This window comes from Prionailurus viverrinus, chromosome E3 (genome assembly GCF_022837055.1).
Source record: "Prionailurus viverrinus isolate Anna chromosome E3, UM_Priviv_1.0, whole genome shotgun sequence".
NCBI classification, from domain to species: domain Eukaryota; kingdom Metazoa; phylum Chordata; class Mammalia; order Carnivora; family Felidae; genus Prionailurus; species Prionailurus viverrinus.
Window position 1 is genome coordinate 6,475,838 of NC_062576.1, and position 144,179 is coordinate 6,620,016.

A 144,179-nucleotide genomic window follows, 5' to 3' on the forward strand; every position below is an offset into this window, starting at 1 on the left:
CACATCATGACAAAAGAGGATTCCTAGGATGCAAGAATCACTCAGTATACACAAATCAATTGATTTAATACTCCGTATTAACAGAACGGAAGGGAAAGTAAATACTCTCAACTGACACAGCAAAACCATTTGACAAAATTCAATACCTTCTCATGTTAAAAACACTCAACAAACTAGCAATACTAGGAAAATACCTCAACACGATGAAACCATATATGAAAAACCCCACAGCTAACATCATACTCAAAGGTGAAAGACTGACAGTTTTTCCTCTAAGGTCAGGACAAGACCAGATGTCTACTCCCATTGCCTCTATTCAAGATAGTACTGGAAGTGCTAGCCAGAGCAATTAGGCAAGCAAAAGAAAGGAAAGGCATCCAAATTAGAATAAAACTGTTTGCAAACAATGCAATCTTATATGTAGACAACATTAAGATTACACACACATCATTAAATTAGCAAAGTTGAAGCCTAGAAAGCCAACACACCAAAATCAGTTGTGTTTCTAGACACTAACAATGAAGAATCTGGAAAGAAAATTAACAATTCCATTTAAAATAGCATCAAAAAGAATGCAATACTTAGGAATAAACTTAACCAAGGAGGCTAAAGACTTACGCACTGAGAACTGCGAAACACTGCTGAGAGAAATCCAAGACCGCACAGATGTTACTCTGTAATGCCTCTTCTGGGTATCATGGCTGGGTCAAGTCAACAAAGAAAATTATCCCACCAAGTGTCCATCAAATCAACGGAAAAACACAATGTGGTACATCCCTACAGTGGCATGCCATTCAGCCATAAAAAGGAGTGAAATTTTGATAGATGCTTCAACATGGGTAGACCTTGAAAATGTTACACTAAGTGAAATAAGACACGGAAAGACCAATATTTTATGATTCTACTTACATGAAGTACCTAGAATAGGCAGGTTCACAGAGACCAAGTAGGACAGGTGTCGGGGGAAGGAGGAGCAGCAGTTACTGGTTAGTGGGTCTAGGTGCTAGTTTGGGAGGATGAAAGTGTTTGGGTACATTGGCAGTGATACAATATTGTGAATGTTTTAATGCCACCGAGGTAGACCTTAACCAGTGGATACGCTGACAGATACTACGTGTATCTTTCTTACCACAATAAAAATATCTAAAAAAGAAAAATAAAAATGCAAACCAACAAACATGACCAGCATGTGAGGAACCAGTCAACAGCTTCAAAAATTTCTCGATCCCACAAGTTTCTGCTTTTGGTAGAGCACTTTCAACTGCCTGCCGTGTTTTTTCAGTTCCTTCTACAATTCTGAAGTCTGTCCTTTTTCCCTAGAAGGTCCTTGTCAGTATTTCAGGCCATTGACTTTCTTTTTTGCGGGACTGGAGAGAAAAAAAAGGACTCTCATCTCGGCACCAAAGTATCAGACGCCAAAAAAATGTAAAGTCGTGAGTTTATTGCATATGTAACAAAATGAACCTGACCTCCTGGGTCCAGCCTGCTGTACAATCACTGTTTGTTTTGTGTTTCCAGCTGGTTCCATAACCACATTAAATAGAACTAGTATTTCTTTAAATACTTTTGATTTTGACATAAAACGGAACATTAGTGTACAATTTTCACAAAATAAATCAGCAATAAAAACAGTGGGAAGAATAACAAGGATAGCAGCAATACTTAAAAACAAGACATTACAAAATAAATTAAAAAATACATTATAAAGTGGTTGAGAAACAAAAATAAACAAATTTTAAAAATTCATACTATGTTTCGGGAAGGCTGCCGTGCGGCACGCGCCTGGCTGCGGACAGGGCCGGGGGTATGGGGCGGGTTCTCTGCGGAAGGCCACTCCTGACAGCTCAGGGTGGAGGACCCCCTCACCTGAATTGGGACCACGCGGCCGAGCAAGCTCGGGGAGCACGGGACTCCTGGCGGGCAGAGTCTCCCCTCAGGGAGAGCTGCCCTGACTGTGTCCCCCAAGCAGCCCCTTTGTTTCTCCTTCCTACAGCGCTGGCAGAGCGGTGGTTTGCTGCATCCCTGAGGGTCGGCTGATGACCGCTGGTGAGGGCAAGCCTGCAAGTCGGGCCCCTGAAGCATCTGGGCCAAGGGGTGGGAAGGGGACGGCGGGGGCGGGGGGTGTTGGGGATCACCAAGGGCCACAAACGAGAGCTCGTGGGAACAGGGTCCACGTGGACCCAAAGTGGAGTCATCGGGAGCTTTTACCCACTGTCTGCCACACTGCTCTTTCCGTGGTTCAAAAGGCCTAATCCGAGGTTCTAGAAGTGCAATGCTACTGACGGGCCTGTCTGGCAAGAGTAAACCAGGGCTCTGGAAAGTTCTGCTCTTTCAGGCCCCACTGTAACGCACAGCTGACGAGGACGACTGATGAGGGAGGAAAGCCCCGCCTTACAGGCCGGTCCCGCGTGCTGGGCCCACGCCTGACACCCACGGGCAGCATGGGGCTGGCAGGCACGGGTTCTAAGGACTGTTCCTCCCGACAGCAGGAAGATCGTCTTACAGGAGCCACGTGCCACAGTCCCGCTAGACCCTCGTCTCCCCGCTCATTCCTGCAGCTCTGGGCCAAACCACAGGAACAATCCGTGGTTCCCCCGCTTGGTCTGGATGTGCCCTCAGCTCTCCGTGGAGGTCTCCTCCTCACACTGGGGGGTTGACGTGCACCTTCGAGAGAAGGCCTCTGTGGGGGAAGGGCCATAGCCAACATTTCCTTACTCTCGCAGAGGAAGGTTAAGAGGGAGGACTAGAGAGTCAGGGGGAGCCAGCTTCTAGAACGCCCTCTGAAGGACGATGGTAAACGAGCGAGACTCGGGGTAAGCCTGACCGGGGCAAGGCAGAACTTCTGACAGTCCAGGCCCAAGATACGGCCTGGACTTCCTGAACGGATTTAATCTCTCCTCTGCAGCAGTCACACTTGACATCCTCTCTACCCTGGCACCTCCTCCGTAAATGGCCAGATGCGCGCTCTCTCACAGCTCTTGGAACCCACAGCCGCTAGCCCACGGCCCACCGAACCAGGTGAACTTCTTCTTCCGAGGGAGGGTCTATCTCCCAGGGGTTCCCGAGCTCCCGCACGGCAGCCACAGAATGCTTCGGGGCAAGCCGAAGAACCACACGGCAAGACCCACAAGGGTGAGCTCGCCTCCAAACTCACCTAGCTCCGGAGGTATCCGTGACAAAAAGAGAGTCACCTGAAAGCCTTCCAGACCCACCTCAGACCCGCAGCTGGATCCCAACGCTTAACTCCGAAACCAACGGCAAACTTCCGACAGTGAAATGTCTTCCTGATGAATTACCCCGCATTTGCCCCCCCACCCCCCCACCAAACAAAACAACAACAAAAAACCAAACAGGACGATTGGCTGCTGCCCTTCACGGAAGTTCATCGCAAATCAAACCACCTTATTCAAATACTGTTGAACTTCTGTGCAAATTGGAAAATGGTGTTGGAAACTCAGGGTCCAGGCTTGCTTTGGCCTTGCTCGTCACGTGAGGACGTCTGGGCGAGCGAACTGAGTAGTAGCGATTGTTCGCGTCTCCACCCGACACCCGGGAAACGAGCAGAATGAGCCAGGGTGAAGGGTCCCCTCCACCGACAGGTTTGCGTTCGTGCCCTACTCTTCGTAAAACCGTAACTCAGGGTGGATTTAAGTCAGTGGGGTGGCCCGTTCCCTCTCTCCCTGTGAGGCTACTTTGCACCAAGCCAGCAGCTACAACAGCAGAATTCTGTTAGTTCAGCTCTTAGCAACTTCCGCACAACACTTGGTTAGTATTCAAGTGACCCAGCCGACCCTCCTCGACATACAGGTGGTGGGGGAGCCGCAGCCCGGGACTGGCTGCATGGATCTGAGGCTGGTTTGGTGTGTTCTTTTATAAGCTCTGTTATGTGGTATTTTCACTGGAAAAATATCTCAAGCTAGATAGATAATGTGGCAAAAGGGACTCTTAAAAGGAAGATCATTTTTCTCTATGCAAAACAAGTTTTTTCAGCCAGGATCCCCTGAAAAATACCCCAGGCCTCCAGCAAAAGCTGCCCCAGTTCCTTTACTTTTCCAAAAGGGAAGCACATTTTGGATGCAAGCTTCCTGCTGGGGCAGAATTCCAATGGACAATATGGTTATTTTTCAGTTAGAAATTAATCTGCTTCCCAGAGCAGGCTGCTAGGGTGTGACTGCAATTTGAGCTGCAGAACTTGAAAAGGGACCTCAGGACTGTCTGGAGACAGAAGAGCTACCGGTTACAAACCCTCAGTAAGCCAAGCTCAGTTCCAGAACCTGTGGGTCGATCCTCCTATAAAGACCGCAGGGCAGTGAGCCTATCACCAACCATGTGGGTTACAGTCGCTGCAGGGTATCCTGTGTGACCGAAGCCAAATGCTAAACCTGGCTGCATTTTATTGGATGGGCGATGGAAGGGGGGGGGGGGGGGGGGGCGGGGATCACTGTCAGAAAGGAGGAAAATATGGGTGGGAGCCGCCAACCAAAGTCCCCCCACCCCCCTCGCTCCCCCAACGAAAAGGAGGGGAGAAAACCCTTTCCCTCGGGTCATCTAGGGTTCCCGGGCCTCAGCCAGCTTCGCAGGAGGCGCACAGAAAGCTTGCTTTTGGTCTGGTGGTCATGAGCTAGAATCTGTTGCCTTTGGTTGCTCTCTTCACTCCACGGCAAACCCGCAAGTCTCCTCCACGGCCGTCAGCAGCTTCTCGTAGAGCTTCTCGTACGACTCGTAAGGTGGAATGTCGATCCGATTAAAGCTGAAAGAGGATAATAGAGCGACAGAGTCACTGCTGGGGCCATCTGGACCTAGGCCCTGGTCCAGGCGGGAGCAGAGCATTCAGGGCCTCGAGCTAGCAGCGTGTGAGTATACAGGCGGATGGGGCCAAGCATCTCATCGCCCAGCTGGGGTGGGGGGTACAGGCAAGTTTTCCACTCCCCCCTGGTGCTTTTCTGTTTCGAAAGCAAAGATTTTTCATGGAACACAGAACAAAATAAGTCCTAAGATCTTGAAAGCCAAAATTAAACCGATTACTATGTCCTGGTTATATCAGGACAAAGATCCTTCCTGATGCAGTGGTGGTTGTCTTCTTCGCATGTGGACCCCCGTAATCCAGACTGGCCGACTGTCGGATCACCACTGACAATCCACTGCCTGTCTGTCTAATCCTCCGTGACTTGACCTGAGACCAAATGGGGCAGTCTGGGATGTTTCCTGCAGAAACAAACTATTATCTCAAAACTAGTAAAACGTCAAATCTCTGATAGGAGGAGATAAATCAACATTTCCCTGGAGAAATTCTAGTGTTGTATTAAAAAAAAAAAAAGAAAGAAAAGGCATCCTTTAAGAAGGATATTCTCCCCTAATAAGTCAAAACATACAAAATTCTGACCGAGATAGTGACCTACTGAATTACTAGCGGTCAAGCAGTTAAGGATGGTTTTTGTCAAGAAAGAACTGGGCTAAACCGTGTGATAGTTTTTTTTCTTAAAGTTGGGACTTCAGCATCTGAGGACAGTTCTCACATCCATTTTGTTCTAAACTTTCAACTATGAAAGGGCAGAGTCCTAGGGAAGAAAGCGGCTGCCGTGGGTCAACACAATGCTGTGTCTGTAACAGCCACGCGGGGCTGGGCGCCACAGTCTCGGTAGGGCCTTGGCCATGTAAGCACTTGAACCCACACCCCTGGGTTCCCAATCAGGAAGCTTCTGTTGCAGTGTTACACATCTCGATGGCAAAGAACTGGCTCTCGCGAACCGGACACACTGGTCTTTTTGATACGTGGTTTCTGAGACAAAGCGTACGTAAGTGACTTGATTTTTAAACCGCAAGGGAAAATCATCTGCTACAGGTATGAGTGATGTTAAAATTTAGGAAAGTTAAGAAGTTTTCAATGTGCAAGATGCATCCATCACCAAGTTCCAAGAAGGAAAACACAGGAAGCAAAGACTGGGAACTCCGGATTGAAAATGACAACTCCCCCGCAGGGAGGTACGTGTGTGCACACGCGCGGCCCAGCAAAGGCAAGGCTGGAGCTGCCGAGTGCCAGCCGCCGTTAATCACATCTCACGACAAAACTGGTTTCACGAAAGAGACTTCCGATAACCCTCATGTGACACACGGCCAAGCGCTCATCCCACCTGACACTGGTTCCACGGCCAGTTGTCCTGGGGCGCAGGTAAAGGAAGCATGGGGAGTCACGCGCGGGGTGGCAGGCGCAGGGACAGGCTCCCCGCGATGCCACAGCGAGGTCCTTACCAGGTGTGGGCCTTCGGAAGGTTGTCTGTGTTGGCGTCGATCAGGTGGATGGTGAAGAGCCGGGGCCCTGCCGCGCCTGTAGAACCTTACGAGACAACATTCTAGTTAATGCACTTCAGAGGCGGGCCCCGGGCCCCACTGCCAACCACACCCTCGGCCCGATGCCCGGGCAGGTCGTCCTGCCGGACGGCCGTGGGCTTCACGCGGCGGCACAGCCTGCACCTGGGTTAGGACACGCTGACCGTCCAGCGACCTATCCCAGCCATTCTAGAAAATCGCAGGGGCAGAGACACGTGAGAGCTCTCCTCCTGGACCCTGGCCGTGGGCCCACTCAAGTGGGGATATTTGAAGGACAAAATCCTTAAATCACCAGTGACAGTTTTTCTTTTTTTTAAACAAGATGTTTAGCAAGTGGGCCCGCCCCTGGCAGAGGACAGCAGGGTTATGACAAAAGCACGATACACAGTCATGAATCCCCCAGGCGGAGGGACGGTGGGAAAAGAAAAAGACACAAACACCTAGGACAACAGCCCAGGGGGATGGAAGTAGCTTCTGTCACTCAAAGAAGTTCTTCAAATCTGGAAAAGTCTACAGGGAATGTTCTCTACATGAAATACACCTGCTATCTCTAGGAACATGCAAAGGTCCATCTGCTACATTTTAACATACTAACATTCTTCACCTTTTTCCTTCTGGCTCTCAGAGTTATCAAAAATCTGGATATCAGGTTTCTTATCAGCATCGGAAGGGACCAGAGAGGGGATGGGTACCTACACCAGACAGCGGAGCCTCTCAGGCAGTGCCTCTGCATAGAGGAGGAAACCGAGGCTCAGGAAGGACCCCTGGAGCTCATGACCAACACGGCAGCAGGAGACTCCATCTCCTGGCGCTCAGGCCGGGCCGCTCTCACCTCAGGGCTGCAGTGAGACGGCTGCTACCAGAAGACTCAGGAACGAATCCATGGTGCACTTTAGAACCTCTAATTTCTTTCCCCAAAGCCTTGCTGCTATTTGTACCCTCCCTCTGTCCCCCACTTCTGTAGGGGTGGGGGAGGGACCGGCTCCATGGGGTCCTTCTTCGCTCAGGTCTCGCCCAACTCAGCCCTGGGTGGGCACCAGGCTGGCCAGCACCCGCCACAGCTGCGCGCCCCAGATGACACCCCGCCTGCTGGGCACGTGGCCTGCAGGGACACCGAGAAAGGTGGGTTTGACAGGAAGCTGGGCTTTGTTTTGCTGAGGTTCTCACCCCCTTTGCGTCTACAGGTATCTCCTCTCAGCTTGGGCAGAGGCTAGCACCCCCGGAGCACTGGGGGGCCGGCAGAGAGAATGGCAACAAGAGGGCCCCCGGGGGTGGGGGCGGCCGTGGCCGCCAGGCGAGCACCTCCACGCCCCCAGCGTTCGCTACGAGAAAACACAGGCCGCGCCACTTCCTAGGAGACATTTCAGGAAAACACCACCACGGCGGTCCAGCTCTTCCTGCCGTGGCCGGGCAGGGGACATGCCTGGCGGAGACGCGTGGGGCCAGGAGCCCCGCCTCCACATCAGTCACCTTGCAAAGCCTTGAAGCCTTGGAGAGGGACCCGAGTGGACCCAGTCACGAACTGCAGCAGCCTGGCCCTCCTCTCCTCATCGAAGGTCTCCACGGCCTGCCAGAACCAGCGGACGATGTTGCTGTCGGCCACACAGTGCTTCAGCCGAGTGTTGGACTTCCAGTCGCTCACGTCGATCTTATCCAGGCCGCCTATGATCAGCTGCGAAGGCGTTTAGAGGCAAGTTATTTCTCAGATGTACAGACCGGGTCATGGCAGCCTCCCAGGTTCCCAGCGTCTGAAAGGAGGGAATTCGTGGCGTCCAAATAAACTAGCCAGAGACTCAGACAAGCGGAGAGGGAGACGGGCCCACGCTCCCAACAGCGCCTTTTCTTACAACCAGGTCTGCTCTCCTCATCCGCGAGGAGTCAGTACCAAAGGGCTGACCGGCGAGACTGAAGGGGCTGACTGTAAAACGGGGCCACCTCCCCGGGACCCCAGGGGCCGTCACAGCAGGGCTGGGAGGGGAGTGGTGTGCGAGTTTCTGCACCGGGTGGGAGGCCCACCCGGAGCTGCTGCCCGCCCACGGAGGCGCCTCGCCGCGGCAGAAAGACAAGGATTTCAAAGCCGTGAGCCACTTGGCACGGACGTGGGTAAGGGATGAATGAGTCTCTATGTTCACACACGCGAAGTGGGACACGAGAAGACAATAACACTTTGTGCGGAGTCTAATAATAGCTAGAACAGAAACACAAAGTTGACGTGCTGGCACAATCTGGTTATACGCGAGAGAATTTCCTCGATCCGAGGTAAATACGTGGGAGGGGTTTGGAAACCGCCACGGCTGGAGATCTTGAACATGAGGATAAGCCACAGGACACCCCGAACAATGTCTGGAGAATGATGTGGACTCGTTGCCGCCAAGCAGACACCTGTCCTTGTCATAAACAGGCTCAGACGCCCTCGACACCCCGCTGGCTCTAGGCCTATTAGTCGGGAGCCCCGACAAACCCCCGGCCTTGCCGCGGGGACAGACAAGCCTCATTCTGCAGGCAGGTTGTAAAACAAGAAAACACCGATCTCATTTGCGCCCTTTAATGCCTCCTTGGCTCGGCCCGGCGAGCACGTACCTCCAGTTCCTTCTGGTCAAACGGCTTCAGTAAGTGTTGAGGAATGAGTTCATTAAACCCCTTCTGAAGAGCCAAGAACTGGGCTTCGATCCCCCGCATGAACCTCCAATTTACATACAACCTGAGAAACAAATTCACAAGTTGGAGGCAGCATCGAGTGGTTCATGAAAAAAAAAAAAGTTTTCTCCACAGAAGGTTCTGACATCTGAACCTGGCACCCTGCCTGCCGGGCCTCCCCTTGCGGCGGGAGGAGGGGGCGGAGGTGGGGGCAGATGGGACGAAACCCCCACCGGCCGACGTTGCCTAGCCTCAGTATCAGGTTAAAAATAAGTCAGCACAGGCCCTTACACATGCTGATGCTTCGCTAAAAATAGCTGTAGGAATTAACCTGACCTGTTAGAGCAAGCGCCATAACTGAAAAGTAGACCTGAAAATGACACACAGGATACCGTGAGAACACGCGCCAGCCTGGCAGCCTCTGCACACGGACACGCCCGCATGCTTCCAATTCCCCAGTGCGAGCGACTGAACGTTTATTTGCCTGAAGAGGTAGGCGCCTGGGCGGCTCAGCTGGTTAAGGGTCCAACTCTTGATTTCAGCTCAGGACACGATCTTAGGGTTTGTGGGATCGAGCCCCACGTCAGACTCTGCACTGACAGCACGGAGCCTGCCTGGGATTCTGTCTCTTCTCGCTCTGCCCGACCCCTGTCTGCTGTCTATCTCAAAATAAACATTAAAGGAAAAAAAGAAGAGAAAACAAACTACTATGGAGTAGACTTCCTCGAGACTGATCTCAAGGAAACTTCTAGGCTTCTATTCTCTCCTGCGTTCACCACCTTCACACCCAGAATTGGGAGGTCACCTGCAATCCCTTCCCCAGCTTGGGCTCTGGAGTCATTATCCTCCCTTCAATGGGCCGGCTCTGGTAGCACTAGGGGCACCTCTGTGCACAGCCCCCAACACTGAACCCGACCGTTGCTGAAAGTCTGTTCTGTTCCTGGGATTCTGGTCATAGGTGCCGGCAGGGAAGGGAAGCCTCAAACAGCCAAGGAGTCTTGACAACGTAAATGTGAACCCAGCCTTGCCCAGATGGTCCCAGGCACCTGGATGTCCCCGCTGGCAACTTCCACGGTTCCCCAGAACATTACCGGACATATTCTTTCTTGTTGTCCTCTGTGACAGGAACGTTGCGACCATTGGGTTTCAGTTCATGCTGAAGAATCCTCCCGAAAGCATTGTGTTCCACACAGAAAGTGTGGTCTAGCACAGGGGTGATATCATTCTCTCTGTTGAAGTTAAGACACAAGATGGATGTCAGACCTCTGCCAGCATGCAGCAGCGAACAGAACCTTAGACGGAACGTTCCAGGAGAAAGACGGCACTTCCTGTCCATCACCCCAGAGCTGCAGGGGGGGAGAGGAAAACCTAGGTCCCAGAGCACGTGTGAGGGCAGGGGTGCGGGTACTGAAGGGGTACCACCGCTCCACTCTGCATGTGCCCGGACTCCGGGCTCCCTCATTCACAGGGAGGTGATGGTAGCTCTCTCGTTCTGGGATTTTATGAGACACGGTGGCCTGACTGCCTTGTAAACTGAGTCTCCGAACAGAAGGATTCACGAAGAGGAAACGGGGTCAAAGGAAAAGCAACCTGCAGAAGACACACCTAGAAAACATTCGCAACCCCTCCTTTAAGGCAGCCATTCCAAATGCATCCATTCAAACAAAGTAGCACTTGGAAGTTCAAGTGGACTCCTCTGCCCCCCGCATTTGCTGAGACGCAAGCAGAGTAAACGATTTTGTACAGGATGGAGGCCCTAACCCCCCCGGACTACCCATTTCCAGCCGGGGCACGTGAAGTGAGGCCGACCGGCACTTGGGGTGCAGCTGGCTCCAGCTCCCCCTCTCGCTCTCCCCCTGCAGAGCCTGGATCTCTCCCTCCTGTGAAATCGGCTCATTCACAAGGACCCGCAACCCCCGCGGTTACCACGTGACTGTGCCGACAGCTTCCAAGAGAGTTCTAGGATAATTCTAAAACAAAGTCGACTAAATATAGTTTTTCCTGATACTTTCTCTTACTATCAAATACTCTGCCACTAATTTTGTGTTGGGTGCTTTCCCTCTCGAGATTCACTGGACAGTCCAAAACAAAACCCACCACCCACCTATCAGGCCTAGGGATTAATTTTGTGGCCAGACCTTAATAATTTGAGGAAGAAATTAGTCTATGAAGTGAAACTGGCCAAACGTCATGAAGGAAGAAAGTCAACTGAGTATTTCTTGTTAAATCCACTTTTATGTTTTTGGCTGTAAAACAGCATTTTCTTTACTTCTCTTCCCTGACTTCACACCCATCCCTCGAAAACATTCACATGCACGCACACATGCACACAAAACAATTGTATTTGGTGGACAGTAAGATGGGTGAGGCATCTTCCATCAACTGAACAGTGAGTCGGTACTTACAGAATCCACACTAAGCTCTTATGGAGTTCTGGGTCCACCGACTCCAAATCAGAGAGCTGGATAGGTTTCCCCAGTAGCTGCTTATAGAAGGGAACCGTGAAGCCCCCGTTTATGTAGTGTCCGTGGAATACGGCGAGACCCATGATCCGACCCACAAAATGGAAATAAGACAGATGGTCCTGTAGGGGGCACCAGAGAACACATTTATTAGGAAAATGACCAGCCAGGGGTGGATACCTTGTGCTTTCTCCAAGCTTCTTGGGAGACCTGTCCCATGGGCAACCCGACACTGACTCAGTTGCTCACAGGTTGTGCTCACGATCAAAGGAAAGAAGGCTAGTTAGGTAGTCAAAATACAGAGCATGCATTTTGTATAGATCATCTGAACATTTTACATGCCCTTCGTTCAAACATGTCCTCAGAACTGCTACATCATTTGTGGTACTCAGCCTAAAAGGAAAATGCAGAACTCTTTGCTCAAAAATTATTAAGAATTTCAACATGGCAGCCACGGAGAATCAAACCAACACAGGCGCTTCTAAGTGCCAGGCGCCCAGGTAGCCGGCCCCCCGTTTTCCCCACTGCACTACAAACAGAGCAGGGGGCAATTCTCCCTGAGTCCCAGGAGAAAGCAGAAGAGAAGAAAATCCAAAGGAAATAAAAAACCAAAGAGGAACATAGAGGAAAATCATGGACAGCCCAAGTAACAGAATCATTCTAAAACCAGAGCTGTTCTGGTTTTTAACTGGGGAACCTCACATCTCTGCTTTCGAGGTGGAATTATAAGCAGAATTAATGAAAACCCCATTTCCATTTCCTGCTCTACCTTTCAGTGTCTATTTACCAGAGACTGAGTAAGTCCACAATGGATAAACCAAGGACTGACACTGGACCTGGAAATCTAGTTAAAGAACTTTCCAATTCGCCCTCTCTTTATTCATGGGTACTTACGGGGTTGATCGAAGAATCCGGGTTGATTTGCAACATGTAAATGTTGTCCGTAGAATACTGGAAGAGCCCATAATACGGATTCAACATTTCATGGCACAATAAATAGAGCCACTCCCTAGGAACAACAAAATGACAACCATTTTATATGTGTGAAAATGTCCAGTTTAGGTCTTACCAAAAGGACTGACTCCCTGGGTCCTAGAAGGCCACACTGCGGGATAACCAGGCCCTGAGAAAAGGTGTAGATTGGGCAGATTAGTCTGAGGAAGTAACAACTTGCGTCCGGTCGTCTGAGAAATGGCTTTTCTGGCCCAAACTCCCACGGTGGCTCCGAAGCCGAGGAAGAACGGCAGTGGGCTTCACCCAGCACCACCTGCTACGGGCAGTGCTCTCGGCAGGGGGACTCATCAGCCTGCCAGAACCTCAGCTAAGGTGTTCTCTGGGACTCTGCAAAGACCAGATCTCAGGTGATGATGTCAATCGTGTGGTTCCAATGGACAAAAGAGCAATTAATAAAGAGCAGTCATATCCTTCAACTTATAAAGGGTGTGCGTGCACGCGTGTATGTACACAAAACAGGAAAGATCTATATGCAGAGCAGAGAGGAAGAGGAGGAGGAAGAGGATTTACACAGACACTTGGACAGTAGTTAACTTTAGAATCAGCATTCTGGGGGATCTTCAGTTTTCTTTTGCCTCTTGCTAGAGAGTTTTTACATTTCCGACAGGAACATGTTATTCACATTTAAGTGAGAAGAAAACAGTTTGCAGTCCAGGCAGACAGGGATTGAGAACGCCTTTCACCCTTTATGACTTTCTTTTAAAAAAAATTTTTTTTAACATTTATTTATTATCGAGGGACAGAGAGAGACAGAGCATGAGCATTGGGGGGGGGGGGGGGGCAGAGAGAGGAGGAGACACAGAATCCGAAACAGGCTCCAGGCTCTGAGCTATCAGCACAGAGCCTGATGCGGGGCTTGAACTCACAAACCGCGAGATCATGACCTGAGCCGAAGTCAGACGCTTAACCGACTGAGCCACCCCGGCGCCCTTACCCTTTATGACTTTCTATCTTGTCGATTCTACCTTTTGTCATAAACATTTATCATTTTTATAATTTTAAAAAACAAGCTGAATCCATAACAAGATATAATTTCATGAGTTCTGAAATCTGGACGAGATACATAAGAATAAATTATTTTTGGAATTCCTTTATATTCCCATCATTTCATTATGTATTAAAAAACAAAACAAAACAAAAAGCCCCAAATCAGAAACATCCAACAGGGGCGCCTGGGTGGTTCAGTTGGTTCAGCGTCTGACTTCAGCTTCAATTCAGGTCATGATCTCACAGTTCTGTGAGTTCGAGCCCCACACTGGGCTCTCTGATGTCAGCATGGAGCCCACTAAAGATCCTCTGTCCCCCTCTCTCTGCCCCTGTCCCACTCACGTGCACACTCTCTTTCTTTCAAAAATAAATAAACATTAAAAAAATGTTTTTAAGAAACAATCGTATGGAAGCCAATTTGACAATTATATTTAATTTTTTTTGAAAAAATAAAAAAAATACATAAATAAAATTAAAAAGAAACAATCCGGCAAAACAAGCACTCTCAACAGCATCTGTGTGATTTGGCTCCAGGGTCAGGGGCGAGGAGCCCAGGACCGGGGAAAAAGCTTATGCAAACACCTGTGTCACTTCTACAGTGACCCTTTTATTCTTTCTACTCAAATCTCCTTTCTAATGGATACATTTCATTAAGACAGCAGCCCCAGATTTTATTCTGGAATTTCTTACTCTGTCAAACACAAAAGGCATGGAATTGAGATCAACCAGGAAAAGGATGAGCACACGTGCAAACGATCCAAGGCAACGGTGACAATACACAGAAAGGATCAGACTGCAAAAGATTACGTATCGAACTCAAGAGAACAGAAAGGAACTGGCAGAAACCAGGAGACTCCAAATGTCACACAATTCTTTACTAGAAAGGCAGAATTTCCCGGCTATAAGACCAAGGTTGAGAGTTAGGGTTTGAGAGGAATCCTTTTCAAAAGCTGAGGACCTGCCAACTGTCTAGACAGGAAGTGATCAAAACACAAGCAAATATTCTGACCGAGTCACGCACAAGGGAGGGAGGCGTATTAGGGATGTTAAGGAAGTGGTGAGGGGAGAGCTAACTATACAGGCAAAAGGGATTTTTAACGATACAGGAAATGGTTGAGAACCAAACACCGGGGAAGTGAGTGTAGACTGATTCTCATCGGCCAGATGATGAACACACACACACACACACACACACACACACACATGTGATTTAAATCTCTCTGCAGCTCTCTGAGACAGGTCTGATCCCCTGTAGATGTGAGGAAGGATCTGAGGGGTGAAACAATGCAAGATCACACTGGAGTAGGAAACCCAGGACTCACAGCTCTTTCCGCTAGACCACCGTGTCAACCAAGGGACCTCCAAAAAGGCCTCTCTGTGTGGAAGACTGGATAAAAACTGGGACATGCAGAAGGAACAGAACTCCTATCAGATCAAACCAAGCTATTCACATGCGTGCCTGGGGATACATAATACAGCCACGCTAAGACGGATGGTAGGTTGGAACAGTTTAGGGTCCTGAATTCCTGAAACTGTAAAGGAAATAGCAGAGAAGAGAAAATGCAAGTAGTCTGATTTGAACTGTTGGGGCAAACATGAACATATAACTAGGAAGCTTCTCACCTAAAAAGGGGGCAGAAAGCCTGATCCACTTGGCAGGAAACAGAACTCGCTTTATCACGGGCAAACAGAAGTTACGTTTGCCAAAAGAAAGACGGTTTCTAGAATCGAGATGGAGATGATTAAGGAAGAACTCTGGGACAGTCTTTTTTGTTTGTGTTAATGTTTTTATTTATTTTTGAGAGCGAGCAAGACAGAGTGTGAGCAGGGGAGGGGCAGAGAGAGAGGGAGACATAGGATCCGAAGCAGGCTCCAGGCTCCGAGCTCTCAGCACAGAGCCCGACACGGGGCTTGCACTCACGAACCACAAGATCGTGACCTGAGCCAGAGCCCGATGCTTAACCGACTGAGCCGCCCAGGCGTCCCTGGGACAGTCTTGAAAGGGAAAGCATTTCCCATGGAGGGCCAGTGCCCGCTGTGAGCTCACTACTGGGGAGATGCGTGCCTTTCTGTGCCCTTCATCCCAGGTGGACTCAGGAGCAGCCGAGGGCAGGAGGATGAAGGGCAAAGACAGGAGTGGAAAGGAGGTGGAGGAATGATTTTCTCCAGGGCCAAAGGGCAGATCGTGACTTCTAGCTAACACTAACCAGAGTTGGTGTTTTACATGTATTTGTGTAATTCTCTAACGCCTGTACCTCGTCAGATTGAGAACGCCTTTGGATGGGGACTTTGGAGGGGTGAAGGGGGCAGAGAACATGTTACTTTGCTCACTACTGTATCTCTAGTACCTAGTACATGGTAGAGTCTCCATATTTAATGGTTAATAAATAAACACAATTCTTACAAGAGCATACAAATTTTAGGGGTGTTCTCCTTTAAGAAGATTCAGTCCTGTAGGGCGCCTGGGTGGCGTTGGTTGGTTGGTTGAGCGTCCGACTTTGGCTCAGGTCACGATCTCACGGTGTGTAGGTTCAGGCCCCGCATCAGGCTCTATGCTGACAGCTCAGAGCCTGGCACCTGCTTCTGATGCTGTGTCTCCCTCTCTCTCTCTGCCCCTCCCCTGCTCACGCTCTGTCTCTCTCTCAAAAATACACATTAAAAAAACATTTTTTTTAAAGATTCAATCAAGTGAAGATTCAATCATAGATAAGAAGTTTTTAATTTTTAAAGTGTTTTGTTGCAATGGAATCAATAAATTAGTATGTTACGATCACATAAAAAGTGAAAACAATGTTGGAGCGGTACAGCCACTGTGGGAACCAGTGTGGAGCTTCCTCAAAAAATTAAGACTAGAAATACCAGGCAATCCAGTAACTCCACTACTAGGTATTTACCCAAAGAAATGAAACCACGGATTCAAAAAGATATACGCACCTCTATGCTTACTGCAGCATTATTTGTAAGAGCCACGCTACGGAGCAGCCCAAGTGTCCGTGGACAGATGAACGGATAAAGAGATGCGGTATATACGCATGATGGAATGTTAATCACCAAAGAAAGGAGATCTTGCCGGGTGTGGCAACGCGAATAGACCTAGGAGGTATGATGCTAAGTGAAATGAGTCAGAAAAAGACAAACACCACATGATGTCGCTTTTATGGGGAATCTAAAAACACAACAAAACAAAGCAGAAACAGACCCATAAATACGGAGGACTGATGGCTGCCAGAGGGGAGGGTGCTGCGGGGCCGGGCAAAATGGGTGAAGGGAAGAGGGAGGTCAGAGAGCGCTCCCTGTTGGTGACAGATGACGGCTACGCTTGTAGCGAGCAGAGTGTTCGACTTTTCAAAACGCTACGTTGCACACCTGAAACTAATGTAACATCGTGTGTCAACTATGCCTCGTGAAAAGTAGGAACTCGGAGATGAGCGAGTAAAATCAAATAGACTGCCTAGAATCACCACTTTTGTTCAAGTAAAGAAAAAATCCTGAGGCACTGGAAGCTGAACGCTCCTAGAAGGTGGGGGAAAACAAGCAAAGATGGGAAACAAAAAGAGAGACCTGGAGGGTCCATCCAGGGAGTCCAGCATCTGCGTAACTGGCATTTCAGAAAGAGCAAAGCGGGGAAACAGAAGAGGGGAAACTGAGCAAGAAGCTGCTGCTGGTTCGGCTGATCCAGGAGGGAGGTACGCTGGCGTGGCAGGTGCTCGTAGGAGCTGGGGGTTCCGTGAGGAGGGGATGGGAACTGGGGTTTCAGAGAAGACGGGAAGGCTCCGAGTGCACGCTCTGTGACTGTGGGCCACGCAGCAGACCGGGGCCAGGGATCTCGGGATCTCGGAGGCAGAGAAGGCCCTGTCGGGGGGCGTGTGAGCAGACCCAAGGGAACAGAGGGAATGGGCTACATGAGGGTCTCGGAGACACTCTAGGCAGAGGGGAGGTGAAGGCCAAGGCCCGAGGCAGCCACGGCGAGAGTGCAGCAGCCGAGGGGGAGCAGCCAGGGCCGAGCCTGGAGCACCTGCGGGGGTTCAGCTGGGGGCTCGGGGACAGGGGACGATGGCCGAGTCTCCAAAAAGCTCACGCCGGCTGCTGCTGAGCAGCGGCCTGTGCAGGACAGTGAGAAGCAGGGGGCACGTTCGGAGGAACAACGACAGATAGGACAGATAGGCCCCGAGCGGGGGGGGGGGGGGGCCCAGGGAGCTGGAGGGCAACATGCGGTCGGGGCAGCGCCGTCTGCTGAGGACCACGGACACGGGCAATGGGAGACGACAGGGGAGGGGGTGAGGGCGGGCACTGAGGTAGGACAAATGAGAAGCTGATGAGGGGCCCTCAGAGATTCGGGACCATCAGGCTTAGAAGGGTTCAGAAACCCCCACGGAGAGCCCAGGGCAAGCAAGTGTGGCGTTGACGGGAGCAGCACACAGACAGAACCCAGGGTGCCCTCGGCGACCCCGGGACTGAGCCGGGGGCCGCCAATGCTCTGGGTGAGGAGCACCCGCACGAGGACTGGCAGGGAGCCAGGGGGCAAACCAGGAGACGGGGGCGTCCGGAAACCAAGTGGAAAAAGTGCTTCGAGAATAGGGAGTGACCAGAGGCGTCACGTTCTGCTGACAGGCCAGGGGACGTAGAGGCCCAGGAGTCATCGCGGGGTCTGGGGGAGATGGAAGCCAAGGAGGGCATCCGAGGAAGCGGGGCAGGGGCGGTGTCGAGAGGAAGCAAGAGACATGGGAGCAGGACGAGGGATGCTCACAAGTCCCCCGAGGGCTCCTGCTTGAGAAAAAACAGGTCAATGACTGAGGCAGAAGCACCTTTGAACAAATTTGTGTTTTTCCTGGAATTTCTCTTTTCTTTGCTTTATTTGCCTCGAGTGCCTCCTTAACATGTAGACAGGAAGGGGATCGCGTCCGGGCAAGGTTCAAGAAGGGCGCCGTCCTAGCGCACACACGTGGAGACTGACCCCACAGAAAGGAACACGGTGAGGAAGCGAGGCGGATACGAAATAAGAGGACACGCACTGTGCGGGGGACGGGGTGGCTCTCCTACAGGGGGCCGTGCAGGGAACACGGGGCCACGTGGGTAGAGGTGCCGACAGACGGATACTCGGTGGCGGTGGAGAGACTCCACTGGGGCCGTGTGTTGTCAGCGGCAGAGGAGGCGCAGTTGGCAGCCGAGGGTGAAGGTGTCGGGGCCGAGGCAGAGGCCCGGGGGTCGCACAGGCAGGGACGCAAGGAGCACAGCATGGCTGCACCGGCCGCAGGGACCTCCCGGGGCTCATGGGCGCCAGCGTGGGAGAGGCCACAAAGTGGAGCGCACCACCCCCCGGCCACCCTCCAGGCCCCAGGACGGGACTGTTCAGAGGCGGGGTTTTGCCAGGCAGGGGCAGCAGGCCGAAAGGGCGGCGAGGGGGTAATCGTGACGGCGGATGACGCGGAAGCAGGGAGCAGGGATGGGAAGGGGGGCAAAGAACAGAAACAAGGTAGCAGACTCCGAGGGTGACGGGTGGTCCTGGATGAGGCCAAACCACTTCGGGTGAAGTTAGGACTAAAATCAGATTGGCTCCAGACCACTGCTCGGTGACGCTGGGTGCCCGAAGATAGGACAGCGATGCCTTCAAAGTCCCGAATGAAAATTACTTTCTTCCTAGAAATCTATAAAAAGGGCAAACTGCAAATGAACGTTTTCCGTAAGACCTTGGAAAATTCACCTCCCACACGTCCTTTCTAAGAAAGCTAATTGAGGGTACAGTCCAGTAACACAAGGGAGTAAACCAAGGAAGAGGGAACTACAGGATCCACAAAACCATGCTCTAACCCGGGAAAGCAGTGATGCCCGTGACCACGACTGTGCAGAAGACCTAAGGAACCACCAGTCAGACTGGGCAGTGTCCACGAGGGAGACACGCAGGGGAAGCGGGGGCGGGGGGTGGAGGGGGGCAAAAGATCAAGCTTAATCGGACAAAGTAAAGACAAAGCCTGGTTTTGAAAAAAAAAAAAAAAAAAAAAAAGAAGAAGACAAAGATGAAGAAATTCTTGGAAAATTAAAATTTGTTCTAAAGGCAAAAATCCTAGAAACCACTCAACCCCCTCAGCGAACAGTATTTACACGGTCCTAATAACGTAAACAATGTACTGATTTTCAAATTAAAGACAAATTTTTTTTGTAATGTTTCTTTTTTTGACAGAATGCAAGCAGGGGAGAGAGAGAGAAGACACAGAATCTGAAGCAGTCTCCAGGTTGACCTGTCAGCATAGAGCCCGACGTGGGGCTCGAACCCATGAGATCATGACCTGAGCCGAAGTCGGACACTTAACTGACTGAGGCACCCAGGTGCCCCAATAATGTACTGATTTTCAACACAAAACTACTAGGTAGGTAAGCACGGGGAGCTACTTAACTTTGGCTACAGAACAGACTATAAATCTCCAACCCTGGATGACAGAACATAGGAGGGGAGGGCAGAAGGACTCCTGGAGGGGAAGTCAAAAGTATTTATATCCTTCTTGCTTATGAAGAAAGAGGTCAAGAGACAATGTGTCCAGTTGACAAACCAACAAATAATGGTGAAAACACATCATGTCAAGTTACCAGGGCAATGATGGAAGATCTAAAAATTGTGACGGCGCCAGACTAGGAAGTGACAGTATTAAATTAGATCCAGTCTATCTGTGTCTGTGACCATAAATCCTGAAGTCAACGGATTATGCCTGAACTTGATCAGTTTAGTGACATAAAGTCATCCATCGGAAGAAACTGTTAAAAGGCAGTGGTCTCAAAGGTGAAAAGAGGCAGGACGGGAAACAGCAGCTTTTAATTCATCTACTTTTAAGGTCATTGGCACGAATGATCTTGACCAGCATTTCACTTGACAAAAGTCCTTTGACACAAATGCAATTTACATGCCTTTCTCCAACCCTGAAAGTCCTCTACTGAGAAAAGTAAGGCTGCCTCCCTCCCAGACTAATTTCAGGAGCAGGCCTCTCACGTCTCAGGTTAGAGCTGCCAGATGAAGCGGGGGGGTGGGGTGGAGTTGAAAAGTTTAAACCAATCTTTCCACAAAATAACAGAGAAGGAGATGTGTCCTCCGGTGGTTCTCGGGACATGCTCACAGAGCCCCGACAAACCCTTACTCCCAGAAGCACCGAATGCCATGCGGAGACACGCCCAGCATGAAGCGGGGCTGACCGAGAGCCTCACCTGGCCACTCCGCCATAATCCAAACCTTCTTCTCCCCGGAACTTGACCATCAGTCGCTTCTTCAGATCCTTTGGCCGCATCTTCATGATCTGGCGATAAGACTCCTGCACGGCAAAAAAAAAAAAAAAAAAAAAAAAAAAAAAAAAAAAAAAAAAAAAAAAAAAAAAAAAGGCAGCGTCAGAGAGAAGAACGGGTTGCATTCTTACTGTTCTACAGAGTTTCAAGGTTGTTGGTAATGGAGCCCGAATCAGGATAAATAGTCATTTAAATCTGAGTTTGATCTGATTCCTAGTCAGAATGTTGGTCTGATGTCCAGTGTCTGATGTGGGGTAGCCCCTGTCGCCTGATCTCCCCGGGTGTCCCTCAGGAACAAGGAGCTCGTGCCGGGCAACGTCATACCCAAAGGAAACGCACGCCCCCATTTTCAGCACAATCGCTAAAGGCCTAGGGACAGACATCCTCACCAGAGTCCATTTTCTCTACACAAATTGATTTTAATGAGGCCATACTAAGAACGACTTGTGTATTGTAACCAAAAGGAAGATGTCACTGGAGAATCTGAATAGTAAAAGAATTCGGAGCCTGTTTTTGTATCTGAGGTGAAAAATCGCATAATTTCCAGGGAGTCAAAAAAAGCAAAAAAGTATTTAAAGTAAGATCTATGGGGGAATGCCTGGGTGGCTCAGTCTGTTAAGCGTCGGACTTCGGCTCAGGTCATGATCTCACAGCGTGTGAGTTCAAGCCCCGTGTCGGGCTCTGGCCTGACAGCTCAGAGCCTGGAGCCTGCTTCAGATTCTGTGTCTCCCTCTCTCTTGGCCCCTCCCCCGCTAGCGCTCTTTCTCTCTGAAAAATAAATTAAAATGTTTAAAAAAAAATTTTTTTTAATAAAGTAAGACCTATGGGAGCTTACCCAAAACACAGAACACAGGCGGCTAGCCTAACCTTCAGCTACTTTTTTGTTTTAAGTGCAACTAGCTAAACGCTTGTAGATATTTTCAGTGATAAGTCACTTCAGACTCTTCCCCTGCTTTCAATTTAATGTAATTCAAGTCTTCCCATCCCCAGAGGGAAAGGGGATGCTGAGTGGAAATGATCTAGCAGCAAAATGTGAAGAATGCAGCTCTTTTCCCTCCCTGCTCAATGACCATTCTGGCCAGTCCATCCATTCGCCTAACTGTCGTCTGTGCCCGAGCATCGAACATGGCCCTGGGAGCTTTCAGCGCCCAGTGAAGACGGCACTGGGCTGCCTGCCGCTGTGTCTTCCGGTCTCACCCAGCCTCTTTTGATCACTCCTGCCCATGATTCCACAAAGGCAGGCAGGACGCAGCCCAAACATCACCGAGACTTTACCTTCCAATCACCTGCCTTGAGGAAAGGGCCCTGTCTACAGGAGGTCCCGCCTGTTTGGTGGCCTTGATCCCACAGGGGAGCTGTATGAAAGACAACCCTTTCCAGGAACCATCGGATCTTCCCGTTTCCAGAAAAGACAATAAAGTGGCCACTTGGCCCCGAAGCTTGTCTGAGGAGGCGATGCCCTCAGGTGAGATGGCAAGAGCAGAAGGAGGGATTGGTTCTGGAGAAACCATGCGGACTGCAGGAATATATAACCGGCACACAGAAGAGGATTTACAGTGTTATTTAGTGCTAGTTTCTGTGTGAGTCTCTATATTTTCGTTTCAGAAGCTCTCTAGCTTTTAAACTCCTACCACAGGAGGAAGTCCAGTCTATCTCTCTATATGGCCATCAATCCCGAAAAAGCCCTGCAATTCGCTGAGTGATAAAATCGGTACCCGAAACACCAAACAGAAAGAACCTGCTGTCTGTCGACAGGGTTTAACAGTCTATGCCTCCCTGCTGGTCGCGCCGAATTCCATACCTCAAATATTTCTTCTCTGGACACTTCGATGCGGCAATGACCAGCTTGGGGTTGCTGAAGCGAAAGCTCGTGTCTGAGGACCTTCAGCTTCTGGACTAAATCCCTCTCGTATCTCTGGGCGGGAAGCTCCTCATCCTCCACCGAGCCCTCGCTGGGCAATGGCAGCGGCTGGCTGGGCTCCTTTAGTTGGCACTGGTGACTTGAGAAGAACAGAGACATCAAGGTCACCCCTAAAGTAGCGGCCCAGGGAGCCACAAGCAATGCCCCCCACTGGTGAGGGACTGAGAAGCGAGCTCATCACACAGAACTGCAAAAGAAGAGATGTTCCTTCTGCTGACATAACCATGTATGAAGGCACATAAACACTGACAGTGGCCACCACTGGCCTAAATACAGAGGTCCAAATATGGCTTCAATCAAGAAGATACCCCAGTTCCAAGCAACTGCTTACCCTACAGCTTATCACTGCTGTAAATAAAAACAGAAATTGCTGTCATTTATCACACATCTGGTATGTATCTGAGAGACTGACCGATGCATTACTAGATGCGCCTTGGTAGTCAAAATTCAATGGAGCTGACGTGAAAACTTTCACGAGCAGGTTATCGTACAAGAGCAAACAAGGCAAGTGGAATCTAATGGGAACTATTCCTCATTTTCACGACCAAGAGATTTCTAAGCCCACTCACAAAACTCCAGCAAAATCAAGGACTAGGACTAGTAGAGGGATGAAGTGGCATTCGTCTTGTCCAGGTTTGGCCCCTAAGGTCAGGTGTCGGTGAGAAGAGCCACATGGGGCTCTTACGTTCTTGAGAACACGACAGAGCCAGAACACTGACTGTGGGATCCAAGATAACTCCCAGTTCCAAGTCATCCAGGAAGGACGGGCCCAGGAAAAGGCTCTGGCAAGCAGCAATATGGACTGCGGCAGCCCGTCCAGATGGTGACGAGCGGGCACTAAGGAAGAGCCTGGTTTCAGGGGCTCTCGTGCCAAGGGCCACACACTCCCTCAGAGAGCCACGTGCGGGAGCTTTGAACATGGAGCTGTACTGCCTAATGCTGTCATCTCAGTGACTTTTATTTAGGCTGCAAGCAAGAAAAGACGGCAACAATACAGTTTCAAAACTGTTCACAACTGAGGCGCCTGGGTGGCTCAGTCGGTTAAGCCTCTGACTTCGGCTCAGGTCATGATCTCACAGTTCGTGAGTTCGAGCCCCGCATCAGGCTCTGGGCTGACAGCTCAGAGCTTGGAGCCTGCTTCAGATTCTGTGTTTCCCTCTCTCTGCCCCTCCCCAACTCATGCTCTCGCTCTCAAAAATAAACATTAAGGAAAAAAAAAAAACAAAAAACTGCTCACGGCTGTCCTGAGAGTTTAAAAACCCGCAACTGTCCACCAGACATTTATTATATTTCGCTTACACTTAACCTCCACTAACAACACAGTCGATAAATTAAGAGAAATATTAGTAGAAAACATTAAATTACAAGCGTAAGAAATCTACAAAGATTCTGTACAAGTCTTACTTCATGATGTGATGTAACCTTGGGTCTGTAAACTGGGTTGTTCGGTTATTATGATCTACAAAATATATTCTCCCCGAGACTGTACTTCTGACTTCCCAGCCTGGTGGCAGTGGTCCGAGTTCATCACAGTTCACGCTGTTAAGGTCTCTGCCGAAATGGAAGAGAACAGACAGGTTTGTCCGTCTGAGTGTGGAGGCACGAAACCAAAATGTCAGCAAGAGGAACCACAGGAGTCCCTGATCAATGCGGCCAACGTCCCATTCTGCTACGAGGGACAGTCACGGCGCGACTCACGCCAAACTCCCACCGAGTCCAGGACTCCGTGCTGCAGGTGGCAGTGAAACCCGACAGATAAAAACGGAGCTCTAGGAGCCCATGACCCTGATGGGGAACATGGCTCATGGTCTACCCAGGGAACAGCGTTTCTTCCTCGAAAGAGGGCCAAGTAGCAGGAGGTAGATGATTGTTGTCAGAAAACCATCTGAATTTACAAGTTAAATTAAATGCTCAAGGTCACAAAGGCGGCTTCACTTGAAAGGCTCCCAGAAGCGCAAGTTCAAGGGGATATACTGACACCCCTTCAAAATCTCACAGTTCAGAACAGCAGCCCCGGGAAGCGGCATTCTCATGCTTTCCTTGCCTTTGTTACACGCGTGTCTCTGATTCTAACCTCTTGGTGAATGATCTCAGTACAATCCGGCCACATGGGAACACAACATTACTGGCCAAGTTGCTTGTCTAATCAGCACAAAGCCTGACGTTTCTTACAGCGGGTACTAGAGACACCTCATTCGTTTGCAGGTAATATTTCCATTCTAATTATAGACACTGAATCTTAAATTCAACAGAGACTTGGAAAGTCAGCAACAAGAAGTCTTTCTCAGATGAAACAAGTGATGAATAAAAAGGATGTGAGCATTACTAGAAATGTTATTAGGTAGTAATGCTATTCTGAAACAAAACAAAACAAAACAGAACAAAATTTGGAAAGGAAAGCAAAACGAAGAAAAAAAAGAAGAAACTTAACTCCATTACAGGGTGGGGGAGGGACGGGGGTCTCTCTGACCTGGGCTCAGATGTATGGCCTTGTAGAAGGAAATCGCATAGAAAAGCTTCATCTCCCCCAGGAATGGTCCCCAAGGGACTGAGGCAAGAGGGACAGTAAAGTAGAAGAGAGAAAGGGTAATAGAGTCTTTACATTTCCTTTGTAACTTTTTATTATGGAAAACTTTAAGCATATAAAAAAGTAGAGAGAGACCACTAATGAATAACCAACCTCGACAATTATCAACTCGTCACCCTATTGCACACCTAATCCCCCCTCCACTCCCCCCACCCCAGTTACTTGAAGCAAATCCCAGACGTGCTATCATTTCATCACCCGAAATGATATCAATATTGATATCAATACATCGTTGGTATTTTTAGTGTAAGATGGGAACAGCACATCTCGAAGGGCTTATTGGCTTTTCAAGCAAGGGCACGTGTGATTTCATCTAGAGCGAGGGTCTCTTTCAGTTACGTGATCTGATCTCAAGACACAGGTTTGCTTCCTAAAGGACCCACGGGCGGTACAGTAGCCGCCCACTGACCACGTGGAGTCTGAAGGGGGCAGCAGAGAGCCTGGGCCCAAGACCCTGGGATGACTCCTTCAAGCCCCAGGGGTGCTCCCTATCGCGGAGGGCAGGGGTGAGGGAAGAAGTGCTGGCGGAGGGGCGCTGACGGTGCACGCCCGTAGCAAACGTACCTTGGTATCCTGGGGTCGTGCCACGTGCTAACTCCAGTCTGCGTGTGCAAAAAGTAAACTTGCCCCTGCACCGTTGTCCTTTGCTCTGCACAAGAAATCAGAGGGCGCAATTAGTTCAATTCCGAAGAGTTTTCAACGAACCCTCTTAAGCACAGAGTCTAAGCTTCCTTTCAATATTCTTTAAAATCAGGGAGGAAAGGACAGTGGGTAGCTTCCGCCTGACCTCCCACTTGACAAGCCCCATGGAAGTATCTGGGAGGCTCTCACTTCTTCCTGCCCACACCTGCGGAGGCAGCGATCTCCTTACTTGGCCACACCCCAGGAGTCCCTTCCATCTTGGTGCTGACCTCACCTTGGCCCCGTCACCTCCGTCTGCTCTCGCTTCTGCTGTTCTCTGCACATCTAAATTATATTCCTCCCTCACCGGGTTCTCCTCTCTGCGGCGGTCAGATGATCCCTTCCGTCCCTTCTTTCCCTTGTACCCGACGCCGAGCTTCCCACATTCAAATTACTGAACGCTCCATCCACCCTCATCCAGCCCACGCATCGTTTTGGATTTTTTTGGGTATTCATTTGCCTAAAATTTTCACACGATTGCTAAACTGGGAGACTGGAGTGATTGCTGACAAATTCATGATGCACCAGATTTATCACCACCTTTTTCACTTGGCTTTCTTCTAACACGACCATCGCACGGCCCCACTCTGTAAATGTCCACAGTTACCGCACGTACAAGTTACTAAAACAAGCTTAAGAAATGCAACCCTGCCGCTCACACTCCGGCGTGGCTGGGTGGGTTCTCTCACCATAGCCTTCGGGCAGTTCTGGCGACTGGTGGCCGTGGGGACGGTTCTGAGGTGTCTGTAGTGACCCCCGGACCTCAGGATTTCGAAGTCGCTGTGCCTGGAGCCTTTGATCTTGACTTGGGGATTCCACAAACCTGCAGTCCCCTCCCCCAGCCGCAGCACCAGTACTGTCTGTGTAAGGGGCTGGCTCCTCCATGAAGCAGCTGAGAGGCCTTCCAGGTCCTGAGTCTTCATACACAGTTCTAGAAAGGAGAGCAGCACAGCACACATGGGAACACCGGCCCAACACAAGTGCCCAAAACCACACCCGTTTACTGTGCTTTTCTTCAACAAGATAGATGCCCCCAAGTGCCCAGCTGTACGAGATTCCTTCTGTCCCATCTAAACAGAAAGGTAGACTTTTTCATGAGGAACAAGCAGCCAGAGGGAGCCATCTGTCAAGTGCCAGAGAGGCCACTGGCGGGATCTCATCCTCGGGGAGAGTTGAATGATTCAAAAACCCAACCTTGTACTGTAAGGAGCTCGCAAAATGAAATTTCATATTTCTTGCTTTACAATCAAATCCACGGGGGCACCTGAGTGCTCAGTCAGTTAAGCGTCCGACTTCTGTTCAGGTCATGATCCCATGGTTTGTGAGTTTGAGCCCCACGTCGGGGTGCTGACAGCTCAGAGCTTGGAGCGTGCTTCAGATTCTGTGTCTCCCTCTCTCTCTCTCTGCCCACCCCCTCCCGGCTCTCTCACTCTCCCTCTCTCAAAAATAAACATTTATATATATATAGTCAAATCCATACTCCACTTTCCTTGTTACTTTACTCTCTAGTAGACCTTCAGGTTACAAAATACAGCAATGACTTTAAGTGCTCTCTAACATAAATCTTTACCTCCTAAACTTTTTTGAAGACAATTCACCTTAAAGGCTATTTTTTGAAGACTATTCACCTTAAAGCCTATTTTCCCTCATTAGCATTAAAAAAAATCATACATTGAAAACTTTCAAATATATACACAAATTGAGAGACTACCTCAACAACCCCCCCAAACTTGTCACCCAGCTACAACAATGGGCATCTCACAGCTACTCCTCCAGTGTCTCCCCTCTGCCAGGTTATTCTGAAACCAGTCCCGAAGTGTTTCCATTTCACCCTTAAATACTTCAGCTTATGTCTTGAGAAAACAAGGACTTCTTCCATCATCGTGACTAAAAACAGTACACTCATTTTTTTTAAATATCATCAAATACTAGTGTTCAAATTTCCCCAGCCAATTGTCTCATTACTCAGAATATAAACAAGGTCCCCAACGTACATCTAGTAGGTAGGTATGACTCTTTAAGTCTCTTTTATCATGAATTTGTAGATTCTCTTCTTCTTTATTTCTCTTCCAACGTAATTGTTGAAGAGTTGTCTTCTACACTCTCCAGAGCGCCCCCTTCTGGATGCTGCTTAGTGTTCGGCAGCAATTTCTCGGTCCTCTTTCCAAGGGGTGTGTTAATGTCAGATTAACTCTCTTTTGTGCTGTTTTAGCAGCTATTAATGGTTACTGCCCAGCTCCATTAAGGCATTGGGGATCACAAAACTGTGATAGTGACCAATGAGCTTTTAAGTTTTTCTGTGTGTGTTTTAGGGTTTTTCTGCTGAGTGTCGTTATGAACTCAAGAATTTTAATATATTTGATTTGTTTCAATCCACTAGTTATAATTCTTTCTTTAAATTTGTAATGTTTATTTATTTATTTAGAGACAGATGCAGCAAATGGGGGAGGGGCAGAGGGGCAGAGGGAGAGGGAGAGGGAGAGGGAGAGAGAATTCCAAGTAGGCTCCGTGCTGTCCGCGCAGAGCCCAACATGGGGCTCAATCTCACAGACCCGATCATGACCTGAGCCGAAATCAAGAGTCGGAGGCTTAACTGACTAAGCCACCCAGGCGCCCCTACGGTTATAATTCTTACTGATGCTCAAACACCCATCTTTGGCCAGCACAAACCTCTTTAAATTGGATCCTGAGTCTTACGGGCACAACCCCACTAGTCTTTACAGCTTCCTTTATAAACAAGGAAACTGGACCCCAGTTTTATCCCAAACTGCATCTCAAGCATTCGGCACAAAGGTGTGAAGGCTGTTTCATAGACAGTGAGAGCCCAAGGCAGTAGAGAACTCAGCAGGCATCGCCACGGGGATACGTACCCTTCGTTCTCTAACAGTCCTCGGCAGTCTACCACAGACCCTCCAGTGCCTATTCTGTCTCGTGTCTGTAAACTGACTAAAACAGAAAAGAACGTCTTGCATTAAAATCCAGTGGCATTCCATACAGTCGTGATACAGTGAGCCATTGCAAAGGTGTAACTTACGTACAATATTATTATACAAAGCGAGGCACATGTATATCCATAAACACAGCTAGTCCTGTGCTTTCACATCTGAAGCATTTACTCCATTACATTAGCTCTACACCACTGCATACTGTTTGAACATTCCTTGTAAATGTGGAGGAGAAGCTGTGTTTTCACGCTCTCCATAAAAATAACAAATGCCCGGTATTCACTTCCTCTAAGTTACCTCACTTTTTAAGAAGATCTTGACTCATGTTTAATAAGGACACAGAGAGCACTTTCAGTATCTGCAAAGTCTAGATGAATTTAAATATTTATTCTCTGTCCTTACTGTGAACAACAAAGACGTTTACAAAGTTGCTTCTAGTTACTCGTTTTTCCCCTGGCACATCACTCCACAGAGAAAAAGAAATCACAAACAGGAAAAGCATTAAGTGAGAACTTTCTCATTATGATAGTTTTCAGGATGCATACCCGCTGTTGACTTATTTTGGGTCAAATATATTCAAGACAATACCTAAAAGATTTGGGGTCGTGACTCACTCCGGTACACTGCTAAAATACGAGGTTTTCTCCGATTCCTTGCAATGCACACAGGCAACATTTGAATTACCCTAAAATGCTAATGAAATGGGGTGGATAACAGAACAAGCCACTTAACAGATAAATAAATCACTTCCAATGGAACACCTCCAGTCAACACTTGTAACACTAGCACATTTGATCTTTTTTTTTTATCCTAAAGAATTCACTCCTGACTCTATAAAATCCTATCACATGGAAGTCTTCAGAAGTCATCTTTGCCTTTTATGCATATTACAGGTCTTCCTGAAGAAACTATTTCTCAACTCTGGTACATGTGGCCACCACTCTTGTCACGTACACTTGGTTAAGACCGTGGCAAATTAATTGTCTATTAACGTGGTGATTAAAATTATATTTAAAAATTATAACCTGAAATCTTTTTGTAGCCTAGTCATTTTAACTCAACTTGGAATGACAGGATGAAGAGAATTCAATAAAATAATAAAACCACACAAGACGAAAGTTTCTAGCGTGGAAAAGATGGCCCCGGATGTGGCTCGTCCTTTGAAAATATGTCACCACGGTCAGTGCCCGAGTGCGCTTTCTCGGTGATGGAGAGCTGAATGTTAAATTTTGAAAAAGCATCTCTTTATACAGATGAGAAAGTTCTTACCCACTATTTGGCCACGAACTGCATCAGTATCTGAGGGAGTTAGTTTGCATAGATCCAAACGCTGGTCTGCAAACAAATAATTCAAAACTTAACCCAGGGAAATGTTAACTAGGGAGGAGGGCAGGAATTCTGTATTCGGTATTCAAAAGGAAAAAAAAAACAAAACGAAAAGATGCCTCATAACCCTTCTTCAGTTGTACTATAAGGCAGAAGAGCATTTTGGTTCTTACATCCAGTATCTTTTAATCTGCTGATGGCGTTGGAAAGCAGCCGCGCACAGCCCAGAAAGCCAGCTCCCTGCTTCTTGTGAATCTTCTTGTGGTTCCACACGCTGATGGTTATGGAATCAGTTTTCCCAACATATCTGAAAACATACAAACTCCTTTTTAATTGCCTCTTTGAATTACGATAGCCCGTTGAGATTTCATCTGATTGACTTCTTAGTACAAAGGAATCCTTTTAAAATGACGTTGGCTCTATATACCCCACACATAACAGGTGCTCAATAAATACACATCTACTAACTTCAAGGGGCTGGGGAAAGGCCGACAGCCAGTTATGTAAGAAGCATACGTGCGTAACTACATCATGATAATCATCCTATAACAGAGATTCACTCTATTTTTATAGTTCCAAAGGACGATGACATAATTCATAAAATCTCACCAATTAAGCATAACGTAGAATACTAGTTTGCAGCAAGGGCCTACTTATAAACCACAGATGCACCCAAAGCACATTAAAGAGTGCTTTCTACCTCCACCTACTCTTCATGCAAATCAACCAGAGGGCAGTTTTCGGGAAAAGGGGCAACAACCATCTCCCAAGCCACTTAGGATTCCTGAGTGTAACTAAAATGAGTCTTGGAATCTGGTTACAAAAAATCCCACCCAGACTCCATGCAATCTGTATTAACACAAAACCAATAACCACTCAGTATTCTTTTGATGACACTGTCTTAGCAGGGTATCTAAAATCATGGTGTATCTAAAATCATGGTCTTCAAAGTGCGATCCATCTTAGGAATGAATGTTACATCCATTCAATCATACCAGCTATATTTTCTACAACAAACTTCATCTTCTCTTGTAGAAAATATAGTTCCTACTAAAAAGTAGAAATTTTAAAAATCAATAGAAATATAAGCAATATATATTTGAATAATAAGTATGTACAATAATAATGCATTTTCAAAAAGATTTTATTTTTAAGTAATCTCTACATCCCACATGGGGCTTGAACTCACAACCCTGAGATCAAAGAGTTCCTTGCTACACCGACTGAGCCAGCCAGATGCCCCAATAATAATGCATTTTTAAAGTAAAACTCTACAACAAGCTTCAGAGGTTCACTGTGGGGGGTGGGGGGGGCGAACAGCATACAAAGGACCTGAACTATACCCCTTTTTCTCCTGTCAGCATGGCCAGGAGATGGAGAAGTTTGAAAAACACAGTACGGAAGCAAACCATAAAAATCTATGAACATGTCAAATGCAAGAACTTCCAAGTATACAATAAAATTAGGCAATATGTATTCATTTGTTATCAGTGAGAAGTTAGTAATCATTTTTATTTTATTATTAAGTGCTTCTCTTGAAAGCTAGATTCCTGGTGCTCCCCAAATGGCTTAACAGAATATTCAACTCACAGATCATAGTGCTGGTTCCATTTTGGGTCCAATGTGTTTTTCACAGTGTCCGTTGAGTGGCACTGCCCAGATCCATCCACCACAATCTTTGCAAAGGGGTCGGGGAGTCCTAAAGGAGAGGAGACGGCCACACCGGGATGAGACTACACATCCATCCATGTGACACAGAACACAGTCTCACAGGCTACAGAGAGCTTTGAGATCATCTAATTTGGTGAAGAACTTTACCCTGGGGCACTGTATTCTCTAATTTAGGGTTAGTTTGATCAGCAAAATAAGTTATTTCTATTTAGCTTTCTAAGAAAGGCAACCCAGTCTGACACCACAGATTTTTAGGGGCTAGAAAACTACAAAAACTAGGCTTAAATTTAGAATCATTTCTGATGATCACCAACTGGGCTAATTAAATGGAAGAAAAGAGATCTATAATTCATTATATTTATACCTCCTAAAAAAATAACACCTAGCAATCTTACTTACTGGGCTTTGTCTATTTTATCTACGAACCCAAGTATTCACCAAGTCTTAATTAGGTGGGTTCCTAAATGCTGGCGTATGAGTCGCACAGATTTATAGGATCAGAGAGGCGGCAAGTTAAGGGTTTTAGAGACATGCTTGATGGGGACCACTACTCCGGAGGTTCCCAGCTCCTTGAATAAGGCCTGTGAACCTAAGTTTCTTCACCTTTAAAGTGTGAATAATACCACTTAAGAACTGAGCTGCATTCTTGTGAGGATCAGAGAGTGAAGAAGTTCCTGCTGCAGGCACCGACTTGATAGTGGTGAATTTCTGCAGTTAAGGGGTGATTTCTTCCTTCGGAAAAAGATCCCCTCTGGTTTTTACGCTTCCTTTAATTATGAGGCTTTTAAAATGTGATTTCATTTCTAAAATTTGACTAACAATTTGACTCAAACCCAGCTCTTTTACAGAAAAGCGTCTCGTGTGTATTTGAGCTGAGAACACTTCATCCAGCAGAAAGCAACAGATTCAGGGCTAGAAAGACGGAGAAGACAGGGTGCGGCCGGAACAGGGAGTGAGACAGTTTCTCTTGTATGAGTTATAACGCTACGCCTAGGAGCTCGAAGCCTCCACATTGTTGCCAACTTGGAAATGAAGTTTGTCAAACCATGGGTCCGTTCGGTAGAAGGCAGAACTCTGAGGGGAGTATGTCCAGTGTTGCCTTTTTTTTTTTAAGTTCAAATTACAAAAATATGTGAAGAATACTAATACTGTAAGAGAGCAAAAGCAGGTGTGTACTTACTGAAGAAATCTTTCTTTGCAAGGTTCTTGGCACATAACACTGAAAACAAACAGAAATGCTAGGGTTAGCATTTATGGAGAAGATTTTCATCGCACCTAGTTGCCATGGACTGGATTGTATTGGACCCACCCCTTGGCCCTCAATTCACGTGTTGAAGCCCTAACCCCACTGTGATAGCATTTGCAAGAGGCCTTTATAGGAGGTGCTTACACTTAGATGGGGTCATCAGGGTGGGGCCTTAAGGTGGGATTAGTGCCCTATAAGAAGAGACCACAGAGCTCGCTCTCAGTCTGTTCTCCATGTAAGGGCGCAGCAAGATGGCTGTCTATATGCCGGAAGTGGGCCCTCACCAAGAACCAAATCTGCCAGCGCCTTGATCTTGGGCTTTTCCAGCCTCCAGAATGGTGAGAAATAAAGCCATCTAGTCTATGGTATTCTGTTATATCAGCACAAACAATTGAGACACAAGTCTATATTTGCAACACAAAAAAAATTCTAAAAATTATCTTTGCCAATGATGTCTTTCAAGTTTAGTAGCACATCACACACACACACACACACACACACACACACACACACACAAACTGACAAGCAACTAAAAAGTATTTTCTCCTCCAATTGGGAGTCAGCCATAACAAATATAATTTTTTCTTTTACTTTTTTTTAATGCTTACTTATTTTTGAGACAGAGAGAGAGAGAGAGAGAGAGAGAGAGAGAGAGAGAAAGCACAAGCAGGAGAGGGGCAGAGAGAGAAGGGGACACAGAATCTGAAGCAGGATCCAGGCTCCAAGCTGTCAGTGCAGAGCCCAACACAGGGCTCGAACTCATGAGCCATGAGATCATGACCTGAGCCAGAGTCGGCCACTTAACTGAGCCACCCAGGCACCCCTAAAATGTTTTAATTTAAACTTGAAATCTGAAACACACAGAAACGGATTTATCAATATGCTCTTATGACTGCATAGGATCCCATGAATGCCAATTCAGATGAAGACCTACAATATTTACCTGCATAGCTCCTGCTGATAGCAACAAAAGGAGCTGTGCATCTCTGATAGTCTAATAAGTAAGACAATTTTGCAAATGCTAGAGAATAGAAAGCAAGGGGAGATTGATAGAAAATATTGGGCCATCATCAAGTGCTGTCAAAAGCAAATGAGAAAATACATATTAAGAATTTAGCACAGGGGTGCCTGGCTGGCTCAGTTGATTGAGTGTCCAACTTCAGCTCGGGTCATGATCTCACAGTTCATGAGTTCAAGCCCTGCTTTGGGCTCTGTGCTGACAGCTCAGGGCCTGAAGCCTGCTTCGGATTCTGTGTCTCCCCCTCTCTGTGCCCCTCCCCCACTCATGCTCTGTCTCTGTCTCTCAAAAATAAATAAACATGGGGCGCCTGGGTGGCGCAGTCGGTTAAGCGTCCGACTTCAGCCAGGTCACGATCTCGCGGTCCGGGAGTTCGAGCCCCGCGTCAGGCTCTGGGCTGATGGCTCAGAGCCTGGAGCCTGTTTCCGATTCTGTGTCTCCCTCTCTCTCTGCCCCTCCCCCGTTCATGCTCTGTCTCTCTCTGTCCCAAAAATAAATAAACGTTGAAAAAAAAATTTAAAAAAAAAAATAAATAAATAAATAAACATTAAAAAAATAAAAAAAGAATTTAGCATGGGGGTGCCTGGCTGGCTCAGGCAGAAGAGCATGTGACTCTTGATCTTGGGGTTGTGAGTTCAGGCCCCACGTCCAATGTAGAGATTACTTAAAAATAAAATCTTTGTTAAAAGAAAAAAAGAACTTAGCACAATGTTGGCATAGAGACAGAATACAATTAAAGCGACTGTTATTATTGTAATAATGAGGTGGCATCAATTACTGTGAAGAAATTTTGTCACCTAATCTGTCACATGATTAAAGCTTACCAGATCAAGGGAAAATACACCAATGGCACTTTTAGAGTGCTTCACAAATTTTGCCAATTTTGAAGAATGTAGTATTTTTTTTAATTTTTAATGTTTATTTATTTTTGAGAGAGAGACAGAGCACAAGCAGAGGAGGAGCAGAGAGAGAGGGAGACACAAAATCTGAAGTAGGTTACAGGCCCAAAGTGGGGCTCGAACTCAGAAACCATGAGATCGTGACCTGAGCCTAAGTCAGACACTTAACCAACTGAGCCACCCAGGCACCCCAAGAATATAGTGTTTTACTATAAACATTTTAATATATTCATATGATATATTGCTCTGCAAACTTTTCACTTAATATATTTTTTGTGTAACAGCATTATCAGATATAATTCATACACTATACAGCTCATCTATTTAAAGTGTGTGATTCAGTGGTTTTTTTAGTATATTCACAGGGCCACAGGATTGTACAACCATCAATTTTATTTTATTTTTTTAAGTTTATTTATTTTGAGAGAGAGAGAGCACAGGAGTGAACGTGAGCAGGGGAGGGGCAGAGAGAGAGGGAGAGAATCGCAAGCAGGCTCCATGCTGTGAGCACAGAGCCCAAAGTGGGGCTCGATCTCACAAACTGTGAAATCATGAGCTGAGTTGAAATCAAGAGTCAGACACTTAACCAACTGAGCCACCCAGGCACCCCATCACCATCAATTTTAGAACATTTTCATCATCCCTCCAGATAGAGATCCCCTACTCATCAGCAATTACTCTTCAGTTAACCTCAACTCCCTCTACCCCACTCCTAGGCAGCCACTTATCTACTTTATGTCTTTGTGGATGTGCCTATCCTGGTCATTTCATATAAACGGAATCATACAGTACATAGTATTTTGTGACTGGCTTTGTCCACTAAGCAGGTTTTTTAAAGTTCACCCATGTTGTAGCATGAATCAGTGATACTCCATTGTACGGAAAGACCACATTTTCTTTATCCATTTATCAGCTCATAGACATTTGGGTTGTTTCCAATTCAAGGCCACTATGAATAATGCCATACAAGTTGTTGTGTAGACATAGATTTTTGTTTCTCTTGTTGGGAACCTACGAGCCGTTATGCTGCACATTTCGAGGACGTGTCAGACTGTTTTCCACAGCATCCGCACCATTTTATCTTCCCACTAGCGGTGTCTAAGGGCTCCCATTTCTCCATGCCCTCACTAATACTTACTGTCTCCGTGGCTTTTCATCTCTCTGGTTGTCATTTGCATTTCTCTGATGACTAATGACTTTGAGCATCTTTTCATGTGCTTACTGGCTACTGGTATATCTTCTCTGGAGAAATTTCTATTTAAAACTTTTTTTTTTTTTTGCCCATTTTTAAGTTGGGTTATTTGCCCTTTTATGTGAGAATTCTTCATTCTAAATATGTCGATATCTACAGACAAGATATCCTCATCAGATACAGGATTTGCAAATATTCTCTCATTCTGTGGGCTTTCATTTTCTTGATGGTGTTCTTCGAAGCAACAAAGTTTTAATTTTGAGAAAGCCGAATGTACCTATTTTCTTTGTCGCTTGTGCTTTTGGGGTCATGTTTAAGAAGGCCTTGCCTAACCAAAGGTGTTAGAAATTTACTCCTTTATTTTCTTCTAAGAGTTTTAATACTTTTAGCTTTTTTACACTTTCAGTTCTTTTTTATTACAAAAAAAATTTTTTTTAAGTTTATTTCGAGAGAGACAGAGACAGCGCAAGTGGGGTAGGGACAGGAGGAGAGAATCCCAAGGAGGCTCTGTGCTGCCAGCACAGGGCCTGACTCGGGGCTTGAACTCATGAAACAGTGAGATCATGACCTGACCCGAAGCCAAGAGTTGGCTGCTTAACCAACTGAGCCACCCAGGGCACCCTTTTACACTTTCAATTCTTAACTAGACATTTAGCCTATGATCTATTTTGGGTTCATTTTTGTGTGTGATGTGAAGAGGTCCAACTTCACTCCCTGACAGATGGCTACCCAGTTATACCAGCACCATTTACTGAGAAGAATATTTTTTCCCCATTGACTTGTCTGGACTCTTGCTGAAAATTAATTCCCTGTAAATTTGAGAGCTTATCTGTGGTCCTTCAATTCTAGTCCGTTGATCTACATGTGTTTCCTCATACCATGACCACACTGTCTTGATTACTGTCTTAGTCTGTTCAGGCTATATAACAAAATACTACAGATTAGGTAGCTTATAAAAAACAATTACTTCTCACAGTTCTTAAAGTCTGAGATCAGGGTGACAGCACAGTTGGACAAGGGTTCTCTTCCAGGATGCAGACTTCTTGTATATCCTCAGCAGAAGGGGCTACAGATCCCTCTGGAATCTGTTATAAGGCAGTAATCCTATTCTTTAAGTTTCCACCCTCATGACTTAAGTACCTCCCAAAGGCTCCACCTACTAATACTGTCACCTTTGGGGGGAGGGGGAACATAAACATTCAGACCATAGTAATTACCATTAGCTTTATAGTAAGTTTTGAAATTAGGAAGCATGAGTCCTCCTCCAATTTCATTCTTTTCCAAGACTGTTTTGGTTACTCTGGATCTGTTAAACTGTCATGAATTTTAGAATCAGCTCGTTAATTTTGGAGGGGCAGTGAGGGAAAGCCAGCATGGAATTTGAAAAGGATTTCACTGAGCCTGCGGGTGTATGGGGGAGTAGTGTCATTCCAACAAGCTTAAATCTTCTACTCCATGAACATGGGATGCCCCCCTCTTTCATTTAAGTCTTCTTTAACTTTGTTTCATAATTTTCAGAGTATCAGTTTTATACTTCTTTTGTTAAACATATTCCTAAGTACTGTATTTTAATCTTTTAGATGCTATTGCAAATGGAACTGTTTCCTTCATCACATTTTCAAATTGTTTCTTTTTTTTTTCTTTTTTAATGTTTACTTATTTATTTTGAGAGAGAGAACAAGTGAGCAGAGGAGGTGCAGAGGGAGGGAGAGAGAGTATCCCAAGCAGGCTACACACTGTCAACGCAGAGCCCAACATGGGGCTTGAACCCACGAACCACAATATCACAACCTGAGCCAAAACCAAGAGTTGGATGTTCAACTGACTGAGGCACCCAGGGGCCCTTCAAGTTGTTCATTTGTAGTATACAGAAATACAACTGATTTTTGTATATTCAACTTGTATCTTACAATTTTGAATTCATTTATTAGCTCTAATACTTTTATTATTTTGAATTTTCTGTATGTAAGATCATACCATCTACAGATCTAGCTTACTTCTTCCTTTCCAATCTGAATGATTTTCTTCATTTCTCATGCTTAACTGCCCAGTACTTCCAATACAATACTGAATAGAAGGGGTGGACATCCTTTATCTTGGTCCTTATTGTAAGGGGAAAGCATTCAGACTTTCAACCATTGAGTATGATGTTAGCTGTGGGGTTTTCGTAAATACCCATATTTAGTTGAGGAAATTTCCTTCTGTTCCTAGTGTATTGAGTGTTTTTATCATGAAGCACTGTTAGCTTTTGTCAAATACTTTTTCTGCATCTACTAAGATGATCATTTAGTGCTTGTCCTGTATCTGTAGGTATGAGGTAGTACATTAATTGATTTTCAGATGGTATGCCAACCCTGCATTCTGAGATAAATTCCACTTGGTTATGGTGCATCATCTTTTTAGTGTGCTGCTGGTATTCAGTTTGCTATGAATTTATCAACATTTTTTGTTCTATATTCATAATAGATATCGGTCTATAGATTTCCTTTCCTTTTCATTTTGTATCAGGGTGATAAAGACTCATAAAATGAGTTGAAAAGTGGACTCTTCTGTTCTTTCTCTTTAAGTTGGTGAAGAATTGGTATTCATTTTTTTTTTTTTTAACGTTTATTTATTTTTGAGACAGAGAGCGACAGACCATGAATGAGGGAGGGTCAGAGAGAGAGAGAGAGAGGGAGACACAGAATCTGAAACAGGCTCCAGGCTCTGAGCTGTCAGCACAGAGCCCGACGCGGGGCTCGAACTCACAGACCGTGGGATCATGACCTGAGCCGAAGTCGGAGGCTTAACCGACTGAGCCACCCAGGCGCCCCGTCATTTTTCTTTTTTTAAAAAACATCTTTTTAATGTTTATTTTTAAGAGAGAGTGCGCATGTATGCACAAATGGGGGAGGGGCAGAGAGAGGGGGACACAGGATCTGAAGCGGGCTCTGCGCTGACAACAGACATCCCAACATGGGACTCGAACCCATGAACCACAAGATTATGAGCTGAGCCGAAGTTGAACGCCCAACCAATAGTCACCCAGGTACCCCAGTATTCATTTTTAATATTTAGTAGAATTTGCCAGTAAGCCATCTAGACCTAGCTTTTTCTTGTGGAAAGTGTTTTCAATTACTTATCTAATCTCTTTACTTTTTATACATCTATTCAGATTTTTCATTTCTTCTTAAATCAGCTTTGGTAGCTTGTGTCTTTCTAGAAATTTGTCAGTTCACACAGGTTATCAATTTGTTGGCATACAGTTGTTTACAGCATTCCCTGATAACCCTTTTTATTTCTATATTGTCAGTAGTAATATTTTTCTTCAATATAATCTTTATGCCCTTCCTTCCCATTGGAAATACACATACACACACTTTCTCTCTTTTTCATCTTTTCTGTGGGTAGATCATAATTTATAGCTCCTGCTTGCTGTTTTGTTTCTGTAATTACAAAAATACTTGTAAAAAATGAAAACTTGGAAATGTGAGTAGAAAATGAATGCCCCTGAAATCTCATCATTACTCTTTGCTTAGGATTCTCCTGGCTAGTTACACATGCTTATCATTCCCACTAAATTTTAGGATCATTTTGGGGCGCCTGGGTAGCTCAGTCGGTTAAGTGTCCGATTTCAGCTCAGGTCATGATCTCATGGTTCATGAGTTCGAGGCCTGTGTGGGGCTCTGTGCTGACAGCTTGGAGCCTGGAGCCTGCCTTGGATTCTGTGTCTCCCTCTCTCTCTGCCCTTGCCTTGCTCACACTCTGTCTCTCTCAAAAAGTGAATATATGGTATAAAAAAAATAATTTAATTTTAGGATCATTTTGAGCAAATTCAAAAAAATTACTTCATGAATAAATTTGAGGGGAATCTATCTCTTTACCATATGAAGTATTCCTATTGTTGAAGGCAGTACATTGATCCATTTATTACATTCTTCTTTAATGCTCTTAAGTGATGTTTTAAAGTGTGTCATAAAAGTTTTCCACATTTCTAATTGCATTTATGCTGAACTGTCTTTTTGTTACTATTGTGAATGGGAGTGTCCCTTTCACTGAATTTTCTAATTGTTCTTTGGATATAGGAGAGCTATTAATTTTCTTCCATTAATTTAACATCAGCCATCATTTTCAACTCTCTTCAAATGCACCTGCGATGCTCTGTTCCCTTCAACTTCTCTTTTCTTTCCCACAATTTGAAAGTCTCAAAGGCTCTCACATCAAACTAAAATGTTCAAAACTGAAGTTGAAACCTTCCTACTCTACTTCCTACTCTCCCAGAATCCATTACTTCAGAGACGGTCAGCTACGTGCAACAGCTGCACAAGCCAGAAATCTATGCTTTTCCTTCTCCATCTCCCTCTAATGCCTTGACTCCTCACCATCTCTACCCTTGTTCAAGTCCCCAACATCGGCCATCACCAAGTACTCTTTTCAAAATTTAAACCTCTGATCTCTTTCCTTTTTAAAAATTCCATACTGGCTTCCCATTGCAAAATTCCGTCTGTCATGTTCTGACCCCAACCTACCTTGCCTTTCCAGCCTCAAACATTATCCACCAGCTCCAGGCCCTCGTGTTTCTAAGGTGCTGGTGCTGGGCTGCTTCTGAATGGAAGAATTCTGCTCACGTCTCAAAAAGGTGAATCTTCGCTCATATTTACAAGACTAGCGATGTTTTAATTTAAGGCTCATTGTAGTGGAATTTGATGACATTGTGAAGTGGAGAAGGTCTCAATAGTGTCAGCAAAGATAATCCTGCCTCAATTTTGTGCAAAGATCATTTAGGGCCATAGTGAATCTAGTTTGGTTAGTGGAATAAGATTTCTCCTACTAGAATAATTTTGTGATCTTGCCCACTCTAGGAGATAAAATGATGAAATGTAATTTATCACAGCATAAAATCGTACTCTATCTAGAACTACGACTCATTTCTAAACAAATATGTTAGACACCAATTCTGTGTGAGGCTCTGAGGATACAACAACGGACAGAAAAACGAAGCTTACTTCTTTCAGTGTAGACCACAGCGTGGTGGCTTCAACTCCCAACTCCTGGGTGCCCCTCTACTGTGGACACATCTTGTCTCTTACATTCCATAATTTCCTAATCACATACCACAATCTCCTAATGTTGGGGATAAGAGCAAATTACATAATGTTCACTTCGCGTCAGGAAATGCATGGAAGTTTTAACTTGAGGTATCTTCAATTAGTAAGACACCCTCTTCACTAGGTCGCTGACGAAGGCAGTTTCCCTAAAACACCGCTTGTGGTTTCACCCACCCCCAGGATGAGTGGCCATGGCACAAATTTAGTACTTTATTATAATAACCAACTTTAGAAATTTTCTGTCTTTTTTTAAGGTTCTGTATTTTGAGAAAGAGAGAATGAGAGAGCGAGAGAGAGCAGGGTAGGTAGGGGCAGAGAGAGGGGGGAGAGAGAATCCCAGGCAGGGTCCATACTGGCAATGAGGAGCCTGATGCGGGGCTCAAACTCACAAACCATGACTTGACCTGAGCCAAAACCAAGAGTTAGATGCTTAACCGACTGAGCCACCCAGGTGTCCCAAGAAGCGTTCTAATTTGTGTCAATACTTCCACTGTTTTTCTGTTTCTGGCTGTCATTTTTATTCCCCCCTGCTCCTGTACTTACACGTGTCACCGAGTCCTATCTTTTCCTTCTCCTACAGGTCTCTCAAATTTGCCCCTTCCCCTACTTTTGTACCGGCTCTCCCATTCTTGGCTTCACTGACTCACAGCTCAATGGAAAAGCAATGGCGCCCTCCCTCCTCAGGACACTCAGCCGCAACATCAACCTTCTGAGACGCTATTTGCGTGTCCCGAGGCTCTAAAAGCTCCAATGGCTTATTTTATTCCAATGCATATTTTACCGCTAATCTAAATTTCTCCCTGGGTTCAAAGGTGCTCCATTCCCTCATATCACTTGTGTTTCCCACCATTCTTCAAAGTATAGCTTGGTTCATCACCGCCTCCTACCACCCCAACCGTTACCACCTCTACGCCATTATTCTTCCACTCAACCCACTCAACAGCCTCCTTCTCTTTGCTGAGCTCCAGTCTTCACAGTCCAGGCAAGGCCCCTTGTCGGTGAAGCCACTCAGACCGGTATTTCCTGAATGCCACTCAGTGATAACACTTTCACTAGTGCCAAAATGAAAAAAGTGAGGACAATATGGTGTGGTTTTTGTAAAAGGGAACTAAATCATTTTAAATGCCTGTCCTGTGTTCTGGTGTTAGGTCTTTTCTCTATTTTTTCCCTATTACGATATCCCATCCTTACTGAAAATGAGGTAAGAGAAAATAGTGATAGTTTCACCAGTGACTTGGCAAAATAAATAGCTGACAATCTTATGTTACATTTACGTTAGTTTCGCCTGATCTGAAAATTGCTGCTCGTAACCACCAGCAATCTACTCCCTCGTCTTGCTCCTAGTTAGGAACCATATGGTTGAGTTGACTGTTACTTTTCACACAGGTGGGCCTCACCCCCCCACTCCCCCGCCCCAGGTAAGAGAGGGGCTTCGACAGGGGTTTCATGTAGAGCTGGCCAAACAATCGACAGCCACGAAACATAGACTCTGATAAGCAAGAACCAAAAAGCCAGAGAGAGTAACAGTGATATAAATACAGAAAACTAAGGTATCTCAATCATTTAAAACATCTAAGTAGGGGCACCTGGGTGGCTTAGTCGGGTAAGCATCCAACTTCGCCTCAGGTCATGATGTCACGGTTCATGAGCTTGAGCCCCACATTGGGCTTTGTGCTGACAGCTCGGAGCCTGGAGTCTGCTTTAGATTCTGTGTCTCCCTCTCTCTCTGTTCCTCCCCAGCTCATACTCTGTCTCTCTCTCTCTCTCTCAAAAATAAATACATATTTTTTTTAATTAAAAAAAAAACACGACAACTGAGTGTTAAGATAACAATTACATTAAAAATTTCAATTCAATGTGGCCAACACTGGATTCATAAGATCACTTAAATTAAAAAAAAAAAAAAAAGATCAATCATGATCCAGCAATTCCACCCTTAGGCATAGAATCAACAGGAATGCACACGTATGTTCACCACATAGAATGGTTATAGCAGCACAGTTAGCAACAACCAAAGACCAAGAACCAATGAGACATCTATCAAGAGTACAATGAATAAAGAAGTTGTATTCACAAAATGGAGTATTATATAGCACTGAGACAGATGAACACAACTACACACAAAATTAGGAAGGAATCTCACAAACACGATATGAATGGAAGACACGGCAGATGTTATACACAGTGCCATTTACACAGAACACAGAATCCACAGAGCTAATATATACTGTTGAAGTCAGATATGGCCAGACTCTGTCTCTTGATCTGGGTGCTAATGACACATGTGTGTTCAGTTTGAGAATTCGGTGAGCTGTACACTTAAATATTTATAAATCAATCATAAAAATCAATGGAACAGAAAATACAAATATAGACCCATAGGTATGAGATCAATTGATTTTCATCAAAAGTGCCAGGATAATTCAATGAAGGGGAAAAAAGGATAGTCTTCTCCAGCCTGGAAAATGGGATATGCAGTTAGAATAAATCGGATATCCTTAGGGTAAAAATAAACAAGCTTCAACTCCTACCTCACATCATACATAAAAACTGACTTGAAACGGAGCACAGACTTAAACATTACGTACCATTAAGAAAATGAAAAGGCATTTTTCCCCAGTCAGGGAAAAATCTTCAAAATACATATATCTGACAAAAGATTTGTAAACAGGATATATAAAGAACTCTTACAACTCAATAATCAAAAGAAAAACCACCCAACTTAAAAATGGGCAAAGAATGGGCACCTGGGTGGCTCAGTTGGTTGGGCATCTGACTTCGGATCAGGTCACGATCTCATGGTTTGTGAGTTTGAGCCCCACTTCAGGGTCTCTGCTAATAGCTCAGAGCCTGGAGCCTGCTTTGGATTCTGTGTCTCCCTCTCTCTCTGCCCCTCCCCACTCATGCTCTGTTTCTCTCTCCTTCAGATATAAATAAACATTAAAAACAATTAAAAAAAAATAATCACAGAAAACTCAGACACTTCACTGAAGAAGATATCAAATGGCCAGTAAGCACAATTAAACATGGCCAACATCACTAGTGATCGGTGACATGCCCCAGGTGTCACTACAGTACCCGCTAGAATAGCTAAAACTAAAAAGACTGACAATACTAAGTGCTGGCGAGGATGCAGAAGAACAACTCTCAGACATAGCTGGTGGAAGTGTAAATCAGAACAGCTGCTTTGGACAACTGTTTAGTAGACATGTACCCTATGACCTAGCAATTCTACTCCTGGATTCTTGTCCAAAGAAATGAAAATATAATAGCCACAAAAAGATGTGTACGTGAAAGCTGACAACAGTTTTATTCATAATCACTAAAATGATAACCTAGCATCTATCAACAAGTGAACGGACAAATGGTGGTATCTCTATAAAAAAGAATGAATTACTGATACAGTCAAAACATGGGTAAATCTCAGTAGCATTAAAAACACTTTAGAGTACATGCCATATGACTGCATGTATATGATACTTTAGAATGGGCAACATTAATCATTATAAAAAGCAAATCACTGGGTGACTGGGTCCAGGGGCTAGGTGGGGAAACTAGCTGCAAAAGGTCATCAGGAACTTTCCAGAGTAATGAAAAGATTACAGATCTTGACTTGCGTGGTGGTTATATGAGTGCCATATATTTGTTACAACTCACTGAACTATAGATACACTTAAAATGAGTGCACTTTACTCTAGGTCAATTATATTTCAATAAAGGTCATTTTAAAAGTAAGAAAAGTCATAGTGGTGGACAAGAATACAGAATGACACGAGAAGATAATCGGTATATTTTATTGGAAAAAGTTAGGTTTCTTTTTTTTATTAATTTTTTTAAGTTTATTTTGAGAGACACCAGCAAGCAAGCAGGGGAGGGGCAGAGAAAATCCCAAGCAGGCTCCACATTGTCAGCGTGGAGCCCAATGTGGGGCTCAAACTCACAAACCACGAGATGGAGATCCAAGCCGAAAGAGTACCATGCTTAACCAGCTGAGCCACTCAGGCACCCCAAAACGTTACATTTCTACTATCATCGACCATTAAAAGAAAAAGAGGCTCCATGGAGAAATGTATGCTTCTAGGACCAGGACACGTAATATATACTTGTGAGCATCTTGTAGTGACAAAAAGTAAGAAAATGCTCAAAAAAAAAAAAAAAAAAAAAAAAAAAGAAAAGAAAAGAAAAGAAAAAAGGAGTGAAAGAAAAAGAAAACAAAGGGAAAGAAATAGAATCCCACCACACTTCCAACTTGGATAAAACTGACATGTTACTTACTAGGTTTCCAGAATGACAGAACACACACCAATAGGAATGATGAAATAGATACATAAGACACACATACACATAGCTCTGCACACAAATTAAAGGAACCTCTAAAAGATAGAGACCAAACAAGAAAAAGAGGAAAACTTTAGCCATAAACAGATGACACAGCCACAGGCAGGTGACTGTGACTGCAGAAGGTGGGACCAACATTGTGGCATCCCAGGCATGGCCACAGGAGTGGCGAGTCACTGTGGCAGGTGTGGCAAGGTTCTCGTCAGGCATGCCCACTGTCCAATGGGAGCCAGCGACCCAGGGCCAGTCTCTGCCTCCAGCTGCGGGACTGACTGCAGAGTGTGGTTCTGGGACACAGGATGGTGTCTGGGCAGAAGCAGGGGGCGGGGTTCAAGTTCAGAGCTCATTCATCGCACAGAATAACAGCTCTCCTGCAGCACGTCTCTCCCTCATCCCTCCATCCCTCTCACACCTTGACTGAGAAGCAGGAAATCCCAGTTGCAGAAAGAAATACATAACTAGGAATCACTAAATGTTTACAGAAGTTGCATCATGGGAGAGAAAATAAACTCAATAAAATCATTTTCCTTCTAAAACAGAGAATACCCATTCTTTTCAAACACATGTGGAATTTAGAAAAGCAGACTGTGTTCTAAGCCACAAAGGAAACTTAAACAAATTTCCCAAGCTGATAAACAGTCCACATTCATTCACTAAATGTAATAAAACATCCACACCAAATATATAGCCTAAACAAATCCTCACTTCTGGAAATTTTTAAATCTATTTTTAAATAACTCTTGTGGTCAAAGTGGAAAGGAGAAGCTATTTACAATCAAATGAAAACAAAAAATACTGTATGTTAAAATACATAGGCTTAACTTCATTAAAAACCCAGAAAGATGGAAAACATGTGAACCAAGCTTCCAACTCAAAAAAGATAAAGGGGCTCCTGGGTGGTTCAGTCCGTCAAGCGTCTGAGTTCGCTCAGGTCATGATCTCACAGTTCGTGAGTTCAAGCCCCACATGGGGCTCTATGCTGACAGCTCAGAGTGTGGAGCCTGCTTCGGATTCTGTGTCTCCCTCTCTTTCTGCCCCTCCCTGCTCACACTCTGTCTCTCTCTCTCTCTCTCTCTCAAAAATAAACATTAAAAAAAATTTAAGATAAATAATCCAAAGGCAGTGAAAAGAAGGAATTAATAAAGATAACAGCACACATTAATGAAAAAGAAAAGAGTTGCCAATAAAATCAGAAGCCAGTGCTCTTAAATAGTTTTTTTTTTTAATGAACAAATCTTTTTTAAGTAAGCTCAAGAGAAAAGAAAGGCAGCATAAATAACCCATGCAAAGACAAAAGGAGGAGATAAAACCCAAAGACTAAATTTTACAAATCGCAGTAGTACACAGGTGCAACTTTAAAGCAATGGTTAAAGTGGAAACTCTTCTAGGAACATATACATTGCCAAAATTGGGCCCCAGAGTAGTAAAACCCTGACCACTACTCATAGTTAGGTGAAATGGTAATTGAAAAGCTCCCGACAAAAATAAGGCATCAAGCCCAGACAGTTTTACAGGAGAATTCTATCAAGATTTCCAGATACAGATAATTCCCACCCTATAATAAGAGGAGCCATTCCAACCAAGTTCATGAGGCTGATGTCAAAACCAGAAACGACGAGAAAAGAAAAGAAAATGGCAGACCATGGTAGATATACATAATGCTCCCCGTATCTGGTTCTCCTCTTCCTTAAGACAAATGGAAGACTACACTTCCCAGCTCCCTCAAGTTGGTTGGGACCATGTGACCATAGTACTCCTGGCAGAAGTGGTGTGTGTCACTTCTGGGCCAAAGTACAGCATAACTGGTAAGTTATCTCTGTGCCTCCATGAGATGGTAGACCAGCAGAACCCCTATCAGCCAAGAAAGCTGACTGACTATATGGAAAACAGCCCCCACTGACTCGCAGTGAACAGGTACAAAAAGTAAATAACGGTAACCTGAGGAGAGTGGGTAGGGAGGGTCAGCGAGGGGACAGAGGATGGTACAGGGAGAATACCAGGCTAGGAATTAATGGACTAGAGGGACTTTGGCCTGACATTTGTATTCTTCTATGAGAAGGATGTATTTATTTATATATTGCCTTTATTTATTTATTTATTTATTTATTTATTTTTTAAATGTTTTATTTATTTTTGAGACAGGGAGAGACAGAGCATGAACAGGGGAGGGTCAGAGAGAGGGAGACACAGAATCTGAAACAGGCTCCAGGCTCTGAGCTGTCAGCACAGAGCCCGACGCGGGGCTCGAACCCATGGACTGGGAGATCATGACCTGAGCTGAAGTCGGCCGCTTAACCGACTGAGCCACCCAGGCGCCCCTATATATTGCTTTTTAAAAAGAGATCTCAGGGTGCCTGGGTGGCTCAGTTGGTTAAGCAACCGATTCTTGGTTTTGGCTCAGGGCATGATCTCACAGCTTCGTGGGTTCAAGCCCGGCATCAGGCTGTATGCCAGCAGCACAAAACCTGCCTGGGATTCTCTCTCTGCCCCTCCCCCACTCATGCTCGCTCGCTCGCTCTCTCTCTCTCTCTCTCTCAAAATAAATAAACTTAAAAAATAAATAAAAATAAAACTAAATCTCATCAGTCCCAGAAAAAAGAGAAAAAGATAATAGACACAGGAGAGGGAAAGAAGAAGGAAAACCTGAAGAGGGAAGAAATTCACTTAACATCTGGAGAAGAATCTCATAGTATTTGTAGAATCTTGGATTGGGAGAAATTTTGACATTACCCTTTTGACAGATTGAAACTATTTATTGATACTCCCCTCTCCTCCCCCCATTTATCTTCTTTTTAAACCAAGGGGGAAATAAACATGGTATTTATTTTTCAAAAAAGTTTCCAGGTTTGATTTTGTGGGAAGCAATGTGGTGCAGACATGTCTGGTGCAGACATATATCTAGGGGTAAAGTGAATAATTACTAACTGTAAGACTGACCACAATTTCTGATATTTATTGAGCCTACTCTATGCCAAACACTATTAATAGCACTTTACAGATGATACTTTACCTAGTATTCACAACCGATAAGGGAACCAAGGTTAGGTGAGGTTAAGTTACTTGCCCAAGACCCAGCCTGTAGGAGGAAAATCTTGAGTCTGAAGCCCAAGCTCTACACGGCATCATATTTTGCTACAGTGTGTTTTGAAAAGGTATAATTATGGTGACAAATTGACATACAACACAAGGAAGGCAAAATACTCTAGAGAAACATGTATTTTTTTTAAAAAGTAAACAAAGATGACTTTTAAAAAAAAAAAGGCAACTCTTCTAACTAGAGAAAGGAAAACAGTCGTAAAGTAATGGCACTTCATTAAGTATACATTTTATTTTTTTAATGTTTATTTATTTTGAGTCAAAGAGCAGGGGTGGGAATCCCAAGCAGGCTGCATACTGCAAGCGCAGAGCCTGACGTGGGGCTGGAACCCACAAACTGTGAGATCAGGACCTGACCCGAAATCAAGAGTCAGACGCCTGACTGAGACACCCAACTGCCACTCATTAAGTGTACATTTTAAAATACACCAACCTGTTAAGATATAATTCACAAACCATGAAAACTGTACTTTTAAAGTATAAATACAGGGGAACCTGGGTGGCTCAGTCGGTTAAGCATCCAACTTTGGCTCAGGTCATGATCTCTAGTTCGTGAGTTCAAGCCTCACATCAGGCTCTCTGCTGTCAGCACAGAGCCCGCTTCAGATCCTCTGCCCCTCCCCCTCTACCCCTGGAATAGCCAACTCGTTCTCTCAAAATAAATAAACCTATTAAAGAAAATAAAGCATGAATACAATTCAATAGGTTTTTAGTATATTCAGTTGTACAACCACAACCATTTAATGTCACAATATATTAATCATTTCCCAAAGAAGCCCTGGCCCATCAGTAGCCACTCCCCATTCTCCTTTTCCCCAGTCCCCAGCAACCACTAATCTGCTGTCTCTGTGCATTTGCGAACATGTCGTATACATGGAATCATACACATGTGTCGTTTATGATTGGTTTCTTTCATTCAGCATAATGTTTACCATTTCATCCTGAAAGTTTCATTCATGTTGTAGCAAACATCGACACTTCATTCCTTTTTGTTGTCAAATAATATTTAGCTATATGGATATTCCACATTCTGCTTAGCCAGTCATCAGATAATGGACATTATTGTTATTACTACATTTCAAGAGCTGTTTTGGCTACTATGAATGACACTGCTAATGCACATTCGTGTAACAAGGTTTTATGGAGACTGATGGGTTCAAATTTCCTGGGTATATGCCTAGCGGGAGAACTGTGGGGTCACAGGGTCTCTCTGTGTTCAATTTTCCTGGGTATATACCTAGGGGGTGAATTGCAGGGTCAGGGTCACTCTATGTCCAACATTTTGAGGAACTGTCCAGTTGTTTTCCAAAGTGGCCACACAATTTTACATACTCACCAGCAGTGTATAAAGGTTCCAACTTCTCCACCTCCTCACTACCTCTTATTATCTGTCCCAGCACCATTTGTTGAAAAGACCATTCTTTCGTCCCACCTAATCATCCTGACATCACAGTCAAGAATCCATTCACTATAAATGTGTGGATTTCTGGACTGCTCCATTCCATTCCATTGATCTACATGTGTCTGTTCTTACCGTGGACAACATTCTGTCTCGATTGCCATAGCTTAGTAGTAAGTTTTATAAGTGGAAAGTGTGTTTCCAACTCTGTTCTAGTTTTTCACAACTGTTTTGGTTATTCTGGATCCCTTGCATTTCTATATGAATTTTACAATCAGCTTGTTAAATTCTGCAAATAAAGCCGCTTGGGATTTGGATAGGCAGGTCCTGTGCGGCATCCGTCCAGGAATCTGGAGAGTGCTGCCATATTAACGATTTTAAGTCTCCAGTTTATAAACATAGGACGTCTTTCCATTTACCTAGGTTTTCTTCAACGGTGTTTTGTTGTGGTTTTTGGCGTACAAGTCTTGCTAAATCTTTTTGTATTACTTTAAGGGGAATGGTTTTTAAATTTCTTTTCCGGTAGATTAGTGGCTGCAAAGGAAAGGTGGGGATGACAGCTAAGAGGTAACAGTGTTTCTTTTTGGGGTGATGAGAACGTTCTACAGTTAGTTGCATGTTGTGATGGTTGTACAAGTCTGTGAATATACTAAAAACCACTGAACGGTATACTCAAATGGGTGGATTTTATAGGATGCAAATTCTATCTCAATAAAAATGTTACAAGAGAAAGAGACAGAGAGTGACACATAGAACAAACCCTATCGGGTAGATGAAACAAACTTAGCATGTTGTACTTTCCCATTTATCTCAAAAGGAAAGACCGTTCCATTTCCCCAGGCCAATGTCAAAGACACTGTTAATACACTGGTGGTTGCTTAGAAACACTAACTCCTATTAAGTTGATCTGCAACAAAGTTTGCCACGACTGCCATAATATTAAGCTAGGGGGAGGGGGAAAGAAAGCTTCTGCTGTTTACTTTTCTAATGTTGACCAAGTGCATTTCAGAGTGACACATTAAGTCACCTGCCCATTAAGCAAACCACCTAAAGGCAGCTGCGATGGTTTCAAAATTGTTCAGACAGCCTCTCAACTGAAATCCCTGCTTCCTCTGTTGGTTCGAATCCAGTTGTTCTTAAAACACTGTCAAAATCCTTTTTGATAGTATCTGAAGGGTCTCCACTGCCTACAAACTGCTTTCTTTGGCGTTCAAAGCACAACATATGGTTTCTCTTGATTTACTTTACCAACCTTATCACCTAAATACGGTTCATTTAACTGTTTCTAGACAACATGGCAATTTTTACCTCTGGGCCTTTTTTCGTGTCACATGCTGTCCTCTATGACATCTAACCAATGTTTCCTGACCTATAATATGGGCTTCACAATAGTGCAGGTGCACGGTCGGCACTCGGTATCTGTTGAAGAACCCTACTTCCTGTTTGATGCTAGGCTCTGTCCCAAGCACTTCACCTAAGTTATCTCCTATTCCTTCCACAAACCCTGTGAAGAAACCCAGGGTCTGAGAGGCTACATGCACCGACCCGCTGTCTGGCGATAGAAATTCTACTCATTCTTGGGCTACAGCTGATACCCTATCTCTTCCCTGTTAAACCGACAGCAGTTGCTCCTTTCTCTGAACTTCTGAAGTATTTCCTGCCTTTGACACGTAAATCTACCCTACCTGAATTTGACTTGGGGGAGACCTTCTTTTTTAGAGCAGTTTTAAGTTCACCACAAAACTGAATGGAAAGTACAGAGATTTCCCACATCCTCCCTGCCCACCCCCCACCCCACTATCAACATCCCTCACCAGAGTGCTGACACATCACGGTCACCCAAAGTCCACAGTTTTACATCAGGGTTCATTCTTAGTAGTGTACATCCTGTGGGTTTCGACAAATGTGTAATGACATGTATACAGCATTTTAGTAGCATCCAGAAGAGTTCCAGTGTCCTGATACTCCTGCACATTGCCTGTTCATCCCTCCCTCCCTGCTGACTCCTGGCAAGCACCGATCTTTTTGACTATGGGTTTTGCCTTTTCCCGAATGTCATATAGCTGCAAGTATACAGTATGTAGCCTTTTCAGATCTTCTTTCACTTAGTAACAGGCATTTATGGTTCCTCGTGTCTTTTCATGATTTCATAGCTCATTTCTTTTTAGTAGTGAATAATAGTCCCCTTGTCTGGATGTATCACAGTCACTTCCCAGTTTTAGCAATTACGAACAGAGCTGCCACAGACATCTGTGTGCAAGTTCTTGTGTGGACATTTTGCGTCCCCACCAGCAATGAATGAGAGTTCCTATTTTGCTCTACATCCTTGCCTGTACTTGGTGGCACTGGTGTTTTGGACTGCAGCCATTTTAATGGGTGTGTAGTATTTCACTGTTGCCTTAATTTGCATTTCCCTGGTTGATATATGATAGGGAGTCTCTTTTCATATGCCTATTTGACATCTTTAGATCTTTGGTGAGATGTTCATTCAGGTCTTTTGCCATTTTTTAATTGGGTTGTTTGTTTTCTTGTTGTTGAGTTTTAAGAGTTCTTTTTATATTTTGGATTAAGTCTTTTATCAGTTATAGCTTCCGAAAGTATTTTCTCCCTATCTGTGGCCCTTGTGTTATTTTTTTTTATTTTTCACATTTTTATGTCTTATAAATTCGGGTTAATTTTTTCTTTTTTTCTTTTGTTAAAAGTAATCCCTATGCCCAACATGGGGCCCAAACTCACAACCCCAAGGTCAAGAGTCATCCGCTCTACTGACTGAGTCACCCAGGTGCCCCTGAGCTTAAATATATCAGTTATTTTGGGTAGCCATACTGCTCCTTCACCTTGGGAAGTAATACCACCCAATAGTTAAATATTTAATATTTAATGAAAAGTCTTATCTTTCACATAGAAGACCATGGGTAGCCCTTCTATTCCGTGGCAGCCATCAGTTACCAGGTGGATGGCTCATGGCACACTGGAAGCTATGCAGAAGAACACAGGCTTGCGGGCGGTACACCTGCTCCCCATGTTCCCATGCCTCTTTAACCCCAACTAACCCAATAAAGCCTCAGCCTAGGTACATGGCTAGTCCCGATTTTGTCATTTTGCAGATTTGTGTCTGCTGTGGTGGATGCAAGTGCCCAGATCCTAAGGGTGCAATCCACAGCAAACCTGGCTAACCATGGGTCCTAAACACCTGCAGCTCGCACATGTAGCTGGAACTGGTCACCTCTGGGACCTTAAGAGTCCTAAACTCCTACTAAGCTGGTGAAAATTCCACACACAAATTCTTTGAAGTTATCCTTACTGATTTGCAAACCAGAGTTATCAGAAGATATCGGGGGTATCACCAAGCCAATCCATAGACATGAGGAGATGCGTGGCCAGACATCTCCTGGCTGCAACTATTGTGGCTTTGGAAAGGACTGTAAGTTTCAGGACACTATCGATAGTTCTCACAGTGTTGTGTGAGAAAGTCCCAATACTCTTCATATCCACAGTCACCACTAATTTAAGCAACCTCTGTAAAATTCAAACCTTAAATTTGATCTGTTAAAACGGTAAATGTCTGTACCTTATTTCATGAATGTGTTGTCAAACTTAAAAAATTAAATAGTGGTCCCAAGCCAGTTCAACGAGAAGAGAACAGTCTTTTCAACAGATGGTGCTGGGACAACTTGATATCCACACGCAAAGAATGAGGCTAGACCCCTACCTCACAACATTCACAAAAATTAGAAGAACTTGCAGGCATAAATCTTTATGACCTGGGACTAGGCAGTGATTTCTTAGATGTAGCATCAAAAGTATAAGCAGCAAAATAAAAAATATATAAATTGAACTTCATCAAATTAAAAACTTTTCTGCTTCAAAAGACACTATCGAGAGAGAGAGAGAGAGAGAGAGAGAGAGAGAGAGAGAGAGAGAATCCTAAGCAGGGTTCACACTCAGTGCAGGGCCCAATGTGGGGCCCGATCCCAGAACCCTGGAACCATGACCTGACCCAAAATCAAGAGCCTGATGCTCAACCTATGGAGCCCCCCAGGCGCCCATGAATAGATATTTCTTCAAAGAAGATACATAAGTGGCACCTGGGTGGCTCAGTTGGTTAAGCATCTGACTTCGGCTCGGGTCATTATCTCGCAGTTTGTGAGTTTGATCCCTGCATTGGGCTCTGTGCTGACAGCTCGGAGCCTGGACCTACTTCGGATTCTGTGTCTCCCTCTCTCTCTGCCCCTCCCCCACCTGTGCTCTGTCTCTCTTTATCAAAAATAAATAAATGTAAAAAAAAATAATAAAAAAAAAAAGAAGATATATAAGTGACCAATAAGTCCATGATGCTCAACATCAAGTTATCATCAAGGAGACACAAATAAAAACTATAAGGAGATACCATTTGGTGTCACTTTGAAAAATAGTCTGACAGTTACTCAAGCTGTTAAGCATACAGTTGCCATATGAACCAGCAATCCACCCCTAGGTACACATAAGAGAATTGAAAACAGAATCCTGCACACAAGTGTTCATAGCAGCATTATTCATGATAGCCAAAAAGTAGATACAACCCAAATGCTTATCATCTGATGAATAAGGAAAATGTGGTATGTTCCATACAATGGAATATTATTCAGCCATAAAAAGGAATGAAATCCTGATATAGGATATATGCTACAGCATGGATGTACCTTGAACATATTATGTTGAGTGAGTGAAGCCAAATACAAAGGGCCACAAACTGCATGATCCCATTTATATGAAATGCCCAGAATAGGCAAGTCTATTGCCATAGACTGAATGTGTCTTCTCAAAATTCCTATGTTAAATCCTAATTCCCAACATGACAGTAGCTGGAGGCAGGACCTTTGGGAGATGATTAGGTCATGGCGTAGAGCCTCAAGAATGGGATTAGTGCTTTATAAAAGGGACCCCAGAGAGTTCCCACACCCCTTCAGCCGTGTCAGGACACAGCGAGAAGGTGCCATCTATGAACCAAGAAGCCGCGCTCCCCAAGCAGTGAGCCTGCCAGCACCTTGATCTTGGCCTTACCAACCTTTAGAACTGTGAGAAATAAGTGTTTATTGTTTATAATCCACTCAGTCTGTGGCATTTTTTTATGGCAGCCTGAACAAACTAAGCCATCTATAGAGACAGAAAGTAGATTAGTGGCTCTAAGGGCTGAGAATAAAGTGGACAGAGCCTGACTGCCACAGTATGTGGGCTTTGTCTTGAGGCGGGGTGATGACAAATCCCGAAATTAGATGGTGATGATTGTGCAACTCTGTGAACATCCTATACTACATTCAACACTGTAGTTTTTGTTTTTGTTTTGTTTTGTTTTTTGAGAGAGTGTGTGCCCACGAGCAGGGAAAGGACAGACAGAGGGAGAGAGAATCCCAAGCAGGATCTGCACTGTCATTGCAGAGCCCAATGCAGGGCTCGAACCCACAAACTATGAGATCATGACCTGAGCCGAAATCAAGAGTCGGATGCTTAACTGACGGAGCCACCCAGGCACCCCTGACTTGTAGAATTTAAAGGGTAGAGTTTATGGCATGACCATTATGTTGCAATTAAAATATTAAATGCACTAGTGGTTAGAGGACTAAGTGTTGTTTGTGTTTTGTAAGACAAACCCTTCAGTCTCAGCTTTCTCTTATTGGTAAGTTACAGGTCATTGTTTAACATGTTCTGCAGACTGTGTGCAATAATACGTGTTAAATAAATTCTTCAGGCGGGGCTAAAAAGATAATGGCCAGCTACAACGAAAGGAGTAGATGATGTAGTGTCTGTCCCAAAAGAGATTACAGTTTAACTCAAGAAACAAAACGCATCAACAGGAAAACCAAACAATAGTGCAAAGCAGCTCACTTTTGCTAACCAACATTCAATTACTCATCAAGTCATATCAATTCGTCTTTTGTAGTATCTTAAATCTATTCTTTGCAGTCCCAGCGCCATTGCTCAATTCCAGGCGACTCCGGTCTCATGTCTGGGTTCTTACAATAGGCTCTGGCATCTCTTTTCTCTGATTCATTTGAATCATGAAGTAATTATTTGTTGGATAAATGAATAGAACACTCTTCATTATGTAACTCCCCTACACATAAACCTCTGAGGTTAACTCCACTTCCAAAGTGAAGTACAAATTACTCCCTGCCCCACGCCCCTCCCCCCTGCACGTCCCCATCCCCCTACCCCCCACTCCTTTGCTGGGGTCCCTCCCACCACCACCTCCTCCTCCTCTTCACCATCCAGATCTCTGCTTCCCTCTGAGCCTAGTTCAAGTTCAAGGCTCTCTTCCTCCATCAGCCATCCCCTCTCCTGTACTGCCCTGTCAAGTTACACTTTTTATTGGTTACTTACATAAGTCTTCAAACAGACTATAAACTCATTGAAAGTAGGACCCATGACAGAGGTAAATCTAAGACTAACATCTTGCTCAACAAACACTGCCATATGGACTCGAACTTCCAAATGAGCCGTACAGATGACCAGAATGCAGAGAAACAGAACATTATTGTGGGGATGCTTGAGTTGCATGTGCTTATTTCTGTGGAGGTGAGACAGGCTGAACTTCAAAGAGCGACAAGTTTTGGATATATGAAGAGGACGCAGTGTCAGAAATTAGATGGGGTGTGCAGGGGGAAGGAGGCGTATCACGGGACCCACGTGCCCAATGCTTGCGTTTCACAGGGAGGATCTACACACTGATACAAATCGAATCTTTAAAATACAATTAACTGGGTTTTTCGTCTTCAAAACCTTTCAAAACTCTACACTACTCATGAATATCACATTGAAAAGTAAACTAGCAATGATCCCCTGAATAATTTGGCACTTGCATGGACACAGAAGTCTACATTTTCTGCCTGTTACTCACCTGTAATAAGATTTTGGGTTAACTTTTCTGCAAATCCACCTACATGGATCTTTTTATCACACTACGAATTTCTGCTCAATTTAAATCTCCAAATAGATGGTATGTGTGCAGTAGGAAGGGGCTCATTCTTCATATGCTAATATTATTATAACTGCTTAAAGGACATTGGCCTTCATTTGACAGCATGTAAAAAAGAGCTTACTTCCTGAAAAGAAAAAAAAAACAAAAACACATGAATTTATGAAGACTGGAAACTACAAAAAAAAAAAATCATGAACATAAATTAGTAAAAGTCAGTTTAGAAAAGGATGGTGGGAGGGTGCCTGGGTGGCTCAGTTAAGCGTCCAACTTCAGCTCAGGTCATGATCTTGCAGTTTGTGAGTTCAAGCCCCCCATCAGGCTCTGTGCTGACAGCTCAGAGCCTTGAGCCTGCTTCCGATTCTGTGTGTCCTTCTCTCTCTGCCCCTCCCCTGCCTCACACTCTGTCCCTCTCTCTCTCTCAAAAACAAGTATTTTTTTTTAATTTAAAAAAAAAAAAGAAGAGGAGGAAAGAGATGGTGAGAAACAGGTGGAGAGCAGTTGATGCTTCTCAAACGTGCACCATTTTTCCCAGTAGAAGCTGCACACGAACACGTGACTCCTCTGTGACCTAGACCAGGTGGTGCAGGGGTCTGGGTATAATCTCAGGTGTTTTGAGAGGGGGGCATTAGAACAAAGCTCTCACAAAATGGATCTTCTACTCACTGATCATGATTAAAGCAACCGTCAAGGTCAAACACACTGCTCAGGGCTTGAGAGCTACCAGCCTGCCCTCTCTTTCCCTGAAGCTTACCACTACCTCAGCTTGTTGCCAGCGCCCCCCTCCCCGCCACCCCGTGCTGCCCCCATCTCTTCTTCCCACATAAATCCATGCCCCTTACAGGCAGCTTCTGTAACTCAATGTGGGGGGGTGGGGAGGGGGAAAGATGGAAAAGGGGAGAGTGAAGGCAATGAATTTTAGGGGAAAACTAATTAGCAACCTCTGCCTTCTGTCCTGAGACATTAAATACCCCAGAGCTTACCATTAAATGCACAATTCGTAACAGAAAAAAAACTGGTGAAATGTGAGTAAGCTGTTACAGTTCCTGGTATTTAATTTCAATTTTCTTCTCCTACCACCAACCAAAAATGTCCCATAAATGTAATATCTTCGTTTAGAATCTTTTTCTTAGAGCAAAAGTCATAAGAGATGACAAGTTTTCTATATGACGTCACTTTCGCTGCCCAAGGTTACACTGCAAATTTTTAAACGCTGCACACACAAAATTCTGCTAGGGTTTAACCCTACAAAGGAGTCAGCAATGTCTTAAAGTAACAGCTATGCTCTAGACCAGGGACTGGCTAACCATGGCCCGTGGGCCAAATTTTTGTAAAAAACAGGCCTTCTGCCGGTTTTTGTAAATAAAGTTTAAATGGAACACAGCCACGCTCATCTGTTTACTAAGTGTCTGTGGCTACAATGGCAGAACTGAATAGTTGTGACAGAGACCATATGGCCCACAAAGCATAAAATATTTACTATCTGGGCCTTTCAGAAGAAGGTTGCCAGCCCCTGCTCCAAATTTATAATAGTACTGACTGTATACACAGAATAACCTCAGTGGACAAGCTTCTCGAGGATTCATGAAGAAAAACATATCCCCAAAATACCACCCTGGCTTTTGACTACTTATTCATTTATTTATATGGATGCTAAATACAAAAACAATTTGAAATTTTCGCAATGCATATCCACCGAACTTGAACCAGATGTCAGACACAGTCATTCCACAAGAACACCATGAAGCATTCCTCTCAAATTGCTATGTTGTAGTCTACTGAAACCATTTGCAGACTACAAGTAGAAAATGATGGAAAATGTCCATGTGTCTCTCCGAGAGTCTGGGCATTCACAACACTCAGCTCGGCCTTGACTCAGAAAAACGTGTCACTGTCCGAGGGGAGAGTGGAAACTGCCTTTCGGAGGCCTTTACTTCCCAAAATGCCAGGCCCTTAAGGGCTCTGAGAACTGGGATGGTTCCCAATTCACTCCACCCACAAACACGAACTGTGTGAATACGGGAAGCCCTTCTCCAAAACCACCCAAAGAAAGGACCCATCTCTGGGCCCATCGCCTCCCTCAAACATAAGGGGTCCTTGCCCAGGTCTTCATGCCAACTGAGGCTAAGTCCTCTATTCTTCGGAGCCTCCTTTGGCCTCTACCCCAATCTATGTTATGATAATTTTGTCTTTGTAGCCCAAGACTCGTCATGCAGATCACTCTGGGCTCTATCTCTCCCTAACGTCTCCCACTCTGGGCCGGAAGCATATGCTCCCTCCTTCTAAGACAGTCCTCTTTGCCTAATCACCTCCGCCCTCACCCGGATGTACAGATCCATCCCAGCTGGATCACGAGGGACCCAAAGCCATACAGAATCCTTCTTCACTTGAAATTATCAAGGCCTGGGTTCAAATTGCAGCCCAGCTAGTTAGCAAACGGGTAGCATGGAGCACACTACCCAACCTCTCAGGGCCTCCAATTTCTCATCTGTACCACAGAGATAATACTTCCTACTTTTCAGGGTTATTGTGAGCGTCAGAACAGGCACGTGATAAAGACAGTTGCTGTTAGAATTAACTATCTTACTAATTACTACTAACATTACTACTCATTAAGGACTTAACTGTTTATCTGACAATGTGACAGCAACTCTACTCATTTCAATTCACTAACTCCTGGTGTAGGTAATATTTATCCCCAGTTTACAAACATGAAAACAGACATAGAGAGGCGTACTTGCTTAAGATAACAATACATGTACTGCATGGTGGGTCAGGACCCAATCCTAGTCATTGGAGTAGCTGAATCTCATTAGTCATGAAGTCTGTATTTGTGAATTTGCCTACTTGTTAAAATTACCGGCGAGGGGCGGGGGGGGGGGGGGGGGGTGCGGTGTTGGGTGGCTCAGTCAGTTAAGTGTCTGATTTCAGCTCAGGTCATGATCTTACAGTTCGGAGGTTCAAACCCCACATCAGGCTCTCTGCTGTCAGCTTGAATGCACTTTGGATCCTCTGTCCCCCTCTCTTTCTGCCCCTCCCCAGCTGTGCTCTCTCTCCCTCTCTCTCTCTGAAAAATAAACAAACATTAAAAAAAAAAAAAAAAAAGGTGGGGGGGGAATGGAAGCTACACACAAAATATACACCGTTACTCGCTGTTCCTTCCTACTTCCAGAATTATAAGCAGCTTTGTTAATCTCGGAAACCCCTATATTCAGAAAACATTTCCCAAAATGAATTACGAATTACTCAAATTTAAAGCTGCCTTCAATCTGGCATTCTCAATACTGTCAAATTTCCTTTCCTCTCACTGCAAAGCCAACCTCCTCTCTGCTCTCAGCTCTAGCTCTAGCAATTAGGACAGAATGCAGACAGTCCTACCACCACAAAGATGTATTGTGTTTCATCCCGGAAAACAAAGATTTCCCTGGAATTCACTCCCCCAAATCCAATAAAATACAACAAAGCAAATACCCTATAACAACATTAAATTATTACCCAAATCACCAGAGCTCTACAGAAAAGGCACCCAAATTTTGAAGAGTTTTTGTCATTTCGTTCCTAAAATTCTCATGCAAAAAATCATTTTATGCCAAGCTAAGCACAATTTGACTTCTCTTCTCCTCATGTAAAGGACTACTCTTGAAGACATGGTCTTCATTTAAAACAAATTCTAAAATATATTGTCCTATATGTACACTCTGCTGTATGTATACTTCAATTAAATGGGGGTGCCTGGGTGGCTCAGTCAGTTGAGTCTCTGTTCAGGTTCAGGTCATGACATCATGGTTCATGAGTTTGAGCCCCATGTCAGGCTCCACACTGACAGTGCAGAGCCTGCTTGGGATTCTCTCTTTCCCCTCTCTCTCTGCCCTCCTCCACTCATGTTCCCTCCCTCTCTCTCAAAATAAACAAATACACTTAAAAATTAAAAAAAAGCCAAGTACATAACCCTAGGTTAAACTGAGATAAGCCAATTTTTCAATTACGAAATGATTATAAATAATCTGCTGAAATGAAAGCTTTGCAGGCAAAATATTAAAGCTTTGATAGTCTTTCTACATTGTAACACATTAATGTGAATTTTCAAAAATAACAGATAACAAAAGTCAAATTGTGGGTTTCATTAATAGCCCAGTTGATATGCATGAGATGAAAAATAATTGAAGAAAGCTGTTTGAAACTACATATATCTCAAAATTACAGTCCAGTAGTTGTTACCTAAAAGTAACCTTAAATATTTCAGGACAGCAAATTAAAAATACTAGAACTACAAATGAGACCAAACTAAAAATTCATCTAGAGGTTGAAAGTGAGCGTAAGTTACACGGAAAGCTTGCAGGATCTCCCATCAGTTGTTGGAACCCCCATCTTCTGTGCACACACACATCAATTAAATAAAATAGTGATGGAATAATAAATTACAATAATTTTTAAAATTCATAAATATTCCCTCTTATAACGAGTAGCTTTGTAGATCATAAAGAGAATATCTCCTATTAATTGAAAATGTTAAAACTTAACAAGTTGAGGGCAATACTTATCAATTTTTAAGTAACTCCACAACTCTTTTTTAAAAAAAATTTTTTTAGTGTTTATTTTTGAGAGAGCGAGCGAGCGAGAGCGCGGGGGTGGGCAGAGAGAAAGGGAGACACAGAATCTGAAGCAGGCTTCAGGCTCCAGCTTGTCAGCACAGAGCCCAACGCAGGGCTTGAACTCACAAACCGTGAGATAAAAACCTGAGCCGAAGTCGGATGCTTAACTGATTGGGCCACCCAGGCGCCCCTCCACAACTCATTTTTAAAATACTTATAGCTCTGACTAAATTCGTGTCGTTTAAGTCACGTTAACCTCGGCAGATGCACAGGACACTAACAGGTGAATTTGGAGAATACAAAAGGGAATTCAATTCAAATACCATCTGTTCTGCTGCGAGTTTCTGTAACACAGATGACCTCATGTTTGATTGGTAAGTGGGAATGACATCATTACAGCATGGAAGCGTCGCCGATTCATTTGTGAGTTTCCAAAGCAAAGAAGGGGAGGGAATGGAAGTACGTGAAATCTCAGGCAAGAAAAAAAAAAAACAAAAAAAAAAACAAGCCCTCACCTAACTTGCCTTAGCAACAAGTTGTAGTTTAAGCAAGCTGCGAACGGGAGCCTGCACCCGGGCCTCACTCCCCAGAGGGGTGCGGCCACAGCCAGGCCAAGGTCTCACTCAGCTGGGCTGTGGCATTGGTTCCTGTCAACGCTCCCTGTGAGGCCGGCGCCACTGGCTCCGAACTCGACTTGTGTTTGCATCGTCAGACACCCACTATCCATGCACCAATTCAAGCATTGCTAGAATTTCCACTTTGCTATTTTTGTATACTTTTAGTATCCATTTTAGCAACCTGTGCCTATGGTCCAGGTAATCAACTGAGGTACCAATTATGCTTTTGCTAGTAATTACTAAGCAGCATACATCTTGAGAGATCTGCCACAACCTTCCTTACTCGTAAGACACTGTCTCTTGAGAGCGTGCGTGCGCATGCGCACACTTGCACGCCTAAGCGGGAGGAGAGACCGAGGGAGAGAGAAAAAGAGAGCCCAACGCAGGAATCAATTCCATGACCATGAGATCATGACCATGAGATCCTGACCTGAGCCAAAATCAAGAGTCGGGCGCTTAACTGACTGAACCACCAAGACACTGTTTTTAGTGCATGATTTGCAGGATACAGGATTTTTCATGAACATAAATATTCCATCATAGCACAAAAAGCTCGCTTAAACTTCAGGACCTAAAAAGAAGATATTTTCTTAAAGATCTCAGCTTAGAGAAAGGACCGTCTCTTCATCAGTTTGCCAAAGCTGCCGTGACAAAGTAGCAGGTGCTGGGGGCTTCAACAACAGAAAATTTAGCTCACATTTCTGGAGACTGGAAATCCCAGATCAAGGTGCCTGCAGGGTCACCTCCTTCTGAGGGCTGTGAAGGAGAATCTGTTGGACGCCTCTCTCCTGGCGTCTGGGGGTTTGCTGGCTCTCTCTCGTGTTCCTTGGATGACCGACACAACTCCTGATCTCTACCTTCATGCTCACATGGCATTCTCCCTTTGTGCTCGCTGCGACCAAATTTCCCCATTTGATAAGGATTCCAGTCATAATTGGATTAGGGGCCTACCTGACTCCCTTTCACCTTGCATCTGTGATGAACCTATTTCCAAATGGGAAGACACCATTTTTTTTGTTTCTTTTTTTTATTTTTGAGAGAGAGAGAGAGAGAGAGAGAGAGAGAGAGAGAGAGCGAGCGCACACAAGCAGGGAAGGGGCAGATGGAGGAAAACACAGAATCCGAAGCAGGCTCCAGGCTCTGAGCTGTCAGCACAAAGCCCGACGCGGGGCTCAAACTCACAAACCGCGAGATCACGACCTGAGCTGAAGTCGGACGCTTACCTGACTGAGCCACCCAGGTGCCCCGAAATTGGAAGCCACCTTTTGAGGTACAGCAGGGACTGAGGACTTTAATATTATGAATTTTGGAGGGTCAAAATGCAACCCATAACAACCTGTATCTAATTCACAAACTGGAAAAATACTAAAAACCATCAGTATTTTCAGCCCCTGGTAACAGCAGATGAGGTAAATCGATCTGCTGAAAACAGTGAAAGCTGCAAGAATATGACAAGCATGTTCCTAAAAGCACCAAATAGCTAACAAGGTAGGGAGGATGTACTGAACCCTAATTCAAGTCAGTGCTTGACCCAGAGAGAACCAAGAAGTCCCGCTGCATCTTGCCCTTCAGTTATTTGCTAAAAAGTTGCCCTTTTAGGACTTGGGGGATGAGGGCTGGAATCTGTTAACTGCCAAGGATGGGGTCCTGGTGAACAGTATCTCAGTTTGGGCCGGCCCTCAAAAGGCAGCAGGCTGGGAGTAAGAATTCTGAGCAGCCCAGGTTTGTATTAGCTGGATGGCCAAGAAAATCTCAAGCCTTGACTCTGGACTACTAGTGACAACTTTCAAATACAAATGTCTAGTGCCCTTGAACTATGGGGTAAACCACTGGCCAAGCTCCAGGTGGTCACTTGTGGGCTACAGACAGGTGAGATACAAATAGCACTGCAAAGGTTATGAACACAGAACTGAGACACTGAAACCACAACCCACAGAAAGCCGTTTGGAACACACACCCTGAATCCAACCAGGTCAACGCCTGCTAAAACAAATACATCAACATTCACCATAGGATTTAAACAAGACGCAGAGCCTCATAGCGTAACATTCAAAATGTTCAGGATGTAATCCAAAATTAGTCAGCATACAAAGAACGAGGAATTGCCACTCACATGGGGGAAAAGATAGACCATGCAAACACTAATGATAAGAAAGCCGGAGTGGCTCCATTAATATTGGACAAAGTGGACTTCAGAACAAAGAAACCCATGGGGGATAAAGAAGGACATTCCATAAGGAAAAGACGGTTAATTTGCCAACAAGGCAGAACAGTCCTAAATGTGTATGCATCTGACACCAGAGCTTCAAGACACATCGAGTAAAACCTGACAGAAGTGAAAAGAAAAATAGAAAAATCCAAAATTACAGCTGGAGACTTCAGCACTTCTCCCAGTAATCGACAGAACTGACAGACAGAAGGTCAGCAAGGACACAAGAGGACTGAGCACCCTCCACTAACTGTATCGAGCAGACATTCATCGAGCACTCCACACAACCACAGCAGTGTCACCTTCTTTTCAACACACATGGAACATTCATTAAAAAAATCTTAACAAATGTAAAAGAATTGAAATTGTAGAATTAGGTCCTCTGATCATAACAGAATTAAACTACAAAGCAATACCAAAGGTAACAGGAAAACCTCCAAACACATGAATAGTAAACACCACACTTATAAATAATTCATGGATGAAAGGGAACATCTTAAGGGAGGGGATAAAAAAATATTTAGAACGGAAAGAAAAAAAATTTTTTTTTTTTTAAATTTTTTTTTTTCCAACGTTTATTTTTTGGGACAGAGAGAGACAGAGCATGAATGGGGGAGGGGCAGAGAGAGAGGGAGACACAGAATTGGAAACAGGCTCCAGGCTCCGAGCCATCAGCCCAGAGCCTGACGCGGGGCTCGAACTCACGGACCGCGAGATCATGACCTGGCTGAAGTCGGACGCTTAACCGACTGTGCCACCCAGGCGCCCCAAGAACGGAAAGAAAAAATTTTAATTACTGCATCAAAATCTGTGGAATCCAGCTGAAGCAGTACTTAAAAGGAAATTTAGAAATTATTTCTTGGGGCGCCTGGGTGGCTCAGTTGGTTGAGCGCCCAACTTTGGCTCAGGTCATGATCTTGCAGTTTGTGAGTTCGAGCCCTGCATCGGGCTCTGCGCTGACAGATCAGAGCCTGGCGCCTGCTTCGGATTCTGTGTCTCCCTCTCTCTGCCTCTTCCCCGTTCGTGCTCTGTCTCTCTCTGTCTCTCAAAAATGAATAAACATTAAAATTTTTTTTTCATTATTTCTCTATTTTTCTAATGTAAAGGGCACAGTGGAGTCATAGCTGAAAATTAAAATTTAGTTACTTTCTGGGGCTTGATATCCCATATTGTAAAAGTGGGCAGAGGACCCACCAGTAGGTAATCACATTAAGATTAAGAAATCAGGGGTGCCTGGTGGCTCAATCGGTTAAGTGACCGGCTCTTGATCTCACTTCAGGGAATGATCTCACAGTTTTTGAGTTCTTTGAGTTTGAGCCCTGCATCGGGTTCTGCGATGACAGCATGGAGCCTGCTTGGGGTTCAGTTCTCTCTCCCTCTCTGCCCCTACTCCACTTGTGCTCTCTCTCAAAATAAACAAATAAACTTAAAAAAAAAAAAAAACGTTAAAAAATAAAAAAAAAATCAATACCTACTAACTCTAATTTAAACTGCATTTTTACAATTTCTCAAAAGTCATTAAGAAGAACAGTAACAGAATATTGAAAGTATCTTTTGTTGAGTACATCAATGTCCAAAGAGTATCCCAACCAATTTGGCTTAATATTTCCAACACACACCATTTAAAAGGCTATGTTTCCAATCAAACTAAATAAAATACAGTAAAAGTAATAGAAAAAGATGGCACAGGAATTCTGAAGAAAAAAAAAATCTCCATTAGCTAGCTTCTTGTGATAAAACATAAAAAAATTCACATCTTTAAATAACCAGAGGTCATGATCATTACCCATAAAATGTTACATACGAAATTTTTATTAGAAAAGTTGCAAATGGGGGCACCTGGGTGGCCCAGTCGGTTAAGTGGTTAAGTGTCCAACTCTTGATTTTGGCTCAGGTCATGATCTCATGGTTTGTGAATTCAAGCCCCACATCAGACTCCGTGCTGACAACATGCAGCCTGTTTAGGATTCTCTCTCTCTCTCTCTCTCTCTCTCTCTCTCTCTCTGCCCCTCCCCTGCATGCGTGCAGGAGCTCGCTCTCAAAATAAATAAAACATTAAAAAAATAAAATATAACAGATAATTGCCTTATTTTTAGTAAAGAAATGGAGGTTGGGAAAGGGAAACTATAATATTTTAATTCCAAAAGAATACCTTATGGACATTACAAAAAGCAGTTGCATTAGAAGGACATCTACGAACATGCTAACCAAAGAAAGAGGTAGAGAGATCATAAAACACAGTAAGCCAGGTGGTCTTACAATGTAAAGGGAATAATTCTTAGAACTCTGACATTTTATGACTGGGCCTATAACACAGAACACTCCACTTCCTTGTTTTCATCACTAACTGATGCATATTTCTGCCCCCTGTCACCACACATCAGCCCCCTATTCACAAATACTCTGCCTGGAGCTATATGGAACAAAGGACAGCAACAGAAAATGACACAGTGCACCTAGAAAGTGCACTGAACAGGGGCGCCTGGGTGGCTCAGTCGGTTAAGCATCTGACTTCAGCTCAGGTCATGATCTCACGGTTCCTGGGTTCGAGCCCGTGTCGGGCTCTGTGCTGACAGCTGGGAGCCTGGAACCTGCTTCGGATTCTGTGTCTCCCTTTCGCTCTCTCTGCCCCTCCCCCGCTGGCACCCTGTCTCTCTCTCCCAAAAATAAACATTAAAAACATTAAAAAAAAAAAAAGTGTACTGAACACTAATAAGCTTTGTGACTGATTAAAATTGGACAGATTCATGTCTGTACCATATCTGGTCAAGAGAAACTGCAGATAAACTTAACTGCATAATACAGTTTTCCACCCAGCCATGTATTAGGGATTTTCAACCCTTTGAACATCTTCCCTGTCCATTAAGATTATAAGGTCCTTTGAGCAGTTTACTCTACCTCATTCCTTTAAAATAACATTTAAGGAGCGCCTGGGTGGCTCAGTTGGTTAAGCATCCGACTTCGGCTCAGGTCACGATCTCACAGTTCGTGGGCTAGAACTCTACGGCTCTATGCTGACAGCTCAGAGCCTAGAGCCTGCTTCAGATTCTGTGTCTCCCTGTCTCTTTGCCCTCCCCCACTCAGGCTCTTTCTCTTTCTCTCTCTCTCTCAAAAATAATTAAATATTACAAAAAATTAAAATAACATTTAAGAATTGCTTTGGCCAAGCCCTGTGCCACTGGAGAAATAGAGGTGATTGAGTCTCCGCCTCTCACCTTTGGCAGCAGCAAAGACATGTATAATGTGAAAAAGGTTGTGCAGACCCTGCAGTAGGAAGATGAAAGAGGGGCCAGCCCCTGCCAAGCAGGAGACACAGAGGGAGGTCATTCTACATGTACGAGGACATGTTGGAGAGGCTGATACATTCAGGGACAAGGGTGTGCTTCTAGGGGATGTTGGTTTAAGGAGGCAGAGAAAGGGCTGGGCCATACTAGAAAAGGTCTCACCAGCAACTGCTCAAGAATTTGGACTTTACCCTGTGGGCAATGAGGAGCCAAACAGGATCAGACTGGCTTTTTTAGGAAGCTATAAACTCTGGTACTGGAGTAGAAAATGAGAGGGAATGGATTGGAAGAGGCAGGAAGCGGGAAGACTGACCCATCTGGAGGCTGTTTAAATAGTCTAGGGAGATCTTATTTCGATTTCCTCCCCCTGCAGCAACTAGTACACAGTAACCTTATGCATAGTAAAACAAACAAACAAACAAACAAAAACAATGTTGGACTGAACTAACTCAAGAAGGAAAATACCTAAGTTGCTTACAACGTGCTTTTCTGTTTCCTGAGACAATTCCTTCCTCAAGACGGGGTGGGGGGAGGGGAGGAAGAAGCCACAACATCATATACACTCATAACCAATGCCTTTCACACCATCCTAATATACAGCTAAGATCCTTAAGAATCTGGGTTCTCACAGATTTTCCTTGTCTTCATTTTATCACATTTTCACTCATCTCAAAACATTAGTGGAAAGAGTTTTGAAAAAACCTGCTAAGCAAATACCCTGGCCAGAGCATGCCACATACACATTTCAAATAATGAAACCAAGTAAGGGGGTCAATGTATAGGTAGTGCCAGTTTGGGATATGCACTGATTTATCCATCAAGATATAAATCTTCAATGGATACTCCCAATAACTGTTCCAGAAGCTGAATGTAATCAATCGTAAAGATGTGGTAGATGATTTAAAATAAGATAGCATCTACCCAATGCAATCCCTATCAAAATTCCATCTGGTTTTGGTGGGGGTTTTTTTGCATAAATTGACAAGCTGATCCTAAAATTTGCATGGAAATTCAATGGACCCAGAAGCCAAAACAATCTTGAAGAAAAAAAAAAAAAAAAAAAGAACAAAGTTGGAGATTCACACTTACCAATTTCAAAACTCACAACCAAGCTATGATAACCAAGCTGATGTGGGACTGATGGAAGGCTGAACATACATAGGTCAATGGAAGAGAACTGGAAGTCCACAAAAAAATCCTTACATTTATGTCACCTGGTTGTGGACAAGAGCGCCAACATAAGTTAACGAGAGAATAGCCTTTTCGACAGATGGTGCTGAGACAACTGGATATCCACATGCAAAAGAATGAAGCTGGAGCCTTACCTCACACTGTACATAATAATTAATTCAAAGTAGATAATCCAAAGTTAATGTAAGAGTTAAAACTATAAAACTCTCTTGGGGTGCCTGGGTGGCTTAGTAGGTTGAGCATCAGACTCTTGATTTTGGCTCAGGTCATGATCTCATGGTTCACGGGATAGAGCCCTGTGTTGGGTGGGCTCTGTGCTGACAGCTCAGAGCCTACTGGGGATTCTCCCTCTTCCTTGCTCTCTGCCCCTCCCCCACTTGGCACATGCTCGCGCACTCTCTCTCACAATAAACATGAAAAAAACTCTATAAAACTCTTACAGAAAGAGAATAGGACTGAATCTTTACAATCTTGGGTTTGGCAATGGTTGCTTATTAGATATGATGCCAAAAGTGTAAGTGACAAAAGAAGTAATACGTGAATTGTACTTGATCAAAATTAAAAAGTTTTGTCTTTCAGAAGACACTATCAAGTAAAAAGACAATCCACAGAATACTTCAAAACTATTGGAAAATGTCTGATAAGGGACTTGTATATGGAATATATTTAAAAAGCCTCTCTTATCTATGTAGATATAAATAGATGTTAAGAGGGATGCTTGGGGAGCTCAGTTAAGCATCCAACTCTTGATTTCGGCTCAAATCATGATCTCACGGCTTTGTGAGTTTGAGCCCTACATCAGGCTCTGTGCTGGCAGAGTGGAGCCTGCTTGGGATTCTCTCTCTCTCTCTCTCTCTCTCTCTCTCTCTCTCTCTCTCTCCCCCTTCCCCACTCATGCTGTCTCTCTCAAAATAAATAAATAAACTAAAAAAAAAATAAAAATAAAAAATAGATGTAAAGATATCTATTTATAGATAAAGGGGATTAAGAGGTATGAACTTCCAGCTATAAATAAGTCACAGACATGAAAAGTACAGGAGAGAATATAGTCAATAATATTGTAATAATGCTGTCTGGTGACAGATGGGGACTTTACTTATTGTGGTGAGCACTGAATAACATACAGAATTATTGACTCAATATGCTGTACTGGAAGCTAATATAACATTGATTACTTCAATAAAAATGTTTTTAAAACTCCTAAAAATCAGTAATAAAAAGACAACCAATTTCCAAATGGGCAAAGGATTTGAAGACTTTTCTCAAAAGAAAACATACAAATGGTCAGTAAGTACATGAAAAGGTGCTCAACATCAGTAGCCTTTAGAGAAATACAGATCAAAACCACAGACACTTAACTACTTCACACCCATTAGGATAGCTAAAATAAAAATGACAATACCAAGTACTGGTGAAAATGTGGAGAAATCAGAACACTTAAGCTTTACTGGTGGGACTGTAAAACGTTTCAGCCACTTGGGAAAATAGTTTGGCAGTTCATCAAAATGCTGAACACAGAGTAGCATATGACCCAGCAATTTCCCCACTTAGGTATATTCCCAAGAGACCTGAAAACATGTAGGTCTACATAAAAATGTGTGCATGAATTTTTATCACCAGCATTACTTACAATAGCCCAAAAGTGAAACAAATCAAATGCCCATCAAGTGATGAATGAACTAAGAAAATACGGCATACCCACACAGTGGAATATTACTCTGTTATTCAACAATAAAAAGGAATGGGTGATCTTGAAAACTTCCCTAAAGTGAAAGAAAAAATGACATATTGTATGACTCCATCGTTATGAAACGTCCAAAACAGACAATGCCCGTACAGACAGAAAGCGGATTAGTGATTACAGGGGCTGGGGAGAGGGGATATGGGGAGTGACTGCCGGTGGGTACAGAGTTCTTTTTAGGCCATGAAAATGCTCGTGCTCACTTCCGCAGCACATATACTAAAACTGGAATGATACACAGAAGATTAGCATGGCCCCTGCACAAGGATGACACACACACCTGTGAAGGTTTCTACATTGTTTTCTTGCCATTTGCAATGACATGGATGGAACTAGAGAGTATAATGCCAAGTAAGTGAAATAAGTCAGTCAGAGAGAGACAAATACCATAGGATTTCACTCATACGTGGAATTTAAGAAACAAAACAAACGAGCAAAGGGGGGAGAAAAGAGAGAGAGAAACCAAGAAAGACCCTTAACTATTTATTGAGTACTGATGGCTACCAGAGGAGAGGCGGGTGGGGGGACGAGTGAAATAGGGGATCGGGATTAAAGAGTGAGCACCAGGTGATTAAAATTAAAACTTAAAGGTTGGGGGGGCCCTGGGTGGCTCAGTCGGTTGAGTGTCTAACTCTTGATTTTGGCCCAGGTCATGACCCCAGTATCATGGGATCGAGCCCACAATCAGGATCGTGTTGAACAAGGAGACTGCTTAAGATTCTTTCTCTCCCTCTGCCCTCTCCCCTACTTGCAAACTCTCTCCTTCCGTCTGTAAAGAGAAAGAAAGAAAAAGAAAGAAAGAAAGAAAGAAAGAAAGAAAGAAAGAAAGAAAGAAAGAAATCTTCAAAAAATTGGTCTAAAACAAGACATGGTGATGGTTACACACCACTGTGAATATAATAAAAGCTCCTGAACTGTATACTTTTAAAAGCACATGAATTATATCTCAATAAAGCTGTTACGCATGTATATATTTTTAAGACAGTACCCACCTGTGGTTTATCAACTAGATCGGCATCTGCATCAATGGCTTATTTTTTGTTCTATTACCAATAAGCTTAAAAATTATTTAGCAAAATACTAAACCAGAAAATCATCACAAAGGTGGGATGGACAGCATAGAGATAGGACTCTCTGAAGATTTTTAACCTTAAATACCACCAGCATGTTATTCTCTTTCTAAACATATGCAATTAAGATCTATCTTAAAATTGTCGGGTTAATCTCTTCGGCATGAACAGTCTGTTTTTACGAAGTCCAGAGCTATTCAGGCATGTGGGTTAACTAACACCAAAGGGGGAAAAGTACATGGTGAAAACGTGGGCTGTAACAACTGAACCAGAATGGTTTCCAAGGGACTGCAACAAACGATGCTTGAAACTAAACGAGTCTCTGCCTTGTATTTTTAACAATCAGTCCTGGGTCATTATTAACAACTAAGTTTATAAATACTTGTGAAAATTAATGAAGGGAAATCCCACGAAAGTGGATTCAGGATGCCAGAAGAGGAGGCTAGAGGGACACCACTCAATGTCAATTACAGACCGTTAACAGAAGAATCCTTGACAGGAAAGAATCGTGGATTCCAGGCCCCGATACTGAAATGTGCATTGCATCTCCTACAAGAAATGGACCATCCCAGCAACTCGGCCCATGAGAAATCGTCACCCTGAACTCCTGCCTTTCTCCACTGGACTTCCTCTCAACTTCCTCCTTCTTTTCCATAAAATAACCTTCTTGTCCTTTGTTGGACTGGCCTATGGCTTTATTGTAGCTTGTTTGTCCTGAAATGCAATTCTCTGTTATTACCAAATAAACCTATTTTTGCTGGTAAAACAACTGTTTTATTTTTAAGGTTAACGTACTCAAACGTTAACTTAAAATACACCGAGGTTAACAAGCCAGAGAGCAGGAAATCTGTGAATTTGGTGCCAGAAAGATGTTGCACTTCATCTAGTAAGAAAGAGAGCAACCAGCACCTCAATTTAAAAATGCAGTGACAGGGCACCTGGGTGGTTCAGTCAGTTAAGCCTCGGACTCTTGATTTGGGCTCAGGTCATGATCTCACAGATCATGAGTTCGAGCCCCAAGTCGGGCTTTGTGCTGACAGCGCAGAGCCTGGTTGGGATTCTCCCTCTCTCTGCCCCTCCTCTGCTCACGCTCTCTTGGACTCCCTCAAAATAAAAAAGAAAAATTAAATAAATAAAAATACAGTTCCAAATTCTGAGCCAAACATTATAGAAATGTATATATATAATATATATATATTATATATGTATGTATATATATATATATATATATATATATATATATATATATATCCAGCCTTCTTGGGGAATGCATGAAAAGAAGCACATTTATCTGAGTAAGTTTTAGATCTTTGTTAGAAGACAATCATTAGCTCCCACTAATAGTTTATAAGTTAATACGGGACACATTCTATCAATGATCAAACAGACCAAACTCAAAGATTAGACAAGGAAGACTGCACGATGTGGACTGAAGGAGAGAGGAAATGTAGATAGACTCTGTGAAGCAACAAGAATATTCAGAATCAAAGACAGACACAAGATAATACTCATCAAATTTCAAGTCCAAATCCAAGAAACTATGGCTAGAGATAAATCTGGCAGGCCAAAGAAATCCTTACTTAGTAAAGTGATTTTAAGTTTATTTATTTATTTTGAGAGCAGAAAGTTCAAGCAGAGGAGAGGCAGAGAGAGAGAGAGAGAGAGAGAGAGAGAGAGAGAGAGAGAGAGAGAGAGAATGAATGAATCCCAAGCTGCCAACACAGAGCCAGATGCGGGGCTTGAACTCACAAATCATGAGATCATGACCCGAGCTGAAGTCGGACGCTTAATGAACTGAGCCACCCAGGCACCCCAGTAAAGTGATTTTGAGACTAAAAAAAATAATTATGGGGCACCTGGGTGGCTCAGTTGGTTAAGCGTCCAACTTCAGCCTGGGTCATGATCTCACGGTTTGTGAGTTTGAGCCCTGAGTTCAGCTCTGTGCTGACAGCTCAGAGCTTGGAGCCTGCTTCAGATTCTGTGTCTCCCTCTCTCTCTGCCTCTCCCCGGCTCACACTCTGTCTCTCTCTCTCTCAAAATTAAACATTAAAAAAAATTTTTTTTAAGCAATTAGATGAAGAGGTAACCAAATTTTAACTGCACTCTAATTTTTCTGCCATTTATTTTCATGTTAGAACTCAGTTCAATCTTCTGAAAAGTTACCAATGAACCTGATTCTTGACGAGCAATGCTACTATTACGTCCTAAAGAAATTGGGGGCGGGGGAAGGGGCAGTCATGGTAAGAATGTTCCAGCAATGTTAACATGCCATTTCCACTAACTTAAATAGTGGGATACTATGTTCCTGGCTCATACTTGTGTAGAGGTTTAAACATGCAAATAAATACACTACAGGAGGGGCGCCAGGGTGGCTCAGTGGGCTGGGCATCTGACTTTGGCTCAGGTCATGATCTCGAGGTTTGTGACTTGAGCCCCACAGCAGGCTCTGTGCTGACAGCTCAGAGCCTGGATCCTGCTTCGGATTCTGTGTCTCCCTCTCTATCTGCCCCTCCCCCACTCACACTCTGTCTCTCTCTCTCTCAAAAATAAATAATATTTAATATTTAAAAAAATTTTTAAATACACTACAGGAGACATGCACAATTAAATTTCAAGCTGAAACGCAATAGATATATTTATTGTATGACGTGCAATCAATTTTTGCATTAGAAGTGTGAACTCCACATCTGAAGATCCAAACATTTTAATTTTACATCAAAGGAGGAAAATAATATATACAAAAATATACAGTAACTTCGTTTTTCTTAGTTTGCATTCCCATGTCTAGACAAGCTTAAAAGACTATTTTAGTAGGATACTGGAGACGGTAGGGAAATAAAAATACATATATTATGGTGTGGATTTGAAATAAAAAAGATAAGGAACCATAAGTTGGCTCCTTTTACAGGAGCATACTAGGATTATGAATTTTGATCCCATTTAAATCTATACTCTGCACAAAATACAGGCAAAATATGATTTTCTATAAACAGAAACTTGAAATTTTTATATCCTATTCTAAAATGTCACTAACATTTTAATGGAGTCATCTCAATATTTTTCTGTTCTTTAGGGGCACCTTGGTGACTCAGTCTGTTCAGCGTCCGACTTCAGCTCAGGTCACGATCTCACAGTTGGTGGGTTGGAGCCCCATGTCAGGCTCTGTGCTGACAGCTCAGGGCCTGGAGCCTGCTTCGGATTCTGTGTCTCCCTCTCTCTCTGGCCTTCCCCCACTCATACCGTCTCTCTCTGTCTCTCAAAAGAATGAATAAATGTTAAAAAAAATAATAAAAATAAAAATAAATAATATTTTTTTGTTATTTGTACATAGTACTAACATCCCATACATTTGTCTCTTAGGAGTTCTGAAAGAGAATTTATCTACTGTAGCCAAATCAATATTATAACAAAGGCATGCTGTATGGCGGTGGCGGGGGGTGGGGTGGGGATAAATTTCTGGATTCAGTGATTAAAGAAAACAAGGACTAGGGAGTAAACGGTCTGGTAGAAATTCACTGAGAGCAGAGACAATGTGCTGGTCTGATGTGCAGGTGCGATACTTACAAACAAAAGTGGGCAGGGAGCAGTGATGGAAAAATTGAAACTACAGATGGCAGCTATCTTCTAGCAGAATCTACACAAACCTGGAAGTTCTCACAGCAGAGTCACAGCATTCTGCAAAATTAAGTAAACACTGAGAAGTGTATTTGTATTATCTGGAGTTACCAAAGGAACTAAAAGATGGAAACTCAGGGGCGTGGACAAAGGAAGGAAAAGGTATTGTCAATGTTTCAACCTAATCTCTTCGGTACTACTTTACCATTTTATTTATTACCAAATGCAGGTATTCAATTTTTAAGACCAAAAATTTTAATTAAGGATGAAAGAAAAGGACATTGTTCGATCTCCTTATACACACAGTAGATCTGTTTCTAATCTGAAAAACATTCGAAAACAGTGTTCATATGATCCCATGACAATAGAGTATAATAACAATGATAGTAAGAAATGTTGATACAGGCACAGAACAAAATCTGTAGGCTCATTTTTTTTTAATTAAAAAAAATTTTTTTAACATTTATTTATTGCTGAGAGACAGAGAGACAGAACACAAGCAGGGGAGGGGCGGAGAGAGAGGGAGACACAGAACCTGAAGCATTCTCCAGCTCTGAGCTGTCAGCACAGAGCCTGATGCAGGGCTTGAACCCACAAACCGTGAGATCATGACTTGAACTGAAGTCGTATGCTTAACGGACTGAGCCACCCTGGGCGCCCCTGTAGGCTCACATTTCAAACTCCTATACCAAATTATCTTATGGGTTAATGGGGCGGGAGCAGGGGGTAGGGGAACAGCAAGTAACTTTCACTTTCTATACCAAGTAATACTGTAACTTTAAAATTGAATATACCCTGGGGTGCCTGGGTGGCTCAGTTGGTTAAGCATCCAACTTCAACTCGGGACATGATCTCATAGTTCATGAGTTCGAGCCCTGTGTCGGGCTCCGTGCTGACAGCTCAGAGCCTGGAGCGTATTTCGGATTCTGTGTCTCCCTCTCTCTCTGCCCCTTCCCTGCTCATGCTCTGTCTCTCTCTCTTTAAAATAAACATTAAAAAAAATATATATTCTATAAAATTGAATATATATTACTTTTGTCAGGGATCCTAAAGATAAAGAATATAAACTAAAACACGTACGCCTAGAAAAGTAACTGAGAGGGGCGCCTGGGTGGCGCAGTCGGTTAAGCGTCCGACTTCAGCCAGGTCACGATCTCGCGGTTGCGGAGTTCGAGCCCCGCGTCGGGCTCTGGGCTGATGGCTCAGAGCCTGGAGCCTGCTTCCGATTCTGTGTCTCCCTCTCTCTCTGCCCCTCCCCCGTTCATGCTCTGTCTCTCTCTGTCCCAAAAATAAATAAACGTTGAAAAATAAATAAATAAATAAATAAAATAAAATAAATAAAAAAAAAAAGTAACTGAGAAACAAAACCAGAGTAAAAGATTAATAGCAGTATTTCTGAGAGAAAGAAAGAATGGGCAGGTTATTTTTTCCCTTCATGTTTTTCTGGGTTTTGCCCCAAATATCATACAAACCAGCTATATTCCTTTATAATGGAGAACTTGTATTTTTTACAAACGATTTTTAAGAATATCCTCAGATGAGAATCTTCTAGTATAGGCATGTTGACCCACCACTTCCTTAAAAGTATCCAGCTTTATGGAATATCAACATATAAATATTTCATCAATTCTAAGGCCTACATATTAACATCTCTGAAATCAAGATGCATCTTACAATCAGCCAGTGACAGTTGGGATACAGTTGTCATTGCCTGGATGCGTGTGGCGATCAAAAGTACCAGCACTAGGGGTGCCTGGGTGGCTCAGTGGGTTGAACGTCCCACTCTTTTTTTTTTTTTTAATTTTTTAAAATGTTTATTTTTGAAGAAAAGAGAGACAGGATGTGAGTGGGGGAGGAGCAGAGAGCAAGGGAGACACAGAACCCAAAGCAGGCTCCAGGCTCTGAACTGTCAGCACAGAGCCCGATGCAGGGCTCGAACCCACAAACTGTGAGATCATGACCTGAGCCGAAGTCAGACGCTTAACTGACTGAGCCTCCCAGGGGCCCCAAGCATCCCACTCTTGATTTCAGCTCAGGTCATGATCTCCTGGTTCGTGGAATCAAGCCCAGTGATGGGCTCCTTGCTGGGTGTGGAGCCGGCTTGGGGTTCTCTCTCTCCCTCTCTCTCTGCCCCTCCCTCGCTCATACATGTGCTAAATAAATATTTTTAAAAATTAAAACATTAAAAAAAAAAAAAAGCACCAGTAGTAAAACTTAGACAACAAGGTAAACACAGAACTATCATATGACCCAGCAATTACGCTCCTGGGTATATACCCAAAGGAATTGTTAGCGGGAGCTCAAATAGATACTTGTACACCCATGTTCACTGGAGCGTTATTCACAATAGCCAGAAGGTGGAAAGAGCCCAGGTATCTATCAACTGATTAACGGATTAACGAATTACAGCATACCCGTGCAGTGAAGTGGTATTCAGTCATACCATGGAAGGAAACTCTGACACACAGACATGAATGAACCTTGAACATTATGCTAAGTTGAAAGAAGCCAGACACAAAAAGACAAAATACTATATGATTCCACTATTTTTTTAAGTCCATTTATTTTGAGAGCGCATGAGTGCACATATGCACGAGCAGGGAAGGGACAGAGAGAGAGGGAGAGAGAATTGCAGGCAGGATCTGCACCGTCAGCACGGAGCCCAATGTGGGGCTCGATCCCAAGAACTACGAAATCACGACCTGAGCCGAAACCAAGAGACAGACGCTTAACCGACTGAGCCGCGCAGGTGCCCCTGTATGATCCCACTTTTACGAAATATCTACAGCAGGCAAATGCATTGAGGAAGTAAATGAGAGGTTACCACGAAGCTGAGAAAAGTGGAGATGAGCAGTTATGACTTCATGGTCACAGAGCTTCTGTTTGGGATGATTAAAAAAAAAGTTTGTAAATACACAGTGGTGACATTATGAATGTAGTTAATGCCACTGAATTGTATACTTAAAAATGGTTAAAATGGTAAATTGTTAGATATTTTTACCACAATTTGTAAAAATTACTAATGTAACAGACCAAAACCCACTGGATGGGTAAACTGTATGAAATGTGAGTTGTATCTCAATAAAGTGGTTTTTAAAACTTGGGGAGCTAAGAATAGCCCATCCTTCTGAAAAAGTGTCAGTGTCAACACTATGGCACAGCACGTGGAAATATACAAATTATCGGTGATTCTGTGCCAAACGGTTGAGGAGAGATGGACACTGAATATGAAGATATCTTAGGAATTCTTTCATCTCTCCTGCTTTTTCTTTTTAATTATAACGCACAAGAACACTACACGATAAAAATCTATATTTCAATGAGCTATCTGTTCAAGACTGTAAAATAAAAATGTCAGATCATAAGAAAGCCACGTCACTGTTTGACTCTCAGCATTTTGCTCATCGAGGGGCACCTGTAACGGCGCGTCTCGCAATCAGTGTGCACATGCCACTCACAGCACCATGTACATATGGGCCCGCGTGCACACACACATGGGCCCTTTCCCTAAGCAACCTGTGAAATCACACATACATTTGCATTCCCAAACAGTAATTTCTGAAAATAAAAAAGCACCAGGAAGACTATGTGAAATGAATACCATTTGGCCAAATTCCGTGTTGGCTGTTGCAAGCACTCAAAGAAGGCACTGGCTTCACATGGAGGTATGACACAGCAGAAATCTAATACAGATATAATGTCTATTACTCATTTGGAGCCATGACTCAGAGTATTTTAAAAATACATATGGAAACCAGAGTCTTTTCATAACTAGACTACAAACGAGAAACTCGTGCCAAGACGTGACAAACACAAATCTTAAAAAGCTTCACAGATTTGAATCTCCCATTTAAAACACAAACTATTTTATCAATGCTTTGATGTAATCCTGAAATTGCAGGAGCCACAGAGTTTAAAAGCCCAGGAACATTTTTCTGGTTTTGATGATGCTAATCACCTGTCCAATTAATGGTCAATGATCACTGCAGGACATATACAAGTTCAGGGAAACCCGCGTATTGATGGAGGTGATAATCGGGGTCTCTTGTTGCATATAAAAAGCAATTTGCAGTGGATACACCCGGACGCAACTTTTCAGCTGGAAGAAAAGTACTGCAAAACTTTCCATTTTTACAATAACTTAATCATTTGGGTCACTATAGAAGTGACGGATGCTCATCAGAAATCAAGAGTAAACAATAAAAGCGTACCATAATCTCACCACCTAGCTCTAACTTCCATTCCTGTTGTCACGTGGAGCCTTTCCGTGTAGGTCGGAGAGCGAGCGATGAAGTGCCCAAGGGCCCAGCTGTGGGCCGGACTTACAGATTCAAGTCCGACCTCTTCTACTCACTGGCTGAGTGATCATGGGCCAACTAGGCAACAGTTCTGTGCCTGTCTGTCAAGTAGGAATAACAGAAGCTCCTTCATCAAGTTTTTAAATATAACGATCCCACACATACAGTTTTGCTACCTGCTTTTTCGCTTAATAAAAAAAAGCGTGAACCAGTTTCCATGTCATTAAATACCCTTTATGTTTAAGGGCCACAATGCATTCCATTACACAGTTGTTCCACAATGTACTCTGACCCTCAGAGCCAGGCATTTAACCATTCCCAGTATGTCTGCTATTCCAACAGGCCTTTACACGAGACCAGGAACGGCTGGGAGGTAGACGTCCTAAATCTCAGGGACAGAGACCCTATGCACACACAGACCAGGCCATTAGCCTAGGAGATGGCCTTTGTGCCTCCCAGCCACCTGAGCCACCTTAGGCTTCTCACCTTTGGTGCCCAGCCTCCTGGCCATTCGTGAGTCCCCAACAGTCTTGCAATAAATTCTCTTATGCTTAAATTAGCCAAAGTCCGTTTCTGTTACTTGTCACCAAAGCACTTTCCTGATACACATGATAACATTCTCTCCCGTAATACTCCATTACACACACACAAATAATGATGCCACCATCCAACCTCTCCAAGTCAGCTGTGTCCCAGGAAGGAGTAGGTAAAACCAGACAGCTCTAGTGCAAAGCACCGAAGTTCTCTGAAAGATAGACATTTTTATCCCAGTGAAAATTCTGCTCTGAGAGTCTTCATGCACTTATAGGCCTGGGATGCTACAATTAATTACACAGAGTATATAATCTATAAAAAGACCAATCCAATCTTTCTCAGAGGAAAAAAAATCAAATTGCAAATACTACTATTACTACTAATAACTAGTAATATTTATATACTGTTGTAAATAGCTTACCTGCTAGTCATTTAATCGTGGCAATAAATTTGTAAGCACTATTGTTATCCCCATGTTATACACAAGGAAAGTGAGGCATCAGAGAGACTGAGTAACTTGCCCAAGGTCACACAGCTATTCAGGATTTGAACCCAGGCAATCCAGCTTCAAAACCTATGTTTTCAACCACCATATATACTGCTTCTTGACTTTTGTCTCATAACGACAGATTTTTTAATTATGATCACATATTACATCTTCATTATTATGTGTCAGAGTTGGATATAAATGGCAAAGGGAGATTTCCCACATAGATGAACTCCAGTAAGTACTTCATCTTCTACCGTGGCTTCTCCTGCTAAGACTATGTATGATCCCAGTACCTAAAACAATCTATGGGGCGTCTGGGTGGCTCAGTCGGTTAAGCGTCCGACTTCAGCTCAGGTCATGATCTCACGGTTCGTGGGTTCAAGCCCTGCATCAGGCTCTGTGCTGACAGCTCGGAGCCTGAAGCCTGCTTCAGATTCTGTGTCTCCCTCTCTCTCCGCCCCTCTCCCAATCGCATTCTGTCTCCCTCTCTCTCAAAAATAAATAAAAAAAACATTAAAAAATAAAAATAAACAAAACAACCTATCATTCCCCTTCCTCCCCGAACAAATGCCAAGTGCTGTTCCGTTTCTAAGCCTTCCCTCAAGCGGTTTCCATTATTTAAAACACCCTCCGAACCCAACACCCACCTGCCTATTCCCATCCAGGAACGAAATGGCAATCTCAAATGCCACAATCCCCACACACCTCCCTCAAGCCTATCCAGATGGAATGAATCCGCCTGCCCCCATAGTCCCGTGATTCTGTTTACCTCCAGTAGAGCATGCATTACAATCTGCTAGTTTTTTCTCCCCATCCATCCCTTCCCAATGTAAGGTTCTAGAAAGCAGAGACTGACTACATCTGATAAATTCTCTTCTTTTACTTGGTGCCCTCCACCGTACAGAATAAAGTTATCGCAAGAAGTAGTTGCTCCATTAATGATGACTGAGCTTAAGGGAAGCAGGCTGTGGAAATCTATCGAGAGAGACTATCCCAAAGAAGCAAAAAGGAAAATATCAAAGAACTAGAAAAATTTAGCTTATCATTAAGCTACTCTAAATCCCTGTAAATAGAAATCTCAACACCTATCATTAAGAGACACTATCATTTGTGGAATTTTAACATGTATCTCAATAGGTCCTTTTATGGTCTGAATGTGCACACTGTGGGAAACGAACAAGGAAATTTTTTGGAAAACTATTTAAAACATTTGGTAAATACTGGGAACACAAGGTCATATGAACCACAAAGAAAAAGTCGAAACTCTGGCCACCACCATAGTAAGCAGTGAGGGTTATAACTGCAGGCAAACCAGACAGGTGGTCTGCTCTCACTTTAAGAAACCCATTGCCGGGGTGCCAGGGTGGCTCAGTCGGTTGAGCATCCGGCTCTTGATTGTGGCTCAGGTCATGGGATCGAGCCCCACATCGGGCTCTGCGCTGACAGCATGGACTGCTTGGGCCTCTCTCTCTCCCTCTTTCACTCTGTCCCACTCTCTCTCTGCCCCTACCCAGCTCATGCTCTCTTTCTCAAAATAGAATCCCATTGCCTTCTGTATCTCTTATCTTCCTTCTTTGGTTTTCCTCAAGTCATTTATGGATTAAATCAAAGCTAAGAAGCTCGTTGCATTTTCTGAATTACTGCTCATTCCTACAGTGAAGATGAAATATTCCCTTTGAGTTTTTCCCATATTGGAAAAGTAAATGTGGAAAATGGCAGGAAGAAATCCAAATAATTGTAATTATTAACCAAATGGAACTAACGTACTATTACCGTTGATTCTATGACAAGTTTTGGGGAAAAGAAGATTCCTGCATCAACAAAGACAACTCCCTGCCCACACCACCTGTGGATCAAACACAGAAGGAGCCCTCCTGTGCCATCTGTAGGAAGGGGTAGAAATGAAATCCACCCTTACCACCTGACACATGAAGTCCTCTGCCACCATGAGGAACCCTCGCCAGAAGGAGCATCTGAAAGAATGCATTCTTTTCAGAAAACTAAAGCCTCACTTTTATTATTTTTTGTGAAGATTTTCCTCTTAAGCAAACTCTACACCCAAAGTGGGGCTCAAACTTACAACCCCAAGATCAAGAGTTGCAATAAACTTATAAGTTTACTGCTCTACTGACTGAGCCAGCCAGGCACCCATCACCTCTCACCCCCAAAATAAAACCCACCTTGAGGTCTTTCTGATTGGACTTGGTTGATTCCTTCTGATTCACACTCATTAGGAGTTCCTGGAAATCCCTTGCGTATAAGACAACTAAAAACAGGAAAACAACTATCTTCAAACTCAGAGAAAGTTGCATACACATGACCTCCAACAGTTTCCACCGGAGATGATCTTTCTGTTCGATTTGCGAGACTGCCTGTGCCAAATAGCATACAGTTATAGGAAGCAAGCAATATTAAGCTGGTCCCAGCCTTTCCAAAGCCAATTCCAAAGTGGCACCAAATGGTATTCCCAGAGAAAAGAGGTTACCCTTAATGAAATCGCACTTGTTCTTTTGAGTATTAGTAACAACACTGGGGTAGTGAGACACATGATTGTCCACCTCAACAGCAAATTTATTTGCACTTATCTACACCTGGCCCAGAAAATATGTGACAAATATCCCGAAAGAGTGAAAAGGAGGAAAACTGAGGTTGTCACTCTAATTTGCCTATCTGAGAACACTTTCAAAATTGTTCTTAAAAAAAAAAAAAAGGATTCATAATAGACATGTCTAAACTCACTTAAAAACTTTTAAGAAAATCCCATGAAAATGTGTGAAAGGCACTAACAACAGAGCTACTCAAACCACAGTGAAAGTCAAACCCTGCTCACAACCTAAAGAACACTCGGCCATTGTTGCTGTGTGGAGTCTCAACAGCTGGTCCATACCAGGCATTCCCTGTTACACCCTTGCACTCAAGACTTACAATTTGTTTTTTAATATAACTTATTGTCAAATTGGCTTACATACAACACCCAGCGCTCATCCCAACAAGGACTTTCAATCTTTAAAAGATTAATAGGATCTCTCATCTTGAAAAGAAGCATTCTTTTAATAAAGAATAACAACACCAGGATGCTTGGGTGGCTCCGTTGGTTAAGCATCCACCTCCTGATTTTGGCTCAGGTCATGAACTCACAGTTGGTGAATTCGAGCCCCGTATCGGGCTCTGCACTGACAGCACGGAGCCTACTTGGGATTCTCTGTCTCCCTCTTTTTCTGTCCCTCCTCCCCACCTCAATAAATAAATAAATGAACATTAAAAAGGGGGAGGGTTCCTGGGTGGATCAGTGGGTTAATCTTGATCTCAGTTCAGGTTCATGACCTCTTGATCTCGGTTCAGGTTCATGATCTCATGGTTCATGAGTTCTAGCCCCACGTTGGGCTCTGAGCCTGATTGGGATTTTCTCTCTCCCTCTTTTTAGAGATGTGCACGTGCCTGGAGGTATGTGTGCACATCCTGTGAAAGCACATATGTTAAATAAAGATCCTTCTATGTTATGTCTATGCAACTACATATGCAGTCACAGGCCCCTCTTGTTAACCTCAACCCCAGACTTTACTCTCTCTCTGTATGACTTCCCCACATGGTGACCAATGAATGACACAGCTAACATCTCAGAGGTTAAGTTTTCAAATTGCCTAGAATAGAACTATACCAGATAAGATGGCTTAAACATCAGTCAGATGGGTAAGTTTCAAATCCAGTGACCGCATCAACCAAACTAGGGCACGTTTTAGAAAAGGAAAGGGTACTATTATTGATTATGCCAGGACAGCAGGTTTAAAACAGAATTGTTCCAGACAGAAACAAAAAATACAGTTACCCTAGAATATGCCCACCAGATGAAATTTTTTTCCACTTCCAAGAGACATTTCTACTGTTCTATAGATGCCAAAACATGCAATAAATCACCTTCTCTTAGGCATGCTATTTGATAAGGGCAGATAAATTGGAACCTGGGGGAAAAGGAAGGCAAGATATGACTAAGTCTTGAAATATGTTGTCCAATAGACTAATGCAGAAACTGATAGCATTCCTGCTCATCCAAGATTTGAAAAGGACACAGAAGCATTGTCCATTAGATGCACATCACTTTCCAGAGTCATTTTTTTCAATTTAATCACTAAAGACACAACTGTAAGCCTAAAGTAATATACACAGCTTAAATCAAGAGAGAGGGTTACTAAGAACCATGGGTGGAATTCTCAATCTACAAGATTAACAAACCTGTGTTGTGGAGAGATTAATTTCTTCTAATTGATATTAAGAACCTAATTTCACTTAATTCTAAGAAGTTGAAAATCAGTCTGCACCCTTGGAAATAAGATGTTAAGGGAATCAGATGACTTTTTTTAACGTTTATTTATTTTTGAGAAAAAGAGAGAAAAGCCACAAGCCAGAAAGAGGGAGACAGAGGATCTGAAGCAGGCTCCTTGTTATGAGTGCAGAGCCTGACATGGACTCGAACCGAGAGATCATGACCTGAGCCAAAATTAAGAGTTGGCCGCTTAGCCAACTGAGCCACCCAAGCACCCCTGGAATAGGACGATGTCTTATGTGCAACTATTTACCCATGTTCTCTCCTCTTCCCTACTCTGTTATACTCCATCCTGTGATACTGGGGCTAGGACTCCCAGATCCCATGCTGGCAGGCTCCCTGTTCACTTCTGCAATGCAAAGTTCTAGAGAGAGGGTGAGAGATGAGGAAGAAAAAGAGGCTTCTTGCCTGTTTCCCTATTTCTGTTAACATCGCTCCAGCAGCAGCTGAATTTCCAAATGTAGAAATTTATCCACAGATAGGCTTGCTGATGGGTAAACTGACACACATGCATTACAGCATCGTGTGTAAAAGTACAAGACTATAGACACCCTATATGTCCGTTAAAGATGGTCAGGCAATTTAACATAAATAAGGCAGTAATGGAGGAATAGAGTAACCAAAAAAAAGGGACGTAAGACATACAGAAAACCAATATCAAAATGGCAGGGGGGCCTGGCTGGCTCAGTTAGAGGAGCCTGCAACTCTTGATCTCAGGGTTGAGTTTGAGCCCTACATTGGGTGTGAGATTACTTAAAAACAAAAGCTTTTAAAAAAGTAATAGACATCTTTGTAATTTTTTTTTTTTTTGGCCAGTGACAATAATTAGCATTTTATTTTCTTCACTATGGACCCGACAATAAAGCCCAAGTCTAAAAGCTGTACCTGGTTATAGTCTCCTTAGTATAATTGGCTATGTAACACAAATGTAAAAGCTTCACGGATATTGGTAGAAGTTTTTCTTTATCAGCAAATACATAAATGTATATTAAACTCTTCAATTGAAAGGCAGAGATGGATGAAATGGATAACAAAACATGATCCAACTATATGCTGTTCACAAAAGATTCATTTTAGATTCAAATACACAAATCGGTTAAAAGTGAACATATAGATGGGGCGCCTGGGTGGCGCAGTCGGTTAAGCGTCCGACTTTAGCCAGGTCACGATCTCACGGTCCGTGAGTTCGAGCCCCGCGTCAGGCTCTGGGCTGATGGCTCAGAGCCTGGAGCCTGTTTCCGATTCTGTGTCTCCCTCTCTCTCTGCCCCACCCCCGTTCATGCTCTGTCTCTCTCTGTCCCAAAAATTAAAAAAAAAAAAAAAAAAAAAGTGAACATATAGAAAAAGGTATTCCATGCTAACAGTAACCAAATTCAACAGCTAGAGTGGCTATATTAATTAATATCAGACAAAATAGACTTTAAGACAAAAACTGTAACAAGGGACAAATAAAGACCTTATGTAATAATAAGAGTCAATTCATGAAGAGGATAAAATAATTATAAATATTTATAAATATATATGCACCTAACAATGGAGCCCCAAATATATAAAGGAAAAACTGACAGAATTGAAGGGAAAAAAAAGGAAGTTCCACATTAATAGTTGGAAGTATCAACACCCCACTTTCAATAATGGATAGAACAATTAGAATAATGGATAGAACAAGGAAATAGAAGACTTAACACTACAAACCAACTAGACCCAACAGACAAATAGAACATCCCATCCAACAACAGCAAAAAACACATTCTTCTCAAGTGCATTCTCCAGGATTAACTATACATTAAGCCACAAAAAAAAAGTCTTAATAAACTTTAAAGGACTGAAATAATTCCAAGTATCCCTTCCAAAGACAGTGGAATGAAGCTGGATATCAATAATAGAAGGAAATTCGTAATTCACAAATGTGTTGAAGTTAAACAATGCACTTTTAAAAAATTAATGGGTCACATAAACATTACAGGGTAAATTAGGAAATACTTTGAGATAAATGAAAATAAAAATACCACGTTTTGAAACATAGGAGATGCAACAAAAGCAGTGCAAAGAACTGGAAATTTATACCTATAAATGCCTACATTGATTGAAAGAGGAGGATCTCAAGTTAACAATCTAACCTTCCATCTAAATGAACTAGAAAAAGAAGGGCAAACTAAACCCAGAGGAAGCATAATGAAACAATAAAGATCAGAGCAGAGATAAGTGAAGTAGAAAATTAAAAAAGAAAATCAACAAAACGAAAAGTTGGTTCTTTGAAAAAGCCAACAAAACCAACAAATGTTTAGCCAGACTGACCAAAGGAAAAGACTACTCAGATCACTAAAATAAGAAATGGAAGTGAGATTGGTCATTCTTGCTGATCTTAGAGAGATGAAAAGGATAAGAGAACACTATGAACCACTGTATGCCAACAAATTAGAAAACCTAGATGAAATGCAGAAAATCTTAAAAACACAGAAATCACCAAAACTCACTAGAAAAGAGCAAATTCTGAATAAGTCTAGAACAAGTAAAGATTCAGTAATCAAAACACATCCAAAAAGGAAAAGTCCCAGGACCAGATGAGTTCACTGGTGAATTCCACCCAAATTTTAAATAAAAATTAACACCAACCTTCCTAAATTCTTTCAAAACTAGAAGAAGAGGGAATACTTCCTAACTCATCCCGTGAAGCCTCTATCACCCTTATACCAAAGTCAGACAAAAACATCACAGACCAAAAACTTGTGAAGAGAAATGCAAATAATCCTCAGTGAAATACCAGCAAATTGAATACAATAACATATTAAAAGGATTCTATACCAGAACCAAGTGAGTTTTATCCAAGAAATGCAAGGGTGGCCAAACAATAAAAAATCATTTAATGTAATATATAATATTAACAGAATTTTTAAAACTGCAGTATCATTGAATTAATGCAGAAAAAGAATTTGACAAATTCCAGTATCTGTTCATGATAAACAAAAAATAAAAACACTCAACAAACTAAGAACAGAAGGGAACTCCCTCAACTGGAAAAGGGCAGCTATGAAAAACCCACAGCTAACATCATCTTTGGTGATGAAAGGCTGAATGGTTTTCCCCTAATAACAGGACTAAGATTAGAATGTCTACTCTTGCCAGATAAAAAAGCATCCAGATTGGAAAGGAGACAATAAAACTATCTTTTTCACATATGACATAATCTCATCTACAGAAAGCCCTAAAGAGTCCACACAAAAGCTATGAAAGCTAATAAATGAGCTCCACAAAACTGCAGAACACAAAATCAGCATACTAAAATCAGTTATATTTCTATACGCTAGCAACGAACAATCCAAAAAAAAAAGCTAACATGCCACTTTACCTTATTGAAAAGAACAAAATACTTAGCAATAAATTTAACCAAAGAAGTACAAGACTTAGACGCTGAAAACTACAATACATTGTTACATGAAATTGTAAAAGACCTAAATAAATAGATATCCCTTTTCATGGATTATAATGTTCAATAATGTTTAAATGGAAATAATTCCCAAATTAATCTACAAACTCAAAGCAATTCCTATCAAGACCCACCTGCCTTTTTATAGAAATGGACAGATTCGGGGCACCTGGGTGGCTCAGTCGGTTAAGCATCCGACTTCGGCTTAGGTTATGATCTCATGGTCCGTGGGTTCGAGCCCCGCGTCGGGCTCTGTAATGACAGCTCAGAGCCTGGAGCCTGCTTCGGATTCTGTGTCTCCCTCTCTCTCTGACCCTCCCCCGTTCATGCTCTGTCTCTCTCTGTCTCAAGGATAAATAAACATTAAAAAAATTAATAAAAAGAAATAGGCTCATCCTAAAATTCATACAGCATTGCAAAGGATCCTGAAGTCAAAACAATCTTGAAAAAGAATAAAATTAGAAGACTTACACTTCCTATTTCAACTTACTACAAAGCAATAGTTATCAATATAGTATGAAACTGGCATAAGAAGAGACATTCTAGACCAACAGAATATAATTCAGAGTCCGGATATACAGCAATACATTTATGGTCAAATGATTTTTGACAAGGTGCCAAGTCCAATCAATAAGGGTTTTCAACAAATGGTCTTTCCAACAAATGGTGCTGGAACACCTAGATATCCACTTGCAAAAGGATACATTTGGACCCCTATCTCACAACATATACAAAAATCAATTCAAAATGAATCAAGGACCTCTATCTAACCGCGAAAACTATAAAACTCTGAGGAAGAAACACAAGGGTAAAGTTTTTATTACTTTGGATTAGGCAATGGTTTCTTAAATACGACACCAAAAGCACAAACAACAAAATTAAAAAAACAGATAAATGACTTTATCAAAGTTAAAAAATCTTGTGCATCAAAGGACCCTATAGGAAAGTGTAAAGACAACCTACAGATTGGAAGAAGATATTTGGAAATCATACCAAATAAGGGTCTAGAATCCAGAATATGTTTAAAAAAAACATTTATAACTCAAAACAAAAATACAAACAACACAATTGGTAGACATTTCTCTAAGGAAGATATGCAAATGGCCAATAAGCACATGAAAAGACCCTCAACATCTTTAGTCATTAGGGAAATACAAATCAAAACCACAGTAACACCTTATACCCATTAGGATGGCTATAATAGTTAACTCTTAGGAAGGAAGGAAAAAGAGAGGGAAAGAAGGAAAAGAGAGAAGGAAAGAGACAGAGAGAGAAAGAATGAAAGAAAAAGAAAGAAAAAATGAGTAAGCGTTTGCTAAGATGTGGAGAAACCGGAACCCTCATACACTGCTGGTGGGATGGTAAAATGATGCAGCCACTATGGAAAACAATTTAGCTGTTGCTTTTTAAAATTTTTTTTTCAACGTTTATTTATTTTTGGGACAGAGAGAGACAGAGCATGAACGGGCGAGGGGCAGAGAGAGAGGGAGACACAGAATCGGAAACAGGCTCCAGGCTCTGAGCCATCAGCCCAGAGCCCGACGCGGGGCTCGAACTCACGGACTGCGAGATCGTGACCTGGCTGAAGTCGGACGCTTAACCGACTGCGCCACCCAGGCGCCCCTAGCTGTTGCTTTTTAAACACAGAATTCCAAATGACCTAGCATTTCTACTCTGAGGTATATATCCAAGAACACTGCAAACATATGTTCACACAAAAATTTGCACATCAATGTTCACAGCAGCTTTATTCATAACAGCCAAAAAGTGGGAACAACCCAAGTGTCCATCAACTGATGGATATAGAAAATGTGGTCCATCCATCCAATGGAATATTATTCAGCCATAAAAAGGAATGAAGTAGTGATACACACTACAACGTGAATCAACCTCGAAAACATTATGCTAAGTGAAAGAAGCCAGACTAAAAAAGGCCACATATTGTATAGGACTGCATTTTTCTGAAATGCCCAGAATCAGCAAATTCATTGGGCTAGAAAGCAGATTAGTAGTTGCCAGGGTGAGGCTTGGGGGGTGGGGGGGGTGGGGGTGAGGGGGATGGAGAGTGACTGCGCAGTGGGTATTGGATTTCCTTTTTGGGATGATGACAATGTTCTGGAGTTCGACAGTGATGACGGTTATACGTTGGGAATGTACCAAAGCCACTGAATCATACATGACACCAGTATGTATCAATCAGACTGATATATATGGAAGCTTTCCAAGATATATTACTGGGTGAAAAAGCAAGGCATAGAACTGAGTATATGTTCCCCCTAAAGAAGAAGGGGTGCGCAGGGAGAGGAAAAATATATAAGCATTTTTATCTAATACACCTTTGCAAAGATAAACAAGAAGGTTACCACCAGACTGTCTCTGGGGAAAAGAACTTCAAGGATAGGGGCTGGTGTGAAAACACTTCCTTTTTAAAATAAGCCATCTTGTACAGTCTACATGTTGCTCCATGTATAGATCCTCCCCAACCCCTGCCAGAAAACAGCAACAACAACAAATTGACCTTTGTGAAAGGGGAAATATTTAAATAAAGGGGTGGTTATATAATGAAAATACACTAATGGGAAGATTGTTGACCCACACTGGGGCAGAAAGCGGGGTGGGAATGAGATTCTACATGTGTTTGACAATGTAAGGGACTGGTATACTGTTTTAGAATATAATTACACAAGTCCCAAATATAAGGGCATATGGATAGTGTGATGCTTGCACAACAGACACTGAATGGCTGTCTGAGTATGTGACAGCCTCAGTATGACCAGCCTGAGTTTGGCTGGTCCAGCTACAAATACTGCCCAGGAAGCCGTCCTCAGGCTCCCTGACTCCCTAGGGGCAGGGAAGCCTGGTTCCTCCCTCCTTCCACTTCAGACCAAGCTCTCCAGCTGGGGCCTGTGGGCACCAACAAGTAAGGTGTCCCATGTTGAAAGGATGTAAAAACATGTTTTCTCGGACTCTGGGAGAAAGAGGGAGATTATGCAGCACACCCATGATTGCCATCAACGACCCCCTTTCAACTCTTTCTGTCAGCTTGAAAGATCTTGCAGCTGTATTGTTCTCCCAAAAAATTAAATGTACTGGCTTATTAACTCATGGCTTCTAAGTCTCCAGGTACATTTACAAGCATACAAAAGGAAGTCCTATCATTACCCATCACTACCTACAATACAACCTAGACAAAGTGCTGGTTTTAGCCGTACTTCCTTGGACTGGTGACTGTTTCCCATTTCTGTTGGATTACCATCAAATCTTGCCTCCTAACCTTTAAATTCACCACAGAAGCTGCTAGTGATTCTGGCTACCATGACAGAACCCCCTGAAGCAGCTGGGGGTGACAGCCAGTCCCTTCCTGCCCCATCTTCTTTATTTCTAGAGCAGGGGGAAAAAAACAACACCAAACCTGGAAGCCCCACATAGCAGCTGCTTTTGTGGTCTGTGACTTAATTTAAGGAAGTATTCTATGAAACCTCCAAAAAGAATCTAAATTTAGATCGAAGTCTTTCACCACCAATGCCAGCCTCTCCAGTTAGGAAACCCACACGCACAGCAGCACAGTAGGGGGGGAAAACAACAAATTTAAAATACACATAAAAGTGTCATCATCGAGGGATTGAAGCTAGAATTATTCAGGCCAAAGATATTTTCTTCTGGTACTACCAACATCTTGGTTTTTGATAAAGGAGTAGTGATTACAGAAACTTTTAGGGAGAGAAGCAGTGACATAAGGGAGACAGGTTTTCTGTACGAGATTTCTACTAAGAGAGCTAGGAACTACTCTATATACCAGGATGTCTGTAATGACTTAAGTCCAGCATCGAAGTATTAAGATCAACATATTGCCTAAAAAGAGTTCTCTAACACTGAGTCAGACAGGAAGGAAAAACCACCTACTTAACACTACTATTTCCCCAACACCTCACTCTTCCCAAGTGTGTCAATTTAGACCTTGAACTCTGAGGTAACAGTCACACTGGGATGACTTGATATTAATGGCAATTAACAAGGAGATAGCACTCTCTCCTCTGCATTATTTTTTCGCCTTGAAGAGTGAGTCTGTCTAATCCATTTATTTATTTTGAGAGTGAGAGAGCATGAGTAGGGGGAAGGCAAAGAGGGAGAGAGAGAGAATCCCAACCAAGCTCCACCCCGTCAGCACAGAGCCCGCTGCGGGGCTCAAACCCATGAACCGTGAGATCGTGACCTGAGCCAAAGTCAGACGCTCAACCGACTGAGCCACCCAGGCGCCCCTTGTCTGATCCATTTAAAAACTAATCTTCCCAATGTTCCACTCTCCCAATAAAATTAAAATACAATATATAATTTGAAAGTTAACATTCAACAGCCTATCCTACTTCATACCCCAGAAAGGTTCTATTTTGCAAGCCGTGTCTGTAGACAGATTTCAGCAGATAACTGTGTAAAAGATAAAAAGAGAGTGAAATTTTCTCTGTTCTTTCCGCCTTGCATCCTCCTCTTCTCCCCACCCCCCCATCAGCTGGGAAACATTCCCAGATTCTTCTCAAGCTTAGTTTGGAAGTAAAGCTGAGCCTTGATAAACACGTAGCCCAGGAAATGCTCTGGATCACAGACCACTTAGAAGACTCGGTCTATCCTCTCCCAAGAGACCTCTTTCAAACTCCACTTGATAGGGTGGGCAGGCAGTTTTAGATTTTCACTAAAACCTCCTGGAACATTACTGAGTGATAAAATCCTAGCAGTCTGGCAACTATACAAATGGTGGAGAGAGCACCACACCCAAAACAAGCTCCTGAGACTTCAGGGAAACTATGGTTCCAGTGAGCTCCCCATGTCGTTTACCCCCTGTGGAAATCAGGGAGCCGGAAGGGGAGCAGTGTCCACTAACATCGCTTCTGCGCATTAACTCCTACAAGACGGCTGCTTGATGCTGGTGGGACACAACAAAATAGCTACAGGGACCTGTTTTTAGTATTTCTGAAATGTTAATGTCCTTGGCCCAGCACTACCAAAAGGACGGACTCGATCACACAGACATCAACCATATTTCTTTTTCCATAATCACGATTTCACATCCTTTCTCCTGTGTCTTTTGGCTAACCACTGGTGTCACACTCGGTTTCTGTTAAAAACGTCTCCAAGACCCAACCATTATCTACGCTAGCAAATTCTCTCCTAAACTTGGTTCATGAGTTCAAACGCTGGATTAAGTGGAACCACAAAACGCTCTATCTCAGAGGGGCAACCAGTTTCATGATACCATTAAATAGAACATACCATTCTTTCACAGGGAGAGGGTGGTGATGAGGCCTGAGGACCAAACCAAATAGAAAAACAGCACAGGCACAGCCTGAACCAAGAATGCTCCAACTTTTACCAACTGACGGTTGCCAGAGGGAAAAGGCGATGGGGGGTGGGGGATGGGGGATGAGCAAATTGGGTGAAGGAGAGAGGAAAGCACAAGAAGGAGGAAGTCATAGGGATGAAAGTACAACATAGGGAATATAGTCAATGGTACTGTGATAGCGTTGTATGTATGGTGACAGATGATGGTGACATTTGTAGTGAGCACAGCATAATGTACAGAGTTGTCAAATCACTATATTTACACCTGAAACTAATGTAATATTGTATGTCAACTATAGTTCATTTAACAAAAGAGGGGGGAAAAAAGGTGACTTCAAACTTTTGGGAATCACTAAAATTTTACAGTTGAGTCTTGAAATGAGGGGATGGGGGGGGTTGGGGCACTGACATCCCCCATCCCTGTACAGTTGAAAATCTCTGTGTAACTTCTGACTCCCCCCAAAATACAACTACTGGTAGCCTACTATTAACTAGAAGTCTTATTGATAACATAGACAGTCAACTAACACGTATTTTTATGTTATATGTATTATATACTGTATTCTTACAATAAAGTAAACTAGAGAAAGAAAGTTAAGAAAATCCTAAGGAAGGAAAGACATTTACAGTCCTGTACATTTATTATATATAATAATATATATAATTCAACACAGTTCAAACCTATGTTGTTCAAGGGTCAGCTGTATTTATTTTTTAGAAGTGTAATTACCGAGTAATGTTACAGTGATAATATACGTGACACATAATAACAAGGCACAGTTTATTCTGATTTTTAGTGAATAATCAATAGGAATGTACGCCAAGTAGGAAACGGCAATAAAAAATATTTAGTAAGAGGTGGTGGAAATTTGAGACGATTCACTTTCCTTTTTATATTGTTACTCATCTCTGTCACAATAATGCCAGTGCCATTTGCCCCTCCATAAACAATCTTGAAGCGATCACTTTCTGGGAAGGTTGGTTGAGAAAGTGAGCTCCTAACTGAATGATGTTTAACGGCGATTTTAATTTGAAGAAAAGAACTAGCTTCAGAAACAACGTTTACACCAACATAGAAAGTAAGAAGCAGGGGCGCCTGGGTGGCGCAGTCGGTTAAGCGTCCGACTTCAGCCAGGTCACGATCTCGCGGTCCGTGAGTTCGAGCCCCGCGTCGGGCTCTGGGCTGATGGCTCAGGGCCTGGAGCCTGCTTCTGATTCTGTGTCTCCCTCTCTCTCTGCCCCTCGCCCATTCATGCGCTCTCTCTCTCTCTCTCTCTCTCTCTCTGTCCCAAAAATAAATTTAAAAAAAGTTGAAAAAAAAATTAAAAAAAAGAAAGTAAGAAGCAAAGTTAACTTCACGAAGCCGTCACCTTTAATCCACTTACAAGATAACTCAGTGAAGCCTTAGGCCAGGGAGCCTCTACCATATGCTGGGCAACAGCTGGGCACCAAATTACTTCATTTATTCCTTGCAACAGCCTTATGAGGTAGGTCTTATCTGAGGCTTAAAGCTGAAATGCAGGGCTTGCCCAAGGACACTGGTATGCGGGGAAACTGGGAGGACTGACTCCACAGTCTCCAAAATGAGGACAGGAGGAGTACCTACCTAAGTAAGTTTACTGAGAGGAAACTCGTGAGAAGTGCCTAGCATCGTGCCTTCCTGGCGAGTAGTAAAAACCTCAATAATTGACAAATAGCTTCATCATTACTGCCCAGAGTGACCCCAATCCTGAACAGCAAACCTGAACAGGAAACCCCGGTCAGGTGTATCCTAAAACCCACATCCAACCACAGCGCTCACCTTAGAATTCCACAGGATGTAGTTTGTATACCTGACCTAGTTTCCATAAAAAGAGCCAAAGGCCAGAAGAGGCACTCCAAAGAATAACGTCCCAACACTAAAGCTTCAAGCTGGCATTTGTCAGACTCTCAATCTAGAATCTCTTTGGAGAGACTCCAAACAGGGTGTGAAGGTTGTACAGCCCCCAGCATAAGTGATCCGGGGCAAGAGCCCTGGACCTTCCACGGGATCTGCCTCCCCACCTCAAGGAATTCCATACGTGCACTTTAAGTTTAACCTATTTTGCCCGCAAAAAGATTTTAAACAGTACCTGACTGTAAATGGAAATAGTTCCAGTGTCAAAAAAAAAAAAAAAAAAAGATTAAAAAAATCACTCCACAAACACGAATTTACCATCCATACTGGAGGAGCCATAGTTGGGCTCCAATTAGAATTTCTAAGAAGGATTCTCAGAAAGCATGTTGCAATAAACCATCAAGATACTAAAGTGAGCACATCAGAGGAAAGGCTAAGGCAGCCTTCCCTGAACACCTGCTGTGTTTTATCAGGATGTTCAAGATCATTTAGTATTTACATCACTTAACTTGCTTCACAGACACTTATCTCCGACCCCCCCCCCCACACACACACACCCACCCAATTGGAATGGTTTTTCAAGGGCCATACAGGGAATCTGACGTTAACTTTGTAACAACGCACAGACTGGGTAAACAAGTATTTCCCTTCATCTGGTCTCTGACCCCTTCCTGGTGTCCAGTATGTTACTTTCCAGACAACCTAGCACCTAGTTGTTATTCAATAAATATTTGTTAAAAAGAAATTTTGTAGACCATTTAGTCTAAACTTGGCCCCCACAAAGGATTCCTGGTAAAGCCTCTAGAAAGACTATCATCCAGTATTTGCATAAAACAGCAACACGCAACACTCACTTTGTGAAGGGGCCGAATTTATTCCCTCATTAGACAGTTCTCACTGTTACCAAGTTCCCCTCCAACAGGCAGCTGCACACAGTAGGCATCACAACTGTCATTCTCCAAGCGCTTACCCTCAGACCCTTTTTCTAGAACTTTCTAGAGTTAGAAAGTGGCAAAGCCAGAATTGGAGCACAGGCCTCTAGCGTGGCTGGCTCTTAGCCATGGTACTACATTCACTGGATCCTGTGCTGCCCTCTGGACACAAAAGACCCCCTTCTACACATCAGAATTTATCAGGTCAGTTCCAGATCAAATCTCTCTACTGCTACCCAGACCCCTCGGCCTGTCACTGAAGCCTGTGTCCTCTGTTCCCTCTGTTTGGCCACCCTCTTGCCCCATTCTGTCTTTGCATGTGCTATTACCCCACAGTCCCTGTCCCCATGCAGATCTTTCCAGAGCGACTTCAAATTTGGCCTCCCCAGCAGCTAGGCCTCTGTGGCCCACAAGGAGCTGTCTTTTCAATCTAGCACCTTTTTTTTTTTTTTTTTTTTTTTTAATGCTTAACTGTTTCTAGTGCCTGTCTCACTCCCTACTGTACTGTTAAGTTCTGGGTAGAGACTATTTTTGTAACCTTTCTCTCATCCTTAACACCTGTAAGTATTGTGCTCAATCCTGAGTAACACAGTGAATTGACTTCGGTGCCTACCCTCCTTTGAAAATAATCTGACTAGAAAATTAATATCAAATTCGAATGCAAAAATTATAAACTATAATGTCAAAGAATGAAGCCTCACTCAAATAATAAAGTGCTTATTTCTTCTTTGTATTTTTCAATAGATATATATTCCCTTAAAGGATAGATAGGCTACAATGATGTAGTAACACACTGTAGTCACAATTTCTCTGGTATTTGTTTATTTAAAATGATTATTCTTTGGGGGCACCTGGGTGGCTCCATGGGTTAAGCGACCGACTCTTGATTTGGGCTCGGGTCAGGATCTCACAGTTGTGAGATCAAGTCCCATTTCAGACTCTATGCTGACAGCACAGAGCCTGCTTGGGATTCTCTTTACCTCTCTGACACTTCCCCCACTCTCTCTCAAAATAAAATAAACTTTATTTATTCGTGCATGCAAATGGAGGAGGGGCAGAGAGACGGAGAAAGAGAGAATCCTAAGCAGGCTCCACACTGTCAGTGCTGAGCACAATGCTGGACTCACAATCACGAACCATGAGATCATGACCTGAGTCAAAATCAAGAGTTGGATGCTTAACCAACTGGACCACCCAGGCGCCTCTAAAATGGTTATTCTTTATTGAGATGCCCTTTTGTTCTTTAATGATAATCTGAACTGGGTTTATTTGGTGTTACGTATTTCACAGCTGTTAAAAAGAAATAGGCAACACCAATCAGGAAAGACTGACATGATGTAGAAACAAATGAACATAACAGAGGTTTCATTCTCTGCTATCATTACATGTCCAACACAGGTTGTGTTGTCATTGTTGGGGCGGGATGGGGGGCGGGGGGGGAGTACATGGACCAGGGCAGAAGGGGACTCTCCGTGCCACGTAATCATTCAGGGACCCAGGCTGACAAAGGCCCCACCATGTGCCACATGGTCCCCAGTGCTCCACGGAAGAGCTGGAGGCTCTTCCTGTTTTGGCCCCACAGTGGGACGAATCACTTCTCACACTTCACTAGCCAGAACAAGTCACGTGGCCCCGCCTAAGCAACAGAGATGTTTCTGCTACAGAGACAGCTCTGGGTGTACGGACAATGGAGCGATCCCTGATCTATATTATGTGAACAAGCAAGGTGAACAAAAGTGCACATCATATACTGTCATCTGTGTTAAAGAGAGAGGCGGGGGACAAAGGGAAATGAACAGAGACCCTTTGGAAGAATCCAAGAGAAACCAGTAGTGCGATGATAATAATAGCTACTTCTCTAGAGGCAAGTTCTTGGCTGACAAAAGACAAGGAGGGTAGGAGACTTATTTTTAATGAATACCCTTTTATATCATACGTGTACATCATCTATTTAAAAACTCCGACTGAAGTTTTTAGGCTGTGATGTATACACTTCAAATTAATGAGTTGTTTTATTTTTCTTTTCTGAATAAAGTCCCATCTATTCTAATATAAGAAATGCCAAATCCTTGACTCACACTGCCTGAAATTAAACACCTGGAGTAACACCGACATCATCATACCCTTTTGCAAAGCCTTGCTGAGAGATTTTGACTGGCTCCTGTCTATTCTAAACATAAACATCGCTACTGTACAGGTGATAAGTGCTGACATTGATAAACTGTTTCCTTTTGGAAATATTTTTTGTTGGTATTTCAACAGAGGTACCATTTCCTAAAGTCAAACTCCTTGTCTGAAATAAAACATAAATTTTTTTTTCCCTACCGTTAGGCTGAACCCTAGACAAAATCCAGAAGCCAAACCTGGGTTTCCAAAAAGAAAACACACACTGTTGTCTCAGAATGCATGAAATTATGGAATGTGCAGAGTGAGTCTTTTCCAAAATCATCACCAACACCCTCAAATACTATTTAAATACTTCATGTGCCAGATGTGCCTGAGGACAGCCTCTGGGGCTTATGACGAGGCTCGAGGCTCGAGGTAAGCCATCGGCACATCTGTTCCTCTCCTGCAATTGTCGTGAACAAAAGTGGAACCCCACTGACATTCAGTTTGTGAAGTAAGCCATAAATAATGCAATAAGTAAACAGGTATGACAAGTCTCCAAAAAGACTTCCGTGATTCATTTCAAAGTTAATATCAAAAATAGACCTAAAAAGAGAGAGAGAGAGAGAGCGAGCCAAAACAGGCTTACACTGCTCCCGTCACAACACCCGAAATATCAGGCTCCAAGAGAAACAGCACGCTATCGAGGCTATGTGCTATCCTCATAGATTTTTCTCTAAATTCCAGCATAGCATATCACATAGCAACTTTTTACTGCACCAAGTTGGTACTTGAAGAGCCTGTGACTACTGCTCAAACTCTACAATGTGCTTCCACATTTAAATTTTACTGGAAAATCAAATACCACGCATTGCTTCCAAATATCAATATTATGCCTTCCAAACTGAATGTGTTTGTGTGTATCAAAGGCGCCTTCCTAAGCAGGCTCTCTGCCAACAACCTGTGCTGTTCTAAAACGTTCCGGGCACTATCATTTCAGCTACCTTGAACTTCTGATGAGTGTTAGCCAACCAATTATTGATGATTTCCAAAAACATTATCTCCACTTTTTTCTAAAGCACTGAAGAAAGCAAATCACCAGTTTCCAAGCCTATCATGGGTCTTGTATAATCCATTATTAAACCTACAGAATGAAGTAGCAATTATTAAACCGCCAGTATCGCAACACGAGACCAACACCAACATAAGCTTAGGACAAACACCAAAACGAAGAGAAACTTCAGATCACACCATGTCTTCAGTCTAAACTGAAGACAGATGATATTACTTTGTGGTACTTTGTGGGTGTGCACACAATTTCCAGGACTTGCAAGTCAGAGTAGCCATAATACCGTGTACCATTGATTCGAAGACATTTTCTCTTATTTTAACATCTCTGAAATCTTCAAATGAATCATGCTGTAGTGTTATACTGGTGTTTCTTTTTTAGTGGTACATAAGGCAATGGTGTGACTTTCAAAGTCACCTTAGATTCACTGAAAGATGACAATATTAATATTAGCTAACATAGAACTATGTACCAGACACTGCATGTGGATTATTTCATTTAATACTCATAAACTCTAAAGTGGCTCCAACTATTTCCCACCGTCTTTTTTTTTTTTTTTTAAGCTGAGAAAACTTAGAGATGAGGTCACTCATCTAAAGGCACAGGCTGGCTCCAGCCCAACTCCTAACCACCCCACCTGGCTGGCTCCACAGAGGAAAGAACTTGCAGATGAGAGTGCCAACCATTCCTTGGAACATGGGTTCAAAGCTCAGCCATGAGCGCCCCCCCCCCCCATTTTTTAAGCCTGTTTATAAGCCCCCCTCCCTGTTTTTTAGGAAAATGGCAAAGAAAATGCAGGGCTCCAAGTATCACAATGGATATTATTTCAAAGACTTTATTATAAAGAAGGGCTGGTAATCGCCTTATAAAAAATTATATTCTTGCATAAAGAACAATTTTTTTTCTTTCTATTCATCCTGAATTCAATGAACAAATAATTAACATGCATTTTTTCCCCTCTCAAAAAATACCCTATCATCTCTAGGGAAATGACATAAGAATTTCTAGAATCTGTACCTGAATTTTGTTTAAGTCTTAGTACTTGAAATAGTCCCAAATAACACAACAATCCAGAAACATTCTATAACATAAATCAACAATAACATTTGTTGGGGTAAGTTTACATATAAAGCTACCATTCCTAACTCTTAGCAAAAATATTTGGCACCTTTACAGAAATACATCTTTTGCTTCACACAAAGAAGGCATACTTATTTTTCAGAAGTTCATTAAATGGTAGCTTTCTCATCCTCATGTTCAGCATACACAAAGCCAGAATTATACATTTTTTTAATGGCATCATCTAGTTGGTTGTTGGTTGCCTGCCCAGCATCCATTTTTCTGTTCCCTCAAAATGTCCCAGTCCTGTATGCTGGGTAGGACTAACACCATTACTAGATGCCAAGATGGATCCTGACTGCCCAACCCGCACATCCCAACAACCTTACCACAGTGGTTGGTTCAGAGATGGATGCATGACCCAAATCAGGCCAACCCAACAAGAGGATTCAACTCCAGGACTTCTACTCCAGCAAAGAACTATTGGAAAAGTGGACTTTTAACATCTCTGCTGGTTAAAGCCAGAAGGAAATCACTATGGGAGCATGTGGAGCCATCTTTTGATCACAAGAGAAAGAGACAGCCAAGAATGGTTCTGAGGTCACAGCACTGAGAACCAAAGAGAAACTGGGTCCTTGTCATACAGTGAAACTACTTTTGGACTTTTCAGTTAACTTACTGAATAAAATGCTTTCTATTGAACCAATTTAAGCTAGGGTTTAAACCACTTACATCTGAAAGCATCTTGTTTTTAAAAACTAATAAAAAAAAAACCTCAATGTCATGAAGTGTGGTATTGTAAATACATGGCAGAAATAAAAACGTGACACTGGCTGAACAAAGGAGGCAGGGTAAAATTCAGCGAACACCCTACCTGGTCAATGATGTCACTTACTAAGATGGTGTGGACTAGGATCAGAGCGCCTTGGGGAATGGCTGCCGTGCAAGGGGGTGGGAATAAAATCATGAGCTATCCAGAGGCAACTGGCTGCTCCTGTGCAAGAGAATGTAATGGCGCTCTGAACCATAAAGACTATCTATTTCCCCTTCTCGGTTCTTTCAAATAGTAGTCTTTAGTTTGGTCTCCTGATCTCCCTCCGTGGTTGTACACAGTTCAACTTGCCAGTGTCCATCCCTAAATCATCCGACCATGAGAAGCTCCACGACCCTGACAAAGACAACCGGCCGTCTTCACCAATGCTCCTGGAGCTGAAGCTAGAGGCAGTGAACACCGAAGCAGACGGTGACGGAGCCGTCCTAGCCAAGAGAAAGGACAATGTGAACAAATCTCTTTCCAGCTCCCCTTTAGAAGAAGCGAAAATGAGGGCTTTTGTAGTTAATCTTTTAACATCTTGGAAATCGAGAAATAGCTGATGCTGTAGCAGGATGGTTTTGGATGCAAGTCACATTCAAATCGAAAAGGGCACGAGGCAGCTGTCTAAACAAGAGATGCTCGCAGCTTGAACTAAGAGAGAGGCAAGGGGCATAGAGAGAAGACACGCTCCAGATGAACCATGGCTGCAGAAACGAGAGGGCTTGAGGAGTTAGACACAAAGGATATGACAACATGTCTTGGTTTGGGGTTTGAGCAACTGAGTGGATTTAATGAAGCGAGCAAGGCTGGGGACAGAAAGGTTTCTGGGGAGGAGAAAATCAGGAAAACTGGGACATGTAAAGTTGAAGGTGTCTACTAGGTGTGTGTGGGAACAAGAACATCACCTTTCCAATCTTGCACAATCAAGGAGGAAAAAAAAGGCTACCTTACAAAAAAAAACAAACAGAAAACACCTTACCTCATGTTGTGAGTTTGTGGATTATCCTCACTGAAGCCTAAGGAGAGTTAAATCAACGTCCCATGAGAACATGTAGGCCTTCTCCTGCATAGGATTATTGATTATTGTAAAGTATATGAATTTATTATAGTTTAGATTAAGTGTGCTTCTGAGTATTTCCGTAACTGCACATGATATGATTATCCATTTAGGACAAGAGGAACTATCCTTTTCTGTCCTGTAAAATGTGTTTTTAAAGAGTAAAACAAGTTGCCTGCTATCTTTTTTAACCTAGAAATAAAAACACATACAAAACAAAACAAAACATACAACGCTCTTGGGGCTTGGTTTGACAGCTTGGCTCAAGTGAGGAAATATACTTGAGAACTCTTTGGAAATGAAGAAACGCAGACAGAGAAGGCATTGCTATTATTGACATGTACGAGCAAGCATCAAGCAAATCTCAAATCTATCATTTGTAGGTAATATATGTAGAAATACAATTCAGTAAAATTTAGACTTTTTATCCCAAAGATCTAGGAGAACTATAAGGCAATAAATTACAGGTGGTTACAACTTTTTCTACTTTTATCGAGTCAGTTATTACTTCTTTAGGCACAGCTAAAATTAATAAGCAAGCCCATAAAAAGTTTAAAGCAAATATTGATCATAAATATTTAGGGAAAATACCAAGTTATTGATGCTGGTTTATGCAAGTTAGCATTTTTGTCCCCACTTTAGGGATGAGGCTATTTTCTGAAAATAGGTCAGAGGGAACCCCAAATGACATTCCAAATAAATGATATAAACCAGCACTGTTATTTAGAACCAAGACCCCAATCTTTCAAAGGGCTCACTGTAGAAAGTAGATCTCAGGGGCACCCGGCTGGCCAGTCGGAGGGGATGTAACTCTTGATCTCAGGGTCATGAGTTTGAGCCCCACGTGGTGTGTGGAGATTATTTGAAATTAAAATCTTAAAAAAAGAAAAAGGTAAATTTTTAAAGAGAGAGAGAGGGAGAAAGAAAGAGAAAGAAAAGAAAAGAAAACCAAAAAGAAAAGAAGAACGAAAAAAGATTGATTTCGGGACCAGATTTCTCAATCTGGAAAAAATTTGGGCTTACTTAGTTTCATGCTGGAACAATTTGTGTGTGAGTGTGTGTGTTTGTGTGTGTGTTTAAGTATCAGAATAAACATATTCTCTGGGAAAAAAGTTTGTTCAGATCTACAAAGTATGCAGAGTATTTTTCACTCTCCAGAACCCAGGAATCTTCCTGTGAAGAAATACATATAAGCATGGCTATATGCCTTTAGACACTATTTTAGCCTTTTAAAATATATTTGACACAATTATTTTGAATTTTCAGAACACCTGCATTTGAAAACAATTTCAACCAATGTACTAGTTGTCCTAAGAGATTAAGAGCTGTAGATTCTTTTTTGTTTTCAACATTTTTAATTGTTGAAAAGCAATCTATTCTCAAGAGGAAAGAGGGGGAGAGATCAAACAGTACAAAAGGAATACAGTGAAAACATGTCCCTCTCACCCAGATCCTCAGGCCCTGGTTCTCCCCCAGGGACAATCACAATCAGTATTTTCAGCAGTACCCTTGCAGTGATACCCTATACAAATAGGTCAATAAATTTCCCCTTTTATTTTTTATTTATTACTCAAATAGTATTACAACATTCACTCCTCTGAATCTTTTCCCCCCACACAATAATGTGTCTTAGAAAGTGCTTTGTATCAGAATCTTATAAGCACAATCTTATTCTGTTAAACAGCTACACATCCTTGGGTATATAACATAATTGATTTAACTAGTGCTCTATTAATGGCACATTTAGGTTGTTTTCTCTCCTAGTCTCAAACAATGCTGCAATGATTTTGCATAGATGTGTTTTTAACTTATTTACTTATTCATTTTTAAGTGATCTCTATACCCAATGTGGGGCTCAAACTCGTGACCCCAAGATCAAGAGTCTCATGCTCTTCTGAGCCAGCCAGGCGCCCCTTGCATATATCTGTAAGACAAATTCCTGGAGGCAAAATTGGTCAATCAAAGGCATAGACATTTATTATCTGACAGTACCAAGCTGCTGTCCTTACTCTATTGTATCAATTTACATTCTCAGCCAACAATGGAAAAGAGCTTCCACTTTTCCACACCTTTGTCATCATAACATATTTTCAAACTCTTTGGTCTCTGCCAATCTGCTTAGTGAAAAACTGTTTCACTCCCAGTTTCAACTGGTATTTTGTTTGGTATGTAGGGCTGGGTATCTTTTCCCATGTTTGAAACCCATTCTCTGTCTTTTCTGAAGTGTTTGTATTCTTTGCAAATAGGTTATTGGCCTTTTTCTAATTGATTTTGAAAGCTCTTTATATATTAAGGAAGCTAGACTTTCATTTTCGTATAGACTGCAAATTATTTTTCCTAGTTTGTCTCTGCATATCAACTTCTATCCATTTTTTTTCTCACGGAGAAATTTTCTATCCAACTACTTAAGTCTTTTTAATTGCTTATAATTGTTTATCAGCTGATTCTTTTGGACTTCTAAAACAAATAATAGCAATTTTGCTTTCTGCTGCCTTTCTCTAGTTAATAACAATTTTGACAGAGCACATCCCTGTATTGTTCCCGATTTTAATGGGAATGCTTCCAAGGTTTCACAATTAAAGATGAGGCTGGCTTTGGCAACTAATGCTATTTCTCCAGGGAACTTTCTGAATGCATAGAGAATTTAACAATTTGTTCTTGAGTATTACTTTTCACGTTTATCAGTAGGTTTTATAGATTTTCTTCAGTGTCAAAGCATACCATTAGTGTTAGCACTGACATAATTATTTGGGAATAAGAAATAACAGGAACCTATGGCCCTCTATTTACACCAGGCTACCCTATAAATAATCCATAACTACGCATCAAAATATTTAATCCGCATCAAGTCCTTGTGCAACATGCAAAGGCAGGTATCTTGCATCACAGACAGGCAAACGGAGGCTAAAAGATTGTAATTCCACCCACCCCCTTTCTTCACTTCTGTGAGTTAAAAATCAAATTCAGACCTTCTGACTCCCCGAGTCAGTGTTTAAGCCACAAGAAAGTACCGTGCGTGGCCTTTAGAGAATCTAGCGAATGCCCAACGTACAAAGAAAAACGCAGGCCGCTGTCTACATCCCGCAGCCTCACAACGTTCTCTTCCAGACTCCTGAAAGCAACCTCCAAGTTGGACTCGGGAGCTGAAAACATCTGAAATGTATCACCCAGCAGCCGGCAAAATAGGTTCATGCTCAGTGATACACGATGTTGCTGACATTCCTCAGCCAATTAGAATTCCTTTCAGCTGCAATGGAGGTGAACACAGCTGGAATGAGAGTGGGGCGCGTCACCAGGCGCAATGATTGTACATTATTTAAGCCTTGTTTTAAAATAATAAAAGAGCTCCCCCCACTTTAATCCGGAAGCATGGAAACAACATTCCACTTAGTTTAAATATCCAAACGGATTACATTGCATCTATAGACACAACAGTAATTCTAACATTTTAAAAAGAAGGTATTTCCAGTCCACATGGCTAGGTGCTTGTGTGTGTGTGTGTGTGTGTGTGTGTGTGTGTGTGTGTGTGTGTTTTCAACAGAGCTTTCCAGCTCATCTTTAAGTAGCATGCCTTAGGGACGTGGTCAGCTAGAATGAGGTGGATGACAAGCCAATTTAAGTTAGGGGTTGTCTCTCAATAACATTCACTTACAGAACAACAAGCAAACCAGTCACTTAGATTGTTCAGTGACAAAAATAAAATAAATAAATAACCACATATTTTTAATTCTCTACTGGTTTAAAAATATTTAACCTCTGAAACGGTTTGAAATTACAACAATTTGATCCAAGTAAGAATCCTAAAAATTAGGGTTTCTCAACCAGAGAATCAGAGCACTGCCAGGATACTAAATTATTTCATCTATTTCCGAAGGTTTTTGAACTTCCCTTTTGCTCTTGGCACTCAATAAAATGCACAATTCAGCTACTTTAACTTTTAACCAGTGTCCACAAACATGTTACAAAACAGCCAGTTTAGTTAAGTGGATCATTGAGCTGATGTTGAAATATTATGGGTCAGTCTTTTTTTTTTTTTTAATTCATGAGGAAATACTTCTTCCCAAGTGACTCAGCCCCCAGAACCTCCCCTTACACACAGCACAACACGCCAGAACCCGACAATTCGACCAAACAGAGAAAATGAAAATTTGGGGACTAGAAGGAAAAACTCAAAGTTCAGACACCACTTTTATGGTTGCAGAAATAGGAGTTGTGAACTGAAATAATTAGACTTGAAGTCAAAAATTCTAGTTGGATATCACTACAATTACTATCGAGCTATAGACAGAAATAAAGTGTACAAGGTATTTCATCTCTCAGGTCAGTTAGGGGGTCAAGAAGTTTTAAAAAACGGATTTGAGGGGGAAAAAAAAGGTTTTTCTTAAGACCTCTCCAATGTGGTCAAATCACAAATACAACCTATATTTGGCAGAATGTGATTCCTTTTCAAGTAAAACTGAAGCTTAACTTTTGCAATAGTTACTTGAGGTAGCACATCCCACACCCTTAACCAGCATTAATCCAGCCAAAGAAGTGCCTTCACAGTACCTTCATAAATCTGAGGCTGAGCCCGAGGAAAACTCAGAAGCAGCTCAGGGCTAAACACTGATGACTTATGCCAGCTTATCCCGGTTTCGTCGTTAAAAACCAAAGTGTTGCCTGCCTTACATAAGCGAGGTTCTCTGCTGCCATAAACCAATAAAGGGAACTCTCTTAACAGCCTTCTTAACCTTTAAGAGAAACAGAACTATTTCAAATCAATTAGACCACCTGTTATTGATCAATTACAGTTATTAACAGTTATTACTACAACTGTTTCTCTCCAAGTCGCATCATCTGGACGCCAAACCCCAAGTCGGCCTTACTTTCCATGTGCTACAACTTTAAAAATAGCCTCCATTTCCATATGCTATCAAGGAAGGCCTCTTCCCTTCTCTCTACTTGGAATTAGAATTTTTCTCTTTGCAACACGCAGTCACGCTTCAAAAGATATAAAAACACAAGGAGGTCTGAGAGTGTTTCAAGGCCTAAATACCCAAAAAAGTTTAGGCATCTGCTATTTCAACTAACTGGTTAACATTGGAATAAAATTTAATTTGCTTTAAGAGCACTGTGGAACCCTTAGAGCCCCAAATTCCATTCTTTTACCCAAAGTGGCCTAAATTCATTTGTGTACCACATAAGAAACAAAAGTTTTTGCAAATCCTGCTTGAACTTAAAACCGTTTCCGAAGTGTTTGATTTGCCAGTGAACTCTAAATGTCTGCAAGATAATGTTAAGATCACTTTGATTTTGCACATATTATGCCCCAAACCTACTGAAACTATTTAAAAACTATTTTCCTGTTAAAACATCACCAAGACATTCATTAAAGTTAAATTCTTTTAAATATAAAGACTCAAATATTCTTCTACTACATAGGCCAGGCTTCCAAAGCAGCTCCATATACCACTCAACAGTTTTCAAAAGCTGAAAGGGCTCCAGAGGAAGGAAAAAAATATATCATAATCAATACACAAAATTAATGCTTAGCATAAATCAAACATAAGAGCTGTGTTTTACCACAAATTTCTGAATATCAGCATTGAGATTTAATAACACAAAGCATAAGTACCCAACATAATTTAGAATAAGTAGGTAGCCAAATGGAGAATCAAAGATATTAGAATAAAGTTGAAATCTCGGGGCATCTGGGTGGCTCAGTCAGTAAAGCGGTTGGACTCTTGATTTTGGCTCAGGTCACAATCTCATGGCTCGTGAGTTCGAGCTCAGCTGTTAGCGCAGAGCCTGCTTGGGATTCTCTCTCTCTGTCCCTTCCCCGCTCACTCTCTAAATCTCTCTCTCCAAATAAATAAACATTTAAATAAAATTTTTAAGTTGAAATCTCATTTTATATGATGAAACTGAGACCCCAAAAGGTCACATAATTTGTTCCATATCATGCAGTTTAGGATAGAGCTGAACAAAATCAAGTCTTTTTTTCCCTAAGCAGGCTTCACGTCCACCACGGAGCCGAATGTGGGGCTTGAACTCACGACCCTGAAATCAAGACCCAAGCTGAGATCCAGAGTGAGACACTCAACCCACTGAACCGACCCAGGTGCCCCTCAAGTCTCTTAATTCTAAATCCAATGCTGGGGCGCCTGGGTGGCGCAGTCGGTTAAGCGTCCGACTTCAGCCAGGTCACGATCTCGCGGCCCGTGAGTTCAAGCCCCGCGTCAGGCTCTGGGCTGATGGCTCAGAGCCTGGAGCCTGTTTCCGATTCTGTGTCTCCCTCTCTCTCTGCCCCTCCCCCGCTCATGCTCTGTCTCTCTCTGTCCCAAAAATAAATAAACGTTGAAAAAAAAAAAAAAAATTTAAATCCAATGCTCTCTTCATCACCAAATACAACTGTGGACCCCAAAGTTCTAAATGCTCTTTATAACTCCCATGCCATCAGATGTCGCCTTGAATTATGCTCTGTGTGGTATTACTGACTGGTTAGAATGTCCCTCATTTTTAAAAATATTTTTTTCAAATATCACAGGTAGAAATAAACTCTGAAACCTGTAACAAAAGCATACAACTTTTAAAAGATGGCTATCCAACAGGCCAGAAGTGAAGGGAGTTCAAACTGCCCCTGAAAGCTCGAAGATGAGGCCAAAACCACCCCCTCTTCAACGAAATATCTGGTTCCAACGTTACAACATAAATGAACTTTCAACAGACAACTGCACGTGGGTCTACAATGACCACTCAACTCTCCATCCTGTTGCGGGGATGACCACACTCACAGATCATCTCAGACCGCCAATAACATCACCAGGGGTGAAGGGAAAAGGTGGTTTGGAAACAACACCCTTTACCTGATCCTTCAATATCAAATGCCATCCAAAACTCTCCAAAGCATTTCTACATCTGTGGCACCTAAATTTCTGAATCCAAAAATAATTTGGGAGGACAAACCAAGTCCTCCCCACCCCCTTCACACAGGAAAGGCCCAGACCTGCCAATTAGGCTTGATTAATATATATATTACACCTGACACACTCTCATTAGAACCTATTCCTTGTGAAACATTAATCATATTTCTACCAAAACTCATGAAGTCAGGTACTTCTGCTTTTAACAAAATGAAACCAATCTGATGTCAATTACAGTTTACACTGTAAATGAGAATCAAATTAAAGTTGTCAGTAATTAAAGTTTTACAAGCATCACAAAGTCAAAAACATGGCTTTCATGTAACCATAAAAATAACAATGTTATACATTGTTATCTCCACAGTGAGAAGTGTTTCCTACAAGTCCTGGAATAAAGGATGATGTTTCTCCAGAAGCAAAGATCCCTGGAATATATGGCTGTCACTCCACAAAACCAGGGTCTGGATTTGGGTCCAAATCATCTGATCTGAACATATCATCTCATCATAACCTAATGTGACCTCTTTATAAAAAAAAAATTATAACTCTTCTCTCGAAACAAACAAAAAATCATGCAACAACCATGTACCTTCAAAGGAAACTTTAGTTTTTAAACAATCACCCATTGTTGTTTTCATGGATTTTACCGACGAATTAGTGTTACGCATCTGCGATAAAGTGTCCAAAATGCTCATTCTGTCTGTGAAAGGATCTGACCAGACTCTGACTTCGGAGTCCTCACCACACGGGCCACCGAACAGAAAAATCCAGGGGAAAGCCCCCGTCAGGAATTAGCCTGAACTTTTTATTTCCTTTCCAGGGCTGGAAATATTCGAGTTCGGAAAGTCCCGCAGCAGAACCGCATCTGCAGCCCTACAATCCCGCCTCAGGTGTGAATGTGAGCTGGGAGGCGCGGCCGCGGCGCCCTAAGCCCTGAGGACACCGAGAAGGGGCGGGCGAGGGCGCAGACCGGCCCGGGATCTCCGGGGCCCGCTAGCGAGGGGCGCCTCCCGCAGACAGCTCGCGTCCACACTCCTCCAAACCCGCGCGTCGCCGGCCCGCAGAGCCTCGCGCTCACCCTTGAAGGTGGCACTACAGAGGCTCCTAGGAGACACGGGCATTTCATTGAAAAGACTAAACGGGAGCGAATCAAGGAGCCTGCGTTAGTGCAGCTGCCAGAGCCTCCAGTGGGGGGCGGGGCGGGGGTCCCTCAGCGCCTCGGCAGGGCTCAAGGATGCTGGGGGGAGGGGGGGGGCGGTGACGGCAAAGTGCAATGCAGAGAAGGAAAGAATTGAAGAAGCACGGTCAGGAGTAGATAGTGGCCTGGCCTGAGGGAGAAAGGAAGTGGAGCAGACCGAAGAGGTCTGGACCAGCGGGGAAGTGAGGAGAACAGGACGGGGAGAAGCCACGAGATAGGACTGAGGAATTCGAGGCTGAAGGAAAGGGTGGAGGCAGCGAGACAGAAGCAAGGGGGCGGGGCCGGGAGATAAGCAAGGGAGGGACTAGGTAGAAAATGAGGGGCGGGGCTTAGGGGGAAAGTGAGGGAGCCCGGCCAAGGGAGAATAAAGGGGCGGGGCCGGGAGGGGAGAAGCCGGGGGGCAGGTGGGGGGGTGGTAGCGGGAGGAAGGTACAGAGTGTGGGGGAGGGGGCGAGAGCCGGGGGCAGGAGGGAGAAGCTAGGGGGCACGTCCGAGGGCAGACAGGGGAGCGGGAGACGACGGGAAGGTGGTGAGAAGCGAGGGGCGGGACCGAGAGCAAGGGGCGGGGCCTGGAGGGAAAAGCGAGGAGGCAGGTAAGGGGAGAGGGAAGAAAGCGAGGGGTAGGAAAGAGGGGGGGGGGAGATGAGGAGTAGGGGCGGGGCCACGAGGGGGAGAACCGAGGGGACAAGGCGGGGATGAGGGAGGGGGGCGACCGGGGTGGAGGGGTGAAAGCAGGAGGGGAGAAGCGAAGGGGCAGGTGGGGGAAGGAGGAGGAAAGCGAGAGGGCCACGGGGGGGAATCGGGGTGAGAAGCGAGGGGGCGGGGCCGGGAGCAGCGAGGGGGCGGGGCCGGGAGCGAGGAGCGAGGGGCACTCGCCGAGGGGGGTGACGAGGTCCTGGGACAACGGCCGGCGTGGGGGAGGGCCACTCCACCGGGGCGCTCTGCGGGAAATTCCGGGGCTGCTGGGGGGCCGTGCGGGGCGCCAGGGGGCGTCGGGGGAGCGGGGGGGGGGGGGGCGGGTGGGCCTCCCACCGGCCGTACCTGTCAGACGGATCTTGATGCTGGAGCCGTTCCTGCGCGTCCCGGGGTTCGACATCTCCCGCCAACGATCGGGCAGCCGCGGATCCAGCGCCGCCGCCCCCCGGCCCGGCCCGGCCCGGCCCCGCCGCCGCCGCCTCAAGGTTACGGCTCCGGGCTGGGCGCCGGGGTCCGAGCCGGGACACAAACTCCGCGGCCCAGGCGTCCGGGCGGCGGGAGGATGGTCGAGCCGGGGGATCCGCGCTCGACCCGGCGCCCCCGACCCTCGCTCGCTCCCAGCCGAGCCCAGTCCGGAGCCGCCTCCGCCGCCGCCACCACCACCACCTCCTCAGAGCCGGACGCCCGCCGCCCTCGCCGCTTCCGCCGCCGCCGCCGCCGCCGCCTCCCGGAGCCGCGCGCGCTCCCGCCGCCGTGCCGGCCCGGCCCTGCGCGCGCCCGCGCCGTGCGCCCCCGCGCCTGCGTGCGTGCGCGCGCCCGCGGACACGCCGGGGCGGGGCGCGCTGCGGGGCTACGTCGCCGGCCCAGCCTCGGGCGCGCGGGCTCTGGGAGCCGGGGCCCCCGGCTTCCCGCGTCTTCCCGTTGGGAGATGAGCGAAGGCGTTCGGGACTTGGGAGTCGAGCGCGCCTTGGAGGCCCGCGGAAAGAGGAACCGGGTCCGCCTGGGCCCGCGAGCCGTTACCCTCGGTCTTCGCCACATTCTCCGAGGGAACGGGTTTGCAGATGCGGACGGAATTGATTTTCCAGGTCTGTGTCTCAAGCCTCGGGGCCCCCGATAGCTATTGAAAAGAGGATTACGTGAAACCGTGGCCTGTCACTACACCAAGCACCTTGCACAAATAGTCATGCAACACTTTTTTTTGAGCAAAGGGCTTTTAAATAATGCACTTTCAACGGAGAGATTTCTCAAAGACACAGTCCCCTAGGTGTGTTCTGTGCAACTAGTGCGCTCTATTGACCCATGACAAAGTCTCCAGAATCGCAGGAAGTGTCATTTATGGCCACGGTAAACAAGATGGGAGAGAAGGATCAAGTTGAGAGGTGGATGTTTGTGATTATCCAATCTGCATACAATTCAACCCAACACAAAGGCAGCTTTACAGCCTGCCTTCCGCTAACACTTCCCCCTATCAGACTTGCACAGTAGGACTAAAAGCTAACATTTCCCCTCCTCCCGAGTGGCAGGGTAGAACTAAATCTCGTTAGGCTTTCTCCAACAAACTCCTCTCTTTGTTAACCTGTAATGGAGAGGAAATACTATGTTAATAGAGAGGAAAAGCTGGGCGTGTTTACCAAATTTGTTTTTGACCAACTACCTAATTCTTTGAAAGCCTTTATTTGGTTTGTGTCTTAAGGAAACCAGGCTCTGAGCCATTGCAGCCAGGGAATTTTCCTGGAGTCACAGTTCAGACTAGAGCCCTCTTTCTAGCGCCCCTTGACATGCCCCCCTGCATGGGCTCATTGGCTGAGCCCAATGAGAGGGGAGTGTGTGCTGGGCTGGGTTCAAAGCTGCTTCTTGAGCCTCAGTCATTCAAATAAAAAGACAGGCCTAGATCATTTCTATGGCCCACTTGCAGCTCAAACGTTCAATAATTCTAGTGAAATATCCAAGAATACAAGCTATGTTTAAGCAACAGAGCAGTAGTCCCAGAATCTAGCAGTTTCTCTGTAGGCGACTGTCACTATGAGTGAGTCCCTGGGGTCTGAATAAATCCTTTCAGAGTCTCTAATCCTCACCTCAAAGTGATCTCCATTCTTCTTTCAGTCCACCCCAGTATCTCACCCTTCTTTTCATTCCCACATTCAAGAAGTCCCTTCTTTCTCAACCAAGCTAAACCTCTCTCTCTCTCTCTCTCTCTCTCTCTCTCTCTCTCTCTCTCTGCTTACCTGAGTGGTGGCCCCTGTTCTAATCCCCAACTATTCCTGACCTAAAATCCTTCCATTTCTTAACCTTCCTGTTTTCTCACCTGCCTAGATGTCTGGGCCTTCCTTTTCCTGATCATTTGTTTCCTCAACACCTGAGGCAGGAGGTCACTTCTGGAGGTTACTGAAAGGCATTTCATTTACTCATTAACAAGTAATTGCTGTTGTCATTTAACCAGCTACACCTAATGGTGTCTTTCAACACAGCCTGCACTAGTAAGACTTTCCTAACTGGAAGCTAATGTATTATTCATCAGCAAACACCAGCCACCTACTATGTGGTTAGGGACAAGGAATACAAAATAAATAAGTCACAGCTGTAGCATTTCAGAGGCTCAGTGGACTGGATGAAACAGACAGGAGCAGCTGACAAGGACACAGTGACAGAGGTGTGTACCGAGGGCTAGAACATTGATTACAGGACCGTTCTACCTGGGAGGAGGGAGATGGGAAGATCACAGAAGAGTCCCAGAATACCTTGATCTAGGACCTAAACACAGTGTTCAAGTTCGTCGGGCAAAGACATTGTAGGCAGAGGGAGGGGCTGGCACAGAGGCATGAAAATAAATGTTTTCTCCAACCGTTCACGGCACAAGGACAGTGACACAGCTGCCGTATCTTCTATCCTCACACCTGACTCTATTAAAAGCTGACAAAGATGATAAAAGGTATTGGCCCATGTCAAATTCAACAGCCACAATTTTAGGCTAGGCCTGTGGGCCAGCCCTTATATTGAACTTCAGGTACCTTGATTTCCTTTGATCGTGTATCAAATTTGTCAAAAATACTATCTTCTAAAGACATCGGGAACAAATAGATGGGAAATGCTTAACAATTCTGCTGAGACAGAGATGAAATTTGGTGAGTGTCTTCAAGGATCCTCTTTGCAATGCCTTTACAAACGAGCAGTTTTGACCCTGCTTTCTTTGCAGGATTTGGCAGTTCATTTTATTTCTCCCAAATGTATCACTCGCCTTTGTCGGTGTTATTGGGCATTTGAAACGCTTTCCAGTGGGGGAGGAAAAAAAAATCTCTCTTTGGATCCAACGATGCAGTAGTTCTTAACCTGTCTTTGGAGTCCCAAACCTTTTCAGGGAATCTGGTGGAAATAATGGATCCTTTCCCCCAAATTCATGTGTGCAACTCTGCACCAAATTTTACATCCAATTTCAGTGGTTCATGCATGATCTCCTGAAACCAATTTGTGGGCCCTGTAAGGTCCCACAGCCCCTAGATTAAGAACTCCTAAAGGAAATGATCAAGCAAATCACACTGGGAATACCCCATTTATGGGTGTTGAGGAGCCAATACAGGGGTAGCCCCTTTTGAAGGCAGCGGGTATTCTTGCTAAAAAGTTTTAATTTCTCTGGAATAAGTGCCCCAGAGCTGTGGCCCACACACACCCACACTCTACCCTGGCTCCACCACGTTACCAATTGGTGCCAGAGCAGGTTCATTAAATTTGCCAAGCCTCACTTTGCTCATCTGTACAATGGAGATAATAATGCCTCTCACCCACAGTTATTGTGAGGTTTAAATTAGATGTAGATTTAACAGTCTACTAGAGCAGACACATGGTAAATGGTAGTTCTGATTAGTACAGGTAAAATACATATGCTAATCTTTCCCCCAAACTTGGTAGTACTATTACCCTAGGGAAATTGAGGATATTATGCAAAGGATCCCTGGTGGCTATACCAAATACCCATTGAGAGCATACTGCTATACCTGAGCTGGTGCCTCTGTGGCAAGTGGCTAGATCAGACCAGCCTTAAGGTCTTGGTGTTGTGTTTTTTCTTTTTTTTTTTTTAACACTTATTTCTGAAAGAGAGAGACAGAGCACAAGTGGGGGAGGGGCAGAGAGAGAGGGGGAGACACAGAATCTGAGGCAGGCTCCAGGCTCTGAGTTGTCAGCACAGAGCCCGATGCGGGGCTTGAACCCATAAACTGTGAGATCATGACCTGAGCTGAAGTCAGATGCTTAACCAACTGAGCCACCCAGGTGCTCCTAAGGTCTTTTCTATATCTAGGATCTAGGCCTCTTTTGCTTTTCACCTAAACATTAAGTTTTTAAAACAATCAGATATACAAAATTTATGATTAATTAGCACATTTATTTATTCTTTTATGCAGTTTCTCTGCATAAAAAGGAGAAGTCTTTAGGATCTTCCTCTAAATTACACCCTAAGCTTAATATTACCAATATGCAGGGTAATATCGTTGGCAGGGTTTATTATCATTGGTAGGGTCTTTTTTTTTAATACAACTGTTAATTAAAAAAAATGTTTGAGATCACTGTAAATTGACATGCAGTTGTAAGAAATAATATGGAGAGATCTCTTGTGTACTGTGCACCGTTTCCCCAATTGTAACATTTTACAAAACTGTAATATAATATCACAACCAGGATATTGACATTGATACAATCCATTAATACTCAGATTTTCCCAGTTTTACCTGGACTGGTGTGTGTGTGTATTAAGTTCTACACAGCTTTAACACCTGTGTGGGTTTCAAGTAACCACCACCACAGTCAAAATACTGAATAGTTCCAACACCTTCCCATCCTCATGTTGTCCTTTTATACCCCCACCTTTTGTCCCACCCCCCAACACCTGGCAACAACTATCCTCCATTTCTAAAATTTTGTCAATTCAAAAATGTTACATAAGGGGAATCATATACAATGTAGAATTTTCGAATGGAATTTTCTCACTCAGCATAATGCTGGCAGACTCATCCAAGTTGTTACATGTTTCAGTAGTTTGTTCCTTTTTATTACTGAGTCCTATTCCATGGTTTGGATGTATTACCTTTAATACATGAATGTTTAACCATTCACCCTTTGGAGGCTAACTCTTGTTTTTGGTTATTACAAATAAACTACTATGAACATTCATGTGCAGGCATTTGCATGAACATAAGTTTTAATTTCTCTGGAATACGTGCCCTAGAGTACAATTGCTGTGTCATATGGAAATTACAAGTTTAGTGTTTTAAACTCAAGTGGCTGTAGCATTTTACTTTTCTACAAGCAATGCTTCTTGGCATCCTTGCCAGCATTTGGCATTGTCACTATTATTCCTCTTAGCCATCCTGATAGGTGTGTAGTTGTGTTTCATGGCTGTGGAATTATTTGAGATTTAGATTATTTCTTCAAATATATGCAGCCAAGGGATTAAGGACAATTCTAGAAAAGCGTAATTCTAAAGTCTTTCTTTAAAGATCCTAGTTGAACCCTACAGTCTATGTTCAGAAACAGCTGAGGTCAAAGTGAACATGAGAAAATGAACTGCTATTATACATTTTAAAATGTCGTTTATGGGGCACCTGGGTGGCTCAGTTGGTTAAGTATCCAGCTTTGGCTCAGGTCATGATCCTGCAGTTTGTGAGTTCGAGCCCCACGTGGGGCTCTGAGCTGACAGCTAGGAGCCCAGAGCCTGCTTTGGATTATGTGTCTCCCTCTCTCTCTGCCCCTCCCCACTCATGCTCGCTCTCTCTCTCTCTTTCTCTCTCCCAAAAATAAATAAAACATTAAAAAAAATTTTTCTTAATACAGTTTTGTCTATGGAGTGCTTCCCACTTAAATGAGCAGTGTTTTAAACAATTGACTATCCTAATAAAAGTAGTTAAGACACTATTAAGAATAAGCTCATTGTAAAAAATTCAGACATGACATTTTTCTCGTAAATAAACAAAGGTGATGTCCAGACTTCTGATCTACTCCTCCTTCAAAATCTCATGGGGGCTCCTGGGTGGCTCAGTCAGTTAAGTGTCCAACTTTGGCTCAGGTCCTGATCTCACACTTCATGGGTTTGAGCCCCACATTGGGCTCTGTGCTGACAGCTCGGAGCCTGGAGCCTGCTTTGGATTCTGTGTCTCCCTCTCTTTCTGTCCCTACCCTGCTTGTGCTCTCTTTCTCTCAAAAATAAAATAAACGTTAAAAAATGGTTTTAAAAATCTCATGATTTATATTGGTCTAGAAAAATAAGATAAATATTCCCTAGGTTTGTTGTAGCTCATCTGTAATATATTAAGCAACAATAACCAGAGAAATCAACAAAACAAAAGGATTCCCAAGTAAGACCCTGAATCATTGTTTATTGGCTAAAAATTGATGCTAGCTTTTGGACAGAATTAGAGGAAGCTCCACTATATTCTGAGCTATTGGTTCTCAAAAGTATGGTCACCCAAAAAGCAACATTGCCAGGGAACTGTTAGAAATGCAAATTCTCAGGCACCACCCCAGACTTACTACATCAGAAACTCAGACGGTAGGTTCAACAATTCACGGTTGAACCAACCTTGGGGTGATTCTGATGCAGGCTTGGGTTTGAGAACCACTGTGAAAGGCAAACAATTACCTTCCTCTTGTTCTAACTCAAGGAAGACAGCAGTGATGTGCAAAATCCAAAGCAAAGGTATTTGGGCCACAATGTCAAGAACAACTATAGGTTGTTTAAGTTACTATAAGTAACTTAAGCAAAAATGGGATATATTAGTAAAGAGCTTCAGGGAGGTCACAGAATCCTTGCTAGATTTTATGATGGAAAATGGGCAGTGATCAACACATCTGAACAGCCAAGGAGCAGATTTTTTTCTTAATCAGAAACAATATGGCCAGGACGACACCCCTAGAATTAATGCTCCCCTAGGAATTAATGCCATCTGTCCTTATGACTCAAGATTGTAAGCACCAGAAGGCGTTCCCGGTTGGCTAAGTCTAAACCAGGCCCCAAGCCCTGGCTGCCTGGGGATAGCGAGAAGGGAAGATAAAGCCACTGTTACTTTTGTAGTGGGAAACTGAGCCACCACCTCGTGCCCAAACGATGCACAGGAGGGCTTTCTCCCAAATAGGAAGGGAACTGAACAACCCCTACATGGCTAATGTCTGCCTCATGAACATGATGGGAGAGGGAGGGCAGCAGACTAATGTTTGATATGATTTGATTAAACTGATACCAATAACTTAGAGTTTGGTTTTTGATTCCCCAAGCACACACTGACTCTAAGGTGAAGACAGAAGAAACCTAACGAGAGGAAAGGCAGAAGGAATTCTATGATTTAAAACAAATTGGAAAATTCGCAAATCGCACACTCTTGCACTAATTATTAAAAAAAAAAAAAAAGACTTGTAGTATGTGACGATCATTTACCATGGTCTATGATGGCAAGGAGGTGCCCCAATTCCCCGATCCTCCAGATGCACTGAACCAGTAACCAAATCCCTGCTCTCTCTGCATTCTGCACAGTGTCTGAATCAAACTCATCTTTCTCCCGAGATCCGGCAAGGCTCTAATCTTACCCTGATTGTGCAAAAATAGAAACGAGTACAGATGAATGTGACAAAGATTCTCCTAGTACCAAGAAAGGGGCGGGAGCTGTGTACCTCATTATTTAAAGGCATTCATGTAAACAAATTAAGTTAATTTGCGGTTCTGGTTTGTGTGAGGGAGGGATGCTTATATAATTATTAGCTTCTATTCCTGCTTAGTGAACGTGATAAAGATTTTTGAGGATAGCTATTTCCAATCCAAGTTCACGCTTTCTTCAGTGCCCGTCCATAGAACTGTCCATGTACTTAAAGCAGACTCTTTGTTCATATATCCGTCTCTCTAGACTGCATCAAGCGTCTGTCTGCCCAGGATCTCCCTGGAGGGATGGGGGAGTGGTGGGGCTTAAGCCATAGAATAGCTCGACGATGCCCATTTTTTCTTCCCAGGAACGATATTTTAGAAAACACGGTCTAGTCATTTGTATGCACCGATTTATAGTATACGTTCACTTTTCCTCTTTATTGTACTGTAGGATATAAGCAAACATTTATTAGGAAATTCAGTGTGCCATGCAATGTGCTAATGTGCAAGGAATTTTTTCTGCTATTAGAAACATTTTTGTTGGGGGACACGTGGGTGGCTCAGTCAGTTAAGCATCTGACTTCGGCTCAGGTCATGATCTCATGGTTCATGGGCTCAAGCCCCGCATCAGGCTCTGTGCTGACAGCTTAGAGCCTGGAGCCTGCTTCAGATTCAGTGTCTCCCTCTCTCTCTTCCCCTCTCCTGCTCATGAGCTGTCTCTCAAAAATAAATAAACATTAAACAATAAAATTATTAGAAACATTTTCGTTGTAAAATACAACACACGTATGGAAAAGTGAAACTCCTAGATAGTCACCAGCAGGTAAAGAAACAACATCTCCAGACCCCAGAAGACACCTGCATTCATCCTCCTGATTACAATCGTTCCCAGCCTCCTCTCCAGGTAACCATTCTCCTCTTATAATAATTTCTTTGTTTTTATTCATAGTTTTGTTAATTATGAATCCCTAAGCATAGTTTTCTTTTGCCTGTTTTTGAACTTTCTATAAATGGAACCATACAGTAGGTGCTATTTTGTGTCTGATTTCTTTCTTTTACTCAACACTGAGATTCATCCATATTACTGTGTTGTGGCTATAGTTCACATGTTTTTATTGTTTGCATAGTATTCTTTGAATACACTTCAATTTATCCATTCATGGGCATTTGAATGTTCCACTTTGGGGCTAATGTAAACATTATGCTAAGCCATATTTTGACTAATATGAACATAATATTAAATAGCATTTCCTGATTACTAATAGGGTGTTACTTTGGCTATTTGGAATCCCTTTAGCAAAGCACATATGCAATGTTTTGGGTTTCTTTGTTCATTTTTCTGTGGGATTTTCTGCCTTTCATACTGATTTATAGGCATTTGTTGTGTGGCTTGGATATCAGCTGTCAGGGTTTTTTTCCCCAATTTTTTTTTATTGTGGCAAAATACACATAATATAAAATTTACCACATTAACCACCTTTAATTGTAAAGTCAATGGTATTAGATACATTCATAATGTTGTGCTCCACCACCATCATCCATCTCCAGAACTCATTTCATCTGGTAAAACAAATTCTGTATCCATTCAACAACTCCCTATTCTCCCTGTTTTCCAGCCCCTGGGCATCACCATTCGACTTTCTGTCTCAGGGAATTGGACAATTCTAGAGAGACTTCATATAAGTGGAATCATACGATATTTATCTTTTTGGCCTGTTTCACTTCACATAATATCCTTAAGATTAATCCACATTGTAGCGTGCCAGAGTTTTCTCCCTTTTCAAGGCTGAATAATATTCCATGGCATGGAGAGACCACACTTTATCCATTCATCTGTCGATAGACATCTGGGTTGCTTCCGTGTTTTAGCTATCGTGAATAATGCTGCTTTGAACACAGGTATACAAATATCGATCTTCAAGACCCTGCTTTCGATTCTTTTGGGTAGATACCCAAAATGGAATTGCTAGATCATATGGCAATTCTAATTTTATTTTTTGAAGAATCACCATACTATTTTCCATAATGGCTACACCACTTGACATTCCCACCAGCAGTGCATGAGGGTTCCAATTTCTCTACATCCTCACCATCACTTGTTATTTTCTGGTTTTTGATAGTGGCCATCCTCATGGCTGTGAAGTGGTATCTCATTGTGGTTTTGATTTGCATTTCCCTGATGGCTAATGATATTTATCACCTTTTCATGTGTTTGTTGGCCATTTGTAGGTCTTCTTTGGAAAAATGTATATTCAAGTTCTTTGTCCATTATTGAATCAGGTTGTTTGGCAAAGAACTTTTAAAGGTCAAAAAGGTATTTTCCCTGCATTTTGTGGCTCACCTCTGGTAGTGGAGACCATCACATAAGCAAATAATGTATGAATGAGGCAGAAGAAAGGCTTCCCTTTCTTGTGGACACCAATATGCTGTTGGTATCAGTAGACTAGGGCAAGGGTTTGGCTGCTTCACCTGGATGGATGTGGAAGGAGACTTGCTTGTTGAGTGTTTTTGCCATATACCTTAAGCAGCAAGTTTCTAAAGAGTTTCAAAAATTCACAGTGATTAATTCAGGAGCATCACCAGTTTAAATTTTATACCCAGGATGTATGATTGGCAACTTTATTTCTCATAAGGCACCCCTAAACCTTAGCTTTTTGAAGGACTCAAGCAGCTTTCTCAACAAGCCACATCTATTTCTGCTGTGAGTTTTCATCTTAGGTTGTCACTTAGAGGTATAATCAATTTAGACATTGTTGTTTGCTCAGCGAGCAAAGTCTGTGATGTCTTAACTAAGCACAGGACAGGGCTGCCAAGCCTCTCTCTAATAAGTGAGAGTCTTTGGAATCAAATGGGAATACAGTTTTATTCTAAGGAAAGCACTAGCCACAAAGGAGAAAAACTGTACTTACTACGGTTGCATTTGTGAATTATGGTTGGATTCTCATCTCACTGATGAAGATTAAGAGGCTTGTTATGGGATGTATCTAACAACATTGGGATATTGTTATCCCAAATAAACTATATTGCATCTGAATGGAATATTTTGATAATAATGGGCTGTTCTTAGGAGGAGAATGCTTCCCATGGAAAAAGGGTAGAGCTAAGTATCATTAGAGATGTTTAATGGAACATATCAGTTAATGCCTCCTTCCCCTAAAGGAGTTTCCATGCTCTGAATGCAATCCTTTGCAGAATAATTCCTATGTAAGCAGGAGGGAAAATGGGGTTTGGGGATTGGTGCCAACAATCAATGACTTAGGAAAGCTGTGAATGTTCCAGTGCCTGAAATACAGCAACGGGGTAGCACTAGGTTGTTTCGCCAAAGAGCCATTTCTCTTCTTATTGGGAAGAATTGGCCTGCAAGTTCAAAAGACAGAGTTGCCAACTTGACCTTAGGGTCAGTCAGATTAGAACATCCTGGGGTTTTGACAGAAGAGTACCTGTAGTTAGGAAGCCAGATTTATGGCTGTGGGCAAAGAGAAAGCAAGCCTGTATCTAGAGCACACCAGCTTATTAGGGTAGGTATATTCCTTGGAAATCCTTCTAGAGAAGTCCCATAAAGTCACTTTCAAGCCTCCCATGTCTGCATCTGTGTCTTTACCTTTCCACCAGGGATGGTGGAGGGTCCTAAACAAGCAAACAAACAAAATCACTTTCGAACCTCCTTTGGATTCTAATATCTTGATCACCCAAACGTTACTTTCCCTACCTTTCCTTAAGACTAGAGACATACCACAATTTAACAGTCATTAGAGTTTCCTTTCCTCAAAATGCACAGAGAACTAAGAACCCAAGGCTTATAAGAACCAGGATAAACCCAGAGCGATTAATTCCCTAGCAATCCCCACATTCGGGATACAACTGGGAGTGAATCTGGCTTCAGCAGAGTGGTCTTAAAATACTCTCCTATTTGCTGGTTATGTGATCATGGGTGAGTCTGTCTCTGAACTTCAATTTCTTCATCTACAGAATAGATATAATCCCAACATCATGCTGTTTTTATAAGAATTACTGGTATGGGAGATGTTATCTGTGAAAACCCTTGGTGAAAGTATCATTTAAATAATTGTTCTTAATCTAGGGGTATTTGTATCTAAGCCTGCAGGCTTCCAGAGAAGGACTTTGGTTTCCTTCATGAATTTACTCACCTGAATGTGTAGGTAGTAACCACACTTTATAAATAATAAAAGTTCCCATAGTTTTGCTAATTGTCAAATGTTATGATTCTCCCACTTGCCCTGCACGCCCCCCCCCAAAAAAACACTTAAAAAGTTTTCTAAACAATCACATTTTTTAAAGACAAGCAAATCATGGGGTGCCTGGGTGGCTCAGTCCATTGAGCATCCAACTTCACCTCAGGTCATGATCTCACAGTTTGTGAGTTCGAGCCCCGCATCAGGCTCTGTACTGACGGCTCGGAGCCTGGAGTCTGTTTCAGATTCTGTGTGTCCCTCTCTCTCTGCCCCTCCCCTGCTCACGATCTCTCTCTGTTTCAAAAATAAATAAACATTAAAAAAATCAAAGACAAGCAAATCAGAGATATGGAGTATTTTCCCATTTATAATTCACCCAAACCCAGTGAAAGGGTGTTTACTTTGGAGAAGAGAAACTCACACGCTGAAACGCCTTTTTATTACTGGTAACTCCCAAGTCATTTCTCTGACTTTCATTGTATGGAATTATGCTTCAGGAATTTAGGACTCAAATTCATATTCATGCAGCACACCTTGAGAATACACAATTCTAATGTCTTCAAGGTTTTTTATTTTTAATTATTATTAAAACCCTAGCAATGACACAATTGGGACTCTCCCTCTCCTGTAGCCAGAGGTTAGCAGTTTGATGAATAGTCTCCCAGAATGTTTTTTCTACACATATACTACCAGATATGTAATATTCTTACAAATAATATATATACACTGGTATTTCTTACTTACTTACTTATTTATGGGGGGGCGGGGTCAGGGAGGGGAGGGGCAGAGAGAGCCCAAGCAGGCTCTGCACTGTCAATACAGAGCTCCACGTAGGGCTTGAACTCACGAACCATGACATCATGACCTGAGTGGAAATCAGAGTTGGACACTTAACCAACTGAGCCACCCAGGTTCCCCTACACTGGTATTTCTTGATTTACAAAATGAAGACATTATCAGGCTCCCCATTGTGGAAGATAAGGAGTTCCCTTCTCCTGCCTCCATTTTTGTACATGCTTTGTATTTTTACTTCTTCTATTCGTACTTAAAAATTTGGGGGGGCTCGTGTTTGCTCTTTTATCAGCCCATATGTAACGCATGATCCCCACCATGTTTAGGTAAGGATATTGGTGCCTGTACCTTCTGTTCCACTTGTCCCACCTTCATATCTGTCAGCTGAACCCTGACAATGTCAAGGACGACAACATTCATATTCTCTTCTGCAGGCAGAGTTGACTTCCCCGTTTTGTCTGTTGGTTCCATGAGTTGACTATTTCAGAATCAAGATTAAAATCACACCACATTTTGTTTGCTTCCTGTTTGGCCTTGAGTTTCTTATGTAATTTTTTTACCTGTTATTTCTAATTGTCTTATTTTCTTCTTATTGATGGAATAGACATGTTTTCTTCAAGTCATGAACATGATCTGGCTTCTTAATCATTCTATTACTTAGATCTATTTCATTTCTCTTGTTGAAAACATTCTACCTGGAGCTGCCTTTCTGTTCTAATATGGAACAAACAGCTTTCTAGCTTCCCTGTTCAACTGTTATCCTGAGATTGCATTTCACTGGACTTCCTCATTGGTCGCATTATTTCTTGTATCTTATGTTTTTCTTTTTGGTAATGGGGGCAGTAAGATGGTTTTCATCCTTTTTTGATGGTGTACATTCTCAAGTAGCTTACTTAGAAAGTACTTGAAAGGTAATCCTCCTGAGTTTATATCTGAAAATACCATTATGCCTTATATGAATATAGAATTCTCATTTGTAAGTAATTTTCCCTCAGAACTTTCAAGGCATTGTTCCATTATATTCTACACTTTGGTGTCCCCAGAGAGAAATCTGATGTTAGTCTGATTCTCATTCTTTTGTACATAATATTTCTCTTTGGAAATTGTTTGGATCTACTATTTATTCTTGGTAGTCTGAAATTTCACAACACTGAATATAGATATTTGTCTTTTTCTCATTCGGCTTGGCATTCAGTTAGTCCTTCAACCTTGAGATTCCTTCAATTCTGATAAATTTTCTTTTATGATTTCTTTGATAATGTCTTTCCCTGTGTTTTCCCTCTCACTTGTTTATTTTTTTGGAACTTCAGTTACTCTGATGGTGGTCCTCCTGAACTGATCCTCATTCTTCCAACTTTTTCAATACTTTGTTCCTTTCTGGTCTGTAGTCTGGAATCTTTCCTTGCCTTTATCTTCAAACCCTTCCCATGAATTTTGTCCTGATAATTATTTAATCTCTGAGATTGTTCCTGTTTCATAGCTTCTTGCTCAATGGTTACAGTCCCTGTTTTCTCAAATCTGTTGAGAATATAGAGAGCAATTGCCGTACCTTCTCTGAGTTGTGTCTGTTTTTCCTGCAGACAGTTTTTTCATTCACTTGGGTGTTTCTATCTTGATGGTTTTCTTCTTGTGCCTGATCATGCATATTTAAGAATGGGAGTGTGGGTTAATTTTTCTGGACAAATGGTTTGGATTTTTTGTATATACACATCTATGTGTTCCCATTAGGATTTTCCCATGAATAGATTAGCTGACCAGGTGTCGTATGGAGGTGATAAAACGTTTCTTAACTGGCAGGTAAGGAGAAATGCATTGTGATTCTTCATCTTTTGTATATGACTTATTTTTACTGTCTGGAAATTTGTAGGATCTTTTCTTTCACCAGAATTTTGAAATTTTACAATGATGTGCTTTGGCACAGGTTAATTTTAATCTATTTTTCTGGGCTACTCATTGGAACCTTTAAATTTGGAAATGTTTACTTCTGCTTTGAGTTATTTGATAATTTGCTATCCTCTATTATTTTTTGTTCTGTACTTCTGAAATGCTTCTATTCAGATTTTGGATTGCCTAGACTTCAAGATTCATATAACTTCATCTTTTCTAGATTGTTGTCATTTTTGCTCTGCTGCATGGGAGAGTTTCTCAACTTCATCTCCCAACCCTACTATTGAGTTGTTCGTTTCTACCATCATTTTTAATTTCCAAGAGTCCTTTTTGATCTTGGACTTTTTAATGTTTATTTTTGAGAGAGCAAGCGAGCAGGGGGAGGAGCAGAGGAAGAAACCCAAGCAGACTCCACGCTGTCAGCACAGAGCCTGACATGGGGCTCAGTCTCACCAACTGTGAGATCATGACCTGAGCTGAAATCAAGAGTCAAACACTTAACTGAATGAGCCACCCAGGCACCCCTGATCTTGGCCTTTTAAGAACAGAATCTTATTTTTGCTTCATGGAAGCAGTATCGTATCTCTCAAGTATGCTAATATTATTTTTTGTTCAATTTTCTTTCCCTTGCATGGCTTTTCTTTCAAACCCCCTGCCAGCACTATTTGTTTTTGTCTCTATCGTGTCAGAGATCTTCCTAAATATCTGTGGTTCTTGATCTATTTAAGAGTGAGATACTAAAAAGCTGATCAGAAGTTCTGAGACCTTGGGGTAATCTAGCTGGCTTGTTTCCTTGTGGAACTCACAGTGTCAGTGTCTTTAGGTTTTCCCTCTAGGGATGGTCATATTTCCCAGAGAAAGATCTTCTAGGCTCCTGCCTAGAGGATATACACCTGTCTGATAGCATTCCATTTACCCAATGGGATATGGGGATAAGTGGGGACTCACCATTCCCTATGCAATTTACTTAATCCCCCTGTATTCATCATGAATCTGTTTTTAACCTTGCCCAATATATTCTAGTACAGAGACTTTTTTTTTTTTTTTTTTTTTTTTTTTTTTTTACGTAATTGAGAAAACAAACTTCCAGTTTACTCCCAGAGTGGGGAAGGGTCAGACGATCAGCTTTGTGGAGTGAGAGAATATAATGGCTTTTAAAACATTTTTTTTTTTTTTTTTTGTACAGAATGAGAGCATGCACAAGTGGAGAAGGTGGGCAGGGGGAGGGAGAGTCTTAAGTGGGCTCCACACTCAGCACAGAGCCCAACCCCACGACCTTGAGATCATGACCTGAACCAAAATCAAGAGTCAGATACTCAACCAACTGAGCAAGCCAGGCACCCCTATAATAGCTTTTAAAAAAATTATTGGGAAATTCCTATATTCACAGGAAAAAAAAAAAAACAGAATGGCATAATAATCACCAACCCCACCTGCCATTACCACATTGCCAGTTCTACCCATTTCTCTCTTCCACGTCCCTCATTCCATATTACTTTGAAACAAATTTTGAACATAATTCCATCTATAATCATTCAGTACAGATCTTGAAATTTAAGGACTTTTTAAAAAATATTTTTGAGAGAGAGAGCATGAACAGGGGAGGGGGAAACAGTGAGAGGGACACACAGAATCCAAAGCAGGCTCCAGGCTCCAAGGTGTCAGCACACAACCCAACACAGGGCTGAAACCCACAAGCCGTGAGATCATGACCTGAGCTGAAGTCGGACGCTCAACCGACTGAGCCACACATGTGCCCCCAAAATTAAGGACTTTTTAATATAACCTTAACATGATTAAACCTGAAAAAATTAACACTTCTTTAATATCAAAAATAACACTTCTTTAATGTTCAAGTTTCCAATTATCTCATAAACATCATGTGTTTTATTTATTCTTACATTCATTTGTTGCAATAATAGAACTAATATCCACAAATTCTGGCTGGCCAATATTTTTTAAGTTTGTTCATTTTTAGAGAGAGAAAATGATGGAGGGACAAAGAGGGAGAGAGAATTCCAAGCAGTTTCCACACTGTCAGGACACAGCCTGACATGGGACTGAAACCCACAAACCACAAGATGACGACCTGAGCCAAAACCAAGAGTCAGACGCTCAGCTGACTGTGCCACCCAGGCACCCCATAGTTAATAGTCTTTTAAGTCTGTATAAGTTTCCCTCGTGTACAATTTTTTCATTGGAATTTACTCAATGAGGAGATAGAGTTGTCTTCCAGAGTTTCTCACAGATTGGATTTTGCTGATCGCATCTCTGAAGTGTAGTTTAACATTTTTCTCTGTCTTCTTCATTTTCTGTAAATTGGTAGTTGGATCTAGATATTTAACGGTTTCTTTCTACTGTTCTATCTTCAAGTTCACTAATTCTTTCCTGTCTGCTCTATTCTGCTGTTGAGCTCATCTAGTAAACTTTTCATTTCCATTATGTTTTAGTTCTAAAATTTCAATTTGGTTTTTCATCTGTTCTATTTCTTTGCTGAGACTTCACTCTGAATGATGTCTTTTAAAATGTGAACACATGGTAGAGTGGCAGAATGGGGTAGTCAGCCTCCAAGGTGGCTCCTAATGATCCCTGTCTCCTACTCTTCATACCTTTGTGTAACTCCTCCCAAATTCTACCAGGGTGAGTCTGTGTAACCAATAGCATATGGCAGAAATCATAATGTATCACTTCTGACATTAGGTTATAAAGGACTATGGCTTCACTCTTGAGCACGCTTTCTCTCCCACGCACACAATCTCAGATCATTTGCTCTGGGAGAAGCAAGCTGTCCCATGGTCAGGAGATTTGGGTAGTCTGTGGAGAGGCCCATGTGATAGAGAACTAAAGTCTCTAGCCAACAGCCATGGAACCTACTACCTATGACATAAGTGAATTTTGAAGCATGACCCCCCCCCAGTTGAGCCTTCAGATGAAAATGCAGTTCTAACAGAAGCGTTAATGTAATCTAATGAGACTTGGAGCCAGAACCACCAGCTAAGCTGTCTGCAGATCCCTGGCCCACACAAAAAAATGTGTATGGTAATAAAGTTTTTTTTAAGCTGTTAAGTTTGGGGGAATTTGGTATATAGCAGATAACAATGCATCAAGGTTTGTACCTGATTCCCTGATCTACCACTAATTAAACGATGCAAGACATCTTGCATTAAAAGATGAATAGTCTTGTGAGCTTCAGTTTCTTTCATTGGAGACCAATGACCATTTTTGCCCCACTTTTCAAGGTTGGTATGAGTTGCACATAAAATATACAAGAACATTATACAACTATCAAACCCAACATATTTTGCAGATGAAAACTGGAAGCCCAAAGGAATGAAAAGAATTGACAGATGAAGCATCAAGAAGCAGAGGAATTGCAGAACTTATCCAGGCTTCAACTATTTCAACAAAGAGCCAGGGAGCACCTGGCTGGCTCAGTTGGAAGAGCAGGTGACTCTTCATCTTGAAGTTGTGAGTTTGAATCCATGTGGGGTATAGAGATTAAATAAAAACTTAAAGAAAAAAAAAGCCAGAACTGGAACCCATGGCTCATGACTCCAGGTTCAGTTATTTTTGCTACTATACCTAAAATCTCATGTGCTATTATCATTAAACATGGTCACTCCACGTTTCAGGAAAATAGACAGCAGATAAATTATAGATCGTAGATGGTAGACCAAGATAATTCCATTTTTTCTAACTATGACAAACTCGGCATAAATGTGAGAGAGTCAGAGTTGTTTCAATTCAGCTTTAATATCGTAAAGCTGACAAATGGTCAGTTAACTCCTCCTTTCTGTTGCCCTGCCAGTCACCCCAACACACGGAGTTCAGGCACATGGGCACCCAGCCAGAAGGTGACTAACACCATCTCTTTGCACCCAAGCCATGTACAATAAGCACATAGCTCCTTTTCTTTTAAACCTCGCTGGACAAGTTGGTATCAGTATCTTTAAAATACAAATGCTCCTTTCTTATGCAATTTTAGTAAAAAATAGTTGACTGGGAGGAGAGAAAAGAGGCTAGTAGTATTTTGAACCAACAAGGTTAGACCATTTGGGCAACCATGACTCACCTCAACAGGGTTTCAAACTTTTTTTCATTAAAAAGTTTTCTCAAAATATTTTTGTAAACTACCTCACCTTCTGCCTTTCCCCCAACTTCAGTCTTCTGATAGGGGGTAAAAGTCGCATTTAAAAATGTTGAAAAAGGGGCGCCTGGGTGGTGCAGTTGGTTAAGCGTCCGACTTCGGCCAGGTCACGATCTCGTGGTCCATGAGTTCGAGCCCCGCGTCGGGCTCTGGGCTGATGGCTCAGAACCTGGAGCCTGTTTCCGATTCTGTGTCTCCCTCTCTCTCTGCCCCTCCCCCATTCATGCTCTGTCTCTCTCTGTCCCAAAAATAAATAAACGTTGAAAAAAAAATTTTTTTTTAATAAAAAAATAAAAAAATAAAATAAAAAAATGTTGAAAAAGAAGCTGATCTCAATCAGATTAAAAAAATAGGTATATGTGGACTCAAACTGGCAGAGAAAACACAAGCATAAAAACAGTTGTGTTGATGGGGCACCTGGCTGGCTCTGTCAGTAAAGCATAGGACCCTTGACCTCAGGGTCTTGAGTTCAAACTCTACATTGAGCATTGAGAATAAAAATAATTAATCAATCCAAAATAGTTGTGTTGGAATGGTAGGATCATTTTTCCATTCTTAGTTTTGTTTTTAATTAAAATATATATTTATATACAATATAGAACTATATGTATATAGAACTATATATATTTATATATAAAATAGAGTTATATAGGGGCGCCTGGGTGGCGCAGTCGGTTAAGCGTCCGACTTTAGCCAGGTCACGATCTCGCAGTCCGTGAGTTCGAGCCCCGCATCAGGCTCTGGGCTGATGGCTCGGAGCCTGGAGCCAGTTTCCGATTCTGTGTCTCCCTTTCTCTCTGCCCCTCCCCCGTTCATGCTCTGTCTCTCTCTGTCCCAAAAATAAATAAACGTTGAAAAAAAAAATTTTTTTAATAAAAAAAAAAAAATAGAGTTATATATATGTTTATATATGATATAGAATTATATATATAGAACTATATAGTAATGTTTTATATACAATTTAGGTTATATTTTTTTTTAATTTTTTTTTTAACGTTTATTTATTTTTGAGACAGAGAGAGACAGAGCATGAATGGGGGAGGGTCAGAGAGAGGGAGACACAGAATCCAAAACAGGCTCCAGGCTCCGAGCTGTCAGCACAGAGCCCGACGCAGGGCTTGAACTTACAGACCGGGAGATCATGACCTGAGCTGAAGTCGGCCGCTTAACCGACTGAGCCACCCAGGCGCCCCTAGGTTATATTTTTTACACTGTATTTTTTAACTTAAAATTCAAGTTTTATACAATGTCTTAACAGAATGGGATTTAATAAATCTTTTGGACTTAAATAATAACTAGTTATGGTTTAGTTTTTCACCCTATGTGTATCTTTAAAGATTCTTAAGTTGCAAGCAACCCAAACTAACTCTGGCTACTTAAACAAAAAAGAGAACCTATTCTAAAGAGTATGGAAGAGCAGAGAGGACTACAAAGAAGCCTTGGAGAAGCAGGAAGCAGGTAACCACAGAAAAATGTCCATTCCACTGAGCATAAGGCCCTGCCACTGGACTGAGTGAATGCTTTCCAACTATTTGTTTCTTCTGTGCTCAATCCCTAGGTCTAAGATTCAGAGTCCTTGGCCAGAGATGTGCCAAGCTAGGATGGCCTGAGCTGATAAATGAAAGAGGGAGTTGAAACGGAGTCTCTTGGGTCCACTTCCACATGGGAAAGCAAAACACCAAAGATCTCATCCCACCAACATAGCCCTCAGCAGCGGGCATAGTCACCTCAAAAGTTGATGAGGATGCTCATTGGAAGATATAATGTCCACTAAATCGTAGCTTTGTTCTCACCACTAAAGGAGACATTTGTGAGAACATGAATGGTCTCTCAAGAGTATTTCTCTAAGGTTTTTTTTTAAGCTTATTTATTTATTGAGATCCTGGAGGGGGGGTGAGGCATAGAGGGAGGGAGAGAGAGAATCCTAAGCAGGCTCCATGCTGTCAGCACAGAGCCTGACACAGGGTTTGATACAGAAACTGTGGAATCATGATCTGAGCCAAAATCAAGAGTCAAATTCTTAACCAACTGAGCCACCCAGGCACCCCTATTTTTTTTTTAATATTTGAGAGAGAGAGAGAGAGAGAGAGAGAGAGAGAGAGAACATGTGAGCGAGGGAGGGAGAGAGAGAGAGAGAGAACGTGTAAGCGAGAGAGGGAGAGGGAGAGAGGGAGAGAGGGAGAGAGGGAGAGAGAGAGAGAATGAATCCCAAGCAGGCTCTGCACTATCTGTGCAGAGCCCAATGCAGGGCTTTATCCCATGTCATGACCTGAGCCGAAATCAAGAGTTAGATGCTTAACTGACTGAGCCACCCAGATACCTCCCAGCAGTATTTAAAATTTTTTTTAACGTTTATTTATTTTTGAGACAGAGAGAGACAGAGCATGAACAGGGGAGGGTCAGAGAGAGAGGGAGACACAGAACCCGAAGCAGGCTCCAGGTTCTGAGCTGTCAGCACCAAGCCCGATGCAGAGCTCGAACTCATGGACTGTGAGATTATGACCTGAGCTGAAGTCGGACGCTCAACTGACTGAGCCACCCAGGTGCCCCAGCCCCCAGAAGTATTTTAGACGGACACCCACACATCTTTCCTCCTCACTTATCAAGGACCAGCGAAGACATGCTTTGGGCATGACATTTTGGTGTGATGCTTCAGACCACAATAGAATTTGATCCCATCTCTACACTCAAATAATATAAATCAAGTCCAATCCTCAGAGCATATCCCACATCCATCACAACACTACCAAGTATTGTGGTCCTAGGTCCTTCCCAGCCCATTCTACTCTCCTTATGACCATCACCCACACAGCCTTCCCTGAAGAATGTTCTGTACTAACAGGCATTCCATGAAAAGGGAAGGGGAAAGAAATACGAATTACTGGTTAAATCAAGTCTACAAGCCAAAGTTTGTCTTAAATAGCTATAGACCATTTTACTGTTTTTAGTGTCTTCCTTTAAGATCCTTAAAGGTAACCACTAAACCACACATTCTTAGGAGATGAATTCCACATGGCTTTAAGACGCAATTGTTTTAACAGCATTTTTGATAGATGGAGGTGAATGTGTCGAAACTTTTATTAACATTCAGTTTAAAAAGCTTTACACCTGCGGCATGCCAAGATCTAGAAGATTCTTAAAGAAGTTACCCATTAGGGTGTGGTCCTTGGTTTAGAAGTCGTGGGGCCTTGGTAATTTTTTGTTAAGTGGTTTAAGAATTCACAATCTTGGTCCAGGGCTGGTAATATTGTGCCATTTTCTTCTCCCTTCAGGGAAGAAGAGACACTATTATACCTGCAGGCTCCCAGCATGTTATTGCCTTACAGGTGACTCTTTAACATCTTCTATGGATTAACAGTTTGATCAAAATCAGCCTCAAGGCTCCCTCAGAAAAGAGGGTGAAGGAGAAAAGCACCAAAATATTTCTCAGGCTCTACCTTAAATACAGTTTATGTGTGTGGTAAAACATACGTGCCATGGGGCGCCTGGGTGGCGCAGTCGGTTAAGCGTCCGACTTCAGCCAGGTCACGATCTCGCGGCCCGTGAGTTCGAGCCCCGCGTCGGGCTCTGGGCTGATGGCTCAGAGCCTGGAGCCTGTTTCCGATTCTGTGTCTCCCTCTCTCTCTGCCCCTCCCCCATTCATGCTCTGTCTCTCTCTGTCCCAAAAATAAATAAACGTTGAAAAAAAAATTAAAAAAAAAAAAAAAAAAAACCAACGTGCCATAAAATTCACCACTTTTAACGATTTGTAAGTAGAGAGTTCCATGGCATTAAGTTCCTTCACATTTCTGTGCAACCACTACCATCCATTTCTAGAACTTTGTCATTTCAAACCCAAGCTCTGTACTTATTAAACACTAACTCCTTATTTCCTTCTCTTCCAGCTCCTGGCACCCACCATTTTCCTGCAGGCCTCTGTGAGTTTGATACTCCTAGGTCCCTGATGTAAGTGAAATCATATGGTATTTGTCCTCTTGTGTCTGGATTCTTTTTAAGTGCAGTTTTGATACATAGAACAGTGCCCTTACAGTGAGTAAGGACACAGTGTAGGTAGTTGTTACTTCTACATCAGAAGTCTTTAGCCTGGAGCCCTTGGATGAGTCCTAGGAATCTGAAACTCCTTTAAGAGATGGGTTTCCTACTTACAAAGTTTTGTAGGAGCCTTAACCCAGAAGATGCTGATTGCTGTTCTGGGTCCTCTCTGTTTTGAGAGCACCCCCTTGGTCCCAAACCAGTATTGACTGACTTCAGGTAGCAACAAACCACCAACATGGTTGTATTTGTTGTATGTCTCTGGATTTTGCTGACGATTCCAATTTGTTGCCTAATGGAGTGTCACTCATTCCGTAAAACCCCAGCCCTATGTTTAGCGGGCCACTTAAGAACTTTGAGCTCACCTTCATATGAACCCTATCTAATGCAAACGCAACTCAAAACCACAATAAGCCACAACTTCATACCCATTAGAATGACTAGGATCAAAAAACCAGAAAACAACACGTATTGGTAAGGATGTTGAAAAATGGGAACCCTTGTGCATTGCTGGTCGGAATGTACAATGATGCATTCCCTGCGGATAGTAGTATAGCAGTTCCTCAAAAGTTAAAAATAGAATTACTATATGACCCAACAATCCCACTTCTGTATATACACCCAAAGAACTGAAGGCAGGAATTCCAAACAGGTATTTGTTTGGTATTTGCTCATACTCAAAGCAACATTATTCCCAGTAGTCAAAAGAACAGTCCGAGTAAAGATCCATGAGGAATGAATAAGCCAAAATGTAGTATACACACACAATGGAATATTACTCAGCCTAAAAAAAGCAAAGGTGATTCTGACACCAGCTACAACATGGATGAACCTTGAGGGCATTATGCCAAGTAAAATGAACCAATCACAAAAGCACAAATACCGTATGATTCCACTTACATGAGCTATTTAGAGTAGTCAAATTCACAGAGACAAAATGTTAAATGGTGGTTGTCAGGGACTTCGGGGGAGGAAGAATGGGGAGTCCATGTTTACTGGGAACAGAGCTTCACTTCGGAAACATGAAAGACTTCTAGAGAGGATGGTGGTGACTGCTACCCAGCAACATGAAAGTTTTTTTTGTTTGTTTTGTTTTTTGAGAGAGAGAGAGAGAGAGAGAGAGAAGGAGCACACACAGGGGAGGGACAGAGGGAGAAAGAATCTTTTTTTTTTTTTTTAACATTTATTCATTTTTGAGAGACAGAATAAGAGTGAGGGAGGGGCAGAGAGAAAGGGAGACACAGAATCCAAAGCAGGCTCCTGGCTCCGAGCTGTTAGCACAGAACCCAGTGCAGGGCTTGAACTCATGAACCTCGAGATCATGACCTGGGCTGAAAAGTCAGACACTCAATCTAGTGAGCCACCCAGGCACCCCAGAGACAGACAATCTTAAGCAAGCTCCACACTCCACTCTGAGCCGACTTGGGGCTCAAATCTTAAGACTTAGGTTTGATCTTATGATCCTAGGACCATGACCTGATCCAAAATCAAAAGTTGGATGTTTAACCAACTGAACCACCCGGGTACCCCTATGAAGGTACTTTTAATGACCCTGAACTATACACTTAGAAATGGTTAAAATGCTAAGTTTTATGTTGCACATATTTTATTAAATAAAACACATATAAAGAAATGTCTAATGCTGTCTGATCATTATTCCCTGCTCCTGCAGAAAAGTTAAAAGCCTTGTGTGCAGTTTATCCCAAACCCTGTGTTCTGGAAAGAAACAAAATGCAGTAAGTAGCAAAATCATTTTTCAGAAGCTGGGACTGCCTTAGTAGGGTTTTTCAGTAAAAAAAATAATAATAATAATTTCAGGGGTGCCTGGGTGACTCAGTTGGTTAAGCATTCGACTTTGGCTCAGGTCATGATCTTGCCTTTCCCAAGTTCGAGCCCCACGTCAGACTCTGTGCTGACAGCTCAGAGCCTAGAGCCTGCTTCAGATTCTGTGTCTCTGTCACTCTCTCTCTCTCTCTCTCTCTCCCCCTTCCCTGCTCATGTCTCTCTCTCTCAAAAATAAAAACATTTAAATAGAGATAAAAAAATAAATCACTTCAGCATCATAGCCCTTCCCTCCTGCTCCCTTCCTCACAAGAGGAAAGCAGGGGGAAAGACAAAAAAAAAAAAAAAAAAAAAAAGAACAAAATTCTAAACCAGAGACAGCAGGGCAAGCCTTTATGGGACTAGAGTGATTTCCAGGAGCCGGGAAGCTGCCCCTCAAAGGCAGTCCATTCAACATGGACGGGGGGAGAAACTCAGAGCTAAGTCACAAGAGAAGCCCACCTGTCCGGTCACCCACCTCCCAGGGGCAGCACAGGCACCTGCCCAGTGATCACCTGCTAAGGGGCCTCACCAGGAGGTGTGAGAGCTCCTTCCCGCTCTGCAATCACTTACCTCACAAAAATGGTTCTCGATAATGTTCAAAGCAGTCAGGGCAACCTGAGGGTTCTCATGAAGTTGCAAGGCCTCAATTTTATCAACACCACCGATTTCTTCTATCAGGAGACACATGTTTTCCTTCTCTGAAAGCTTCTCTGCTGCCTGTGGGCATGTAAGAAAAAAAGCTCTTTGGAGGCGGAGCTTCGCCTCAGGGGAGTCAAGGGCTCCTGTTCCAGAATGGGCAGCCATAGTTTTATTTTTCCCTAATTAAGACTGCAGGATCTTACTCCTCTTTTGGGTATTTATAGTACACATATTTAGGTTTATATTAATTGCACAAAATACAATTTTTGCCAAGTAAGCTGCCCTCCACAAATACATTGCTGTTACTGTTTAATAGCTATCTCCCTTCTAATTAATGGAAATGGTTTAAAATACAGTTTGAGGGGGGCACCTGGATAGTTCAGTCGGTTAAGCATCTGACTTTGGCTCAAGTCATAATCTCACAGTTCGTGAGCTCAAACTCCACTTTGGGGGAGCCCTGCTTCTCTGTCTCCCCTTCTCTGCCCTTCGTGGTATTCTCTCTCTTCCCCTGTCTCTCTCCCCTTGCTCACTTGTGCCCTCTCACTCTCAAAAAAAATAGGAATACAGTTTGAAAGAATGTTCAAGTAATGCTTTATTTTTGAGAGAGAGCATGAGCAGGGGAGGGGCAAAGAGAGAGGGGGACAGAGGATCTGAAGTGGGCTCTGCACTGACAGCAGTGAGCCCAATGTGGGGCTTGAACCCACAAACCATGAGATTACAATCTGAGCCGAAGTCGGATGCTCAACCGACTGAGTCACCCAGGCACCCTAAGTAATGCTATTTAAATACAGGTGTTCTGGCCCTACCCTCACGGTAAAGCCTTGAGAGGTAAGACTAAGGGGACCCTGAGCAACACCATGGCAAATAACCAAGTCTCTGGAAACAAATAACATGAGTGGATTTAATCCAATGCTGATCATCGGATTTATCATCTGGGGCTGTTCATTCATTCAAACACTTGTACATAGACTGTGGGCGAGGCCTACAAAACTAGAGCTCAAGATGGGATTTAGAAAAGGCCTTTTCATAACTCATTTTTGGGGCATACAGGTAGATAATTGTTGCAATACAGAAAGTAGAACACAGTAAATGATCAGTGGTTTACGTTATAGAAGATGTGCATAAAAGGCTTGGGAAGTAGCACACCTTCTTGAAAAACAGTGCTGTGCCAGGGCCAACCATAGGAAACTCCCAGCATTCCCAAAACAAGGAATGGCAAGGACAACTTTTTGAAGGGTTAAGTGTTGCTTATTAGGAGAAGAGGGAATAATCCAGCTAGCTAAATAGCCTATTTGGGGAAAGAGAAGTAAAGAAGCAGCTTTGGTGTCATCTCCGAAGGGCTCTGCTCTTTATTTTGTGAGCAATAACCTCCTGTGGTCCAAATTAAACCTTATTTAGGTCACACTGTCTACCTGATGAGAGTCTGTACTGTCTTGTCTAAAGCTGGACACTCTTTGATCTATCTGGGGTCCAAAATGAGTTTTGGCTTTCAGTGAAGAAACCAAGGCAGGACCAATGAGCTAGGATAGCCTCAGAAAGAAAGCTGGGGGATGTGGGATGACCCAGGGCAAGCAGAGCCCTGGAGAAGGATTCTGGATGTTGGCAAAAGAGCAAACAGCCCCAAAGTCACTTCAAGCTGCACTCTGCCGGCCATTAGAGGCTCTCTGCTACCTTGTCCTCCTAACCTGCTATTCCAGTGCCTTTCTCTGATCTATCAGATGTGGTTTTCCCAGATGCCTCCAAGGAAAAAAAAATCCCAAATGTTTAATTCAAATGAAACAGATGAAGTTCAATTTCTCCAGCCCACAAGTGTGCTTTCACCAATGTGTTATGTCGTTATGTCCAACTTTGTCTATGGGCGGCCAAGTCTCTATGCTTCATCCATGTGATTTGTTCAGTCTTCATGTCTAATTGGGTGCTATTTCAAATCTGTTCTTGACTCAGGTCAGTTCTTTCTAAGACAGTTACATGAAAAGGATGATTAAAGTGAGCTTTTAAAAGGAATCCCCTGGTGTTACTTTGAAATTCTTCAAACGGCTTCGTCGCATATAAAAGGACCTTAACCAGATGAATATAGCCAGCCTTCAAGATGGCCTCAGATGATCTCTAACTCCTGATATTCACACCCTTGTATAGTTTCCTCCCATGTTGAGTGGGGCTGATCTGTGTAACCAATAGGACCATGTTGTTGGAATGACTTTCAAGGTTAGGTCATAAAAGCCACTGGGGCGTCCACCTTGCTTTCCTAGATTGCTTCTTCCAGAGGAAGCCAGCTACCATGATGAGAATACACATAAATGGTCCTATGAAGAGCTCCAGGTCCAGGAAAGTGACAACTTTCCAAGCATATGAGTGAGCCATCTTGAAAGCTGCTCTTCAGCCTCCATCAAGCCTTCAGATGAAACTGCAGCCCCAGTTGACACCTTGAATCTCATAATAGACCCTGAGCCAGAACCATCTAGCTAAGCTATCCCCAGATTCCTAACCCCAGAAACTAGATGAGATAATGAAGTAAAAGCTTGGTTTGGGAACATAATTCGTTCCAGAAACATGCTCGTAATCCAACACACTTGTCTATCAAAGCTAATTTCCCTGAAAGCAATAATGGGAACTCAGATGAATCATTCCACAACCCCAAAATATTCATATAAAAATCATTAGAATACTGTAATATAATACAAAATAAATACAAGGTATAAAGAAACACTAATTAACCTGCACTTATCTTTGAAAATCTTTATGGCTGGTGTGAAGGAGACAAGGGAGAGGAGGGTTATTGTGTGGGACGAACTTCACTATCACTAACAGAATCACTGCTATCTATTGGCTCAATAGAATCTTTTTCTTTTCATGCAACTTTAACAAGGAGCCTATCCGATGACATTGCTTTTGCTCCTTTTGAGAATTTTGCAGAAATAACATTGCATTGTTGTTAAACAGATTAATTGCTCACACTGCTACAGTCTTATTTGTGTGGGGCTTTTCTACAAAATTTTGCACTGTCTCCCACATTTCACACATCTCCATAATCTCATTTGAAGTGAGGGATTCCTCTGCCTTTTTCTTCTCTCCTCTGCAGAGGCGATCTCCTGCAAAACCTCTTGCTGTTACTCACGAAGCAGACCCATCAGTCTGTCAGTGGTCAGCTCCCGGCCATGTTCCCCTACCAGCTCTTGAATGTCACCCTCCTTCACCTCCAGTCCCATGGCCTTTCCCAAGAACACAATTTCATCAACAACTGCTGGCTCCTATTCATAAGAAAGCCCCTCTAAGTCATGTCCAAGAATGCAATCGGGCCACAGTTTTCTCCAAGCAAAATCAAGGGTTCTCTTGGTGATCCCATACCAGGCTTTATCAATGATCTTGAGGCAGTTCATGATGTGCAAATGATTTTTCCAAAACCCTGAGAGGGTAAGGTTTGTTCCTTTGGTTACCTTGAAGCATTGCTGAAATAGTGCTTTGCTATGAAGCTTTTTAAAGTTCGAAATGAACCTCCTGATCCATGGGCTAGAAAATTGGAATGGTGTTGGGAGGAAGGAACTTGACCTTAATGAACTCAAGTTCCTTCAGTAAGTGGTCCTCAAAGCCTGGCAGGTGAACAGGAGCATTATCCATAACCAGTAAGGTTTTGTGTGACAAATTCTTTTCTAAAATTCTGCAGGACTGAAGGCCTCATTGATCCACCCAATGAACAAGATATGAGTGACCCAAGACTTACTGTTGGACCTCCACATAATGTTTAACTGGCTCTTCTGCACCTTGCATTTCTTGAAGGCTCATGGATTCTTGGAATCATACACGAACAGGGGCTTGACTTTAAAATCCCCACTTGTGGGGCACCTGGCTGGCTCAGTAGGTTGAGTAGGTGGCTCAGTAGGCTGACTTCAGCTCAGGTCACAATCTTGCAGTTTGTGAGTTTGAGCCCCACATCGGGTTCTGTGTGGACAGCTCAGAGCCCGCTTAGAATTCTGTGTCTCCCTTTCTCCCTTTCCCTCATTCACACACACACATGCACACACACTCTCTCTCTCAAAAATAAATCATAAAAAAATAAAATAAAATCCCCACTTGTGGGCACCTGGGTGGCTCAGTCAGTTAAGTTTCTGACTTTGGCTCAGGTCATGATCTCATGGTTCATGGGCTCAAGCCCCACATCAGACTCTGTGTGGACAGCTCAGAGCCTGGAGCCTGCTTCAGATTCTGTGTCTCTGTGTCTGTCTGTCTGTCCGTCTCTCTCTCTGCTCCTCCCCAGATTGTGCTCTCTGAATAATAAGTAAACTTAAAAAATTATTAAAAACAAAATAAAATCCCTGCTTGCATTAGCACCAAGCATGAGGGTGAGACGGTCTTTTGTGGGCTTGTGACTGGGCATTATGTGCTCTTATCTTGTAATGTCGGTCCTCTTTGGCATCTTTTTCCAAAAAAGCCCTGGCTCATCAAGTTAAAAACTTGTTCTGGCAGGTCACACTTGGAAACCATGAGCTTCTGGAACTCGGTGACAGTAGCTTTAGCTGCCTTAGCGTCGGAACTCGCAGCCTCTCCATGTCTTGCAACACTATGGATGTCACTTCTCCTCTTAAAGTTATCAAACCAGTCCCTGCTTGCTTTGAAGACTTCATTTTCTGTTGACATACCTGGCAGTTTACTGACAGGGTTGGTGTACAAGGCCTTTGCCTTCTTGCAGACAAAGTTCTTGGGCACAGCATCACCTGCTAGTTTCTTCTATCTAAAACAAAAGCAACTTTTCTACATCTTCCAGAACATGTGGCCATTGCTTTGATATTTGATATCCTTTTGCTGCATCCAGCCCCCTTCTTTCTTCTTTAATATTGTGCAAATGGTCAACGTCGACTTCTTCTAAAATCTTGCAGTTTTAGCCACTCACATACCTCGTTCATACTTCTTGATTTCCTTCTTCACTTCCACCGTAATCATCTCCTTATTACCATCTTTCTTTTCAATCTTTTTCTGCCTGGGGGCCACGTCTAAGCTCGCATGGATGTTGACTATAGTAATTATTAAACTCTTGTCATATACTGTATTTAATGTAACTAGCAATAAGGCATAGAGTAAAGGGTCTATATCTACAGGCAACCTGACCTAGAATGGGAGAATTCCTAAGCTTACTCTTGTATGGAAAAGCAAAGGACTGTCCACAGGTGCTTTGAAGTGACAAAAAATACACTAGTGCCAGTTGTGGGTACCTTCCAACATTCTGAAAAATCGTCAATTTCTGCCAAACACTGCAGCCTGAAACTGAGCATCCAAGCGTGGAAGATGATCGCCCACAATCCAGTAGCAAGAGAGAGAGAAGAAACATTGGCTCAGTTGTGATCATGGGACATTCGGCATCATGTATGACTTGTATTGCAAGGCATAGATTGTTTATCAGGTTAAAACTTATTATAAATGTTTGCTTGTCTTGTAGAACATGCACAGAACAAGTTACTCACAATCCAAGGTTTTATTGTATTTGTTTTAGACCAGTAGGGAGTAACTGATCATGCAGCAATATAGAACTGACACAAATGGTTTATGAACATTGGCTTAATTTGCCTTTATTTAAGAAATAAAACTTTCCTGGAGTTCTAATTCAAGGCTTTGTAGTCCAATTTCAGCATCTATCTCTGCTAACTTCTTGCTTCTCTTTCAGGTGTACCCTATGTTTTAGCCTTCTAGAAGAGCCAGCCATGTGGTGTACAGGACTGCTTTTCCCGGCTTCAAACATTTGATTGGTTTCTCCATCTCACTCAGAGTAAGCCAAGGTTTTCACATACCTTATGTGATATGGATGCTCTGAGCCTGACCACCACCTTCCATCCCTTTGCTCCCGCCCATCCTTGAGCCCTCTTTCCCCAGATATCCATAAGATTCACTCATTTCTCTTTGATCTTTGCATGCATGTTCTTCGTGAGACAAGTTTCTCCTGACTACTACATTGACGGGATCACCATTACCTTCCTGCTCTGAGCCATCAGCGACTGACCCTTCATCACATAAACTCCCAGTTGTTGGGTCTGTTTCTCTCCCCATTAATATATAAGCTCTACCAGAGCAAGGACTTTGTTCTGTGGTATCCTGAGCATCTGAAACAATGTTAGGCATATGGTCACTCACTTGAAAAAATGAAGATGGGCCTTCTTTGAAAGGCCTCTTGTTTTTGTTTTCCATAGGATGCATGAATAGGAGGAGGGTTGGGGGAGTGGAAAGAGAATCCACATAGGGGTTTTAAGAACCAAAATAAATGCCTTCGGTTTGGAGACTGCTATTTCAAAACCAACCTGCTTAAAAAAACAAAACAAAACAAAAAAACCCAACCTGCTTAGAGCAGCTCACCTTGAGGATAAGAGAGATAACATCAAGGATGATGGTAACAATTTTGGGGTCTTGGATGGTAAGCAGATTCACCAGTGGCTCCAAGACTCCAGAGTGGACAAGCTGGATCAACTGGTCTATGGTGCCTCCAGTTGTGAAGTTTGCCACGGTCCAAACAGCCTCTTTCTGGACTTTAAATTCTCCCTGAAGAAACAATGTTTACAATCTTTATGGATCCTTAAGAACTTAAATATAGCAATGCTAACTTAGTTCAATTTCTAGGTAGGCTGGTGACAGCCAAGACTGTATATATAATTTACATTGAACACATCAGCAATTTGCCTCTAGTTCTTGAACAGAGGATAGCACCTTTGAGAAGCCAAGGAGCAGACAGGCTCCCATTAGGACTTAGAGGGAAGTTCTAAATTGGAATGGACTCATTTCCTTAAGTCAGGTTATGGGAATAATATAACGAACATAAACCAATCCAGATAATCTATATATATTAGAAATTATCCTTGGAATTATTTTATTTTTTAACTTGTGAGAGAGAGAGAGAGACAGAGTGTGAGGAGGGGAAGGGCAGATGCCCTTAGTCTTTCGGATGCAGGGAAACTATGGACAAGAAGCTCCATAGCTACAAAGCTGAGCACACAAAGTGATCTCAGGGAATGAGCCAGACCAGAGGTGTCAGAGGAAGACCATTGAAATATCACTCAATGCATTCCTTGCATTTGTAAGAAACACTTTGCCCAGAGATCTGGGAGTAATTTATCATAGATACTTCTATCCCTGTGCAGAAGGAGTTATTCCCATTTTATGGCTGGGGAAAACTGTGACCTCAGTGTAAAAGGAAGAAAGAAAGGAAAGAAAGAAAGGAAAGAAAGAAAGAAAGAAAGAAAGAAAGAAAGAAAGAAAGAAAAAGAAACTCAATAACCAAAAACAACTTCGGGCTCCAAGCCAACTGTAGTTCAAAAAGCAATTTGAGGGGCGCCTGGGTGGCGCAGTCGGTTAAGCGTCCGACTTCAGCCAGGTCACGATCTTGTGGTCCAGGAGTTCGAGCCCCGCATCAGGCTCTGGGCTGATGGCTCAGAGCCTGGAGCCTGTTTCCGATTCTATGTCTCCCTCTCTCTCTGCCCCTCCCCCGTTCATGCTCTGTCTCTCTCTGTCCCAAAAATAAATAAAAAATAAATAAATAAATAAATGGGGCGCCTGGGTGGCGCAGTTGGTTAAGCATCCGACTTCA

The 144,179-nt window shown here is 43.1% G+C and overlaps 2 protein-coding genes and 1 non-coding gene across 5 annotated transcripts in view; 1 reads left to right on the forward strand and 2 right to left on the reverse strand.

The window, feature by feature from the left end:
• Positions 1-1,421: 1,421 nt before the first annotated feature.
• Positions 1,422-112,164, reverse strand: SMURF1 (SMAD specific E3 ubiquitin protein ligase 1). Of its 3 annotated transcripts, none has more exons than XM_047837876.1 (18): positions 111,832-112,164; positions 33,005-33,043; positions 31,744-31,852; positions 30,327-30,460; positions 30,097-30,162; positions 28,753-28,828; positions 26,572-26,813; positions 25,766-25,850; positions 24,019-24,165; positions 22,495-22,693; positions 20,619-20,722; positions 12,321-12,435; positions 11,370-11,548; positions 10,056-10,193; positions 8,908-9,028; positions 7,798-7,999; positions 6,250-6,325; positions 1,422-4,750 (listed from the first exon to the last, which is right to left on the reverse strand). In XM_047837876.1, the coding sequence occupies exons 1-18, from the start codon at positions 111,884-111,886 to the stop codon at positions 4,651-4,653; spliced, it is 2,187 nt and encodes a 728-aa protein (XP_047693832.1). In that variant the 5' UTR covers positions 111,887-112,164; the 3' UTR covers positions 1,422-4,650. The 3 variants fall into 3 exon arrangements, with proteins under 3 accessions (XP_047693832.1, XP_047693831.1, XP_047693833.1); XM_047837875.1 differs by having other exon boundaries at positions 6,250-6,334; XM_047837877.1 differs by lacking the exon at positions 30,097-30,162 and having other exon boundaries at positions 6,250-6,334.
• LOC125154860 (U6 spliceosomal RNA) lies at positions 70,884-70,990 on the forward strand. The gene has a single exon (XR_007147953.1). It is a non-coding gene; the product is annotated as a U6 spliceosomal RNA (small nuclear RNA).
• A 21,111-nt stretch (positions 112,165-133,275) lies between the features above and the next one.
• The window catches only part of KPNA7 (karyopherin subunit alpha 7), a 23,675-nt gene continuing 12,771 nt past the window's right edge, over positions 133,276-144,179 (reverse strand). Inside the window, exons 8-10 of the mRNA XM_047837878.1 lie at positions 142,955-143,137; positions 136,550-136,696; positions 133,276-133,389 (exon numbers count right to left, since the gene is read on the reverse strand). Coding sequence (XP_047693834.1) covers positions 133,276-133,389; positions 136,550-136,696; positions 142,955-143,137 — 444 coding nt within the window. The remainder of the gene's footprint in view (positions 133,390-136,549; positions 136,697-142,954; positions 143,138-144,179) is intronic.

What these genes read in the sequence shown, in the direction of transcription:
- SMURF1 (XM_047837875.1), bottom strand. Translation starts at nt 111,886, where the DNA reads ATGTCGAACCCCGGGACGCGCAGGAACGGCTCCAGCATCAAGATCCGT. An exon ending in TGGAACCAGCACTATGATCT is followed by an intron (nt 30,461 to 31,743) that starts GTGAGTTGAATA and finishes GTATGTTTTCAG; the next exon opens with ATATGTTGGGAAAACTGATT. An exon ending in CTTCCGAAGGCCCACACCTG is followed by an intron (nt 4,751 to 6,249) that starts GTAAGGACCTCG and finishes ATCCTCTTTCAG; the next exon opens with CTTTAATCGGATCGACATTC.